At 38.8% G+C, this 121,896-nt stretch overlaps 3 protein-coding genes across 5 annotated transcripts; 1 reads left to right on the top strand and 2 right to left on the bottom strand.

Moving 5' to 3' along the window:
• Positions 1-9,189: 9,189 nt before the first annotated feature.
• LOC103538469 (NADH-cytochrome b5 reductase 2) lies at positions 9,190-29,066 on the top strand. Of its 3 annotated transcripts, none has more exons than XM_030450976.1 (10): positions 9,190-9,301; positions 9,402-9,548; positions 10,285-10,357; positions 12,386-12,492; positions 13,471-13,600; positions 13,938-14,021; positions 14,554-14,639; positions 15,461-15,560; positions 17,036-17,232; positions 20,439-20,461. In XM_030450976.1, the coding sequence occupies exons 1-9, from the start codon at positions 9,257-9,259 to the stop codon at positions 17,206-17,208; spliced, it is 945 nt and encodes a 314-aa protein (XP_030306836.1). In that variant the 5' UTR covers positions 9,190-9,256; the 3' UTR covers positions 17,209-17,232; positions 20,439-20,461. The 3 variants fall into 3 exon arrangements, with proteins under 3 accessions (XP_030306836.1, XP_030306835.1, XP_030306834.1); XM_030450975.1 differs by lacking the exon at positions 20,439-20,461 and adding an exon at positions 28,684-29,066 and having other exon boundaries at positions 9,191-9,301; XM_030450974.1 differs by lacking the exon at positions 20,439-20,461 and adding an exon at positions 28,684-29,066 and having other exon boundaries at positions 9,191-9,301; positions 17,036-17,236.
• Positions 20,443-102,630, bottom strand: PPFIBP2 (PPFIA binding protein 2). The gene is made up of 30 exons (XM_030450977.1): positions 102,469-102,630; positions 91,120-91,217; positions 79,937-80,151; positions 62,003-62,092; positions 57,696-57,809; positions 50,036-50,167; positions 45,722-45,904; positions 43,944-44,036; positions 41,476-41,584; positions 40,023-40,055; positions 38,210-38,271; positions 37,991-38,066; positions 35,269-35,363; positions 34,999-35,063; positions 34,687-34,755; positions 34,183-34,243; positions 32,545-32,586; positions 30,846-30,990; positions 29,359-29,391; positions 28,638-28,776; positions 27,875-28,003; positions 27,163-27,313; positions 26,872-26,983; positions 26,306-26,394; positions 25,308-25,430; positions 24,546-24,671; positions 23,533-23,721; positions 22,945-23,115; positions 21,276-21,341; positions 20,443-20,579 (listed from the first exon to the last, which is right to left on the bottom strand). The coding sequence occupies exons 2-30, from the start codon at positions 91,184-91,186 to the stop codon at positions 20,508-20,510; spliced, it is 3,051 nt and encodes a 1,016-aa protein (XP_030306837.1). The 5' UTR covers positions 91,187-91,217; positions 102,469-102,630; the 3' UTR covers positions 20,443-20,507.
• Positions 102,631-118,698: 16,068 nt separating this feature from the next.
• On the bottom strand, positions 118,699-120,147 carry LOC103538471 (inositol 1,4,5-trisphosphate receptor-interacting protein-like 1). The gene is made up of 2 exons (XM_030451532.1): positions 119,887-120,147; positions 118,699-119,853 (listed from the first exon to the last, which is right to left on the bottom strand). Exons 1-2 carry the CDS (start codon positions 120,145-120,147, stop codon positions 118,699-118,701), a joined length of 1,416 nt encoding a protein of 471 aa, XP_030307392.1.
• Positions 120,148-121,896: the final 1,749 nt, after the last annotated feature.

The raw sequence follows: 121,896 nt of genomic DNA, 5'->3' as shown, positions 1-121,896 counted from the left end.
CAACCAGGATGAAGAGACAGATAACATATGCTACAGGCACCCAAGAGAAGTCTCGTGATCGCTTGCCCTTGTTTTCATGGGGGACTTCAACTTCAGAGATGTCTACTAGAAATACAGTACAGCAGAGATGGAACAATCCCAGATATTCCTAAATGATGTGGAAGCTAACTTCCTGACACAGCTGGTGAGGGAGACAGCAAGGAAAGAAAAGTTGCTGGACTTGATACTTGCCAACAGAGAAGGACTTGTGGAAGATGTGATGGTTGGAAGCCATCTTAAGCATAGCAATCATGAAATTATCGATAGAGTTCTTTATTCTTGGGGAAAGAGGACCGTCAGCAGAACTCTCACCTTGGTCTTCTGGCAGGAAACTCTGGCCTGTTTTGAAGACTGATTGACCTTGACAAGACTCTCCAGTCCTCAAAAGGCAAAGAAGTCCAGGAAGGCTGTATACTTTTTAAGAAGGAAGTCTTAAAGGCACAGGAATGGGCTATCCCTGTGTTCTGAAAGACACACTAGTGTGGGGAGGAAGACAGGCTGAATAGAGATTTGGTTGCAACTCAGAGGAAAAAAAGGGAGAATTTATGGCTTTTGAAAGAAAGAGCAGGGGACTCAGGACTACAAAGATGTTGTGAGGCTATGCAGGGAGAAAACTGGAAGAACCAAAGCCCATCTGGAAATTAATGTGGCTTCAACTGTTAAAGGTAAGTAGACATGCTTTTATAAATGTACTAATAACAGCAGTAGGACTAAGGAGAATATCTTTTTTTGGATGCAGGGGGAAACATACAGATTAAAGATGAGGAAAAGGTTGATGTACTTAATAGCTTCTTTGCCTTGGTCTTTAGGAGTTGGTTCAGCTGGAATTAAGCTCCTATAGCTATCAGAAGTGCTCACCAAGCTACTCTCCATCGTTTGCCAGCAGTTCTGGCTAACTGGGGTGGTGCCAGCTGACTGAGGATGGCAAGCATGACCCCCCATGGGGGACCCCTTGCCAGGTGAGGTGACAGTTCCCAAGCAGCCGTGACCCTGTGGGCAGCCCGCACGGGAGCAGTCTGTTCCTGAGGGACTGCACCTCACAGGAAGGACCCGCGTGAGAGGGGCTCCTGAGGGACTCTCCCCAGTGGGAGGGACGCCATGTTGGAGCTGGGGGAGACTGTGAGGAATTCTGCCTGAGGAGGAAGGAGCAGCAGAAAACCACCTGTGAACAGACCATAAACCCCACTGCCTGTGCCCCTGTATTCCTGTGGTGGAGGAGGTAGGAATACCAGGAGCAATTGTGCCTGGGAAGGAGGGGAGAGGTGGGGTAAGGGATTTTTGTTTTCTCTTTATCCTGTTTTCATTTGATTAGTGATAAATTAATTTTTTTACCAAAGTTGAGTCTTTGGCCTGTGAAAGTAATGGGCGAGTGAACCTTCCTGTCCTTACCTCGACTCATGGTCTTCTAGTTGTATTTTCTCCCCATCCTGCAGTGGGGAGTGGTGAGCACACAGACCCCTGGTTCTTTGTTGGTGGCAGGGCCTAAACCCTGACAGCCAGGTCATCTTGAGTGCCTATTGCAGCATGTGCAGGACAGCCAGGTGATCTGACCCAGTCAGCATGGGGTCATGTCAGATAGGCACTGCTTATCTCCTTCTATGATAAGGTGACCCACTTAGGGAAAGGCTGTGGATGCCATTTAGCTGGACCTTAGTAGAACCTTAACACTCTTCCCCACAGCATTCTCCTGGAGAAACTGGCTTGGATGGGAGCATGCTTTGCTGGGTGACTGGTCCTAAAGAGCTGTGGGACATGGAGTTAAATCCATCTGGCAGCCAGTCACAAGTGGTGTTCCCAAGGGCTCAGTACTGGGGCCAGTTCTGTTTAATATCTTTATCAGTGATCCAGACAAGGGAATTTGAGTGTGTCCTCAGTAAGCTGGCAGATGACACTAATTTGGGAAAGAGTGTTGATCTGCCTGAGGGTAGGAAGGCTCTACAGAGGTACCTGGACAGGCTGGATCGATGGACCAGGGCCAGTTGTGTAAGGTTCAACAAGGGCAAGTGCAGACTCCTGCTCTTGGATCATAGCAGCCCCATGCAATGCTACAAGCTTGGGGACGAGTGGCTAGAAAGCTGCTTAGCAGAAAAGAACCTGAGGGTGTTTTTACATATCAACACACTGCTGAAAATGAGCCAACAGTACCAAGGTGACCAAGATCCTGGTTTGTATCACATACAGTGTGGCCAGCAGAAGGGAAGTTATTGTCTCCAGATACTCATCACTGGGGAAGCTGCACCTCAGGTACTCTGTTTTGGCCCATCACAATAACCAGGACATTGAGATGCTGGAGCATGTTGGAATAAAGGGCAATGGATCTGGTGAAGGGACTGGATAAAAGTCTTATTAAAAGTGACTGAGTGAACTGGGGTTGTTTAGTCAGGAGAAAAGAAGGCTGAGGGGAGACTATCATTTCCTACAACTACCTGAAAGGAGGTAGACTGAGGTAGGGGTTGGTCTGTCCTTTCTAATGATAGTGAGAGGAAATGGCCTCGTATGGGGATACGGCCCAGGGGAGGTTTAGATTGGGTATTGGAAGAAACTTCTTCACAGAAAGGTGAGTGGAACAGGGTGCCATGGAAAGTGGTCGAATCACTCTTCCTGGAAATGTTTAAAAGACATGTAGATATGGTACTTGGAGACATGGTTTAGCACTGGAATTGAACAGAGTTAGGTTAATAGTTGTATTCAATTGTATCAAAGGTCTTTTTCAACCAAAAAGAGTCTGTCATTTAAAAATGCATATGCCTGTACCAGGATGAACCCTACATAGGTTTGCTATGGGACAGGAAGGGTTTGCAGATTACTGTCCCTTGTACACTAAGCACTGAGAATGATACAAAAATAGAAAATCCAGACAAAAATCATCCAGCAAGATCTGTGCTGTGTGTCAGCATTACTCATAATGTGGTTCCTCATTATGATAGTTTCACAGATTTCTTGGTTTTCCGTAAGATTTTTCTGCAATGATGAAAACAGTTTCAAAATTATTTCTGCAAAAGATGTTTAGGGGCTTTATTTATAAACTAGACTGTCTGATACCACGTTCGTTATGGCACTGGACTTGAACGAGGCTTGTCTTGCAGTGCAGCGGGGAAACGATTCTAATTCTACGGTTACTTTGCATAGCTGTGTTTACCGGGTAATCTTAAACTGGCGGGGGTTATCAGCTACCTCCATGATAGAAATGGTGTTGCTCTGCCACCTTATGGCAGAGCTGAAAACTGCTGCGGTGAAAGTTACTGTATGTATATCGATCTGGGGCAGCTAGAAGGATGAATATGAATGCAGTTGCTTCTGCTATTTTATTATAAATAAAGGAAATATCCCATCGTTTTTCATTAATCCCGTTTGGCTGAGCTTTCCCCGTCTCTGAAACTGCTTTCTCTTTGGGCTTGGGCTTTTACTTGTGCTTCCTGCGCTCTTACAGAAGTGCTCACTACACTCCATAGTGGAGGCCGCGCAAGGACGCTCCCAGGTGTCGGGCGAGGACGCTCGCGCTCCAACGGTCGCACTCCAACGGTCGCCGCGCGAGAGCCCGACCCGTCCCCCAGAGCCGGCAGGTGCCCGGCTCGCCACGCGCCCTCTCCTCAGCCCCATTGTCCCCTCAGCGCCCGCCATGCCCCTCAGCGCTTTTTGTCTTCTTCTTCAGTTCCCTCGTCGCTGTCACTGCTTCAGCGCCGCTGTCCCCTCAGCCCCAGCCACTCAGCGGCTCCCTGCTCGCTGCAGCCTGACCGCCCTCGCAGCTCCGGTGCCACCGTGAGAAGAGCGTGGTGAACGAGCTGGGGATTTCTGATCACCCTGATCTCTGCTGGACAGGAGGAGCCCCGGGAAGGACTGCAGATCTGCCTCCAGGTAGTTGCTGATGGGGAAAAACGCTAGACATGGGGGATACAGAAGAAATAATCCTGACTGTACATACACGGTGATCATCTTTGAACCTTTACTTGACATAAGCGTTCCATTCATGAAAGAAATTATTAAGTTGGAACAGATGCTTTAAAGGGTCAGCTGTAGGTTCCCTGGCAGTTCACAAACGGGGAAACAAACAAGATGCAGTGGAGTGGGACTAGAAGAGGAATACAAAATAAGCCAGGAATTGCCACATTTGCCTCTAAAAAAATTCCCAGGTGTGTGCAGTTCTTATCCCCCCCTCCAGAAGATGGTGGGTGGAATTGCAGCGGGATAATAATGATTGATGTACCTTTAACAGAAGAAAAGACTTCAGAAGAGCTCTTAAAATGGGTTTACTATATAAAAAGCCAAGTGTTAAAACTAGGTAGTTTAAAGGAGGTGGGCACGACTAATGGGTACTTGATCAGAGAGAAACTGGGGCACTAATTGCCATGGGATTTTTTATTTACTAAAATATTACTTAGCTTGGAAAAGAAAAAAAGAAAAAAAAAAGAGAAAAGAGGGAGACACAGAGAAAAATTAGCTATATTCACAAATACTCAGTCCCCTCAGCCATTGTTCCTCACTCAGGGTTTAAGTATGCATATAATGCCCAGGATCTGATGATCACGATGATCAGCATCCACCTTGTAGCCTTTGAATCCAGTTCTGTACAGACATCCAATCATGGAATTGGCTGGGTTGGAAGGGACCTCTGAGATCATCAAGTCCAACCCTTGTTCCACTACCACCATGGTTACTAGACCATAGCACTGAGTGCCACATCCAGTCTCTTTTTAGATATCTCCAGGGATGGAGAATCAGCTACTTCCCTGGGCAGCCCATTCCAATGTCTGATCACCCTCTCTGTAAAGAAATTCTTTCTAATATCCGACTTAAACCTCCCCTGGCACAACTTAAGACCGTGCCGTCTTGTCTTGCTGAGAGTTGCCTGGGAAAAGACCCCCACCTGGCTACAACCTCCTTTCAGGGAGTTGTAGAGAGTGATGAGGTCTCCCCTGAGCCTCCTCTTCTCCAGCCTGAACAGCCCCAGCCCCCTCAGCCTCTCCTCATAGGACTTGTGCTGGAGTCCCTTCACCAGCCCAGTTGCCCTCCTTTGGATCTGCTCCAGCACCTCAATCTCCTTCCTGAATTGAGGGGCCCAGAACTGGACACAGGACTCAAGGTGTGGCCTCACCAGCGCTGAGTACAGGGGCAGAATCCCTTCCTTGGACCTGCTGGCCACGCTGTTCCTGATCCAGCCCAGGATGCCATTGGCCCTCTTGGCCACCAGGTCACACTGTTGGCTCGTGTTCAGCTTCCTGTCAATCCAGACTCCCAGGTCCCTTTCTGCCTGGCTGCTCTCCAGCCACTCTGTCCCCAGCCTGTAGCGCTGCATGGGGTTGTTGTGGCCAAAGTTCAGGACCCGGCACTTGGCTGTGTTGAACCTCATCCTGCTGGAATCAGTCAAACTCTCCAGGCTGTGCAGGTCCCTCTGCAGAGCCCTCCTGTCTTCCAGCTGATAGACACCCCCCCCCAGCTTAGTGTCATCTGCAAATTTGCTGATCATGGACTCAATCCCCTCATCTAAATCATCTATAAAGATATTAAACAGAACCGGGCCCAACACTGATCCCTGGGGACACCACTAGTGACCGGCCGCCATTTTGATGCCGCCCCATTCACCACCACTCTCTGGGCCCGGCCCTCCAGCCAGTTCCTAACCCAGCGCAGAGTGCCCCTGTCCAAGCTGTGGGATGACAGCTTCTTCAGGAGGATGCTGTAGGAGACGGTGTCAAAGGCCTTGCTGAATTCCAGGTAGACCACATCCACAGCCTTCCCCTCATCCACCAGGCGGGTCACCTGATCATAAAAGGAGATCAGGTTGGTCAGGCATGACCTGCCCTTTCTAAACCCGTGCTGGCTGGGTCTAATCCCTTGCCCATCCTGCAGGTGCTGTGTGATTGCCCCCAGGATGACCTGCTCCATAACCTTGCCAGGCACTGAGGTCAGGCTGATGGGCCTGTAGTTTCCTGGGTCCTCCTTCCAGCCCTTTTTGTGGATTGGCGTAACATTCGCCAACTTCCAGTCATCTGGGATGTCCCTGGTGAGCCAGGGCTGCTGGTAGATGATGGACACCCTGCGTCTTAACAGCAACAGGTTTTGCTTTTTTGGAGACCATTGCTCCTTCAAGAGAGCTGGGAGGTGACTGTGCGCCTGCTTGCCCCGCCTGCTTGCCCCGCCTGCTTGCCCCGCCTGCTTGCCCCGCCTGCTTGCCCCGCCTGTGCAAACTGCCTCACTAACTGTTCCATGCTGTTCACTAAAGGCCTCCAATTTTTTACAGTTGCAAGAGAACTGGCCAGTGGTATAGTTAAGTTTTCTACTTAGTGAAGTTTCACATTGGTCGGAACTTCCCTTAAATTAATTTTCTTAACCCATTAAGAGTCTTCCATTATTTTGCTGCAAGGTGCTGCTTAGAGTTTGCTCTGGGATGTCATTGCAGATGTGAGAATAGTAACCTGAACTCTCAGTCTCTGGAATCTTTTCCAGATCTGACCGAGACAGTAGAAAATTATCCCTCCCAAAGCAGATGTGTGATGGAATGGCTGTACATCTCTATCTCTTCACAGTATGCATGATTATATTGCTTGTGTAAAAAAAAATTGATTCTTTTAGTAGCTTTATTATTTAGGTTTTTTGCTTTGGCTCTTCTTGCCTCTTTTCCATGCCACAATTATTTTTGCTAAGACCAGTTGTGTTGGCACATTTAGAATACTGAATATAAGACAGACTGGTCATGTACTTCTCACTAGAGCTACATCTACTATTGTGGAGACATGGAACCCCCTCAGTTTCAACATAAGTTTTCTACTCTCCTGCTTTCATCCTACTCTGTGGTATTTACTGTAGCACTGTAATGTAAGTTCCATCTTTCCCTAAAGGAGGTAACATTGCTGGCTCTTAATACTTAAGCAGTGAGGTCCCCCTGTGGCAGAGGATTTTGTGGGTAGCTGCATCGACACAAGCTGCTTGCTGGCTTTTTTGCTGCTTGGAAGTGAGAGGCTAGTTATGAAAATGCGAAAATAGGTATGTTAATTCACCTTGAGAATTCTAAGCTAGCTAAAGCTTAAAGCCAGATGATTTTGTATTAGTGGATTTACCTGTACTAGGATGGATGAAACCTACTTAGGTTTGCTACAGGGCAGATTTCTGGGGAACATAACAGAAGTGTTCCCTCCCATGTGCAGCCATACTCTGGAAAAGCCAGCAGGACAGGTAGCCCAACCCTTCCTTCTCCCATCTTCCTTATTTCTTTGCTGCTCTCTGAGGTCTTGTGAGAGCTTCTTCCCTATGTCTTCAGCTCATCATGTGCTCTGCAGGATCCAGTTCCATCAGGTGCTGGGAAGAGCCCTAGTCTCTTTTCCCGGGTCAGCTCTGCTTGAGGGGCTTCTGGACATGCATTTGTGACTGTTGTAATCGAGTTTTGAATATATTTGTATATTTCTTTGGTATATGTTACTATTATTTGTATATGTTACTATTCCTTCTCAAGTAAACATGGTCTGGCTTTAGTTTTCCACGTAGGAGTCTCTCTTCCTTATTCCTGTTGTCTTCACCTGGCAGAGGAGTAACAAAGTAATTATTTTCTGGGTTTTGGTTAAACAGGAAAAGTTCCTGTTTATTCTTCATTTATTCCTAATCAGCCTTTTGGGATAAATTCTGTCTGAGAGATCTGAATGCTTCTGTCTCTTATTTTAGTTTTGATTTATTCTCCCTGAGCTTCAGAGCCTCTCCCTGTTTTCAGCAGCCTGAGTAATAGAGCGTTGAGTCATATTTTGGTAGCGGTTTACCTGCTTTTGAAGTCATAGGAGGAAAGCTTATATTTAAATAAATTAGAAGAGTGTGGGCAAGTATTAAATATTAAGTACAAGCATTCCAAAAACTAGTATGTCAGATTTATTATCTTGTCCTTACATCACTATCTACAGCTTGGCACACTGTGATATCATTCCTGGCATCCTTTCCTTCCCCATAGGTTTATTAAGGTTTTTTTCTTCCTTCTGACAAAGACATGTCTGTGATATGGGCATGCTTTTATTTTAAAGAAACTATTCTGAACCATGTGGCGTGGGCTTGGACTTCAGAGTCCTGTATTTTTGTATTTTCTTTTAATAGATTTTTGTGTCTGTCACCAACTTGTGTGTGCCCATCCAACACTCTTTAGAACAAGTAACAATACTGAGCCCTTATTTATTTAAGTAATTTTAAATCCATAAATACTAATGACTTCATTGGTGGTTTTTGTCAAAAAGTAAAGTCTTTGCCTAGGAGACAGGGAAGAAAGTAGATGATTTCTATTTCCCATTCACAATGAGTCTAACCTGCCTGAACCTCAGCTTTCTTGCCCCACCCACCCACCCCTCCCTAGTTCATTGGTCTTTTGCCAGTAGATTGCAACACAGAATTACTGTATGAGAAGAAAAAGTCACAAATGCCAAGCAATCAGAAGTTCCTTTTGCTGGGTGCTTTAGCAGTGTGTACCTGTGATTTTGGTGAGATCTTCCTGGCCTTTTAACAGGATTGTACCTGCTGCAGGCCTGAGGGAAGATGTTAGTGTGTGTAAATAGCATATGCCATCTTGATCTGTGAACCTTTTATCGTTAGATTACAGGGGTGCATGCTATTTCTGCTTAGAGGACTTGAATTTTGTTACTTTTCAAGACAGGCTGAGGTAAACTGGAACTGGATCAGAGCTGCTGCATCAAAGTTTTCTGTTGCTGAGCACGGAAACTGTTGAGGTAGAAAAATGCAGGGGAGGAAAAAAGGACTATAGCCAGTGAGTGTCTGTGCTGGGTAACTGGATTGTGTGGCTGGTTTTGTCCCATTGTTTTGTGCAAAGAGGGTCTGGCTGCTTGCAGAGGTTTGCAATGTAAGTGGTGGGCTCTCCATCCTGGGGAGCAGGACCTGCTGTCCAAAACGGTCCCACGGTCTTCTCTGCCAGCGAGATCTGCGCCAGGAGCACGTGAAGTGCTGATAAAGCTTCCAAGTATTCCTAAATACGCCTTAGCCTTTACCAAATAGGCACTTCAGCCGCGAATTGGCCTCCTAGGGTCACCTGTTTCAGACAGAACTGTGAGTGGATCGAGGTTCCAGGCAGGTGCTACACGCCTTGTGCAGAGATGCCCGGACCCAGCCCCGCCTTGCCCTTCGCTGGCCAGGCGGTGCAGCACCAGGGGGCGGAACCCAGCGGGAGTTCTGGGGGGCCGGGCCGAGCCGTGTCTGGGGGGCGGGCTGAGTCGTGCGGGCAGAGGGGTAGCGGTGGATGCTTGTTGGGGAACTGCGGGCGACAGCCATGGAGGCGCTTGCGGTGAGGAGCCGGGAGGGAGGCGGCCCGGGGGAGCCCCGGCATGCGGCTGGGTGCTCCGGTGGCGGGCTGGTACCCTGACCGCCTGCCCTTCTCCTCACAGGATGCTCCTGTGGCGATCGCCGTGGCCGTGGTGGCTGTGTCTGCGTTCCTGCTGCTGCTGCTCAGAGGGACAGGGCGGAGGGCGAGCGGTCTCGTCACCTTGCAGGATCCGCTCGCTAAATACGCGCTGCGGCTGGTGGACAAAGAGGTGACCGAGCGACCGGGACGGTCTCTCGCTCGTCTGAACCATTTCCCGGCTCTGCGGGGAGGCTGCGCCTGCCTCTATGCTGCCCGTCGGACCGGGGCGGGAGGAGGTGGGGGGGGCGTACGGGGCGGTTGTTGGTGGGCTGTGCCAGGCTTCGAGGCCAGAGAAGTGTGCAGAGCGCTCAAGGGGCGACTGTGACCGCCGCGGCCGGGCTGCAATGTTTCTCTAGGGCAGAGAAAGTTTCCTCAAAGTATTTTTACTTATACTGTGGTTTTACGGTTGTTTGAAGAGGAGGGCGCACTCTGTGTGCTTAAATCCTCATTCAGAGATGAGTTTCTCCCTTGATATCTGTACAATGTGCATAAGTAAGAAGTAGCCCCAACAGCCTGTGCTTCTGCATGTTGTGTCTTGCGTGATCTTTGGCCACAAATTATGAAATGTGCTCTCTGGCCTTGGGCAATAAAGGTTTCCAAAATCTCTGTGTAAAGGTGCTGCAGAGATTGCACAGACAGGCGAAAGCCACTCTTCATGGAATTAAATAGGGAAAGGCTTTGGTTGTAAAATTTCAGGATTGTTTAAACTTTGCTTTTCAAAGCCATTTCTGCTTCCCATCCTAGCATTTGGCTTGCATGCTAACAAAGAACAGGGTTCACCAAAGCACATCATGTTAACTAGAGGTTGAAATTCAAAGCAATAGGCATGTTGACCTCATTCTGATTTTGCTTGTTTGGTTTGTTAGGAAATCAGTCATGATACCAAAAAATTCCGTTTTGGGCTGCCTTCATCAGATCATATATTGGGATTACCTGTAGGTAAGTATGAAAAGCACTATACTGAATGTGTTTCTGGTTTTAGGATTTATAGCTGTACTCACACTTCTGACTGTGCCCAGCAAAGAAAGGATTTAAAATGTGCATCTGAATGTCAAAGTGTCAGATTTCCAAATCTGATTTCTGTGTCTTCCGTGTGCTTTGTTCTACTTGCATTAAACTGTGTGCTGTAGATTAGAACACTAAACAGTGAAACTGAACTGAAATTCCCCATCAATCAGCGTATAAGCAAGGATGGGATCTTTCAAAGCTTTTTCATACTTACTTGCATTCTACTTCTTTCTGATGCCTTCAGTTTATTGTCTACTTACCTCATGCTTTTGTTGAATACAGTCACTCTTGTAGATGAAAAAGACAACTCTTCTACCTAGGAAGCTTGTAGTTATTATGTGCAGAACAAAGGGGAAAATACAACTACTCTATAAAGAAGGTGCTGCAATATTCAGAGCATTTTCTGTGCATGCCCATATCTTTAATTTACATGCATATGTATACAACTTTTTCTTGCTTTCTGTAGCATGAACTTCAGTTCAGACTAGGTTTGGCAGTCTTCTTTCCTGTACCCTGCAAAACTGGTGGAATTGAACCTTGGACCTAATGGTAATCTATGCATAGGAGAGTTTCCTGATCTGACAGCAGGTGTGGCAGATGGAGCCCTGTTTGTACTGTACTGTTTTGCAGTTTCCCTTGCTTTATGGCAAGTATCAGGGCCTTTGCCATTCCACACAGTAAGCATGTCCTTCTTGCATGCATCTTGTCAAGAGCAGCAGCCTCTCTAAATTCTCTTCTGGCTTCTATGGGAAAGTGTAATTGAACTGCCCACATTAACTGGGCAAATAGTAAATTGAGATGTGCCCTGCAGTGCTTGTATAATGTTATTTTTGAGAATAAAGGAATAAGATCCTGAAACTGCACATGCCAGACTATTTTCTGGGAGATTCCTACCTTCTGCTTATTACCAGGATCATTTTTCTAAAAATAAACGTGTTTTCTGAGAGTACTATTCTTGTTAATTTTTTTTTTTTTTTTTAGCCATACGACTCCAGATTAGTGCTCTCTGGCTGAGGAGTTTCAGTTTATTTAATCAGCAGAGAGAAATGTGCCTTTCTGAGTCTGCCTCTCAGAACATCAGTTGGACAGAGAGCTCTCTGTGGGCAGCAGCATCTGATGCTGTGGAAGCCATGGTGTTAGGGAGGCGTTAGGAGGGCCAAAGGGGCCCTACAAGGAAGCTGGGCTAGGGCTTTTTGCATGGATGTGTAGTGAGAGGACAAGGGGAAATGGTTTAAAAGAAGAGGGGTTATTTAGGTTAGACTTTAGGAAGAAGTTCTTTCCTGTCAGGGTAGAGAGACACTGGAACAGGTTGCCCAAGGAAGTTGTGGCTGCCCTCTTTCTGTAAGTGTTCAAGGCCAGGTTGGATGGGTCTTTGAGCTTTGGTCGTGTCTCTGCCCATGAACATGGGTTGGAACTAGATGATCTTTAAGGTCCCTTCCAACCCAAATCATTCTCTGATTCTTTGAGTTATGGAAAAAGAATATGGCCTGGGGCTTTGTTTTTCATGTCCTGGTGCAGAATCTCTGGGAATTTTTTCTCTGAGAGATTGTTGCTATTAAATTGTAATGCGTATTTCTTTCCTTGCCTGTGTGAACTGGTGTATCCTAATTTCCACTTCACTGAAGAATATGAGAACAATAGAACCCGAAACATATAGAGCACTTGAGAATGAGGAACAAAATTCATCGTCTATTACTATAAATTTCTTATTTTCATAGTATGTTATCTTTATGTTCTTTATGTTCTAGTTTTCCTCAGCTACCCTGTGCTCCAGAAACTGCTGCTGAAAAAGAGAAGAGACTGCATGTTTTATAGAGCATTTATATAGAAAAGATTTTCTCCATAATTGCTTGTGTTCAGTGCGTCACAATACCTGCTCTTTCTCTCTTGTCCTCCAGGCCAAAAAAAGTTTCAAACCAGGAATGAAAAAATAACTGGATTGTAATTTTTTCTCCCTAGGCCAACATGTTTACCTTTCTGCAAAAATCAATGGTAACCTGGTGATTCGAGCCTATACCCCAGTTTCCAGTGATGACACAAAAGGTTATGTTGATTTAATTATAAAGGTAAATTTGGTTTCCTTTAATATAGTTAAGTTACTAACTTTAAGGAAGGCAAGTACTTAATTTTGGTGAAATAGAGTTTGTTTTGATTGATCTTTTAAATATTATGACTGCATGGCAAACAACTCCCATTATCTTTGAACAGTAACTTGTATCCTGTATATATGTTGTGTGTCACTGAGAGATAGCAGAGGTAGGGAAAGTAGAGAAGGGAATGACTTCTACAGGAACTTCCCTGGTATCTTTTATTTGGCAATGCACAAACAGCAATCACTCTCCATTAAGATGCTTCAGCTGCTACTAGTACCCTCTGTTAAATAGCTGTAACTGCTGCCTTTGGTGTTGCTACAGAGAAACAAGTCTGTAAGCATCAAAAGTTGTGCTGATGTGTTTATTTATTAGAAGATGGGATATGGAAACAAGGGAAATCATTAAGACAGGATGCAGGATTATTTAATCCTAAAACTTCAGGATTTTCTAATCCTTTTCTATGATAGAGTTTGTTCTTGGTAAAAATCTGGGCTTTTTTCTGTGCTCTGTTCATGTTATGAGTGGTGAATTGTTACTAACTGCTCAGTACTTACATGCTTTGAAAGATGAAAAAGCTGTCACGGCTGAAGTCTCTGGGAAAGTATTCAAAAGAAAAGGTGCAGCAGTACTATTTTCAGAAGGAAGAATTACAGAAATGGGGTAATGTAAGGTTCTTGCAGGAGTGATAGTGATCTGAGGTCACTGGTTCGTAATCTGCCTGCCACCTATTCCTATAGCCTGGCTGTTTGCAGAGAGGAACATGTGCATGAGAGACTTTTACTTATTTTGACTGCTTCCTGTTGCAAGGCACAACAGGACTCAAAGCAAAGAATTGTCTCAGTTTCTTTCTCAGATGCTCTATTTCAGACCTGCAATATTGTGTTCTACACTTTGTAATATTTTCTTCAGGAAGACTAGTGGTTGATAACATAGAAATTATTGTTTGTACAGGTTTACCACAAAAATGTGCATCCCAAGTTTCCAGAAGGTGGGAAGATGTCCCAGTACCTAGACAACATGAAGATTGGAGATACTATTGACTTTAGAGGGCCAAATGGACTCCTTGTCTATAAGGGGGAAGGTACTGTGACATGAAGGTGGGAGACCAAAAGGGAGAAACTTGTATTGGCTATTTTCAGAGGTGTTTTATAAAACTTGATAACTTTGGGGAGAATCTTTTTTTTTTTTTTAAAGTGGAAAAGAGACCACCTTTCCTGGTCTTGACCAAGAGCCCATCAGGGTTGATATGATGGGGATGATAACTTTATGTTCAGTTTGAGGAATAGTTGAGTGTAGTTAGCATTTCCAGAAGAGCTGTCCCAATTAATTGGTAGGCTGTAGTAATTTATTCTCATGAAAGTTGAGTCCATTTTTGTTTAGGATTGAATGTACCTATAGGTTTTTAATATGTCTTCTAGGTACCTTTCTTATCAAGCCTGATAAGAAGTCTGAAGCAGAGAAAAAGCCTGCAAAATATCTTGGGATGATAGCTGGAGGAACAGGTAAAACTACTACTATCATATGGGATGTCTAGAGAATGAAGCAATCTTTATGGATTCACGTGAGGTATATCAAACAGTGTATTTCAGCAGCAGAGCACTGCCACCTCTATTTCTTTTCATGAGTGTTTGGTGTCACTGAGGCTTTCCAGTGGCTTGAGCTCAGTCCTGGGAGCTAGCAGTTCCAGAGTTTTAATAGTGATTTACAGTGTGACCCAAGAGCAGTCATTTAATCTCAGCAATGACAAAAATATTTAACTCAAAATCTTGAGGGTAAAATTACTGCATGTGATAGAGAATGCTGAAGAGGAAGTCACTTGATAAAAGTGTTGTGGGTTTGGTTTTGTGTTGAAAGACTTTGTAATAATACAAACCACCTCCTCTGGATTTGACATGGACTTGAAATTTGGAGTTATGTAGTCCTGTGCAAACTAAGCTGCCTCTGAAGACTAAAGGAAGGCAGCATTAATACTGAAACTGTGGCAATCATGTGGGTTGAAAGAAATGTTTCTAAATTGCTTCGTATTTTTATCAGGAATAACTCCTATGTTGCAGCTGATTCGTAGAATCACAAATGATCCTAAGGACTCCACAAAATGTTACCTCCTTTTTGCTAACCAGGTGAGTACACTGGCTGATCTATTTTCCTTCTTTAATAGCCTACTTTTCTGGCTGGCCTCTGAGCTTTTTAAACTTGTGGGACATTCACCCTTGGAGAAAACCCTGCTCTGCATGGTTCATACTCTGCCAGTGTCTTTGGATTTGTATTTCCACCCAACCATTTATGAGAAAATACTGAGCTAGCATATTTTAATATGACCAGTCTGTGGAGGAGCAGGCAATAATTATTACGTAAACTCAATCCACTGTCTTGGTTTGAAATTAGTTAGGAAGGAGAAACTGAATACAACAATCATGAAGGCCATATTGCATGATGCTGTCACAGTTCCAATAATCTTTATTTGTTTTGAAGATGACTTCTCATAGTTAAACTCCTTAGTTCCAGTATTAGGAAATAAATTGTGTGAACAGATCCCTACCCATCTACTCATTTTACATCTAAACTAATTACAAGGAGCAGGATTTTGTTCTGTTTATCTGGTTCTACAGTTAACCTTTACCATGCTAGTACAGGGCTGTATTTGCCAAGGTCATAGACAAGTCCATCTAATTGGGATTTTAGCCTGGATTAAAAAAGTTGCTCAAGTTGTCATCTTAAAGACAGAGTTTCGGTGGCTATTAAGCCTCATAGTTTGTTGTCAATCTGAATCAACAGAAGCCAGAGATGATAATGGGCTTTTATGTAAGGGTGTGGAAAAATAATTGCTGTCTTGGTTTGAATCAAGACAAATCATTGCCTTTGTCTTCTTGAATGCCAGATGGGCTCACATAAGAGACCATCTTGAGATGGTTTGGAGCTAAACAACAGTCTCATTTTGCAGACAGAAAAAGATATATTACTAAGAGCTGAGCTAGAAGACATTGCTAAGAGGCATCCGGATCAGTTCAAGCTTTGGTATACACTGGACAGACCTCCACAAGGTAGGCTGCTGGTGCACACTGGAAATGGCTCTGCCTGTCACTGTACAAGTTTCACACTTCTTCAAGGGGCTGTTACTGTAATATAAGCTCTTCCCGTGTTAAACTTTTAAACAACAGAGACATCCCCCAACCCTCCTGCGGTTTTGAAGAGTGATCTAACACAGGTGGGTTTTAGGACGTGTGAACTAATAATTAGCTCCTGTTGGATCTGACATGTTACTTTTTATGTGCCAGTTTTGGGGACTTTACAGCAAAGGGTGCAGCTCTTGTTTGGGTTATGTCCCAAATAGGTTATGTTAGCATTTTGTTGGCAGTAAATTGCTTGATACTTGTAAACAGTACATGCACATCTTTGTTTTGCAGCAGCTCTAGATTAGATTCTGGTAAAACAGAGCTGCCATGTGTATAGATTGAGGCAATAACTGTAGGCTGGTGGAGTGCTGCATTAGGAATGGAGGGAGAGGTTGAACTCCACTGAATCTCCTTTGAAACTCGGATAGTCATGTTTGCTGATGTTGTAAGTGGTCTGAGCTTTTAGTTAACAGACATAAGAGCCAAGCTGAGTCTGATCAAAGTTCTGTACCTGTTGTCAGAAATAGCCATAAGTAGATGGGCCAGAGAAGAGTCATCAGCTGGCCTTGATGCTCTTCCAGTCTTTAGCAGTGATTGCCTTTGTTCATCCTCGTTTGCTCAACCTTTTCCAGATCTGCTGTGTTCTTTTGGAGCTAAGCAGATGGGAAATTAACAGCAGTTGTCAAGGTGCAGCAAACTTAGTGTTTTTAATTTGACGTGGTGTTCCCTTGTCCTTTCCTAGTAGTTCAAATGCTTTTTGACTTCTGTTGTTTGCATAACCCCAGTATCCTGCTGTGGATAAATGAGCTTAAAGCATTAATTTTGTATGTGAAGGCAGGACTGTTCTTCCTCCTTGGCTCACTTTAAATGGCAGATACATTCAGTAATATTACTGCTTGGAATAATTTAGTAGTTTTTTCCTATTTTTATTTTTTTGTTTGTTTTCTCTCATCAGTTAACTACATGGCAGAACTTTTGTGATTATCAGACTTTGTCATCTCACCACTCAATCTCTTTTTCAGTTGTTTTTTTCCAGTGTGTTGGATGTCACAAGGTTTCAGTACCTCTTCCTGCACAACTGGCTGTGGGGGACCTCTTCACTGGAAAAGTTGATTTATCCTTCCTGTTTACTTCTACCTGCTGTATTAATTTCTTTTGGATCTATAATTTAGTCACAGACTTTCATGTCTTATCAACCAGATCCTTGTTATCCCCATGCTTGTTGTCCCTATGGAAGGAGACCATTAAGTTTGAGCTCGGTGATTTAACCCTCTGGTGGCTTACAGTGGTGGTGATATATCTTTGCTGATTCTTCAGCTACTTTCTGAGTACAGCATATGCAGTTCAAAAAGGCTTCAGACTCTACAAAGATTCAAATTAACAATTTAATTTATTTGTTTCAGATTGGAAGTACAGTTCTGGCTTCATCACTGCAGACATGATAAAAACCCACCTCCCTTCCCCCAGCAGTGAGACTCTTATTCTCATGTGTGGGCCACCACCTATGATCCAGTTTGCATGTCAGCCCAACCTGGACAAACTTGGCTATCCCAAGAGCAGTACGTTTTCTTATTAACACGATGCCATCTGATACCTTTTGGTAGGTAAGTGTTGCATATTTTCCTACAGAAACAGCTAGTATGTAACTGTGCAGTGCTTTTTGTTTCTTTTAGTGTGTGTTTTTTCAACAGCTTAATGTAATTTCCGTGGTTCATAGCTTTATAGGAAGTAACTTAGTCTAACCTATTAAGTTAGTATGAAATATTAATTACAAAAAAGAAACAACCAATAATTAAGTGTAATTTGAAAGATAGGACAGAGATAAAACCTTGTTTATTAACATGGGAATGGAATTTCAGACAGGGTGGTAAAACTGGATAGGATTATTTAACTGTGCTCTTAAGGTAATTAATTTAGTGCATCCCACGGAAGGAGAATACAAAGAATAGTAGATTTTAAATTTTTTTTTTTAATGCTGTTACACAGCTCTTTACCAGAGACTAAGCAAAAATCCACAATATGCTGTTGAGAAGTGCTCGAACACCTATAGGTGCAAATTGCCTATTACTGTACAGAAATTCTTAGTAGTGAGATATTTATTCAGAAGGCTTACAGAACTCCATGCTGTTATCTAACAGCTTAAACAATCACCGCCAACTGCACATGGAAGCTCTGGGCTGCATACCCAGACATAACTATCCAGTGATGTTACATCATCTGCGTGTCATTCTCATAGTGCTTGCTCTTTTGGCAGTCTCAGGAATTTCCTTTGCTTAAGAGAAAACATGGCTTCTTAATTCCTATTGTAAGCTATGCTGAGTTGATCAAACTCAGTTATTGCCTCATCTCAATGTTTTACCACATAGCATTTAATTCTTAGTCTTAAGTGCCTGAAGTACTGCACGTTGATTTCTAGGAATTAGTTTATACTACATTTGTTCTAGAGTCTGACAAATCCCTGAGTCACAGGACTTGTTTCTTAAAATGCTAATGAATGTTTACTATTTTTATTCACCTAAAACAAAACCAGAGGACTTCACTATTTAAAAACAGACATGGAGGTTTTGTAATTCAGTTACATTTGTAGCAATAATGCAGTGAAAACCACAGGGATTCAGACTGATTATGTTCCTGATGAAAGGAAATCAATCATGCATGTTTGTGTTAGAATCATTCCACTCATCAAGTTAGTTTCTTTTCATAAAAAGAAATCTGAAAATCTGCTTGGAATATCCGAGTAATACTAAGGCTGCTTCTATTGGAGCAAGTTATCCTATTTGTAGTGTTGTAATAAATCTGCTGGCTAAGTAACCCGACAAACTATTTCAAATGCCCATAGTATGTGATCTGGTCACGAGTGTTGCCATATTAGAAATGTACTTAACTGATACATTTAATGCTTTTTATTACGCATTTTTAGTTTGCTGTTGTGTAGTCAGACTTCTCATTCCTTTGGATTTTCCATTATCATTTCATTGTTCAGTGACTGAAAAAAAATTTGCCTTATTTTTACCATTTTGGACAACAAAATCCTGTGTTTATCTTTGAATATCTGACCACACAGCACACAGTCTGTCATGGAGTGAGGACTTGGGTAGGTTACCTTAAAAAAGTGCCACAGACAGCTCTTGAAGAGCCGTTGCTGCATACTCTGGACAATACCTGAGCTTTCCCCTTTAGCTGGGAGGGTGGTGGCTAAGAGTGACCTACCCTCAAGCTATATTAATAGGTAAACCAACACCATGCAGCCAGCAAGGAGAGAGTAATGCAAAGCATCTATACACTTAGTAAGTCTTTCTTTTTTAACAACAGAACAGATTTCTTTTCTGACGTTTCCCTATTTACTGAGATAATCCTGTTAATACCTTATAAAAACATGAGAGGCATGTGAATAGATGCCACAGGTAATGGCTGCTATAAAGGGGACACTTTGACCCTCAAGGTAAGTAGTGAGAGGCCATCTTTCCTTCTGTTACAGTATTGCCTAGCTCAGTAGAATGGAAACAGATACATTTTGTCAGATGTTTCTTTAGAACAAAAAGTTGCTTTTTTATGGTATTTGCCTGGTGCTCCTTAATCTTATTTTACATATGACAGAGCAGTAATGTTTGTCTGCTATTGATAAATATATATTCTATGAAAATTTGTGTGCAGCTGGAATGAAAAGAGAACCGAAAGTAAAGAGCAATAGTGTTTGCATTGTCAGCAGTTCTCATACAAAAGTTAACTGAAGTATGTCTGCTGCATACTCGAGTCCTCTGTGCTGTTTGTCATATGTTTAAGTAGGTGTAACTATGGAAAAAAATATAGGCTTACTACTTTTGCTGTCTTCCTGAGGAACTGCACTGTGTTTCACACCAACCAGGTACAGGGCTCCAAAAACTTTGAACCATTTTGACTGTTCAGAAGGCTTATGAGCATCCTGCTGCTTGCACATGTGTCAGTACAACCCATTTTAGCCCAAATGTTAATGTACAAAAAGCACCCACTTCATAGTTGTAGTTAAAGAACTGCCATTGAAAACTAAAGAATGGGTCATGCTGGAAATGTTGCTGCAGTTACCCTACAGAGCCCAGCAAACATCATTCTTAAAGTTATGTGTGAATTAGTTTTGTTATTGCTTCTTGATTATGAACATCATAATGCACAGGTAAAAATCACATGATATAAAAAAAAGACTTTAGATTAAGCATCAGCTTTTGAGTCCATCAGTTTTTTCGGTTATCTGTTACATTGCTTGCTGGTGTAGTTTAGCATCTTTTTGACTGAGGCTGATCTGTGAATGTGGAATGTTGATTGTCATCCTCCTGACAAAAGCAAGGGTTTAATGGGATCATATTATATTCCTTTCCTCACATAATACAGTGCACTTAGAGAAAGAGAGGAGGTGTGCTAATGAAAGGGATGAGACATTAGTTCTTCTATGGGAAACAGTCTCTGGCAAGACTGCAGTTAGTAGCTCGTGTCATTACCACTGCACTCAACAGCATCCATCTGGTGGCTCTGATTAGTCCACATGGTACTACAGATTCCTGCATTACAGTTTAATTATAAAAATAAAAAATGACAGAAGATCTTTCATGTAACAGAAGTATAAGATGACTTAACTGAGGGATAAAAGATGTTGCCAGTCTTGGCTTTCCAGACTCCACATATGAGTTCCACTTCTCTCTTAACACCTCATTTGCACAAAATACAGAAAGTGGCTTGAAGGAGTTACCTGTAATGTGTTGCTACAGAGACACTATTAAATGCTATGTGGCAAGTCTCATTAGCAGAAATAGGTAAAGCTTTTCTGCTTCACAGCATCAAGCTTCTCCTGGCCACCCCTCTGGACAGGCATAATGTATTAATGTTCTTGCTCATGTTGAAACATCATCTCCAGTCTTCAAAGGTAGGTGTTAAAAATCTGCTGTCATTCAACATTTCATCCTGGCTTAACATCGTCTGAAAAAAAACAAGGGGGGAATGAGTAGTTAGAGTCAGAGAACATGAGTTGTAGAGTCAGTTAGAGGCCTATAGTTTAAAAAGTGTAATGAGATCAGAATCACAACAGAGGGGGTTAGAGCCACATAGAATTAAAGGCATTTTCTCAAATGCAGCTTTAAATAAACTATTATTTGCTTGAGAAGATTATCACAAATTTTTGTCTGGCATGTGCCTCGACTATGTCACATAATTCCTCATACCTTTCAGTCAACATACTGATTTTTAAAAAATTAGCTTCTATGGATTTCAGAATCAAGACAGTGAGGTGATTTTTTGGTTTGTTTTCTGTGGTTTAGCTCGTAAATTTTCAAGTCTGTGCCTCTTGGCTAAAGTTTTCTGTGTCTGAGGCATGCAATGGTGATTACTTGCAAAGTCTTTCAGGAATTGCTTTTGTTTAAGGGGCCAAGCATCTGTCATTGGGTCAAAGAGATAGAGAGTTAATGTATACTTAAAATAGACCTAAATGAAACTTATTTTTTAGTGCAATTTATAAGAAGGAGTGGTTTTGTTTATGAATGTGCAACCAGGCTACAATAGATATTTAGAAGACTAGTGACCTATTTACTCCTAACTACCACCAGCAATAACCAACTTACACTAACTTCTAGCTGAACATGTTTGTGACTTTAAAACAAGAGTGAAATTAGTACATACCGTAAGATGGCTTATACCTTGGGAAAGAGCCCCTATTTGCATTACTGTTCCTTCTGAATGTTCCATCTGTAAAAGTATTTCAGGACTTAAATCAGACAGTATGTGCAATTTTATTCAATACACATGCATCTTTGGGAAGTATCTGTGCCTAGACAAATGAAGTTGTGGTATGTTTTAAAAGCTCCCAATTTCTACACATTAACAATAATGCTTATGTGCTATAAGCTGTGTGAAAACAGATTTAGCAATAGGAAGAGTGAATCTTGATTAGAAAAGATTGATTCCATCAAACTGGAGCAAAATTAAGACATTTTTTTGAAATTCCCACAGGGAAAGAAAAAGCTTAACTGGTATTATCAGTGAGGAGTGGTATTTTGCTGATGGCGTAACATTTATTATACTTCTGGTAGTCATCTTCCACAGGCAGGTGGGAAGAGTCTTTTGTAATTCAGTCCTACCCACTTTTGTGTAAAAAGGTGTCAGTTCTAGGGCACTGAGATTTTACTGCATGCTCAGAAGTCATGCTTAACTGAAAGACAATACTCCTAGGGAAAGAATCCAGTATTTCTGTAATGCTTGAATAACTGCATAGTGGAAGCTGTTGGCCTAAAGTTAATGCATTCACTTGCAACTCTTAATTGTGCAAGTAGACATTTATATGAAATTACAGTCAGGAGTTGGTATTGCCCCTGCTTAGGAGCAGTACTTTTTTTTGATAAGGTGTACGATGAAAAAGACAATGCAAAGATAGTGAACACAAATGAGATGTTACATGCAGTAAACCATGCAAATGAAAAAGTTACTTTCACAGTTAGTCTTCACAATTTTACGACTATTCTCTTACTAAGCTTAAAATGTTTTAACTCACTTAAGGTCCCTGGAGACAAGATAAATTACCCCATTTGCCTCTCTCTGGCCCTTGTGTGTTGCCAAAGTTCGCACAAGCATCCAGGAGCTCCATTTTTCAGGTTTTGTATCCCTTTACACAACAGCAAAGTTGAATAAAACATGATGGTTTTTAGTCGTCATCATTTGTCTCTATGACATCTAGACAGTTTCATTCACAAGTTCACTACTACATAACAAGAGCCAATTATTTAAGCATTGGTTTATTGGTAATCTTGTTCATTACTGATGAATTGTTTTCACATATACTAAGCATACCTACTCCCTGCTGTACATAATGGAAGAAAAATTCAGTTGGATTCTTTGATTAATATCTGCTAAAAATATACAATCCAGTGGTACTTTAATATATAACTTGATAGCTTTGTACAAATTAGTCCAAATAAATGTATTACATTAAAAACCACCCATAAAGATAGTGAAAAAATTAGTGTGCCATACATGATAGCTAGAAGTACAAAAGTCTTACGTTTCCTGTAACCTCCACCTTAAAATTGTCAGAATACATCAATCTTCATAGTGTAAAGGTGTTAAAAGTCCTGAAAAAGGGCTTGAAGATGGATGAGTTTATTACAATGTTGACATAAAAAATTAACTGACATTCTTAGTATAGAACATTTTCCAGTGTCCATAGCCAATGCTTTCTCAACAAGTTCATGCAGATGTAGCAAATACTTTGTTATATGCAAACATTCAGTTATTTGTGAGCTTTGGAATGCATGGAGAGGATGAGATGAGAATGGCATCAGTCTGTCTGTCCCACCTGGTCCAGTTCCTTATCAGTGAATGGACTAAGTCCTTTGCATCCACCATAATTTTTCTGAGTACCGTTTGTAGCAGCTGGGCTTACATCCATAGGACAAATGTAGTCTGTTGATTCATCAAATTTCTTTTTCCTTAAATTTCCAAAATGTGAAAATCCAAGTTTCTTTGGCTAAAATAAGAAGACAGCAAGTTTTAAATAACAAAAGTAAGATTGTCCTTTAAACATTAAAAAACCCTCTCCTTTTTGATTTACTGCTATACTCTAACCCTTAAATTCTGTAGATCCTGAACTAAATTAAATTTAATTGTTTAAACTGGGAGTTACAGCTGATTTTAAATACATTTAGATAGTGTCCCTTCTAAGACTAGACATAAGGAATTGCATGCGTATTTCAGAAGCTGATTTGATTAGATACACATTAAATGCTTTGGTATCTAGAACTAAGGAAAATGTAATGTTCCTTTTAGAGCTGACCTCTCCCTGCCCATGCTTTTCCCTTAGTTTCTTTATAAGGCAGGGGAGAGGAAGTCTGAAATTCAGAAATATTTTCAAATATATTCAAATGCTTTTGAAAGCAGCACATACTCGAACTTTGGCAGTGGTGGTCAGAGGTGTGTATGCTGTTGACTCCGTTATTTCTCTTTTTTCTTGTTGTGCCCCTGGTCCAATTAACACATTAAAGTTCGTTGTTAGGTGGCGTCTCAGCAAGGTCTTTTGAGGTGGAATATTCAGCAGCATTGCCAGTGTATCACCATTGAAGCGAGGTTCGAGAATCTATTAAAAATGGCAGGATATTTCTTTTTATACAGCTAAACATTTGCAATAGTAAACTATTAGAGTGCTTACCCAGAGGGATTTCTCATTCTTACGGAGGCATCTACCTCAGACATTTTACAGCTTGCAGTGTGACACTCACTAGGGCTTGAATGGTAATACATGAAACCAGGCACTATGAAATGCTGAGCATAATCAAGCAAATATATTAATCAAACCTTACATTTGTCTGGATTGAACAAATCTGTTCTCACAATTTTCTGCTCTACTGCTGTAACAGAGTATAAACTTAATCTTCCCACATTTTTTTCTTTTCCCTTTCTGCAAAAATTCTGCAGCTCTAGAAGCACAGGATTTGAGACTCTTAACTTTATTAAGTTGTAGATAGTTCTGAATGTTCTGATTTTTAAAAAGTGTCATTCCTGATTGCTGGCAAGACTGCTGCAATCTCAGGACTCTTATTTACTGTGGCTCAGAATTCTGTTCAAATGACTGAAAGACACCCAGATGATGCCTTATCAGTAAGCGACTCTGTCATGGTACAATTTTTTTTTTTTTTTTTTTAATGTATTGCTGTTAAAACAGTCATGCACAGCTCAGCTTTGAATAAAAAAAATACTTTTATGGCTCCTATTTTAGTTTTCCTTTGTAAAATTAAGATGCATAGTTCAGAAAAAGAGGATTTTTAGAGGGCTTGATGATGCTGTCATACCGCAAATGTATTTTTTTTCTCCCGCTTGACAAACACCAAATAAAAAATGTTTTATGTTACTGTCTTTCAGTTTTAAGTCAATACATATTAAAATGTTACAAAGAATTCTTACAATCAGGCCACCATGTACTCCACTTCCTCGAAGGTTTGGTGCATATTCTGCCAGATCTACTGATCTGAGCCATTCCATCACTCTATGATTTGACCACTGAATCACTTCAGAGGGTGAAACATTATTCTGTAAAAGCAACCAGAAAAGATGACAGTGTACCCTGCATGGTCACAATATGTGATCTCAGTTCAGATACAAATACCATTCTTCCTCAGAAAGAGGTAGTTTTTTCTCTGACTCTGAGATACTGTTAAGTGTTCAAAGCCTCTTTCAAACATCCTCTGATGAGATTGCAGGTATAGTTTAGCACAGACAACACCCCATATATTGCATTGAGTAGTATAGAGATTTCAAATACTGGGTGTTAAAAAGAAAGCATTATCGTCAGGTTACGAAACCAAAAGAATCAAGCTATGCTGACCAAATAAAGCAATAAGCTTAAACCTTTTGAGAGTTAAAAATTGGGACAGGCAGAGAAAAATATTCCAAATATTCAACTTCTCAGAAGTTGAAATAAATAAAATAACTTCTTTAAGCATATAATTTCTAAAGAGAAGTACACAATTCAACTACTAAGTGGTTAAAGCAGTTAAGAAGTAGATTTTTGTTACCAGTGAGTACCCGTTACATTCCAGAGCTGGAAAACAGCATAACTGTTGTTTTAGGTGCAGTTTCCTACTAGCAGTGATTCTATTGTATCACTGTACACTGCTGACTTTGTCCCTTTTGATTAAATTAATTTCCTTAAACGTTATTTTTTACCTCCTCAACTGGTCTCCTGCGTAGACAGTGGGGATTAAAATTGTTGACATGCAGCACATGAATGGCACATTTAATACTCAGATGGTGCAGCTGACTGGTGACTTTCAGAAAGAGAAGGTCATTCTGTAAAGGAGAGAAACTTTTTAAGTTCCCAAGTTAAGTTTACTTTTCCCAAGAAGAAATATTTTAAGCTTATTATGTAGTTTATATAAACCACAGTAACTTGCTAAGGTAAAATGAACATTTATATTTTAGAGTGTCTGGGTGGTGGGTTTTAACATTGCACCCCATAGCAAGACAAGGCTAAAAAAGAAGGAGAGCTTATAGCCTAGTAGGTAAAATCCTGGCTCATAGATGGTTTTCAAATACTTGGACTGTTTCACACCTGGCTAAGACTGTTGTGGGTAGGATCACTGCAGCTAGCAATAGACACCTAACCATGGAACAGGAGGGACCATACTCCTTTAACAAGAGCTCCTTAAGCACCATAGACAAAGCTGTACTTTTGATAACTGCTAAATTAGGCATTTTTTCATTGCACTTTTTACAAACATAAATACGTAATTATCCAAATATTTTTGTAAAAAAAACCACCGGAGTGGCTATGTCTAGTATGTGGTTTCCTGCTAAAGTGGTTGGAGCTGTACAAAATACTGGATTTGCTGCTTATCTTTAGTTTACCAAATATTGTTAACTTGGTGTGGAGATAAACACACTCCAGAAGCTGAATGAGAATTAGGTCATTTTACCATTAGTTGTGGTGTGCTCTGTGATATTGAAAGGAAGACTTTGTCAAAGTAAGTTATAATATATCCTGTAACTTATTTTATACATGTTAGAAATAGTAATTGTGCACTAGAAAACAAATCAGTTGCTACTGACACTATTTCTGTCTTGCAAAAAATTCTCAAAGCTACTCACATTCAAAAGAAAATTCTAAGTCTTTGCTTATTGTAAAGCAGATTTGGTTAAGCAGAAGAAAAAGTATTTTAGCTTACCACAGTTAAATACTGCAACATTCTTCCATCAACTCTGGATTCATGAAACTGGTCTTTGTACTGAGGTAAACCAATATCATCAAGCCATCCTGCAGATCAGAGTGGTGTACCAAAATCCAGATTAGTCATAATGAAGCCATGAAGTCCTTCTCCCCTTCTTGTCTGGGCTGGCTGCTTCTGAGACACCCAGGGAGATGGTTCTACCTATTCACTGTCCAAAAGCCACCCCCCTTCCAGAAACCTGACCAGAAAACTTCCCACTGGAGAGCTTTGTCCTGTTATATTTTACTTACAGTGTGTGACTGAGCACATACCTGCTACAGCATAATGTAGTTCTTGCTAGATTGACACCAGCTCTCCTGCCCCATTAATTTCCCTGCAATCTAAATAAGAGTTCTTCCTGGAAGGCTGTGCTTTATATTTGGATGTCCATGGGAAATTTTACTGTGTTGAAATTCAGCGTTCTTAAAAAGTTTGGAAACTGCTTAATCATACATGAGGGAGCCCATCCATAGGGGTGGGGGAAATTCCTTTCCAAATAACTCCAGGACAGTTCAAACACTTACGTGTCACCCAGATGTGATCGAGTTGTGCAGACTTCTCATCTTGTTTTGCATTTATTGATTTGATGGCCAACACTAATTTCTTCCTGTGCAGTGGATGCTTTATTCCCATTTCCTGCAACAATTAACAGTTAGCAATTGCCTTGCCTCTGTCTCTTTTCATCTCATTAAGTATATACAAAAATGGATGCTACATATTTCAGAAAGTTAGAAGTGCCAATAGTTTCAAGGAGCCTGGTTGTACCAAGTCAACATGGATGATTGCTTGAGAGAAACAGCTACAGACTGTATTACCTTTTCCATGTCCTGAGGTGTTGCAGTTAACAGTGTATGTCCTGAAGTCACCCACTGCCGTGCAAAAATGACATACTGACCAAGACCAAAGTCCTCAAGCCAGTTACAAACTCTTTCAGTGCTCCACTGAGTAAATGGAGCATTGTAGTCACTGAAAAGTAGAAGAAATGTTTGAAAAACCTTAAAGGAAAGAATTATGGTTATTATCAGAAAGGTTATCGTGTGCGAGAGGCAGTACTACACTGTATGTACTAGGGTGTAAAAGCCAGCAGCCATTACAGCTGTACATGCTGTGGTGTTCCTGTCCTGTTCATCTGACTGCTCAGCCTCAGCCTGTGAATGGGGTGTGGGTGAATAAGAATTTAGCATTTTCTATTTGAAAAGAGGGAAAAGGGAATTGCCGAAACCCCATGACTGTGTAGGTACTCTCACAGGAGATAAAGTTCTCATGATTTTTTTTAAGAAGGTGAAATAGTTGTTACTTCAATGAAGTTGGCCAACAATTGCTGCAACCTCCACTTGAAGCAATGCAGACAAGGGAAGCTCCTCAGGATATGTTTTCTATCAGAACAATTCTTTCCAGTTATTGTGGAATTCCATGTGTAATGAAATATGTTGCAAAAACTGCATTTCACAGGAGACAGGTTTGCTTGTCCAGCACATTTAACAGTGCCATATAATATACTGTGGAAGGTGAAGGAAGAACCATTACCTTTTCTGGCCTTTGGTTTCCTTTGATCTGGATAACCGAGGTCCAGCTGTTGCACGGAGACCCCCTCTTCGAAACTCTGCCAAACCCAAATCGTCTGCAGGGAAGTTACCTGACTGAGTTCTTCTTATTCTTTCAAGACAAGAGTGCAAAGATAGTCCTATTAGCTTGCAACAGATCATTTATTTTATATGGAAACTATTACCGACAACTAGAAGCTGTATTAATCTTCCTGTAAAGCAGAAACATCTAATTCATGTGGTAGCCGAAGAGTTTGCCGAGTTCCAGGCAAACATTATTTAGACCTAACCCTGAGAAAAGAAAAAACCTCTTCAGAGCAGCCTTAACTCTTCAATCCAATTAATTATCCACACTGGAGAAAACTCATGTCTGCTGTCCTGAAGCAGATAAAGGGAACCCAGTAAAACTCAGTCCCCCTGCTTTTTGGTTTTTCTCTTTCTCCATCTTTTTTTCTCTGATGGCTTCTGTTATCAACTAACTATTATTTGATCTTTTTCACAGATAATGAAACTGCATTCTGACAGCAGTGCATTAGTTCTTCCAACAGCATGATGCTGTGAACTCTACATTCATTTTTCTACCCCCATGTGTACCATGGAGACACACCTGTGCAGTCACAGACCAGACCTGCTTTCCCTCCTTTCCTTTACTTTTGTCTTGCTGCAGATTCTGTATTTTTTTCTGAGAACTAGATTAATTCTTAGCCAAAATGCTATGACAGAGAACTAAAAAAAAATGATCTTACTTTCCCCAGATTTTCTTGATCCCTTTCGGACTCTTTCTGTTTTCAGGAGACAACGGAGACTGTGGACCTGAATCTGTTCCCGAGGAAAGAGGTGAAAGCTCATCCGAGGTTACTGAACCATCCACATTCTCTGTTTCTCCTGGGTTAGGAACAGTAATACAATCACATTTTGTAGTAATTACTAACAAAAGTTGTTACCTAGAAGACTAATGTTTAAATGCTGAACATAATAAAAGAATGCAGATAGCTATAAAATTGTTCTTACATAAAAAGCCATGCATAGGAGGTAAAAAACACAGTATCTGTACAATTGGTACAAAAAGAAAAATAATAAAACATTGGGTAAAATAGTTCTGTTATTTCAACCTTTTGTATTTAAATACATTATTTTACTTAATTAAAGGTCTTCAGACTGAGGCAGACTCCTAAGACTCTTGCCTTGCCTATTCTTAATATCAGATTTCCTCCAAAATCAGTGGGAATTTTTCTTCTGACTTCATTGAAAACAGAATGAAACCAGGAATAAGTATCCTAAAAAATACAACACATCTGAATGCCACAGCAAACACTGTTACTTCATTTCAGTACTGCACTTAAGGAAATCAATCTGGATGGCCTGCTTGGTATTAGTATTTCATTGAGAAATGGAGGAAGGGAAGAAAAAAGGAAAAGAAAAAAGCAAAAAATCATGTTAAAGTTGCACATCATTTGGATACAATACCTAGCACTGGTGCACTGACACTCCTGATGCGATCTTCAATCATCCCAAGAAGCAGAAAGCCAGATGAAGAAGCAAAGAAGATATAAAACACCAGCAAAATAAAGTTACAGAAGAGCAAAGTAGTAAGCTAAGCATTAAAAGCAGAAACAAAAAGAAAAGAAGCAGTTATGCTCGACATGAAAGTGAATATGCTTTGGTGTGCACAAACCCCAAGAACTTTGTACAGCTTATTTTAGGAATGATAATTTATCTATTTTTTTAAAACTATTCTTAGGCAATTTTATCCCATTAAGCATATACTACAGAACTCCATAAAGTCTGCAAAACATCTGAAATGAAGCAATATTTAAGATTACATCAAATTCCTCTGACTTACAGATTTGGAGGTGTAAGAGTTTACTGCACATGCAAGAGACAAACCAACCTGCATAAAAAATTCTGTTAATTCACTGTATTAAGGAGTCATTGCTTGTTTCTAGAAAAAGAACATTTTCCTTTACAAGATCACCCATCCTTGGATAATCCTGCAGTTAAAGACATACTGGCATGGCTTACACATTGCCTGTAATGTTCCAGTCACATAAAAACTCTTTAACAACACTTTTACAACCCAGAATCTATTGTAGTCTTGAAACTGCAGTACCCTGCCAGCTTTGGGGACCAAGAAAAACCCTCAAGGAATAAAAATAAATCCAACAAAACAGAACAAAAAGCACCACAACTTATAAAGTGTAGGAATACTTCGAAATTACATGGGATGCTTTTCTGCCTTAGCTCCCAGAGTCTTCAGCCCTTGGCAAACAACTGGTCCTGATATTTTTCTGCACCTAGCAAGTTAATTTTTCATCTGTGGTCCCCACAAGCTACAGCTACCAACAGTGCTGACGTTAGGATTTTTGCCTGAGATGTGCATATTAGTGCTATTTAAAGTTTCACACACTAAATGCAGTGGGATGGCAAGGATCAGGTTTGTTCTTTATACACCATCTAGTGTACATTTTAAAAAAGTACTCATGGTGTACTTGGCTGTGCATTTTTGTTTGCTTGCTTGTTTTTTGAGGAAATGGATGAGAAAGCTCAGTGAAGCATGTCTGAAAAAACATTGCCTAGTTGTAATGTCAGTCTATCTACAAGTCCCAATTTTCAGTTACAGATTTGTTGACTTCCAGAATGCTTTCCTCACAATCTTCAAAAGTCTCTCTTCATTTCTTACTGTTGTCAATAATGTCAGCAAATTTGATACAGGAACAAATTTACAACAGGAAAAAATGCTCTAACTTAAAATCATCCTTTACTCTTCAGGGAGCTAATGTGGAATATTTCTGGTACATTGTTAAAAAAGAGAACTTTCCCCAGCTGAACGATGTGAACATCACAGTCCATTGTTCTAACACAGCAGATTATAAACCATGATACTTCTCAATCCCTCAGAGAATTTATGTTTTTTCCCTTACACATCCCCCTCTGAGGGAGGTGTGGATACGTACTTAGGCCAAGGATGCCGTTGTCCTCATTGTCGTTCGTGTCACATCCATTTGGAGAATTATACATTCCCTGCTCTCCATTCTGTATGGGTCGGGGCAGCTTTCCTGGCAAGGTTTGGTACTTGCTGCCTTTCACAAGAGGCTTACACTGTGGTTTATTTTTGTTTGTTGATTTTGGTTGTTTTGTTTTTTTTTTTGAAGAGGGAAAAAATAAAATACATTTTAAAAATTAAAGAACTCAGAGGATTTGCGATTTAATATGCAATATTTTAAAAGTTCAGAAAGAGTATTTGAAATTCATGTTTCAAAATTACAACACCTATTCCATGTTCCTTCTTACAGATAATTAAATTTAAATCCAATAGTAAGCTAACAGTTTTCTATGACAGCTTTCTCTTCCCTCTTATGCCCCTTTCACTTCAGCCAGACTACATGTTACATTCAAATATAATACATGTTGAACTTAATCTGTTTTTTGTTTTAGAATTTTTCTAGCTGTCTCCTTTTCCTCCTGGACCCTGGCACTATTTAATAATGTGGTCCTGCCTGGGTCATTTTTGGTAGTGCCAGAAACACATTTAGTTACTTCTCAACACATTCTTTGCTCTGTCATTTTTTCCTCCTATATTTCAGACTTTTTTTCTCCCTCACAACTGTATCTTGCGGGAGTTAGAACTATTAGGTAGTCAAATTAGATAAATCATGGTTGCCCACCACCATTAGTAACAGTAAAAAAATCAACAATAAAATTTGGGTACAGAAATTTCACTTCTTTAAAGAATTACCCTTCTTTGTATAGTTAACATTGCAAATGCGAGGTTTAAAAAAGTAATTAAATAATATAATTGCCAATTCTATAATGAAACCTGAGCTCAAGGTATGTGACTGTATGCTCAGGAAAATAGACTGAACTGTATTTTAGGGCTACTCAGAACAGCTGCTGACTCTACAATTTTTGTCCACATCAGAGGACAAAATAGAAATAGAGTCTAATGAAACAGAGTCTAATGCATGCTTGCTTGCAGCTGCAGTTCACATACACAGTGGCACCAGCATCTGTGTCATGGGCTTCTCCAGAGAAGCAATGAACCTGCAACTCCGCATTAGTGGGAACACTTTACATGCACTGTGTGTTTCTGAATAAACTCATACTGGCCTGTGTTTCAGTATCAGAAAGGAGCTTATCGAGGAAAACTGTGTACTGAAAATACATATTAAGCATACAGAAACATACAGTATGCTCCTATTTAGTAGCTACATTTTAAAAATAGTTTAAACATTGCCTGTGACAAGATGATACATGATACAATGAATGAGATAACCACTGGTTTATCTCTTCTATTTTTAGCCCTAAGGGGATCTGTGATACTGTAATTGAAGTCCTGATTCTGTAATTCCTCAACCCATGCTTTTGTTTGGAAACTGCAGGAATATATCCTGACTTGTACCAAAAATGTTGAGCAGAGAAATTATGTTATCACTATGTTTTCTGAAATTAACTGACTTCAGCTTCTAACCTCACATAAAAGCTTTTAGATAAAAAAAGTTCCCTCTCAGAACCTCGCCCCTCTTTTCAAAGTTTGTCAGTACTTGAATTATGCAAACATTTTAAAAAGAAAATGAACATAAAATGAAAACACAGCCATACAGTTACAGCACATCACAACAGATAAATGTTAAAGGGAGTTTACAGTTAATATACCTCTTGTTCTACAACAGGCTGTACTGGTTTTCCGTCTACATACTACGGAGTTGCAGGGAGGGAAATTTCAAAGTTTTATGGAAAAAAGCAACAGACAAATGTTAGTATTAACACAGATACACAGAACATCAATTGTATTCTTACTATAGTGATACTATTTAATGCATTGACAGTATATAGCAAGGTCTGTTACCAATTCATTTCCTTTCAATGAAATATTTAATGCTAAATGTGTTTGTTCAAAGCACTGCATAAAACACAGGCCCTATATAAGTTCTGTTGTTACCAAGGGAATTTTTCTATTTCTAAGCTTCTGAGTGGTCTCTGTAGATTTACTTTAAGGAGAGTAAATAATAGTTCTTTAGCACTTAATACAAAATGCAAATGCTGACATAAAAAGAGAACATACACAATAGTATATGTATACAGCTACAGCCAGACAGAGCTGTGATAGAAATGAAGTGAGAAAAATAGGGTAGGTCATGGCTAGGCCAGAAACACCAATATATTGTATTATTGCTGGATGTAACTGGAATTTGCATTTGGTGCAAAGTAGAACAGTTCCAGTAAACAGTTCTACTGCAGGTTCTCTTGAACTTAATGGAGAAGCAAAATCTTATGGTACTGAATAAGAACAAAAACAAAAACAAAGCCCCCAAACAAACAAATAAAAAACCCAAAACACACACACAAAAAAACAAACCAAAAAACAAACAAACAAACAAAACCCAAAACCCCACACCACCTCCCTCCCCCAGAACTTCAGCTGTTGTCGCAACTAATTTATATTTAACCACTCCATATGCATAGGGAGGTCTTAGTAATTTTACTAAGAAGTCTCCTGCTTAAATTAGGCCACACAGTTTAAATGCTTTAACGAACACGGGGATGACTTGCTACAGTTCTCTCATATCCTTGATAGTTTCTTGTTTTCTGTGAACTGTGATTTAGCAGCTAGTGCAGATTTACAGCCTATATCTGCAGCTACAGTCTTATTGTATTGTATCACGGAGAAAAATTAAGTTTTTTAATTTAAGATGGGAAAAATTTAAAACTTAGGAAAAGGAAACAGACCTTCATAAATTCTACATGAAATGAAATGTTAGTTCTGAACTGGTTGGTCACATGTATGACCATAATCAAATGAGTGCAGCACAAATTTCAAACATTCTATTTGGTCACTGTCATCCTCAGAGATGTAAGAAAAAATTAAGAAAATCTGAAGCACTGAAGCAATCACATTACTAGTATCTGTTTTAAGTGGCATTTCTGGCTGTGGATAATCTAGTATTAAAGACTACTTTAAGCACAGAAGGTGTCAGTAACAGTCTCCCAGAACATAATTACACATGCAGAACAATTTCAGTGTACATAATGACAAAATAAGCCTCTGGACAATAATATAATGAGACCATGTAAACTGGAAAATTTTCTTGTAAACTGGAAAGTAAATTTTGGAAAGGAATTAAGCCTGTGAATTAATAGCAGTGCTCCTGCTGTTTTAACTAAAGCAGCATCACTGCCATCTTCATTAGTCCCATTTATATCAGAAGTCTTTGTAAAACAAAAGAATACTTATGCTTTGCATTTTTCAGAGTGATATTAAACACCAGAAATTGGGATTACAAATAAACAAACCTTTTCCAGGGATTCACTCTGTAAGTCTTCTAAACTACTTGACTTTTTTTTCTGTGGAACCCTTAAAATAATGACAGGCAAAAGCAACAGTTAACACAGTATGATTGTATATGCCCCAACTGCATCATAAGACAGCTGTATGCATCACATAATTTCTGCAGCATACAGCAGATAATTCAGAATGAGGAGATGAATTTCCTTTGTTATATTACTAGCCTAAAACCCATAGTATTTGGAACTGCAATAGATGAAATCAGAAACAGCAATTAGTCATCCTTTGAGTAACAGTGAAAGGCAAAAAGTAGCACTGTGCAGTTTTAAAACTTGCATCTATAGATGACTTTTTAGAAGTTCTTAACAAGCCGAAGTAGGCAGTAATAACTCTCTGTAACAACATGCACCATTAAGGGCTTTGAAAAATATTTTTTAAATAGAAAAAGGCAGAATTATGTATAAAAAAATCTGGCTATACGTTTTATATTTCAGTTAGTTATTAATTCTTACCTGTTTATGCTTTCCAAAGATTCTTCTTGTGAAGAGGTTAAATTAGTTGAAGATACTGGAATGCTTCCACTTTAAGTCAGAATAAAATATATTGGTTTATGTACTACAATACATTTATTGTATGATACATAAAACTACTAATCCATTCCTGTGATTCAGACCTTATTTAACTACATATTGCAAACTACCATAGAAAATACTGCTTTCACAACAACCCAGAAGTCCTTGCAAAGCCAAGAACAGACAAGACAGGATGCCAAGACTTAAACAGATGTAGGACAATCCACATGAAAAACGAGACAAAGGGCTTGCCTGATTTCCATAGCTTTGTGTGGCACTGGAGAGAGCATTGCTGGTGACAATTCTCCTGAAGAGGCCTAAGGAAAATTGAATTTTAAGACTGTAGCTGTAGTGTCTGCTCCTAAGTCTGTAGTGACCATACCAAGAGGCACAAAAACTCAGCCAGCCAAGCCAAGATGAGGCCAAGCCCTCATCTACATTGCCATAGCCACTACAGAGATACCAATACAAACAAATCACATATAAAACAGAACTTGCTTCTAAAACATCTTTACTAAGTACCTCTGTTTTAAATAATTCTCCTTGAGGATTAGTCAAAAGATTCCACTTCCTTAAAGTTGTTTCAAGTTCATCTTCACTGCCAGAGATGGAAGAGCCTGCGAGCATTAAAGATTTTAAGTAGAAAGGGACAGAAACATGCCAAAAAACTCCAAAACATTTAGGATTGTATCAGAAAGTCTAATATTTCGGTTTTCATGTGATTTATACCTGGCCTCTCTGCTCCCCACCTCTTTCATTTGGCCTCTGACTAAAACCAAGCTGATTTACATTAGAGCAACAAATTTACCACTTCTAGTTGTATGCTGTACTCTGTTGGGAGTAGCTGAGCTGCTTACAGAGGAGCTTCTGAACCATTCGGTGTTCTGAGGCAAGTTCAAGCTGCTAGGATTTTCTTAATCCCAGTGTATTGCTTTATAGGTAGTATGCATACATCACATGTAGCATAAAGCAGTCCCCTCTGCTCAGTTCAAGGATGAACATGATAAACATGATCCAAGTTTCTCTGGATACGCCAGATCTAAAGAAACACTAAAATAATCCATTATTTAGGAGGATTTTTATTCTTAAATTGTCCAAGCTGCAATACTAAATCAGGGTCTGAATATTTAGTGCTCAGCAAACTTGAGTATTTCAGATAAGGATTTTTTTCTGGGGATCTATGCATAGGGCTGCATACAGGATGTGGAAGGTTTGCCATGTCATCATGGAGGAAGTCAGACTGACCTTTAGGTGCGTTAATAATTCCTAATTTATGTGACAGAAGTGCAGCAGCTCTAGGCAGTTATGAAAACCACCAAATCTTATGGTAAAGCCAAGGCACTATTACAAGAGTGATCACTTGAAAAATCATTAGATGTGAGCTTGGTTATCACACTGTTCAGCCAGTGATCCTGATACTGACCACTGACCCTTCAGGGTACGGTGTGAATCCCATAATATGGCTCCTGGTACACAGCCCCTCAGCACAAATTTTTAAAACCCACACAGGTTTTGGGTTTTATTATGAGCACACTGGTTTTTTATTTACACTGTAGTGAACATCTACAGTAGCATACATTAGCACTGTTGTACTCCCTGCAGCACCAACTCAATAATCCCATGCACACAAGCATCCAGCAAAAAACATGTCCTAGAGGGGGCCAAGTGCACTCAAATATGTACAACCAGGATGTGGCCAAAGAGAGTGGAGCTGCAAGGGTTACTGTTGAGAGCACCTATTCTCAGGGTAATGGTGATGTAGATATATTGGGAGTTGAAGGTCAGCATGTCTTCAAAAGCTACAGTCATACCTTTGGGGTTCCTTTCAGAAGAGTTTCAAGTGAGAGAAAAAATTTGCTGTTTTTTAAATGATCATTCAGAGAGAGATTTACCTGACTCTGGTTCCCTGTTCTTGTGTGTAAAATACAAGTTTCCATTCTGCCGTAAAAGACCTGAAAACATTGTGTTTGTTAATGTGACATACGTTGAATAAAACTCCTTTCAGAAGGTCAAGTTTCCCACACTAAATTTAGTACTGAAAACTAAGGTGGCAACTGAAAATGTGATTGCTATAAACCCACACCTTGCAGAGCAACTGATAAGTGGGACAAAGAATTTTTTCTCAGATTTTGAAGTTAAATATATAATATTGTGTGGAGCATAGCAATCATGTGTTTTCAGTTGTTCCCTCCAAACCAAAACTTGCATAGTTGGCTGTTTGTATTTTTCCTGGTGGATGGGAAGGGTAACAAAACTTTAATATTTTAAATTGTAACAGCTTTTAGCAAAATAGAAAAGTCATCCTCCTAACTATCAAGTTACGTCTCAGATTAGCTTCCCTTTTATGAATGCTCTATAAAAGACATGACATAAAAGTAAATATTGTGGCATTAATAGTAGCTGATCATTACTGATCATGAATTGAACTGTGATGTAGGAAATCTGAATCTAGGATGTGTTTATGATGTAATGTTAAACATCTGCCAAGGTCTCCTGATATAAAAAACAGTTATTCATAACATAATGGTCACAGGAAACCCCATAAAACTTAATACCTACCTGTATACTTGATTAATTTCCTACTGATAATTTAATTTAAATCAAACTGCACATCACTTCAGTTTTGCATACTAGATTCTTGAGAGGGATCTAATCCAATTGAAATAGGATACTGTAAACTCCTGACTTTAACTTGAATGAAATTTCCTAATTGCCTGCATGTCAAAAAACAATGTCTGAATGATTGTCCTGTTTGCTCCCTTCTTTTGAATAGTAATCTCACCAGTCATCCATCCTTTTCAATCCGTATTCTTAATGACATTATCCAAAACAACATAAGGCATCACAATTGGGCTCCAAGGAGAGATCTGCTATTGACTGATGTAGAACAAATTTTAGGTTGTGAGTCAGAGTCAAGCATAAGGTTCAGGCACTGAAGTCTTGCTGAATGTTGTAACCAAGTCTCCAGACAGATTTGGACTTATGTTTTGAACTGACCACAGCACAGGACACATAAGGGGCACGTGCACAAACTACAGGCAATAACACACATGCCTGCTCAGGACATTCTGCAGCTCCCTCAGTATCTGAAGGAGTCTCCTATCACTGCCAACATGATACAAATACGTGCATAACAGCATAGATATTGCTATACACATATACTTTAAAAGACACAAATAGAGGTTGTAGTACACACAGTTTTTAAAAGACCTGGTATCAGGAGATTCATCACAAAACATTTTACCGTGAGCTGTGATCATGATCTCTTTGACCCTCCTGTACTGGCTTAGCAGTAGTGTTAGCTCCTCTATTCGACGGTCCTGTGGAAAGCATTAAATGAAATAAATAAATAATCTAAAACTCAGGGCAATACTATGCTTACAGAAAGTGGGTTATTCAGATCTTTACAGATACTCAAAACTCATTTCAATCTTACTATACAGAATGAGGACTGTTTTCTCACCTTTTCTTCATTTGCAGCCAATAATGATTCCATTCCTATCTTCAACCTTTGAACTTCCTGATCTAGAAATCACAGAACCACATATTTTTTAAAATAAGGGAAATACATATGCTATATTCAGTGTAAACAATATAGGATTTGTGATACTCTCCCTATGTTCTGATGAGTAACCAGTCATCAGTGGCAGGCAAACACACTATTAAACTATATCTAACCTGGAGCTTTTCAAAAGCCAAGCTACTAAAAGAGCTGCACAACACAAGAGTGGTGGTTTTGTTTGTAAAAGGCTACATGATAGTACCTTATACTCTAAAAATTGAAGTAATAAAAAAACCATTTAGGCTTATTTTGCACAAGATGAGAGTGTGGTTTGTGTTACACATTTAAGTGTAAATTACACATTTGAATTATGATTGAAAGTTTATTACATTCCATCTGGGAAAATTATGCACCAGCTTATGAGAAGTAGTTCAAGGATATTCATGACATTTGGAAGTGAAAATTAACCAAAACTAGTTTGATATGTGGAAAACTTGTTAATTTGTGTTCATTTTTTTCCTAAAAGATTTAAAAATTAATAACTGAATTAAAATCAACATGAAAAGCTAATAGAGAATTGCCTCACACACTATTTAGTGTTACAAGATAGAGGTGATTCAGGAATGTTATGGTGACAACCAACTAAAATAAACTGAAAATTTATGAAGTTGCTAATTGTATCATCCAGACTTTGTTGAACCAAATCTTTCAGTTCTTCTCTATGCACTGTTCCTAGCAAGTCCTCTAGTACCTGTAGAGGCCTGTACTAAATATAATCTAAACAATGGAGACAGAGCCTAAAATCATTTATCTGCTGTAACTGCCACTTAAAGAATTAATATTTTAACGTTAAAACAGACCCAAAAGTCTGTGCAAACCAGGATTGGCAGGCATCAAGGGAGAGAGAAGGAAAAACCAATACTGCTAAAGATCATCTTTAAAAAAAATAATCTTTTTACAACTAAGTAAATGTCATATCTAGACCACTGGAAAAATTTTAAATTATTTTTTATTGTAATGATACTGAAAAATACACACCTTGTAATGAGTAAGTTTTAAAACATGTAGATGAACTTTGCAAATGTTTATCTTGCAAAAGAGAACACTTAGTAACACAAGACATGCACAGACATAGCCAAATCAAGAACTAAAGTCAGCAGGCAGTGCGCAAGCAATTGGAAGATTTTTAAAAAGCCATTTTAAAAAAATAAATAAATCACAGTCCTATTAATTTCTCTTTATAAATATTAGACTTCAAAAAGAACTGATGTCAAGGTTTTAAGTTCATTAGTGGAAACTTTACATACAATATTTATAACAACATCAAGTATGGAAACATTATTACACTATTTTTAAAATTTAGTTCACTGGTTAAAAACAAACAAACAAAAAAAAGGCACCTCAATGCTTTCCCTCCAAACAAGGAGACTTGCAATTAAAGCCATTTTTCCTGATATTATTTGGATTTTACACAGGTGCAAATAAAAAGAGGTGCATCTTACATTCTGGATCTGTTAACCTTGACAATATCCTTTTGAAGTCCAACTGTCTGATTTTTGAACCCCTGATTTATTTTTTTTTTTCTGGAGTGAAATCTCACTAAACAGGGCAAGTAGCTGTCTGGCTGCTGCAAGCAATGAAAGCAATGTCTCATGTATATTACAGTTAGACAGCCAAGTCTAAAATATTGAATTATTCCTGCAGAATGCATTTGTGTTTTAATTTGTGTGAAAGGAACAGTGAGATAAAGCCAAAAGTGAATTACAAAGCTTACGTTTTTCTCTTAGCCTTCTCCTATAAACTTCCTCTACGATGGTAAATGTAGAAAAAGCACAGATTAGATAAATCTTGCAGTTTAACTAGAATATGCATTCTAGCATTCTTCAAGTACATTTACATTATTTTCCAACTTTGAGAAAACCATCTAAAAATATGATAAAGTAAATTGTTTTGCAGAAGATTATTACTGCTTCATACTGTTTCCAGTCAAATACAATCTATGGGGTTCCCTGAAACGTAGCCTAAAGAATCCGTACAGGCTTTCATTCTTCTCTCACTGGAATCAAGGAAAGTTTCACCCATCTTCAACTTGAACAGAAACAGACATATTGCTAGAAGCTGAAAGTTACTGAGATCTTGATTTATTGTTGTACCACTATCTTTCCCTTGGAATATCTTAAATTATTTAGGAATCTCATAGAAAACAAAAAAAAATCATTAGAAGAAGAGTTCCTCTACAAACACTGCTGTTAGACAAACTTATTTTCTGGTTAGACATGCAGTTCTCTACATGCACAAGCTCTGCACCAAGTGTATGTTAAGTCACTTATTTGGAATAAACAACACTCAAAATGGAGTCTTTTAGAAAAGACACCTCTGCATTAATTTGAATAAGGAGATTCTTGGTAAGCCCTGAGAAGGGTGCAGCACAGAACCTGGAAAGACAACATGGGCACTCTTTGGAAGCATTAGTTAACACCCATGAAAGAAGTTAGTGCAGCTAAGCTGAGGCACTGAAGTCAACTGCACAGCAGCAATATAGCAGAAAAAGATCACCAGTACAATACGGTTCATGGTCCAGCAATTGACCAAAGCTCCAGGGAGTCAGTATTTAAGAGAACTGTGACATGACTTGTTGAGTCCAAAGGCTGGAAAACCTGGTTTATTTGTTACTGATCTGTATTAACAGTGCAGATTTTAAGCAGAAACCTGCACTGTCATAGAAGAGCCGAGGCTGGAAGGGACCTTGAAACACTGTCTGGTCCAAGCCTTCATGGGAGAGGGAGCCTAAACAAGATATAGTCCTGAAGAAAGCAAAGACTCCTTTCCAGAACAGTTGGTCATTTAAACATTATGGTTGGCTACTACTGTGAGAATTATTTTTTTTCTTAAAAACCGGAAACTACAGATTTTTCAAAGAAATTTTGATGGTATAAACAAAAGTTGCATTCCCACTGAACTACTATGGCCCTTTCAAATTATATTAAAAAAATTTTAAAAATCAGTAGGAAAACTTTCTGTACCCTTAGGATGCTTACTGTCATTTGCACTGCCTCTAAGTTAGGACAGAATTCCACACATTAAAGGACACAAAATTAATCTGCATCATTTTTCCTCCCAAAATAAATTCTGTAAGTCCATTCTTCAGTCTCCTTTTATTGCTGTGAATACTGAGTCAAGCTGCTACAAAAGTGAAGTAGAGTTTTGATTTTTGTTTGAATTCTTACCTCTTTCTGCTACTTCACTATGTGATGAGGTCCTAGACAGCTGACTTTGTAAGCGTTCTATTTCTGCATCTTTTAGAGCTAATTGCTCTTGAAGCTGGGCTATCTCAGCCTGAAAGAGAGTACAAAAAATTCAGAAGAATATCACCGATTCTCTGTGAGCTAGGAAACTTCAAAACATAACAGTTTGATTGATGTCCTGTTCCCAACTCAGGGCATTTCATAAATGCTGTAAGAACCTTACATATTTCATGGTGTTACTATCCTACTCCTTTTACAGAAGCTCAATTTTCCTAATGTAATTACTTCTCAGAGAAAACAGACATAAAAGAAAAGAAAAATTTTTTAAGGATTCATGTAGGTAAATAAATTCTGGAAAGCTCTCAGTGTTGGTCATATAACATTGACTATTACAGGGCAACTCCTGGGTTTTGCATGAAGACCATTAAAAGATGCCAACTTTTCTTTTTATCCTACTTACTAATTATTAACCTGTGACACTATTAATGCTGAGTTCTCTTCCCAGCATCATAACAAAACTGTTAAGCTTCACATCAGATACTACAGAAAATAGGCTAAAACCAGAGCATGGCTTGGAAAGCAACCCCATTTAGGCCATAAAATACCAGTACTTCATTTACATTTACTGCAATTTGTGCTGTTGTTAGACTGGGACAGAATATCACACATTAAAGACCTCAACTATAACAGGGGAAGAAAAATTCTGTCATTATCCATCTTGAATTACAGTGACTGTCATCTCTTTATTCTTAATTTAAGAAATTATTCTTTATTTATTTATTCTATTTTTATTTAGAACTGTCAGAGTCATACTTTAAGCTTCATTAAAATTTTCTTTAGCATTCTTGAAGCACTGTTGTATCCCTCAGTAAAAGCATATGAAACCCACTTGTGCTTAAAGAAAAAAACTATTAAAAGGAAAAACAAAAAAAAACACTAATGTGACCAATTCCTCAAAATACTAAAATAAAGCAGGAAAAAAAAAATGCAAAACACCACATAATATTATTAAAAGGGGGAAGAACATGCACTAATTGCACCAAGAAGCAAGCAAGATCATTACTCTGCATGATATTCCATATGGAATAGTAGAATCTGCCTTATTGCATCTCTGAAGGGCTTCTTCACTTCCCAGTGATTAATACCCTTTTTATACCCAGCCATGGAAACATTCCAATTTCTCATCCAAGAAGCTGAAGCAACAGGAAGACAAAAGCTGCAGACCTCTCAATACCCCCCTGGTCTATTTGATCTCATAGCTTTTTTAAATGCCTTCTTTTCCTTTAATGTCTCATTTCTGTCATCTCTACAATTATTTTTTCTCTCCCTCTCTTTCTCTCTATGTTTATTCCTTTCTAATCTTGCATCTTCCCTACTCTTAGGGAATTATTACTCCCTAATACTTCATATTTTCATCCTGCTCCTACACTTTCCATAATCTTAGCTGTCTTGGCAGCTGGCCACACACTGCTAGAGAAAATATTTTCCCAACCATTCTTCTTTTCCACCATGTCAGAGAAAACATTTTCATGGATACAAGATCTATTATCTTAATAGTAAAAAAAGAAATTATAGCAATATTTTAATATTAATCTAAAAATTATCAGAAGAAAGCTATTATTTGTATTAGCATTTCTAGCTGTCATTTCTGGATCAAGCTGTCAAGTAGTAAAAACAAAACTCATTTTGAGATGGTTTTCCAAGATCCAACTGCAACTCCAAATAAAAATCAGTCATCAGCATGAACAAGGGTTATAGTTCTACACAAATTAAAGGAGATGTGATGATAGCACAAAAGTGTACTTCAACAGGAAAAAACAGTAAGGTGCTTTTTAATCTAGGGGGAAAGGGCAAAAAATTCAAACCAGAAATAAAGTGCAACTATTTAACAATGAGAGTGTTAAACTAGAAAAAATAATTACAGAAAAAAATTATGAAATGTTTCAAATGTCAGCTTTATGCAGATTATGATCCAACAGCTTTCCAGGATTTAAGGTCAGCAGGAGGGTAAGGCAGCTATGCACTTCTGATATACTCAAAGTCAAAGCAGATGATCTAATAGTGTATTTTAGGCTTAATGCCTATTAAAATTAATTTCCATAGCAAGTGAACACCCGACCAACTTTACATGTGTCTTCAGTCTGGAAAGCTTATTCCACAGAGGCTTGTCTCCATTACAGAAATAAAAGGCAGGAAACCTTCAAAGAGGCCTTTGCTCAGAACAAGTTACAAAAAGGTAGAAGACTGTAAACTGCAGGGAGGGAGCAAAAGACACACAAAAAAGCTTGAACAAAAACACTTACTCCAAAGATGGTTGAAGTAAATATGACTTTATAGTAGGTCCTGACACAAGGCAATTGTAAGAATAGTAAATATTAATGAGAAGTGGAGAATATCCCTTCCCAGCTGAAATAAGTCTGTCATTAGTACATGCCAAGTATTCTGCTTACTTTAGTAGCTTTTAATTTCCACTCGTATTGATTTCTTTCATTTTCCAGTTCTTCCACTTTAATTTTGAGGTGTCTAAGTTCCTGTAGCAAACCCTGCAAGGGAAGAATAGTGCCTAAAAGTATTATTCAAGTAGATATTAATTTTCCATAGTCTTGCATTAAAAGATCATGCGTAAGCCACACAGCAGTGAACACTGAAACACCACATAAAAACCCATGACCTAGCCTAAGAAGACAATCACATACAATCAAATATGACTGCAGACATTTCCTCACCAAAAAGTTTGTCAGGCACTGGACCAGACTTCTCAGGGAAGTGGTTCAATCACCATCCCTGGGGTAGATGTGGTATTTAGGGACATAGTTTAGTGGTGGACTTAGATGTGTTAGGTTAATGGTTGGATTTGAGGATCTTAAAAGTCCTTTCCAACCTAAATAATTCTATGTTTGCAAGCTGAGTTGATGCAGCCTCTGCCAAAGTTCTCTTAGATTTCCCTTCTCCCTTTCCTTGATAGAACCACATCTTGCTGCTCATCCTGAAGGACATTATTAAATCCTTGATGAAATTATGATGAGAACAAATGTCTTAAAATTAACTGAAGAATGAAAAACTTGGAAGTGTAACCCAATTTTGGAATATATAGTCTATACAGAAAGCCACCATACTGTATCTTGGATTAATATTTATTTTTAATGACTCCCAGATGTAACTCAGATTTATTTCTCCAATATACAGATTGTACTGTAGTCTAATAGCTTGCTAATCAGTTCTAGACAGAGGCAAGCTCAGAAACAATAGGCATCATACCCAAGGGTTCATTGTACAAAAATAACTCATGAGAAAAATCACTGAAAAACTGTAATATACATGTTTTATTTACAAAATTAGTTCTGTGGATCCTGATTTTAACCAAAGAGATACAGCAACTAAACTGACTTGAAAGCAAATACTAAAATAAACATTTTCAGGCATATCAGAATCATTCAATAAAATGTAAGCACTTTATGCAAAGTAGCTTTTTTTTTTTTAAAATGTAACATAGTTTGGATCAAATGCAACTACAATCTGTCATGTAAATTAAAAATTGCTTTTCTGGTAACTGCTGATGTCAGAACAAAGAAAGATGTGTTGCATTTGCCATTTTAATGGTAAGAACATTAATTTTAGTGTGTCTCTTCATTCACTTTAACACTGTCATCAGAAAAAGAAAATGTAACTTTCAGATAGTCTTACCTGGAACTATATTTGTGTTAGGCTGTTAAGATATTCAGGAATTAATAATCTATTTTTAGAGGATTTGCTAGGGTGCACCATCATGCACAGCTACTCAGACATTATTGTGAGGAAAATTAGCAAACTACCAAACCATGCTAGCATGCTGCATATCAAATGGGCAGACTCAGCTAAGGAAAAAAAAAAAGCCTAAATAATAAAACCCAAAACCTAACAACCAACCCACAATCCACACCAGCAGGAAAAACCTAAAAGTACAAATAAAATCCCAAACCTGAAAGAAGTGATCAGATCTTACAAGATATCTGTGTTTTAATACACAGACATCAACAGTGACCAAATATGTCCCCAGTAATCAGGGTTAGGGTGTCTGATGTAGGGCTTTTTTTTTTTTTTTCTGATTTTAATGACTACTTCACTCTTTGCTAATGAAAGCCATAAATATTAATGCAAATAATTCACAACATAGCTCTGGTTAGAGGAATTTAGTTTCTGCAAGAGAAGAGGGAATACACAGACTTCTGCTAAGGTGTACTTCTCGTACTTCAGACTGAGAGCAATTCTTCAGGCTGACAGTCTCTACCACTGATCTTGGACTAGATTGAGGACCATTAGGTGTCAAGTCTGATTTCCTATCTTGAGACTTTCTCTCCTGGATTCTACTATTGATTTCCAGCTGCAGTTTACACATCTGCTCCTGTAGCTCACTGATCAGGTTGACTACTGACTGAAAACATGGGAAGAAAGAGAAAAAAAAAAGTGAGAAAAATTATGCAAAGAAGGTATTTCTACAGTTGTGGCACAAAGAAATACATGAAGCACATCAAAAGCAAACTAAGAAAAGTGCTTCCCTTCTGATGAAATATATGCAAATGGATATAAACCCGGAACACTGCGCAAATAGAACAGCATCTATATTCTAGACTAATTCATTCTTTGAATCCTCATGTGAAGATCACAGTTGAGCCCCTCGTTTTCAGAAACTTTTCCAGTCACATGAAGACAAATAGAGGGAAAATTGGAACATATTTAAAATGCTTGCTCATAGGCACATTTTTTCTCAAATAGACTTGATCACACTTATTTACACAGCCAAATCATCTACTAGGAAGAAAATGCTAAGTGCTCAGTTTGGGCTTTTCACATTTTATACACAGAATAGACATATTACACACAATAGGGAGCACAAGATATGATGCTCATCCTCTTTCATCCAGTAATATTCACATGAATGAGGATTAGTCTTGTCTATAACAAAAAAATTTAGAAAGGGTACTGGGCCCTGGCACAGCAACGCTGAAATATCCAGTCTTTCATATGCTGACATGCTTTGCCAGGGTTGCACAGGTAAGAAAAGCCTCCTTCAAGTATCAGCTCCCCTAGGTGAAACCATATCCTCCCTGTGTTCAGTGGCTGCATTAGCCACTTTGCAACATTACAGGACAATGGTGAGGAAAATGCTCTCCTCAGCTAACTCATCCTCTTACTAGAGTGCTGCAAAGCAGAACACCTGTACTTACACTTCAGACCCTATACACTATCCTTCCATCTTCCATGCTTTGATTCTTTTTCACCATCATGTCCACAATCAGATACCTCACTGAGAAGTATCAACTGGAGACTGGAATCAGCACCACACACACATCCACCTCCCTTGCTTTACTTAAGGCACATGGGCTTTAGTCTGTGTTTGTCTTTGACAGAAAACACTGCTAACCAATGAGGTTCTGAAGAACCAATGCTCAAACAAGATGCACAGACTTTTCAGCACAAACTGACAGCACAAACAGAAAATTATTCCTGTGGTGTCCTGATGGTGACAGTGGGTCTTTTGCTTATGTTAAGGTAGAGCAGGCATCTGGGCTGCCATTAATCTCTTACTAATGCTTCTCATTCATATGTTGATGCCTCAAAACAACACATTTGCAAACTTTCCAAGGGTTCTCAGGTAAGAGAAAAGCTACACAAACTTGTTCAGTTTTTTTAGAAACATTCACAGCTTCACTGTCCACTTACAAGCAGCTATTCTCCCAGGCCCTGTGTTATACATATAAATAAATGGCACTTTAAACTTAGCATGTGCTTTTGAAGAGAGAGAGACAAGTGGAATGACACTGTGAAATGCATACCTTTGAGAGGAGGTTAGAGATGCTTCACATACTCTTTGCTGCTAACTAAAACCAAAACTAGACCACAGCTGCACAGGATAAAGTGAAACAAATCTGACACATTCAAACTTGCTCATATTTAGGAAGGATATCTTCATTTGTTTTATTTCCCCCCAGCCAGAGAAATAGTTCTACAGATTAATTCTATGCCACTGTAAACAGCTGCTATGAAATATGCAGACACAAAGTTAGAGTACAGAGCAAATATGTTTTTGTTGAATTATTCTGCAATGCCACATTTAATTTTAGATTTTTTTAGAACCTGTTATTATATTTAAGAATTGCAGGGTCAGCTATGAAGTATAATTAACAGGCTGTTTAAAATGGTTTAACTGCTGGATGCTTCTAACACTGGCACTAGGGTGAAAACTGAGGACTATTGCTTCTGATGGTAGCAAATCTATATCACTGTTCTGCTCACCCCTATCCTAAACTCATTGTTGAAAGCAGCAATTGGCCAGCTATAGTCTGTAAGAAAGTCTCTACCCACAGCTTTGTTCCACTTAGGTAAAAATACTAATTGCAGTTTCTTTTGAGACATTACACATTGTAAAGGCTTGTTATAGTAGCCACAAACTTTAGAGATACAATTACAGGGAAATTAATTTAATTCAGTCACTGTCGAGTTTGGAGAGCGCTCACTCGAAGCAATTAGATTGGCACAACACGCTGTCTATGCACAGACCCAAAGGTAGCCTCTTGGTCTTTATTTACTAGAAAGATGTAGCAGGGCAGTGGAAGAAAGCAGTTCAGGAAGGCACTGAAAGATATTACCAAGTATAAGCAACAGTTTTAGTGTAATAGTGTAAACAAATATTAATAATTTTCCCTCTGATGTTGAAATTTTGTCTGTATAGAAAATAAGTAAAATTTAAGGTAAATGGAGATGAATTAGGGTTAAAGCATTAGAATTCAAACAATCATCTGGTTTGACTGAAAACACCTCCATTTATCTTGAATAACTGAATCAATGCTTATTCAACTAATTTTAAAGATGGCTTGATGAGCTTTGGGTTCAAAGTTGTTTAATTGTTGTTGTTTAATTCCCACAGCATTACTTACACCACCAGGTTTCCTCACTACATGTACGCAGGTTTGCAACTTGCAGCAGGCCAGAAATCTGATCACATTGTGGGGGAGTTAATAATTCAGAGCATACTTAACACAACGATTCTCATCTTTTCTATCAGATTAGAATCCTTTTCCATCTCGGTGGGAATGTTTCCTATCACTTATCACTACAACAAAGGCTCCCAGGCCAATAAAGCTCAACTCTTCCATCTAAGGGGGCCACACACCTTGTTGCAGTGGTAGAAGAATTTCACATGTTATAGCCTCACCCTCACCACAGGACCAGACCTACTGAGTACTTAAAGGCTGCAAGTTTTGGTGCTTTCCAGGAGTCAGGATTACTGAGCATGTCCTGCAGTAATTCATGGTGCCTTGGCCTGATACTGAACATGCAATGCAGAGTGCTGAAGGCCTCTCAGGAGGGTGGCTGCTGGGAGCAGGCAGCCATCTGCAACAGTCAGGCACTGCACAGACCTGTTTCAGGTAGCACAACACTGCTTAGGCCTTCTGTTCACAAGACCCTGACAATTATGGGTGAAAGAGCATGAGGAGGCCACAGATGGTAAAAACAGCAGCTGGTGCCTCTCTGGCTTGCAACCTTTGCCAGAAATTGCTCTCTTCAAGCTATCTTCTAATCTCTAAAGAAAACTTCAGAGGATAACTAAGTCAAGAAACAAACACACCCCAAACATATTATGTCACTGCAGGTAAATTACTTATGCATAGTTATCAAATATTCCAGTAGCAATGTTATAGAGAGCAGTTTTTTAACAATGCCTGGATTTCAAATTCTCCTAAGTCAATGTGAAACAGCCACATATAAATTTTGGATCTAGTATTCCTTCCTTGACAGGTAATCCTCTCTTGCTAGTTGGTCCCCTTACAGGACAACACATGGCATTTTGTATGAATTACTGTCTTCCATAATTACTTTCCTGCTCCCACCTGCTGCTCACTACCATGAAATGGTTGTTGTTCATATGATTTGACATTTCATACTCTCTTTGGTAACCAATATGGTAAAAAGCAAAGCTTCTTTGATGTCCAGAACTCTCCACATCTGAAAGGGAGTAAGGATTTCTTCCAATGCATGCAATTTTTTGCACTATTTTTTATGAAACCACAATGGGAAAGGCTCAAGTGAGGAGTATGCCCTGCCCCTTACCTCTCTCTCTGAAGTGCTATGAATGCATTAACAGCACCAAGGGTCTCTTCATCTAAGTGTAGCATCCCTCAAACTACTAAGCAGCCAGTCTGCCATATAAACCAGGAAATTGGAGAGCTCTGGTAGGCATCACATGGTAATGCCAGTCCAGTGCCTGTGAAAAGGGTTAAGTGAATGCCAGTTGCAAAGTATGTCTCTGGAAGGGACTTTGTGTCTTGATTAAAGCCAAACAGCAAACTTTGAAGTATAATGAGAGGGGGGAAAAGAAACCACATCCCAAAACCACATAATCATACTCCTCAATGAATTTACAAGACCAATGATATGGTCTGTGCTGTAAGCAGGGAAAATCCTACTGCATGCTGATTTAAGCTCAAAAGCTCAGGTGTATGTCAAGTGAACTACAGACATACAATAGAAACAAAAAGAAAACAAGCTAATGAGAGAAACTCACCTCCGCTTTGTTCTGTTTCTCTTCATATTCACTCTGTTCCTTTTCCATACCAACCAGCTTAATCTTCAGGTCTGAAACTTCAGCCATTAGATCTAACTTCTGAGTCTCTAGTGATGTTCGGCTTAGCAACTCCTGAAAGCAAACAGAATATTTTCTCCACTTATTTATTTGAATGCTGACAGAATGCCACGTGATTTACTGGCAGACCCATACAAAAATCTCTGCCACGGTGTTTAGTGTTTTCGATACAAAAGCAGAATGATTCTCCTTTGAAAAGTCATACTTGCTACTGCTTTAAAATAAAAAAAAAAAAATAAATTAAAAAAGCACCATTTAATTGTTGTAAGCATTTACTGCAACCAGCAAAACTAATGAAAAAAATGAATAATATAATGATTTGGCCTAGCCAAAACAGAGTATCAAAGCCAACCAACATTTCTACAGTCATGAGAATGTCATTATGAAGTTTACACAATGTAGCACCTTTTAACTTCTGAAGGGGACACTCTGGAGGGAGCAACCCTGAATGAGAACTGGGATGCCTCAACTGAATGTAGAAGGCAATGTCTAAACTCAGAAACAGTGTAAACAAGAAGCAATTAGCCATGGCATTTGCTTGTGTGCCCAAAGTTTGTTTTTCAGATTGCAGAAAAAGGCAGAGTTATATAATTCAGGTTGAAAAGATTCAATATTCACACCTTTATTGTATCTTTCAGCTTCAAGAAAGAGAAAGAAAAAGAAATCTTCCAAATTTTAAATGTGATATATATACAAAATGCTTCTGTTGGCTTCCATTTGCAAAGAGAAACCATTCAGAAGTTTAAGCCTAACTGAAAAATCAATACCTAACTTTTCAAGTGCCTAAATTAATTTTTAGGAAAAAATGGTTGAAAATTTTAATCGTAGTTTGTAGTTCTCATTGCTGTTTTGATCACATGAAATGTACTGAGGAATCACAGCAGATTTTGCTTTGAATTAGATGGAAGTGACTTATCTAAAACTCCCATACTTATTCTGGATCTGTGCTGATTTTACTGAATAATCAGGAACTGCCCTGATTATCTCCCTCACCTTTTTCTCACATCTTCCTCTTCCAGAAACTGTAGAGTATATGTTGCAGACCATGGCTTAGAGCCAAGGAAGTCACAGCAGTTATTTTTTAAATTACACAGTTAAAGTTCATTTGAAACCTAAATCTGCTTTACATGTAAATTCCTTTAGTCTGGTGGGGGATACTGCCCAAATTAAAAATAGGAAACTTGCATCTGCATTGCAACACCAGTTATCTGAGCCACCCACTATTCCTAGTGCCATGCCTCTTCCAGCTGCCATGGACAATGATATTTCTGTATGGATGGGAAAATAAACAGAAATGTAGCCTCTTGTTTTTTTCCTCTCCATGAAATAAATCAAGCACTAAGTAGGAAAAGATTTTTTTACTGAGACAATCTAAGATGCAGTCACCCAATGAAATCCCAGCAGTAGCTGCTTTTTACAAAGCTATTACAAATAACATGTATAATTAAATATAAATAACTCCTCTATCATCCAGAAAAGCAATAATTCACACAAGTTCCAGAAGCATCTTCCAGTTCAGACTGGAACGGGCTCTGTACAGCTGCTGACATCACAGTCTTTAGCAGATTAAGGCAGCTATAAATGAGAACTCTGATAGGAAATCAGGCCACTGTACATCAAAAAGGCCAGCAGGATGAGGTGGCTTTGGCCACACTGACAGACTTTACTGTTGAATGAAACAACAATTCAGATTTTTTTTTTTCCACACTAGCATAGTGTTCCATGATACAACAGGAAGATTTCTTAATAAGGCAAGGAGACATGGCAACCCTCTAGAGACTTTTAACAGAAGAGTCTTTGAGTGCACCATCTGCCTTTATTCCTTTTCCTACAAGACTCCCAGATATCACATAATGCAATGGGGGGTAATACCTCACTACTCTCATTCCACATTCAGTGGAGCCATGTGAACACCAAGGTGCTACCTGGTGTGATTGTGAAGGCAGCTGACCTTTTTTTTTTGTTTGTTTTTAAATCAACTTAAAATTTTAGTTTGCTCTGAAGCCAGAGAATCAGATCCTCAGCTAGTGTAAGTTGGCATAAAACTCTTGCCTTAAAATAGAAAAATAGCTAAGTATCCCTTGTTTGTTTTCAATGGAGCTACAGTGATTTAAAACAGCTGACGTTTTCTCTTGCATCTAGAGTCTAACTTTTGCTTTGAAAGAAAGTGCCCTTTAAAATAAATGTCCCCTTTTGAAATGGTAACATCTGGAAGCAATTATTTTCATCTGCAAGCAGATGCTCACAGTGAACAGCTCATTAAGAATGTGACCCATTTTGTTACAGAGAAATTATAGTGTATTTCAGTGGTATGATGCAATTTGAATTCAGCCAGAATAAATATGTAATTGTAAGAAAAGAAAATACAAATTTATTTTATGGGCTTTAAAGCAAAAAAAGATAGAATTAAACAGACAAAATGGTAATTTGGCCTCTAGCAGCTTTAGAGGATCTTAAAGATCTGAAATACAGAAGTACAACATATAGCGAATCTTACTTATGAATAAGATACTCACTTTTAATTTTTAAAATGTATTATAATTTATTTTATCAAAGTTAGCTTTTTCTTAAAATTAACTTTTAACGTTAAGGAAAAAAAACCTGCTTTACATTACAAGAGAATACTTACAAAGATGGTCATGCAGAAGCTACAATATGGATGTACCAGCATATTACTTCCAAACACAATTGTATTTGTAAAATTCACACTGTGTACTTTTAAAATATTTCATCATGCTTTTCAATATTCCCCATGAAACTGAAACACTTGCTGTATATCTCACTTTCACATTTTGTTGTCTTGGAAGTACATAATTCTTATAAAGCCACTTAAAAAATTTAACATGATAGAAAATAGCTTAGAAGGAAGACACAGCACTATTCTGGGCTGTCAGCTGCAAGCACAGAAATCCCAGGACATTGAACACCCCACAAAACAGAAAAAACAATCATCCTGTACTTTGAGTGAGAAACGGTAAGCAAGATTTTAGTCAAGCAGAGAAAAAAAAAAAAAAAAAAGCCTGAAGATCCAACATTGCACTTGTGCACTGTACATAATTCAACACAAAAATTCATACTTTTCACCCTTATTACAATAGTTGAGAGAGACAGACAGACCGACCAAGCTACCTACCTGGTAAGCAAAGTTCAGCAAGAACCACTGTTAATGAGGACTGTACTTTTCAAGTGCTCTGTGTCAGCTGTGGTAGAAATAAGATATTTGCTTAACTGAAAACACAGCTGAGAGCAATGTACATGTGTAATCACCATGAAATGGTGCAAGTCAGTAGCGCAGAGTGAATTACAGCCCTTCAACTCATCATTTGCCCATTATATAGTTAAGCAACAGAAAGGACAAAACTTCCCATTGCCCTGCCAATTTGAACAGCCCTTTGCATACGCCTGATGAGCAGATCCGTGCCTACCTGAACCGTAAAATAACAAAGCAGAGTAATGCTCACCTGTGTGGATAAGCTGCACAAAGTGAAAGCACACTCTGAAAACCTTACCCCTCAAAATCAGAGCAGCACAGAGCATGCTTCAAAAATCTGAAACACTAAGCTAGTTGCTGGCAAGAAGTTACTGCATGCTATAAACAAGTGCTGAAATTCATCTAAGATCAGATAACTCAGGCAATTGAAAGCTGGAGGAATGATCCCTGCCAGCCAACAAAGTTCCTGAGAAGCAAACACATACATACCAGATTCATACTCTGCAACCAAGATAGAATTCTGGCTCCCCTGAGTATAAGACAACTGCAAAACCAGAACAGGTACACACTAAACTGCACTGGATTCAAGTTCCTACTCTCATACAGCTCCTCCCTACATTCTTTTAACAGATTCTCCACTGAGCCTCACAAAGGGCTCTGTCTGGCACTTTCCCCTGCTCCTTGCACCCAGGAAGAAGTTGGTCATAAACTGACGTAAGAAACAGAAATTCACTCCTGTTTGCATACAAGTCTTTCCATTTCTATGAATATTTTTAAGACAGGAGAAATCTTAAAGCCAAGTGCTTTGTACTTTGCAAAAGAATTTACTCGATAGAAGGAAGACACAATCAGGTGTTAAGTGGTGCAACTACCTGAGGAGTTCTCTGGATTGTTTCTTGCTATTATGTGTCAGAAATAGGACAGGGAAGGTGGAAACACATTGTCAGACTGTATTTAGGGTTTGGTAGAGGGCTGGTACAAGACAACATTGCTACACAGAGCAGCATTTTGACTGGCAAAGCAACCTGAGTGCTGTTATCCTTTATGCTATGGAGCTTCAGTGGGAACTGGAGTCTGTTAAATAAATCAAATGCAGCAGGAAAGGCGTAACTAACTATTCTTATGGAATTACCATAACAAACACATTTAAAAGAACTCTGTAGGTGAATATGTGCAGAAAATTCACTTTTCAAACTGACTTAAACTCAGCCATCCAGACTGAGATGGAGAGATTCCATAGCACCAATTTGTTTACATTATGCATGGCTGGTACTTGATGTTATGGCAAAATTTAGGCTACAACATAGAGCAGAAGCTACTTTTCCTTTCCAATTCTCTTCTAAAGTAGTTGATAGCAAGTTGGTAGTTCACCAAGGCTAACGTAGCAGACGTTCAGGACCCTTTCTTCTCTTAAAAAAATATTTCTTTCTTAAAATTGACTGGAAGATTACTTAGAAATGCCACAAATTAACTTAGAGCAAGACATATAAACACCATTCTATAAAATTATCTGAAATTTTGCATTTTAAAGCAGCTGATATGCTGCAAATGGACTGTTACAATGTAAATTGTTTTCACAGGGTAATCCTGGAAGATTTTTCTATTGTTATTTCAAGACATTCATTACAGTGTTCTAAGGGGCAAGGCAGGCAACTATTCACAGAGGCTGGCATTTCCCTGTTCTTTACACATCCTGTGCCAAGCCAGAGATACCACTGGAAGGCAATTCAATGAGAACCAACTGGCATCTTACTCCCAGTCATGCTCCAGAATTTTTTCTCTTAATATTTACTCTGAAAGATGACCAGGGAAATGTGTTTCTTAGCCCAAACCAGAACCATACTTAATGACTGACTTAAAATTTTGCCATTGACTTTCTTGAGTTTTCAAAAGATCTTGATTAGGGTCTGTAGTGGAACAAATATCCTTACAAAAGCAAATAGGGAGTTTGGCACCATAAGTATCACATCTCATGAAAACACACAGGCATTCTCTGTAATTGTGAACACGAGGGCATTTCTGCATCTATTTCACCATATTTTCTCATTTCTGAAATGGTGCTGAGCCCTCTATTCCTTGGTTGTAGTTTCATAAACAGACAGGTCAAATGCACATCTCACCATTGCCCTTATGCCATGCTTTAACCATTTCTGTGACCTGTTTCAAAACACTCAACCAGCAGAAAAGTATCCACTTCTTTTTAAACACCACTTTGTTGTTCTCACTGAGGAAAAAGTTCAGTCCATATAAGGTTCAGTATAAAGTAAGTTGCAGAAGCACAATGATGAAAAGAGAACAGACTTTTCCTTTTGTAACAGTAACCTTTAGATTGGCCCAACTCATTTTTGGAAAGTTCTTTCTTGGACTAAGGGTTATTGTAATGTCCTTAGACTGATAAAGGATCACAATTTTCTGCAAAGCAGCAGCAGTTTCTCTTGTTCTTATTTTGCATTCAAAATGTCCACCCTAGATGCTGAACAGCCATTTTATGTAATTTGTATAAAGCTCACTTTACCTGTTATTTCAGAAGTGTTTCCATGATGACTTTATAGCAGGGTTCAAAACAACTGTGCATAAGTTGTAAGCCAGAAGGATTTTAGCCAGTAACCCCACCCCAACAAAGTGGACAAGTCTCTACTAGCATAGATTCAGCAAAAACTATTTTGCAGGGTACATTACATACCTTTTCTGCTGTGGAACTACCAAATGTCATAACTATATTTAATACAGTTTGGGATTTTTGCTTTGATTGTAGTATTCTGGACACAGAAGTAATTAAGAATAACTTTTCTTATCATTCCCAAAATTAAAGACAGGGCTTATCCTGGACCTACTAAATAGTTTTGACTGGAAAAACTCAGTGACCACACTAGTATCTTTCTGCTCTTTGCTAAGCATCATGAGCACTTATAAGGACACTGGAAGCTGCTGGCTGAGAAGATCTGAAGTTAACTCTCCCCAAAACCTGACTGATCCATCAGTCTACTGAAGCCCTGGAGGCCAGATACTCAACTATACTTTTGACAAATTAACTGCAAGGAAACCTGCAGGCCACATAACTTACATGAACATCATAATCACCACATTATCAGATCATTCTCTTCTCCCCAAAGCCCAATTCCCTCTCTATAGAGGATAATACTTTCAACAACAGGAACTGAGAGAGGAATCTTTAAAATAAATTATAGAAAAATAGGACCCTCTGCTGAGCCATAATAAATGTATAATTTCTCTGACTTGAGGTTTTGAGAGATGTAACTCCAGTTTCCTATATTTCATTGTCTACTGGGGAATGTAGTCCATGTGTGAAAGACACCACAACTACAATTCTCTTATCATCCTCTAGTATTTCACTTAATTTGCTCTTCATACTTATTTCACAAAACTAGTGTTAGCTCAGCATAATTTTCTTCTGATTCCATTGAGATAATAGATTCTAATATTTCAGTTTCACACTGAATTTAAAATTTTAGTCCAGCTACTTAAAGTACAACACTCATAATTAAAATACGAAGTGTATGTGCTTGTGTATGTATCTGCCTCTGTGCAAAGTTCAAATGGACAATCCATTAGGATAAAAATGAAACACAAATCTTTACCAAGTTGCAGCCTAGGTAATTTTCTTTTCTCTTAAAAAAACCCCAATCAAGTGGCAAAACCCACCAAAGCTGAGCTATCATATATGCTATAAACACAAGAGATCACTCACAAATTTAGAAATCAACAAGCAGGCATGTCAGTATTTCTGTTAGCTAAATTCTGCTCCCTCAGTATATAACATGAAAGAGCAAAAATTAAATCACATAGCCTGAAAATGTCAATTGAAATAAAGAAAAAATATGTCTTTATATGCTGTCTGTCTTTCAAAAATAAGGTGAAAGTTCCTTAATTAAGCAAAAATGATTATGGAATGAAACTTGATACAGTAATTCATTTCAACTTCCTACCTGTTCAGCTTCAAAGCCATATAAAAACAGAAGATATTTAAATAAAACTTAATTCTATAACTCCTACATATCAGATAGATTTAACCTGTCTAACCAGTTACTCAACTATGTCCAAATTTAGTTCATCAGCACAGGACAAATAAGACACAATAGTTTCATTTTACTCCACGTACAGTATTATGCAACCAGCCATTAAAACACTTCTGCACTAGGAAAACGAAGAAACATTTATTGGAAAAAAAAAAAAAGAAAGAAAAAGAAAGAAAATTTGTGTGAAGCAGCAAGAGAATAATAAAAGAGGGATTTCCCCCCCCTCTTTTATCTTGTTGCCAAAGACACTCACACATGCAGACAAGCTGACCACTTATTTTCACCCCTCTATTGAGGAAGATTATGCAGGAAACTTTCCAATCCAGATTTTTACCTGCTGCAGCATTTCTTCTGTAGCATTCAGTTTCAGCTGATGCCCCTCAAGACAGATTTCTAAGTCCCGAATTTTCTCTCCTTGAGCTTCCACCTGGTCTGTAAGAACACTCACCTGTAATTTGAGAAGAGAAGCACAATGCTACTGAACTGACTGTAAATAAGTTTCAATTACCTTTTACAATTAACATTGAAATGTACATTTTAACAGCAAGTTCTGTTTTAAATTGCTCAATGGTTTAAAATTGTTGCGTACTGCAACAACGCTGCTCTATGAGGAGAGACAATTGTTCAGTCTTACCAATATTTACCAATATCCTCATTTCTAGAAGCAATAGAGGATTACCTATAGGTAACTCAAGTCACTTAATGCAAAAGTGTGAAAAATTTAAAAGCACCAAGCAAGAACACAGGATACTAAAAATATTGTTAGTCGTTTTGGAGCATTCATTGAGATTTCAGGTTCCATTGGCATTTCATTCTCTAAAACAGATAAACAATAAAAGTGTTAATTCAGAAACCCACCAATCACTTCACTTCTTTAAAGAACAGAAAAACAGCTTACCTATCAATAAGGGGTTCTGAACGTATAAAGAATGCAATGAGTAAAAGACATGTTTTAGCAGTAGCAGCAAAGTACTATTCCAAGAAAAATTCCCAGGCTTTGCAAGCCAAAACATGAAAGCAAAAAAAGTGAGATACAGATCATGAATCCCAGGAAAAGAAACAATAAGCAATAATGGTAAAGAACTGTGGGAATGGTGGTACAGATCAGTGAACATGTAGTAAGAAAATTAGCAAGTTAGCAGCCTAACTTGAAGCCTGCAAAGCTAAAAGAACTACATTCAGGGTAACATTAGAAAGATGTGAAAAAATCCCCAAAGGTAATTCCTATGGTAAGCATCATATATACTCTGTATATTAATTTTTCATATTTACTTACATAAAAGCCTTGCTTATACTAAAAAAATCTTATCTCAAAGAAAAAAAAAAACAAACAAAAACCCAAAACACCTTAGGTATTTAAACTCCAGCTTGAATTAAATGCTTTAAGACAAACTTATCTATGCTCTCACATCCAACCCTGCCAACACCTTTGTTAAAAAGGATTCAAAAGGGGACAGAAAAAAAGAAAAGAAGGAAAGGCCATTATGTGGAAGTGAAGCCTTTACAATGTATCCACCACACAGCTTTTCTAAAACCCAGCGAAAGAACAACTGAGTTCACTTCAGGGAAGCTGCAGAGGGAGTGACTGGGAGATGGTATTTGTTTTACCTGCAAACATAATGACAAGCATGTTTGGGTAAGGAACATAGCTTTTTTTTTTCTATTTTATTTTTATGCCTTTAAAGTACTTGGCTCTAAGGCAGAGTACACATGAATGCAACACCAGAGATGAGAGGAAGGAGTGGGTGGATGCAGATGGCAAGGGGACACATCCAAGTTGGGGAAGAGGGGAAGCTCCCCACAAGGAAGCCTGTTGCTTATTGACTTCTGTGTTTTTCTCCCATAAAATGAATGATGTCACAAAAAACCCCACAACTAACCCCGTTAGGTCAGAAAGCAAGAAGAAACAAACTGAATCCTCTTCTTCAGTCTGATGCATGTTCCAGAGAATGAAAACAAGCTCTACTTAAAGGGTCAGGTTAGTTTCCAGCTAGCATTGTAACCTGTAAGGAAACCTCTCTATGCTAAGTGACCTGCAAAGGAATGCAGTAAAGTCGTGGCAGCTTTAGAAGCATGTGCTGGATGTTCCAGTAGTTAGGCTGAGATTCACATTAGACACTTTGAGCTCATATTTTCCCCTCTCTTCAGGAACACATCTGCCAGACTCTTCAGGGACTTAGTAGACTGCACAGAGAATATAACCCCAGTGTATGCAAGGCTGGCAAACCCATCTTGTCTTAGCTGTGCAATACCCTCAAAACTCATCCCACAGCATAATTCCCTTAAATATCTATTAAAGTGAGGCATATAGAACAATTACCTAAAAATCAAGTGGTATAAAGGCTTAAAACATCTTTGTGGGAAAAAAACCCACACTCCAAACCAAACATCTAAAGAAGTACATTAGCTCCTATGCACAGGCACTGAGCTTTAAGAAGGTATCCCAGATGCTGAAGCATTTCTGGCTTCCACTCCCAACTGCACAGTTGAAGCAGGTTTCCAGGTGCACTGCTCAACACAGTCTTGGGGCACAGAGATACTTGGGGCACTACCTGAGCCCACTACAAGGTGTTTTTTCTACTGCTTCTTCTACAGCAAGTTTGATGCAAGACTGGAATGCTCCCAAACTCATTCTCTGCAGGTTACAGCTATGGACCACTGTCACGGGAAAATGCAGTATGAGCTACAGAGTAAAGGTGCTCTGTTTCCCGTCACTTCACACCAGTGATCACACTCAGAAGCCAGGTTTGCACCACCAGTATCCCTCAGGCCAGTGTAACCTCAGCATGGGTCTCAGCTATGTTCCTCAAATTCAACTGCCTAAACAGAATATGCAGAACTGGTGTAAGCCATGTTCTAACCCAAGCTGCATCTTGGCATCTTTTTCTTGTTGCTGTTGATGGTCATTTATCTGACTGAGGTTTTCATCTATCTTATTAGCCTGGGGTTTTTAGAGTTCTGTGACAATATTGTGCAGTGGGATAGGAAAATACATCAATATTGACTAAGCCTCTGGATTTGATGAGATAAAAGGCACAGAGAGAGACAACTTCTACATCTGATTTTACTACACTCCTTTTGAGAAAAACTCTAGGCAGGTCTCCAAACCACATCACAAAACACCTTCTTTGTGAGTCTGGCTGGATAGAATCTATGCATACCTATTTGTGTGGATAAAGAAAGATCAGCAGAAAAAGGACAAGAGAAATTCCTACTAAGTGGTAGCTTGGAACAGTCTTCAGGAACTTGCAAACACTAGAAACCAGTGGTCTTGTTAAATCCACAAAAGCTGATACACCAAAATTCTACCAAATCTGTACAAGCCCACCAGTACATAGGACTAATCAACAACCAGCTGTATGGCATGAACCACTTCCAAGATTACAGTGGTTACTACAGGCAGACAAAGCTTGCAGAACTATACAAACATGTGAAAAACAAAGGTGGCCTTCAGGAACAAAGCCACAGGTACATCGTACAACCTTCTGCTTCTGAGTAAACAACTGGGTTTGGCTTCCTAGTTGTTGCTCAAATTATGAGTTGCTCATGTGTGTGAGAGAACTGTGGAAGAAGTGAATGTCCCGTGTAAAAAGTTGTTTGTCATTATAAAGAGGATCAAGCTGTTACAGTTAATAACCACTTGATTAATGAAAGGTGTTCTAATAATGATCAGTTGTGATGTTGTCTCCCCTGACCTGATTTGCTCTCAGAAAAAAGAGAATTTGCAAAATGAACAAACACTTAAATTCTAGCCAGAAGCTTGTTTTTCATTCAGAATTTTGATTTTTTAAATTTAGTAATAGCAATTTTAGATTAACAGTAATGGAAAAATCCAGCCAAGCCTATGCTAACATCTCAGAAGCTGTTTATTGTTTATTTAACAATAGCAGTGAGAATTCTGCTCAGTAAATTAACACAAGTGTGAGCAGAACATACAAGATAAAACATGCTTACAGAAACTAGTAACTGAAAATACAGAGAACACCTACCCAGCATAGTTAAGTTTTGTTTGTTTTCCACAGTTAGTAGTAGGGCAAATACCCAGAAAAAAAGATTGGTTTTAAAGTTTGACCATGTGTTTCCTCCAGGTGGAAAACTTATATGGGACAGGGTATCTGTTTGAAAAAGTTTTGGTAAACTGAGAAATGGGAAACCTGGAAATGCTTAGGTGTGCGTTTTACTGTAACGTTTTCTTTTTCCTCTTTTACTTCCTCCTTACACTTTTTGATGTTTTACAGCAACTTTGCTACAGTATACAAGCAGGAAAAACACTAGTTCTTCCAGTTAAATAATAATGGTGACACACAGAACATAAAAGAAAATTAAAAAATCAACAGATACAAAGTAGCAAATCTAGAATGAGAACAACAAGTACACATTGTCTTGGGACTCCAGAGCATTATTTTTAAGTTGCTTTTTTCCTTTGTCATTCTTTTCCATCTTACTTCTGTTACTCCCCTCTCTTTTGCCAAGATACTAGATAGATAGATCACATAGATAATACAAATTATAAGTTAATTCCTGATTAAATATGTGACATTTGGTGACCTAATAACATTAATTTAACAGAAAACACTCTGTCACTTCTGCTTTTATTCACTGAATATGAACTACTTAGACAATATTCTCTTTAAGACATACCTGCAGTATGAGTGACTCTTTATCACCTTCTAATCGTGCCAATCTTTCTTGATAAGTTTCATTATTAGACGAATGATGATTCACCTGTGACTGGTGGAAAAGATTGCTATGAGAATCTTTGCAGTTAATATTAGAATTTCAGGCAATAGTTAATAAGAATAACGTATACTGAGTGGTTGTTCTAATACAATAAAAGGCAAAATGTGTCAGCAGACAAAACCTGTTAATTTCATATGCATTAAACCTTGCGTATTTTTTGAGCTCACTTTTGAATACTTTCTCATTTACAGCAATCAAGAATTGTACATGAATAGATTTTATGTTTCTAGCAAACCATAATGCCATGTCATGGCATTATGTCATGAGATCAAAAGAGAGAATGTCATGTGATCAAAAGAAAAAAATATTTAATTTGAAATATCTGGTCTCAATAGTTTTTTGCCAAAGTCAAGGAATAATGGTGTTTATTTTAAAATGTTAAAAACTGCCATATGTGTTATACTATTCCTAGAAATTACTGAAATTATAATTTTTTTTGTTAGCAATTAACAAATCATTTAAATTATCAAATTCTTACCAGGAACTAGTCTAGCTACATAATCACTTGCATGGATTCCTAAATGGCTCTAAGGAGCAAGACCTTCTAAAACATGGCCTGTTCCTGACTATTTCATGTCCCATTTCCTATGAATTTTAGTACTCCAGAGAGAAACACCACAATTAACAAAAATAAATCCATGTATTTATTTTAAGAAGTTTAGAAGAGTCCCATAGCTTCATCCTGCATACTAAAACATTGTGTAACTGTGGGAATGGAGCTGTTTGCTTAGAGCATCAAAAGTAACATGAGCCTCTTGTGGTTCATTTCCCAGCTCCATTGCAGGCACTGAATTTCTGCCAGGGAATAAAACACCCCGGCTGGCTTTGCAGCTAATACAAGAATCCAGCTTCACTGAGTTCCCTTCAACTATACCAGTCTGCAGCTGTCAACTCATTTATAGTTACTCGTGCAATGGCATTGGTATAATTATAACTCTCCCCCCTGACTGTCCTCTTTTTTAACAGAAAATCTGTCAATAGGACTTTTTTAGTATTAAATGTATTCATTGCTTCGTGATCTCCACTGAGGTTTACAGTAGAGGCCCAAATGTAAAACACAATGAAAATAAACATGGTGCTAATTAATGCAGATCAGGAAATCAATTTTCAAGGCCTAAAGTGTCGAACTAGGTGTAATTGTGGTATCTTTATAAACTGACCTACGAGGAACTGACACCTCGTCTCTCATAATTATGAAAGGAATAGAGAGAATCATAAAAGCATCAACACAGACTGAAAGGTGTCTGTAGAAACCATCTGGTTTGTTATGCCATCCTAGGACTGAGAAATATTTGCAATATTCTTGTCTTGCCTACTCCTTAAGATCTCCAGAAATGGTTACACAGCCTCCTCAGATAATCTACTTTTTAGCTACTGTCACTGGAACATTTTTCTTATCATGTAACCTGCATCATCTCTTCAGATTCAACCTCCTGGTTCTTACCATACAACCACAGATTAAAAAAAGGTCCTTCTCTTAGTTTCAGAAATTTTGTACATATTTGAGGACTGTCTCTGGATCTCTAATTAGTGGGTCCTCTTGGGACTAAACACACACAAGTTTTTCTGTCCTTTTCTCATGGGTTAATTTTTCAAGATCTGTTTTGTTGCTTTCTTTTGGCTCCTCTCCTTCGATTTTTCATTGTCCTCTGAAATTAAGTGCCTAAAAGGTGACACAGAACTCCAGCTGAAAATGGCTAGAATGGAAAAAACCTTTTCACAGATCCTTGGGACATGCTTCTTTCCATATTAGCCATATAACACATATTTTCAACCTATGACCCATATCTTCCAGATCCTTTTAAAATGCTCTTATTTAGTTAGCATGCTGTTCTTTGTCCTGTGCTTACTCATTGTTTCTGTTTAAATGTTTACCCTTGCATTAGTCTATACTGAGTTGCATCCTATTTTTTTATACTGTTTTTCTATGTATCAGGCTCTTCTTATGTTTTAATCATGTCCTTTAGCATGGCTGCAAGGCCCCTAATTAAATCACCTATATATTCACTTAGCTTGGTCCTTATTCCCTGTGTCAGAGGGTCAACAAGAATACTGAAGAACAGAATGTGCAGAACCTCACTCCACACTTCTCTTACCAGGATTCACTGTTAAAGAAGATGTTAATTCTACTCAGAATACACTTTTCTCACTAGCTCTTGACACTTTCATAGCAGGTACAACTAAGATCCAAGACCTCACAAAAATTACTCTTAGTATGTACATGAGTGCATAACAGACACAAACAGAAGTAGTCTCAGATAAATTAGTAAATTTTACAGTGGCTCTTGTAGGCAGCTGGCCCACTGTGTAAGGTCCATAAAAGAATGGTGACTTCATTCCCTCTTCCTCTCCTACCTGGTTTTAATTGTTTAGAATTTCTGTGTTCTAACATCTCTTTCTTTCCTAATGAATCAGTGAATTTTTTTTCAAGCCTTCTTCTTTTACTAATAATACCACTTATCCCCAACCCCCACATCATCCCTCCATGTTTATAAAAGATGAATCTTCACACTTTAGGCTGAAGGCTAAAGGCCTAAAAGATAAATGCCATCATCTTTGGCCTTTCATATTAAAAGCTGGTCAATCAGTCATACTGTCCTAAAGCTCATTCCTTCCTAGTTTCCTCATAAGTAAATACCATGCATTTCTTTATGTCTGCCCAGATAATCCTTTGACCTTGAAATATGCATCCTCAATCATAATGCCAGACATTCTGCCTGGGTTGCTACTCAAGATAGAGAGCAAAACTTTATATTGTACTTAAGAATCCAAAATTTTTATCCTTGGTGGGTATGTTTCATTAGGGCTAAAACTTCATGTCATACTGTTAAATGTTTTCTGAATAGCACGCTCACAGGCCTTCTCCAGTATGTCTCTGGCTCACAGTGGGAGACTTTCCTGCACCTAGAACATCAAATATTGAGGCAAGAATAGAAAACTGCTAAGCAGGAAAAGATCCTCTTAATTACAAAATCTGCTGATGAAGATCACCTAGTCAAGCAGATTTTGCACCCTTTCTCCTGCTGTCATGTGCTAATTTCCTAAGCTAGATTTGAGAAATGTACCTGTAACCACCTGTGTAACCACTGCCCCCAGCCAGTGAGCCCCTCCCAAGCACAGTGAGCTGCATTACTGCCAAAACATTTTTACAAAACCAATCTGCCATGAACGCAAAAAAAAAAATTAACATTTTACATATCCAGTAGTAGAGAATTAGTTCAATTTCACATCACAAATAAGATGCTTTACTACACTCACAGATACCAACTGTATAGCCTCTGAGCGACCTGAAATATCTTCTGCTGGAAGTCCAATACTCCTAATACTCCTAAACCTAATGAATTACAGAAAAGAGGAATGAAAAAAAAAAAAAAACAACCACAACTCTGTCATTAGGTCAGACAGAGTGCTCAGATAAGTACAGCAGACAGAAAATGACCTGATAAATAAAAGTAACTGACTGACACACAGCAGTTGTTTAAGCTTTGGGAAATCTCTGTGGTATGCATAAAGGCATGATAAAACAATGTAATATGAACCAAGGCCATCTTTAGATGGTTGGGGTGTGTTCTGCAGTTGTGAAAGTCAGTACTGAGAGGACAGTGAACAAGTACAGTTAGATAGCACACGTATCAGCAGCAACTGAATATGGGACCTGTAATACTGAAGTCATAAGGCTACAGACCACTCAGTTTATCACTAATACCATGGATCTCATATTGGGCTGCAGAGGGGTGAGGAGCTGGGAAAAGAAACCTGGCAGTCAGCTGGGGTGGTGATTTGTAAGCTTTTTAAACAAGTCACCTGCCTCTTTTAGAAGACAGATTATGTCATAACCCTCCTCTCTTCTTATTCAGCCCCATGAATCACCTTCAGTTCCACTGATAATTGAATAAGATGCCTGTAGCAACTAGAATACTTCCATTAATGGGGAAGATTAGGGACATGCTTGACGTATTGTCTTTTATTGCAGTTTAAAAGCTGAAAACAAAGAGTATAATCAGAGTTCAACCAGTCAGTTTTCCCCCAAACTACTAGCAACACAGAGACCACAGTAGTACATTTCAATAGTGTACAAGAAAATGTACACTACAGATTTTTTTCCAGACTACTTGGAGTTGATTATATTTAGAAGACCATGGACTTTCCATCTCTTTATTACTCTTTTTGGGTCAGCAGAACTGATGTTATGAGTCACAGTAGTTGTTATTGTGTGGTGATGAGTGAGAAGCCTACCTAGTAAACATTTTTATTTTGGCATGTGACTAGGGATATAATACAAATCTAATCTCTTGGCATGTTAGCACTAATGCAGATACACACCCATCTGAATGTATGTACATTCATCCAGTGCATCTGAGGAGGAGAAGGCTGAAACATGATTTCTGGATATGTAATTCCTGCCTTTCATCTGAGGGCAATTAATAAAGCAACAAAAAGATTTTTGATTTGCCATTGTTCCTTGTTTGTTAAATGAAAGTGGCAGTCACTTTGAAAAAGCTAACAGCAGACAGTCTGAAATTAAGAAAAGAAAGAACTAGGTAAATTGCTGTAGGCCTTACAATACAAGAAATTTGTCCAAATATTTACATATTTTCTGGATAACTGCTCCTAATACCTATTTTCTCTCCCAGATAGTTACTTAAAGGAAGATAATCAAAAGTCATAACATTCACTCTCAGTATCATGAGCTCATTTGGTATAGCAAAGGTTTGACTGTCCCACCTCTTGCTAGAACAAGTTATGAATGTGGATGCTTGTTAATAATTTGTGGTTATACCTGTAAGCCTGCATACCTAAATGGGGTTGTGCAATTTTTATTTAGAATGGTGTGTTCCAATTAAGGTCAGATGGACATATATGAATAATGCAACGAGACGACAGATGAAATTGTGTGTAAACCTTCCAACCCAAATCCCTTGAGAAAACCAAAGAAAGTTTACTAAAGACTCCAACTTCAGGTAGCAGGGTGTGTCTCAGGTTCCTTAGCTTGCAACAAAATTAAAGACAGACAGATTTGTGCATGTCCCTATAAAAGAACCCAACATCAGTTATCTGCAACACACTTCTCACAAACTGCCCACCAACTCCTCTGTGAGAACTGCTGCCTGTAATGTTATAAGTGCACTATATACACAAGAACTTCTCTCTAGCCTTCTAAGAACAGACTGCTGAGACACATACCTCCCTTAATAAAGGGTCAGCTCTGTAGCCAGACTTTGTATCTTACTAACAAAGTATCCTTGAATATCTGCATTGTTACAAACTCTTAAACCCTGCCTGAAACCAGGGAGGTACAATGGGCCTATGTCAGATGTCATTTGGCATCTCAGCCAGAATAAGCTAATCAGGACAGTTCTGAGATTGCTATCAAAGCCGCACGTGCCATGAAATACAGTATAGATGTAACCATTGTGGAGTTGTGTCTTTCTGATACTAGGTAACATATTAGTAGAGAAAGACAAGTACTACTGCAGACTAATTTTTTTTTTTAATTTTTTTTTTTTTGATACTGGCAAAACGCAGAAAAAAACTAAAATGGAGAAAAAACAGTAAAGGAAAACACATTAACTGTGCCTGTTATGTGATACAAGGACAAATTTTTTTTTGGCTTTGACCATCTGCTCTTATGTTTTGCTGCCTATCCTGTCCATACTTCTGGTCCTTCTTGGCCCAGCACTTCTCACAGGTCATTTTAACATCAAGAAAGTTGAATGGGAAAAGCTCAAGTGTTGTGTCACTTTATTTCAATTTCATCCAAACACTGCTTTGTCCCCACTGATGCTGCATGATGCCACTATACACATTATGTTACAAGCCTAATACTAAAAACCAGATCCTCTGTTCTAAGCATCTGAAAAACAGCAGCTCTATCCATTATTTTGCCTGTCTGGGTCTTGTGATTTTTGTATTTGCTGCCCTGCCCCAGTCCAAGCCTCAGAGCCCAGAGTCTGACTCAGCCAACCAACTGCAACATCAAAACTTATCCCGGCCTCTGAAGTGATTTCTGCTAATGATGAAATTGGAGCCAGCTCTGGCTTACTTCACCAGGGCTTTATGGAACTCTGTTGCAGTGACTCTCTGCTAAGTGCCATTTGTTACTCTGGAGGGTATTCAGACTTTCATGATCAGCCAAAGAGCAACAGTTTATGACTGCAGGGCTTGAAATCTTTGTATGCTATCACAGTCAGTGCCAGACATGTGACATGAGGGTTCTTGAACATTAGAATTAAAAAAGCAATTCAGATTGTTTCAACTTTTTTTTTTTTTTTTTTTTTAATCACTTGTCAAAAGAATTTGGAAGCAGACTGGGAACACTGCAAGACTTTTTAAAGTTCTCTCCCCTTGAAGAGCTTGCAGGAAAAGCAGTACTATTGATATTCTCCTTTAGTAGCCTACATGAAAGGAACCACACAACCACAATAGTAGCATTATTACTTTCTGTAAAAATCTATGCTACATTTCAGCACAGTATCCTACCTGAACATAGGCCCTGAAAATCATCCCCTCCAGATCTGTGAACATTTCAGTGTAAGACCTTCTTTACTTAAGCTGTTTCTTGATCCCTTTCTCCTTGTGTCCTCAGCGTATCCTGAATGCCACACAACTTGATAGCACCCTCAGCATTTTGTTAGCAAACTTTTCTTTTTAAAAATGAAATTTCAACTGGGAAGGGGGGTGGTAGACATAACCTCATTCAAAACCTCATTTAAATAAAAAAATTAATATGTGATCTCAAAAAACACTGAAGAGTTGTTTAACTAACTGCACACAGCACATGTTAAACAAATAGTATAATGTTTCCAGCTGCTACTTCCTGTCATCTCTTCTCTTTCACTATCCCACTCACTCTGGGTTTAAATGCCCCCCCATCCACAGTCCAGAAACAGAAAAGTTTCTAGAACCTGATGTAAATATCTGGTAAATTAACTTAAATATTCTTAGCTCTTATGGAAGACTGACATTAAAGGTGAGTATTTTAAATGCATTCACAAAACTACCCAAATTTAAAATCCTTAAATATTATATATATGTCACTTAAATATTTAACACTTTATGCTTAAAGAGATAGTAAAAAATTAGAGTACATATACACATGCATATTTCTAGCCTAGTGCCACATGGAAGCACCAACATAAATGGCATGCATAGAATTTACAGGAGAAGTACACACAGGTTAAAATAAAATAGATTTTAAAAGTATAATGAGGGGATGTGCTGCTTACATGGAAGATAATTAAATTAATATTCCAATTTAAAAACCAGTACACTGTGAAGCATCCGTTCACATCTCATTCATGGATTTTTCAAACACTGAAAATGAAATACTTAAAACCTAAAAATAAAAAGCTAAACATTAAAAAAAAAACAACTCCAAAATTAAAAGCTGACAAAAACAAAGGCATTTTTCCAAGGGGATGAGACAAATGCACAAACTGACTTTTTCAGACAAAAACAATCTCATGCAATCACTTCATGTTCAGACAGAGCATCACAAAATCTCATTTTAATAGTACTGCCTTTTTAAAAACCCTATCAATTTATCAGAGTAAAATGCACAGGGAAAAAAAAAAAGTATGACCATTTTTATTCAAAACAAAGGCATCCTAAAAAGATGCCTCCTATAAAGATCTCATACAGTTACCCTGATGAAGAGTTAATTTAAGTGCTAGTGCAAAAAATTTCTTATTTTAAAGCACAACATAATAAACAATATATTCTCATTTTTTCCATATATTCCCAGAGGTATTTACTTTGTTACATTACAGTCTCAGGAAAGCACGAGCACTTGCTAGGATCTATTGCCATTTGTTCAAAGTTTGATCCTAGAGATTCATTTTTAAAGACAAAGACAGCTGATTCTTTCCACTTTCTCTAAGCCCCCTCCTCCTCTTACATGAAGAAACATCTTTTACTTATTTCTCATGAAGCAACTTACAATATTTTACGTCTGAGGCACACAATAAGCTTCCTTTTGCAAAGCTGAGAATTCTGACTAAGATTTGCTGAAGTGCATTTACAAAGAGAAAACAAAGCCCAGCAAACCACTTACCCTCTTTAGCCACGTGAAGTGCTTGTAAATATCAATCTCACCATCCATGCTTTGGGCCCATCTCAGCAGTCACATTCCCAGGGTTAAAAGAAACTTTTGGAAGCAAACGCACTGCTTTGTACTACAGAATATAGCTGTGACTTCTTCCCCTTTCAACCCTCAGCTTCTAAAACCTGCAATGTGTGTTCACATTTTAAGCTAAATCTTCTGCTTCTGTCCCACAGGCTTATCCGATATGCTTCTCACAGATGTATATATAACACAACTGTATAAACTTCAGACTCTCCCCCAAACATCTGGTTCTTTTAAAAAGCAGATCGGCTTGCAACAAGAACAATGTAACACTAAAAACTTCAAAAATATAACTTGCTAAATAATCTTTAAAAAAGGATCTTTCAAGAATAGTATAAATCTGCAGAAACTGTTCCCTTTTAACATTGAATAATAAGCTAAAAATTATGAAGCTGTCACTGAGAAACTATTTTCAAGTCATGCCTTCTCTGGCTTTCTGTTTCAAGAGTGGCTGGAACTCATTACCAAGGACCCCTTATTTCCTGTCTCTGTTTTACTCCCTGTTTATCGTAACACTACTCAGCCTTCTCAGTTTATTTCAGGCTCAGACTAAACCTAAAAATAAGCCTGCTCTTTGAATCACTTGCCTGTCTTCTCAAAAGACATTATAAAAGAGAAAGAATTCAAGGACGATCCTGTGGATAAGTAATTATCTCATAAATACTGATATTGCCCAGAAGGCAATTTTCCATCTTAACAAAAGATGATGATACCCTTCTAAGACTTATGTCTGCTCCAGCTAAAGCTGACATCTCATGGCATGGCAACTTTTCAAACTTGCAACACCAAGATAAATACATATGCAAAGCAATGCACTGGCAAGAAGGGAACTTTAAAAAGGTTGCCTGTTACTGCGGTGTCCTCTAGTGCCTCCACACAGTAGTTATGATAAAGTTCTAATTCTTTTCAATTAACTCCATTTTCCAATGATATCTTCCACTAGTAAAAAGGGGATTTGACCTTTAACTGGGAAACTGATTTTTACACACAAAGACAACTGCTTGAGCAATATCTATTAAGAACAAAATACAGCTGTCCCCACAGAATTTTTGTCATGATCTCAAAGCATTCGCTTATCTCTTAGTTTTCTTCAGTTTCTACAGGCACACTCACTCCTGCTTTTTAGGTGAAATAAAACTGCACTTTGGAAAAGTCAGTGCCAAAGTTGCCAATCATACTAAAAATGATACATACAAAGAACTCAAAATCTGAAGCTGTATCATGCTCTAAAAGCAGTTCTTACAAGGACCTGTCTCACTTAGCCATATATCCACATTCCAGACTGTGGAAGTCACAGATACATGAAGGAGTTTCTAAAAGGGATGTGATGTTTTATTATTTCAACCATTCTTGCTAGTGACATATCTCTTTTTAGAGTCTTTCATGACACAAAGAGAGAAGGATATAAAGCCAGACTCCAGCTTTCTAGTTTTCTTCATTTATTAATTACCTGTTGTTACTTAAAGTCATAGTGCCAAGAAAAATACGGAAGATTTTTAAGAGTTTGTGCTAGGATACGTAAACCCACCAGTAAATATGGCAGCATAAAATATTTGTTAGATCTGAAGAGGACTTGAGTTGCTCTGCACTGAGAAAGTACTTATTGTATGTTGGCTGTAGAAGTTTTTACCCATCTTAAAGTTGATAAGAGCAGCTATTTCTTGAACAGTTCACAGCATCTGGCAAAAGCTCTAATACATTGTCAGTAGCCCATTTTTCTTTAAAAATCCTAAAAATTAAGATGCAGTTGATATGGTATGCTTCTCTGTCATGGCTGAGAAACAGAAAGACTGAATAGGGGTTTTCTTGACATTAGAACATGAACTCCCTGCAGTTTGAGCCATTTTCCCCCTCAGAAAAGTAGATATTTAATTATGGAGAATGAGAAATACGTCAAACTTAATCTCAAAGTATTGTGTAACCCACAGCACAACCACCACAGAGTCTCACATTCCACATTTCATCCATTTCAAAACAAGCTTTAAGAATCTCATGCCAGGCTTATTTCAGAAAGAAGGAAACATACCTATCTTAAAACATTCCACTGCTTTTATTTAAAAAAAAAAACAACAAAACCTACAGGAAAACTATACTGCTACACTTATTTATGCCAGCTGCTAGTTTGCAGTTAGGTGAGCATTCATTTCTCCTTTTAAAAATATTTAAAATTACAAACATACCTTATTTCTACCTTGTCATTTGTCCTGGATTTCATGCAAAGGTCTCCTTATTCTGTTACAGTCATTCTTCCTGATTAAAAGGTAAACGTGTCTGAATTTTTTGCATCTTATCAGCCACCAATGTTGACAACACACATTCCAGACAGTCACATGTTCACTTGCAGCCTGTCACCTGCAAGCAGAACTGTACATCCTGCTTGAGCTTTGGCCCGAAAAAGTTTCAAACAACAACTGAATGCAAATCAGTTGCACCGGATTTGATGAAAATACTTTTATGTTCCACTGGAAACAGAGGTTAGTTTCCCTGGGCAGTCTGAAAATCAGGAAAATATGTTGCAATCTGGGGATTGCTTCATTGGGTTACCACTTTTTTTTTTTTTTTTCCCCTCCTTATTTTTCAAAAATCCACGTGTATGGTGTTGTTCACTGAGCACTAGTTTCTAGTTCAATAGAGAATTACAGGACAAAGAAAAATTGCCCACTATCTTTGCAGTACCACCACTCTCAGGAGTTAACCCATGGAGAGAGAATGATGTAGTTATTATTTCCTTCCTCCCTTGAGTTCTTTATTTTCTGCAGTCCTCTCTCAAAAAATATCTGAAAACACATCATGGCCATATAAATGCAATGTAGGACACCACAATGTTTAAAATTAACAGAGTTCATATACTCCACAAACTATGAAAACCCATTAGGATTTATTTGCCAATTCTTTGCTTCTATAGAAAACTGCTCTATTTCTATACTGACTGCCGCCACTGTTGATAGGTCTAAAAACTCCATTTGCAGAACATCAAAGGTACTCACCACATGAACGTCTGCTGATAAATAACCCATAAAAACACTCAAAGAAAGAAGCCATTACTTTATTAGTCAGAGCTTTTCAAGTATTTGAAACAAGATTTTAAATCTGTTTCAAATAGTAGACATCCTGTAACTGCTTTGAAACTGGAAGTAAGAGAATGCTTTAAACAATCAGTTAAACTTCTCCTATGCCTCCCTTTCAGACCTACAAAGAGGCAAGAAAACACCCACAACTCCTTTTAGAACTAACTGTATGGGAAAGGCAATCTTAGTGTCTGATGTACACCCTCTTCTCCTGTCAGCCCTGGTGCTGAGGAAGCAGAGTTGTTTGCTTTTCACTACTATCCTCCCTGTTTCTACCACCCTGCTGAGGCCCTGTGAACATTATAAAATTATGTTTATTACTGCTGGTTAGCAATTTCATTTTTCATTCGTCTAAATTTGTGCTAAAACACAAGTTTTTGTGATTTTCTAGATCAGCACAAACTGTCAATGGCATTCTTGTACTGGCACTGCATTTCCTAAGAGATTCAAGGGAAAGGGAACAGGAAGCAGAGCAGAAGTTCTTCAACCTCCGTCAGGTCCAGGTCCCTTGACCATAACACCTCTCTTCCTTTCAGCAATATTTTCTACATCATTTTGGGTTCAAAACCCATGGCCTCTGAAAACACTAGAAGAACACAGACTTGGCCTTTGAGGCCAAGAAGTGAAATGACCAACTGCATCTTGGCAGCCACATCAGGAGACTCCATCTGAGTATGCAACAAAACTTTACTCGTCCCCAAGAACTAGCATCAGCTTTTCCTACATCCATTTCTCTGAGCTTTTCCCCATCCTAGTGTTTGGAAACGTAGGGAGTAAGACCAGATTTTAACAAGGAAAAGTTTCCTCAGCATGCTAATTCACATACCTGTCACTAGCACGCTGCAGAAAAATGCCAGAGCTTCGGAGTGAAGAAAGAAAGAATATGGGAATACACCTGTTAGGAATACATGTGTAAAACAAAATCCATGCCATTTGTGCAGGAGGAAGAAATCCTTCTTACATGGTGAGGAATGGTTTCACAGAGCTAGATGGAGCATTTCCAGTAAGATGATTTGTCTTAATTATGACTAACCGATAAAGTATAAGTAACACAGAAAGATTAAACTCTTGGAACAAAAGGAAGGAAAAAAGTTCTATGTATACAAGCAAATTTGCTTTACTTGTGATAATTTAAAATATAAATAAATAAACAAGGATCCTGGGAAGCAGACTAGGAAAAGTATTATGTAGATACATGAACAAATAATCCTTTCCCAGCATAAAATGCTCTCAGTTGTAATGGCCTAGTTCTCTGACTAAAATCTGTATTTCCAAAATAATCATACTAAGATGGCCATTAGTTCCAAGCCAGCATAGTTAACCCTCACCCTTCTTGCATATTCAGGGAGGGCAGGCAATACTTCAAACAGGTGCTAACAACTTTGGAGCCATTCCCATCTGCAGGCTGTGTGATACCACGGATCTCTAGCACTACTAAAACCTTTCTGGCTACTGCTCAAGTAATAACTACCTCTCTTCCCTTGGCTTGCATAAAGAATGTATTACCAATACTTAGATGAATTTACTGTTTATTAATTCATCCACAGACATTTCCACATTCTTGGCAGCTTCAAACATTCCTTACCCTTTGCTGAAAATACTTTTTCCATCCCAAGTTCTAGAAAAGCTGTAATTTTTTGCATGAAACTTACTTAGAAGAGGAAACTTGAGTACTGTGTTATTGCATAAAAGCTAAAAAATATTTTCTACTTAGTAGAACAAAATCACTGTGACTGCTCCCTCTCAGACAACATTAGACAATAAAGATTAACTAATGTGATATTCAGCCACATAGTGCAACTGAAAGCACTGGTGCCAACACCAGGAGGAGTGTTCGATAAATGGAACCGAATAAACTGTATTATTGCTTTTGAAGGCTAACATGCAATTTCTGTGTACTCTATAGGAAAAGTAGTCCTCTATTTCATTTGACAGTATCAATGTGTGGCTTGTCCATGATGTTTAGGATTCTCCTCAAGGGCTGAACTTCACAGCATGTCAGTAGATGACCTTGAAATCTTAGAAAGCTTAACATAAAAATACAGACCCTGCTATTAAAACAGGAATACCACCTATCTTCCATGAATGCACTTTCAGCCTAAGGCCATAACACAATTCTGTTAATCACTTCTGGTCATTGTAGTTTAAAGGTTAGTTCTTCATGCAGAGAAGACTTTCCCACCTCTGCTGACAGCTACTACAGTAAGCAGCCACGGTCAGAGATGATGGAGTTGACTCCCCAACAAAGCAGCCACAGAACATGAAAAAAAAATTGAAAAGTTAGTCCTGGTTTAAAATTCCGTGCAAGCTGAGTACACTGCCTTTCCACTAGCTTCATGGCACTCTACAGTATTCATAAATAGCTGCACATATGAGGGACAATTCTCTGCTGTTTCTTGTGTGCTGTGAGTTGCTCTAACATGCTTGGGGAAGTCGGAGGACCAGATCTTCCAGTTCAGGTCTTCCTTGCACCATCAGCTCATTGAAAAGGAGCTGGAGCACAGCAGGGGACTGGGTCATACAACTTTCCACTCCAGCTACTGCTCAGAAAACATCTCCATCTAATGTTTCAACTCGGCAAAAATAAATGTGAATGCTTACGGAATGACGACTTTTCTGCACTGTCCCAAGCAGGCTCTGCTGCTCCATTTTCAATTTAACATGTGTTAATACCACCTGGCAACATAAAGATTCAGCTATATATAGCATGACCCCCAACAGTTGAGTCACACAGTCATATCTACCAGCAGATACATGCACTGGCTTTAACTGACATTGCTCAGAATATATTCTCTTCCCACCCAGCTGTTGCTGAAAAATTCTATTGATACTTTTATAAAAGCATGTTATCAAGTACATTGAAGTGCCCAACACTGCAGTAATCCTCTGCCTCTCTTCTGAACAGATAACTCTGTAAAGTGAATCTCAGCCAAAAGGGAAAAAGAAATCAGTGGTTATGTTTCAGTGGAGCACTTCAGTATCTGCTTTAAGTAAAACTTTGAAGAAGTTTTAATACTTCACAAACTCCACCAAGTCAGAATTCTGAACTGGGGCTTACTCTTTTAACCCAACTCTCTGTGAAGACACTGAGGGGAAAAGAAAATACTTGATTTTATCATACAGTGGAAACAACCTATTCTGAACATTAGTTATGACCAAATGGCAATCAAAACTAAGAAATGTTTGCTATTTATGCTGGAAAGTCTGGGCTTCCAACTGCAATAATGAGCATGAAATACAACTAAGCACAGCATATGTCACAAGGCAAATAACATTATCTTAACAAGTTGCCTCTACCACACATTCCTCTACTATTTATTTTTCTTTTCTCCCCTTCCTATTTCCTCAAATTTAGAACATTTATACAGATTTTCAGAATTAGGCTTTTGAGAAAAAAACAACCAGGAGAATACTAATGAGTTTTCAAGAATAAGCATTTTAAGGGTCAGTATATAAAGCTACATAGTAAAGCAGTTTCCTTTAAATATAAATGTTCCACTGGAAGGAAGATCATGTTTTGGGATCCTGGAAATGAGGATTTCAATCATGCTTAAAATTGTTTTAGGATCACTATAACAAAATTAATGTTCCTCTTTACTCAGAAAAGCATTCCAGAAAGGTGTATAGAATAATGAAGAAAAAGAACTAGCAGTGTTCATTTACAATCATGAAATGAATGTGTAACTAAATACACTCACAGCTCACTAAGTCAAACAGTCAGTTGTCAATGCAGCAGTTAATTTTTAATGCTGAAATTACTACCTGCTTTGTGTCATGTCATGTGGTCATGAGCAATACTAAAATATTTAACAAGAACCATTGAAACTATACATGAGATTGCTTTATAAGAACTCTCCATGATAATCCTTTTGTTCTGTTATTAAGGCTGAAGAATTTACAATCATAAAGCATGTAAAGCACTCCACACAATCCCTTCGAGGCAAATTTTTTCAATACAGTTCTTAAGTAATTAAAAATCTGTAATTAATGATGCTTTATTCCATTTTAGCTTTGTCAAAAGATCTGTGCAGTTAGAGCAAGTATTAAATCCTCTTTCTATGACAGGTAGTAATGGTATTTCTAAAGTCAGCCTTAACTTTGTTAAACCTACTTCCTCTACCTCAAAGCAGAGGCAGCATAGTTACTGTGCCCAGTTCCAGTGCAACCTGAAGAACACCCTACATTTACCGGTCCCAGACCACAGAAAAGCAAAAGGAAGCTTTTTCAAAAAGGCACACCTTTAGTTCCACAAGTGGTGCTCCCCTTCCCTAGAGAATTGTCCTTATCCTTAGAGGATAAGCAATCACACCAAATCAGCACCAATGGTTCCATAACAAAAAGGAATAGACTAGATGCTTTCAGATGAGGAATTAAGCAAGGTAGTATCTCTCAGGAAAGAAATATGATGTCTAAAGGTTTCACAGCTCAGGCACATCTAAATTTTCTCACATCTTCAGTATTCACATCTAAAGCAGACAGACCAAGGAACGTAACAGCTGTGATTGCATCAAAATAAAATAAAGGAAACCAAACCACAAAAGACAACTTGGTGATATTTTATGATAAATCCCATAGATTGGTACTATGGAACTGAAGAAAGATAAACCTCTAGTGAGACCAGCTGTAGTATCTATAATCACCACAGAACCTTCCTGACTGATCAGTAGTAAGCCCATGTGCCTCATAGCTGACAAGAAGGGCCAAACTCCACAGTCTTATTTATTTAAACACTAGGTGAAGCTCAGCACACTAAGTGGCAATTAGCAGAGTTGCAAAGCTGCTTGATTTACAAGGCCAAGGGGCAAGTTTATGCAGAAGTTATTTTTCCCATTCTAGTACAACTGAGCTCTAGTTTCTAGGTGGTATTCCAATGCAAACAAACAATGCAAAAGAATATTCAAGTGACTTTCTGTCCTCTGACCTGCAATCTCAAATTCTGTTGTGTGGCACAAACAGAACAGCATCTCTGCTACAGCCATACTGAGCCTCAGAGAGCTTTCAGGGCTGCATTAGGTTATGATAAAGGAGCACACAAGAAAATGATTTTAATTTCTACTATGTACGTCCGTTAAACCAAAGGGTTACATGTTAAATACTGTTGTTTGATACTATCCAGCAGCAACTAGTCTTGAGCCATCTTTCTGACTCTACTTTCTGTGGTTTCCCAGAAAAGCCTATATAGGGCAGGAGCAAAACACAAATTTGACATTATTTCCATAATGCACACTGTTTGCATTGATTAAAGATGGCAGTTACAATGATTTTTTCATACATTTTTCAAGCAATTTGAGTGAAGAAGAATCATAAAATAACTCTTTTCTTGAAAGAAGCATGCTTATCTGCTTTTAAGATTGCTTTTTTTATTGCTAGTTTCTAATGCATTTCCTATCAGGATAAGATGGGAGTATTTTTGACCTGAACTATTTGTGACAGAAATGAAGGAGTTGCTTCATTCTCTAAAACCAACAGGATATTCAGGACATTCTAGAGCAGCCTCTACCTTCAAAGGAAAGTGCATGAACCCCCAAATTAAACACCTGTGGAATTAATCATCCATGAAAGAAAATCCTCCTCCAATGCATCTTATAATAGCTTTACAAAAACCTAGACAACCCCCCTATGTGCAAATAGGAGGACCTGTATCCAGAGAAGAGGCTGCTCATGCTTGTAACCAACACCATCTGGGAGAGAGGAAATGTGTGCCTGTAACTGTGAATGTGTCCATGTGCATGGCCGTGTGATTTTAACTTTTGGGTGTTAGTTATCAAACTACAATTTGAAATTTGCAGGTGTTCCTTAATGTTTCTCAAGTATCTACTGCTCTGATTTACCTGTTGTATGGCTGATGCTGATCCGAAATAGCTCACTGATCTCTAACTAATTCTGTCTTTAATAAATCAAAATGCTTCAAACTTGATGCATTTAAATCATGAGAACTGAGCAGGAGGCTTTTTATGACACTCCCAACATTTCATAGAGTAACAATTACCAAACTTGGTTTGAGGCTTCCATTGTGAATGATTCTTTGATCTACAAAGTTCTCATTTGCTATAGCTTACTACCTGACCATCCATTTTCACATATCAAGTATCATGTTTCACAACTCTGGGCTGAAATTAAGGGATTTTTCAATATGGGATATAACTATGAAATATACACTCCATTCCACTCAGCTGCATTTGATCAGATTTATTCTCAATTTCTAAGTGAAACTGCTACTCGCCACAGGACAAAGCTCTCCCAAATCTAAAGTCTGCATGCATGCTTACAAATTTTTTGCATTAAAAATATAAAAAGGTCTACAAAAACATCTGTTAGCATCCATTTTCTAGCAAGCCACTGTGCAAATGTGCACCCTCCCTTTACATGTCTTTAAAAGAAGTGCAGAATTCACCAGTACAGAACTGTGCAAATACTATTTCCTTGTTCTGTCTTTTACCAACTTCTTGTACTTCTTATACCTGCAGTTTCAGTAGTCAACACATGAAGTGCCAATATCCTCAGCTTTTTATGATTTCTTACCATCCCCTGCAGAACTCCAAGTATGCAGATTTCAGTTAGTATGAAAATAACTAAGATACTGGAATACTTGAACCAATGCTGTTTGTAAACAAAATGGAAAAGTTACAATGAACTACTCACCAGATTCTCTTCAAACCACTCCCGTATGCACACGGCTGTGGCCCCTGGGATCTGATTTCGCAGGGCTTCTTTCTCTTGAGGATCCTCCAACATTTCCAATGCCATCTTTAGATCTTCCAGGAGATGTAAAATTTGAAATGTGCCCAAGTAGACGGATGGAGCAGGTGACACAATATCATAACCACCATTAGCATACTCTGTAGCTGACTTTGTACCTAAAATGAGTAAAATCAGTAGGGTCAATAATGTTATATAATTGTTTTGTAAGTGCCAAATATATAGGTATTACACACTACAATGTCTGGACTTCAGGTGCTAACTGACAAGTACCAGTATTTCAGACTTTGAAATACCTGAGTTAGTCTCTAGACAAATAATGAACACAGGAGAATTAAATGTGAGATATATGTACAAGCATACTGAAAAAGAATTTTGACCTAGAAAACATCTGGAATGTCTGCTACATGAAACTAAAACCTTACCACAAATCACCTGTAATTTTCGATAGTTACCATGAGATGTCACTAACTTCTCAGCTACTTAGAGGTCCACACACAGAGTAGTGTTAAGCAATGGAAGAAAGATGGATACACTCCCTTGACACGAAACTTAAATGCAAATAGATCGTGTCACCAGGAGTAGAAAACTATGTGACCTTGAGCAGGTTTAAAACCCTCCCACAGAGAAGATGACCCAAAAAGTTAGCAATAAAAATAGCTAATGAACCTTCCCCAGATCTCTAAATTACAAAAAGCTCTCTGAATTGCACTATCTCCCTCCTGCCAGCCCTCCAGCACTATTATTTTCTGAAGAACAATTAAGCACAGCAAAGGTATCTGTCTTGATGGAAGAATTATAAACAACACAAATTCTAATACCTCTGACTCTTTTTGTCTTAATACAATATTTCATTGACATGCACATTAAAATGAGCTCTTCCCTCTGTCCTGAATTTCAGACTTTGATTTAATGTACCTTTGTTTCTTAAGAACTAGTCAGATGCAAAATGTGCTCTCCTTTTTATAGTTTTTATTTACTACTCATTGCCTGATGCACATAATAGACTGTACTCATGTCTGTTCTCTCTGGCATAAGCAATCACATTATCTCTATTGTACTTCATGGATTTTTTTTTTTTTAGGCTTTTTATAATTGGTATTGTCCTCCCTTCAGTCTTTTAATTTTGTAACCTACTTTATGGGTGTATGGTTTATCCACGTGGTATATAGTATTCCTTGGAAACCTGCATCATGGGTCTACACAAAGGAATTATTATAATCTCCATACTATTCTTTGTTTTACTCCTGTGTTGAGCATTATTTAAATCACAATTATGAAAGAAACAGAAATCTTCACTGTGAAAATGATTTAGTTTTTTTTTTCTCCTGAGCAGAAGTACCTAATTTGAAAGCCAGATGTGTAAGTAATTCAAATTTTCTTCTTGGATGTGCACTGTTTTGCCTTAATGAATGTCAGTTTGCCTGTGTTTATTTGTCTACCATGATTTGGACATTACAAACATTTGAACCCAATGGTTCATTTAACATATAGCCTGATATACAACTAATACCTTAATGTAACTCATCAGTACACTGACTCTCTAGGTCCTAGTACACTGAAGTGCCCTCTGAACCTAGATAAGCTTTTAACCAAAATGCTGATAATTTAATCCTAATATTGTTTCCCACATCAATCACTTTTGATCCAAAACAGTATTTTTTTCTCTAATTCTCTGAATGCTTAACTTTACTCAAAAGCTTTTAGAAAAATTCTGGATAATATTAGCCAGGTTTTCTTCAACTACAGCTTTAATGATGTTGTCAGATTTATCTTTGCAAAAAACAAACAAACAAATCCAAAGTGTTATGAATTCTGCTTTATTATGTATGTGGTTTTTTGCTTGACTGTTTTAAACAATATAAAACCATCCCTAAAAAATTTCTCAAGTTTTGCAAGGCTCAGTAGCAGGGATTATTTTTCTTTTTTTTTAACAGGAGTTTGTAAAAAGGTTAAGACTAAATGAAATACTACACTAGTAAAAATAAGAGTGTTGCATGTTTCTGTTGACTTCTGTTGCTTATGAGTTTATTTTAATACCTCAAGTGTCAGATCTCATTTAATTTCTGGCTAAGACTGGCCAAGATAAAGTTTCTTCAATATCCGGTGCTACACAGACTGCTGCACAGGACAGCTTCACCTCCTGTAACAGCCTTGCCTTCCTGAATGATTTCCTTTTGAGGAGAGGACCAGCTGTTTTGCTGGATTTGACTATTCTAACCACTAAAAGATGTTTTCTTGTGCATATCTATACACTCAGTTACATATCCCAGCTTGCTTGTTGGTTTTAATGTACTTCCTAAAGCAAATTAATATTAAACTCTAGCAAGTAAAATTAGCAGATTTCCAGATGAGTATGGGTTGCTTGGATCACATAACCTTTAAAATTTTTTCATTCAGCCAGAATGGTTCACTACTGGCTTTCCAAGAGAGATATGCACATTATCTTCTTAAGTATCATTGATGTAAGTTTTAAAAGATGTCGTTTCCTTGGCTATTGTGACATTAGAACTTTTAAACTAGCTCCCTCAGTCTTTCTTTTGGAAAACTCCATGTAAATTTTCTGTTGTTTTGTTTAGCAAGTACTTTTCATGCAAGAAAACTAGACAGGATCCAAAGTTACTTCATAGGCAGGTTTGGTAGTTACCCCTTCAATGAACTGACAATTTAAAATTGATATGGAATGGGAAAAACTTAATGGAGCATTCTGCTACAGCATTCGGAATGTTATTTGTATGAAAACTTTATATACAGCCAAGGGAGAAACAAACAAACAAAAATCCACAGAATCAAAACAAAATCATAAACTTTCAGGCCCACAATCAATACTTCAGGGGTGAAATAAAAGCCATAACCTTTAAGATAAATCCAGATTTTGAAACAATTGTTCAGGAGTTCATTTAATTACACTAGGTAGTTTATACAGCCTAATGTACAACTATACCATACATAGCACTGTAACTTTCTGAAGAGTTCATCTGAACATGACAACTGATGTACTTTATACTAGGCAAAGAAATGCAGAATTCAACATCTTAATTTAGAAAGCTTCCTGTTTTACTGCCTAAATTCAAATGAATCCCAGGCTTGCTTCTCTTGTTTTCCATGTAGTTTTGTATTAAGTACAATGTATGTGCTCACCAGAAGGACAAGAACACACCCTAAAAAACAGAATTAAAAGTGTGTAGGAGCAAATAATTACATTTCTTCATTTGTTTAAGCCTTTACATCATCATCCTGCAAAGCTCATTAGGTTTTAGCACCAGACAGCAAGAATTAGGATCTCCTTGCAGACTGAGGCAAAAAAAGAGATGCCACAGTGCAAGCAGAACTCTACATGGTTACCAATATACTCTGCCATTAACAGCAATTAATTTGTGTGTAGCTTTATTATAGGCAGTTGAAGTGGGAAAGAACATTGCTCAAGCATAAGAATTTTATAGATACTCAGGAAAAATGAGTGCAGATTTGAACTCTTGCAAAAAGGCTCACTTTGTATAGCCTTGAGCAAGTCAGTCTTCCTGTGTCTCATCGTTTTTCAGGGGTAAACAGGACACAGGGGAATCTTTTGTCATTATGTTTATATAATACTCAACACCATGGTTTCCTAGAGTACTACTAGAACACAATTAATCATCATAAATGTCTACCTTAGATGAGTAGGAAAGAAGAAAAAAAGTATTGGAACCAAGATACTCTAAATAGTTCAGTTCTGACTTCTACATACAGTAGATGAAGGAAGTTAAACGTTGTCACACAGTAGATGTATGGTAGAAAGACTAACAAAAATAATTTAAAAACAGGTAACAACTTTAAGTTACACATTTCCTACATCCTGACTATGCAAGCACATTTCAGTTCAAAGTTCTTTCCAATTAGCTGAATGGCTTCAAAGAAACGTTCCTTTTGGGCAAATACATAACCTATTCAGAACACAGCAGTACTGGTATCTTGCAGAAGTAAATTAATAAGCAGAAGAAAGAAGCAGAAAGCCTTGCCAGTGTGAAAACCTCTCCTGAGCCTACATCATATACATTCATCCAGGACCCAGCTTGCACCACTGTTAGAAGTAGATACTGTTTCTGATCTCTCTTAGCTGCACCTTAGCTTCTGATCCCCAGCGTTCATCCTTTTCATTCTAAAAATGAGTTATAGAAAAAAGCCCCTGATAATACATAACACAAATATCAGTGGCTTAAAAAAAAAAAAATACATATCTATATTTTCCTAAAGCTGTTAACTCCTTTAGTCCAAAAAATAGCAAAAAACATCAAAAGCCCCCCATGATAAAACCCAAAAGCTACTCCTCTGCTGGGATATGGATGACTTTCTAAAGCTGTCAGACTCAAGGGTAACAGTTTTGGTATCTTATCAACAGTGGTCAAAATAAAATTATACATATATTTTCTCTGGCCTTTCAGTCAATCAATACACTGGTAGAGAACTTTTTTTTTACCTGAGATTTTACTCAGTGAGCATAAAGGGTGTCCAAGTTCTTCCTCTGTCCTTCAAGACTAAAAAGTGTCATTTTCTTTGAAGCACAAGTCTCTTTTTCCCATGAAGACAGCCTTGAAAACATGAATTTCCATCAACTAGTAATATAATCTGAATGGGACATGATTCAGCCTCCTTGTTCCTAAGCCCTCTGTCACAGGAGTGAAGAGGCAGCTCACACAGTCCTTTCTCTTAATACTGCAATGCAAATACATCACAAATGGTGTGTTTTGAATCATGGCTCGTACAGCTTCTTCTCAAATCTCTGCTTTTAGATCTTTAACTACAGGGAATAGTAACTATTAAGCTGGATTAGCAGGAAGCCCTAGGAAAAAATTTCTAAACCTAGAAATGTTAATGACCACATTCACATACATGTTTCATGCAGCTCAGATGATTTTCCACTGAGCTTTTTTTGTTTTCAACCATGTGTGGAATCCTTGAGACATAGAACGGCCTCTAATTTCTTATGCAAATTATTTATGTAATGACTCAACCTTTTTACTTTTACATGCTTATAAACTCTTAAGCTGTGATGTGCTGCACATTAGGTGCTGTCTACCCAGCTACAACAAAATGATCTCTCCTATCCAGGAACACAAGCTGAGTAGTCTTACAGCTGGTGAAGAAAGAAAGATGGCTTATGCTTCTATGATGAAAATTTGTGGCCAAGACTCCATCACAGGGAAAAGCAGGATCAATACATTCTATTAAAAACAGATATTTGCACCAATTTTCTCCCTTTTGTATTTACACACACACAAATGTATGTTTAGGGCCAGTGAAACCACTGATCTAATTGAAACTGTTGTGAGACAACAAATGCATCCTTTCAGTACAACATCTGTAATTGCTCATAGCAGGCAGCAGTAAGCAACTGGTAACATGACAAAAAAAAAGTTGGGTTCATGACAAAAATGAAACTTTGAAAGCATAGGGAAATAAGAATAAGCACAATGAGTTTGTGAGGAAATAAAGGCATCTTGTTTTATAAAAATTACACTATTTTGATTTTTGGAAAGACTCTCAAGTCAATTTTATCACATTAAAGAGGAAGCTGAGATGCTATGCTTTTGAATTTAAAGAAACTCCATGTTTGATAAAATGTTTAAATTCAAATCTTAGAAATCTGTTCACTAGCCTGTTAAACAACTGAGTGACTCATGTTCTGAAAAACAGATAACATCATGTAAACCACAAAAGGACCTTTGTGTCTCAGATATTCAATTCTTGATTTAACTTCCTTTCTTTGCTACATATTGTATCATATTTCTTTTACAACCTTTTCAAAACCAAATACAAATACCTCTGATGTCTGCCTTTGATTTCACATAAGCACAGTATTGCATTTTTGGTAAGTCAATGTAGGTGCCTAGGTCATAATTATATTTTTGTTGGTTTATACTGAGAACTGTTTGTCTTATGGCAAGTGATAAAGACTTTAAAGTATATTTCAGTTGGAAAGATTTCTCCATTTTTAATTAGTTTTACCTCTTACTTTCAAGAAAATTTCTCATGTTGTTTTGGCAGAAAGGCAGAAACACATTCAAGGGAAGTCAAAGACCCACTTGATCAGTAAAGCACTGTGAGACTTGGACCGTCAAATGACCAGCTTGTTTTACACAAAACAATTTTAAGCATCTTTTTTTGCAAAATTCATCATTTGTTTGTAGGAAATAAGCCTTCAGTGCTTTCAGTTCTCTAAGATTCTGTAGCCTGCCCTGTTTACAGAGGGAAGTCATCAATACAAACAAGATTTAGAGTCCTCACTCTCTCTCTTATGCTCAGATTTGCTCTATCTGTGAGAAAGTACACCTGCCATAGGGAAAGTATGGGAAGCATGGTCTGGGACAGGAGCCCAAATAGTGCGAATGACCTCTGGCAAGGTTAAGCACTCAAAACTGAGGAAATTCCAAACTTCAGGTTGCTATGGCAACCTTGGGTAAGGAATGAGTAAATAATGCTGCGTGCACACAATCAACATGGAATTTGCCATGTTTTTCACGTGCTTTTAAAACATAGATCAAAACTCTACCTGAACAGTTAATGCAGAGTGTTAACTGGAAGGCTACAGCATGTGTAAAGCCCTTACAAAATGTAATATGAAATGGCTGCAGTGGTTATTCAGTTACCCACCATCTCGTAAGGACACGTCTTAGATGTTGGTAATGTCTGTTACACACCTTTACCAGAGAAACTAAATTTTGAATTTGAAAACATAGCGAACCTTGAATAAGACAGAAGTGATATGTGACACAAAGCCATCTAAAGGATACAAATTGAAAAAAAGAAAGCAATTCTTTAGTCATGCCTCATCCAGTGTGTATTTCAAACAACACCCACCTACACCTCCCCCAGCACACACCAAAAAATGCAGGATTAAGTGCTCTCTGTCTGGTCTGGACAGTTTCAATCCCTTATGCAGCAGAACAGAATTGTCTGTCTTCTTCCCTTACAGTGCTGTGAGCCTAGTCCTTAAATTGTGAATTAATTCTGTGATGATGTATGTGTCTATTCATGTGTAAAGGTTGAGGTGACTAGGAAATATTTTGATTTAGTGAAAACTTCATTCCACAAAACTTAAAATTCACCCGAATGGGTTCAAATGAGAGTGTTAGCATTCTTTGTGCACTCCTGTATTTTGAACCCATGTTCTAATCACTTAACAACAGGTGATTTAGTAATCTAAGACATCCAGGAACACAACACAGCTCTGGAACTTGTAGTCAGTTGCTTTCATAGTAAAATTGTGATGCGGCATGACAAAAAAAAGAAGAAAACCAAACATCCCCACAAACAGGTCCTCCCTTGAAATTCTGGAGAACAGATCCTGTGAGGAAAATATATTTAAATTCTATTCAAATCTTGTTAGTCTCTTAATATAATTTCTCTTAAAGGCCCCTTTTTTTCAGCAAAGTTATGGGAAATGGTTGGGTTTGTATCATAGAGACAAAGCAATGAACTAAATACAAGGGTTCTGACACCTCAAGAGAAGGATATTTAAGTGTATGCACTTACAAATTCTTAACAAACTTTGAAATTATTTATATTTGTAGATAGTTCAGTACTAGTACTTGTACTGAAATATCAGTATACACATGATAATACATGTAACTATTTTTCAGTGAGCAGTAATTGCAGAAGCTCTGGTTAAAAGGAAACTCAAAATTACACTGATTACTTGGTAAATTTGAAGACATTCTGTAGCTGCAGCAGGCTGTAATATTGTGACAAAAATTTTTAGGTCTTACAATTATGGTCATTATTCACAAAAGAACAGAGTGAGCTTCTAAATTATTAACATCGAGAATCCCTACTTATTTTTTTTAATAGAAAATAAATAAATTTTAACTCGTTAGGGTATATTGCCAAGAAAAATAATCAAAATGTATAGTCCTTTAAAGAAACACATTCTAATAAACAGGAACAAGCTGCATAAAAATGATAGTATTGACTTGGTCAGACATCAGAGGGAAGCAATGCTGAAGTCATGGACATCAAATAAAGAACATGGAGACAGATCTGATAGATGAGTGCTTTCTGTAGAGAAAGCCTCTGTTTGGAGTGCAAGTCATTCTAGCTAATGGATAAGTCATGTTCACTGACAATCACATTAGCCCTTTTTGCTATTTTAGTCAAATAAGGCTAATCATTTAGCATGCCTAATTTATATAGCTATGAGGGTGGGTTATCAGTACAGATGTACTGAAGCATAAAAGACTTGGGAGCACTGACCTATCTGTCAAATTGGATCATGCCCAGTGAAATTCAATTTGTTAATCTTGCTTCACAGTCATACTCTCATGTACTCTAAACATGAATATATTTCAAATTTCACTGAGATGCACAGTCTGCAGGGAAACTTTTTCTTTGGATTAATCAGAATCATGTATGAACTATGTTAGTATTTGCTGTAGGGGATAAGACTTAAAATTAGAAGGCTAAATAAAAACAGGACTGCAAATCAGTAAATATTTGTAATGTGCATATGCATCCCCAGTTCTTACCTTAAAGGGTAGGACCACAATCTAATATTTTAATGATAGCTGAGTAATAGAAATCAGGACTGTTTTCTCATTAACCACAGAGTCCTGTTTTTGCATGTGTATATATACCTACCTACTCAAGCTCCAAAAATTAACCAATACCTGTTACACATTTCTGGACTTTTCACTTCTTTACAATAGTGATTGATTCTTCTTTTATGCCTAAAGAGGCCAAGATAAGAGCACAGCATTTCTAGTAACCACCCAGGCCTCATCTTAAAGAAACTTCTTTTTCATCAGCATTTTAAGTTTCCAACAGTCATGAAGCCTTTGTCTTTGAATCCAGTACTGCCTAGAGATACCCACAGAATCTGGATACAGTGAACTGAAATAGCCCAAGCCCTGAACAGTTGTTTTTTTGCTGTTTCCAGTCTAGTCTAAGAGCAGCTACATTTGCACAAATGATTTATCCATTATTTACTTATTATGATATATATAAATCTGCAGTTACAAGACTCTTGAGTCCAGGTTTGTTTCACAACTGTCCCACAGTCCTGTTTCTGCAGTTTCCTACCTTATCTGTTCTCTCTCCAAACAAGAGAAGAGAACATTCCTGTCTTCCAGTCCCTGTCCAAATTGCATTCAGAAGCTTACTGGATTGAATTAGAGAAAATCTAACTCAAATAATTACTACGTTCCTCAACTTGAGATGAATTGGGATAAGAACCATATCCAAGTATAGGCTCCAGCAGATAGATCTGGTCCTTCAGTCATAGCAGAATATTCAAGAAATAGTTCTGGAACACACAGAACATTAGCTATAGAAGAATGACCAAAACAGGCTTAACAGAACCAGTCATAAGATGTCTCTCATTTCTAGTAATGAAAAAAAGTAAAGAAATAAGGCAAACAACCTTCCCACCCAGATGAGATTTAACATTATGTTATAATTAAAAATAAGTAATAAAGCAATATAATTTTTATTGGTATAGGTAGGTATAATTCTAAAATCATATAGAAGTATTCAGTTAATACTGATGAGATTTGACAGATGCATTTATCTGGGAAATGTCTTGATTCCTTTCCCATTAGACATCCTTACATAAGCTTGTTCTCTGTACTAGACTATCAGTGGACATTAGACTAAAAAGATACATAATGTGAAGTCATAAAGTCAACTCTTTTGAAAGGGCTGTCAATTTGCTCATGCACTGTGGAAAGAAATCCTACATACCATTAGCATGCCTGCATCTTTTTGTTTTAGGCATGAACACCACTATAGAACAGTGGTGAATGGGATGTGCAAACTGCTAAATCACAGAGAATATTTGTTCCATCATTTGCTTTGCCTCTCTGTATCACTGTCCCACCACCACTGCAATTAAGTGATGGAGATAAAAGTGATCTTGATTGGAAGCCTAGAACAATTTAATTATTTTCCTTATTTGTCAACATGAATCCCTAAAGTGTTATGGGCACAAAATCTGAAAATGGAGTGGGAAAAGGAAAAGAATATTAAAACAACAACAAAAAATTGAACATGGGTTCTGATCTCAATTATATCTCTATCATGAAACTAGAAGAAATATGTTATTTTCTTAGGCAGTCATATCAGTTATTCCACATATTAAACACTATTTTTCCATACCATGGAAAAAATACCCAACACGAAACTAAAAATCGTGGATAATGACTTCCTGTCTAATCACTGCTAGTCTGATAGTTATACCTAAAGCTCCATATTAATTAGTCTCTGAATAGAAAGCTTTACTAGAACAGTAGGAAGAAAAGCAGAAATAAGCACAACTGCAGCAACAAGAAACTGATGTCATCTTCATCATTAGAGGGAGATAAAAAAAAAGAAGGCACAGCATGGGTGTCGTTATTTAAATTTACAAAGCTTTAGTGAATGCCATTGTGCACAGTGAGATCATAGCCCTACCCAGATCCTTTTTTCAGGAGCTCATACTGAATGGTGTGTGAGCACAAACACCAAGGCTACTGAGCCCTAACCACAGAAATCAACTTCTCTTCTTGGAGACAGTAATGTTGAGAAAAAAAAAATTGTCTTACCAAAAGACAGCAAATTTTGTCTTGCATCATATGTCTTACTAGCAGACAGCTGTGTAAAAAGAAATCTATAGTTCTACTCGTGGATAGAAATGTCAACAAAAAGATAGGCATTCTAACTCATTAGGCCATGAAGATAATTAACAGCTAATCTATTTAAACATATATATATGTAATAAATAAAACTATTATGTAGTGTGTGTGTATTATGTGTGTATATAAAATACAGATATATACTATTTAGCTAACTGAAAGCCTTGGTGAAAATTGTTTTTAAAGACATACTGCAATGAAGACCTAACAGACACAATACAGAATTTACGACATGCCATATAGCACTTAAGCTGTTAATTTCTCTTACTTCAATATTCATGTGTCTGAAGTGAAATTGTGCAGTTTCCTCCTTTATTTTAGTTTCAATTTTCTTCACCTAACTGTTGAACCTGAGAAATCAGTGTGTCACAGAGAACTTGATGAATTGAGAAGAATAATAAACCCAGTAAAATTGCAAAAGGAAAAAAGACCAACATGGTTAAGCCTCAGAATAGCATGGTATAAAATAAAGCATTCCTATACCTGCAATGATGTCATCCATCTGCTCCAAAGCTGCTTCCAGCATATGACTAGCGTCAGAAGCCATCATCTACGATTTCTTCAGAGCTTTACTCTTTCTACTGCAAAGACAGATGAAATCATGTGTATTACACTAAACCAGACAAATAGGTCACTGTTACATTACAAATTGAGCCTCACAAGCAAAAGACCATGCTAGCAATAATACAGCTTAGTAACATGAAAACCAACAAAATTATTCCTATTCTTGATAGATGTCTTGGGATTTCTGAAGTTTTCATTCATCCTTGGCTCATATTTTATTTTACTAGAACAATGAAATGCAGATGGAAACAAAACCAAGCAATCTTAATCACTGGAAGCTTGAGATTCATTCCCCTACCCCTCATTCTTAACAATGGTTTCTTAGATTCAAAGTTCAGAACATTTCAGCCTTTTGCTCCATGGAGTAAAAAGAGGAGTGACTGGGTTTCAATGAAGGAGTGAACACATGGTGAAAAACATGTTTACCCTACAAACAGAACTCTGTAGGAGCTCAGCTTTTTGATTGCTGCCCTAAGACTAAAGACAATTCTGAAATTATTTTTTCTCCTCTTCTCTGTACCCTGAATCAATCTTTCTATTGCTTATTTCATGACACTGAAAATACAGTTCCTGTTCCAATAACCAAAATATCCCAAGTATGAGTTTTCAGGAGTTACTGCTGCCACTTTAAAACAGGAATAAAGACATTCATGCTACCATCTGACATTAAGGATAGCAAATGCAATGTTCCAAAATTAGTCTCTACTTCTCAGTTGGTGCTGCTGGACTCTTAGTCAAGTAGCAGTCACTATTGTCAGGAGATGGCATTTCAAAGGGAAAAGGAATTTACACCATCCACTTCATTACCACTGAGAAAATTCTCTCTGAAATAAGGTCCTTTTGCACATCACTTCATTGTTGAAGTATGAAACCGAGAGCCCACACAGTGACAAGCAGGGACAGTACGTGTGCATAATTTTTGCTGTGCTCTTAACACACATCTCAAAGTCCTGACAAAGCCTTTAAAGAGTCATGGAATTTTGATTGCTTTTCCATGAAGGATGCAATGCAGTCTTTGGATATTCAGTCAATACATCAAGTTTTTAAATCTGTGATTTGAAACAGTTCAATCTTTGACAGCTTCCTAAGCACAACAAAAGGCACCTTTCTGACAATGGTTAGAGAAAACCTTCAAATGATGCATGTTGTAGATAAGCATATAATCAATGGTCATATTTTCGGGGGGGCTGATTATTCACATGCCACTGAAATTTCACTGATCTATATTTATTATGCCATTACCTATGGTAAGAACTGAATTATTTTGAGTTTTAAAAAATATTACAATAACCTCTAATGGGAACTCACATAGATTGAAGTATTTTTCTATTGTGTTCATCCAGTGACAGTTCAGACACTGGGTATCACAACCAATTCCATGACTAGTAGCTAAACTACCCACATTTATTCTCTTAGCTTGAGCCTGCCTAAACTCTAGGATGTAGAATCAGCAGCCAAGCTAAGTCCAAATTACTGCATCATAAGACATGTTGAATTTCAGTATTAAGCCCAGCACCATGGAAAATTTTTACTAACAAATAGAAATTTGCTTCTCTTACAAACTAAGAACCCCAAGACATAGGTTTTTCTCCATTCTGCTGCTGGAATATACACAAAGAAAGCAAATTTATTAACCTCTATGTCATCAGTAAGGTGTGTGTCCCATGTTCATTCCAGTCAATATACACAACACCACTATCTAGAGGGACAGTTGCAGAAATGAGTCAGAAACTACTGTGTTCTAATTTGAGCTCTGCCATTTCTAGCTTGTTGTATTGGGTAAACCATTATATAACATAAGATCAAATTGATCTGAAGCACATTATGAGAATGCCTTATCAGAAAATGGAAGAGAAATCTTAGTGCTACCCAAGGCACAGAGTAATATAAACAAATGGTTTGTAATTTCAGTCAAAATAATTATTTAAGTATGAACAATGCTAAATGTAACTGAATTTCACCAAAATGCCTCTGACCCAATTTAATTATAGTGGGAATAACACAAATTATGTTCAGAATTACCTGTAAAGTCATTCAGTCAGCTGATACAGACTTTAAATTTCAGAATTACACATGTAACTTCACAGAGACTGTAATTCTGTTGCTTCGATTTGTTGGGTTTGGTAGTTTTCCATCTTCTGTTGCCACATTTGCCTGCCAATAGCTTAGTAGACAGACTACATACTTTACAGACACCCAAATCTCAACTGCAATGAGCCTCCTTCCTTGCAATGTTTCCCTTAGTTGAAAACAACCATGATGTCAGCAATAGTCACCTGAGTGAAAGGAAATCCACCCAGAGGCAGCAGCTGCCAAAGAGGCACCAAGGCTGCCTTGCTCCTTTGGTGGATGTGGCCACCAGTCACTCCCCCAGAAATCTATGGCCACAAGCTGTTTGGTACAATCAGGGCAATAGACTGGCTCAAAATTAAAAGGGAGAAAAAGAGTGAAAAATACTAAAAATAGTGTAGAGTTTCTATTGCTATATTGCACTGCATGATCTTGTTTGTGCTGTAAGCCACAGCTCCATGTGCTGCAAGCTGCTAGGACAATTCCTGTTGTTCTTAACAGGAAGTGAGGAACTGCTATTTAATCTAAACAGCAAATACAGTATTTAACCATCTGTAGTGAAAAATGTACAGAAAATGCTAATACAGTACATTACAAACTTGAAATTTTACCTATAGAAAATCCTTCAGCTGGGACCTTGGCACAAAAATATTTGCTGAAAAATACCACCAGAACTAAGTGTTCTGTCTCCTCCCAGTCTCCATGATCTCCTTGCCTGTTTTCTCACCTGTATTCACAGTGCATTTTGCTGCTTAACTGCATTAAACTTGAGTAAAACCTGCTGATCAAGCAACGATTTACTAATAAAAGCTATGCTCTTTGCTTCATAGTGATAATGTTATATTACTTGCTTGACCTCTTTTTCTAGACAGACCTGTTGCTTGTGCTGCAGGCAAGTCTTACTTTCCCAGACACTCCCTTCTTACATTTTGACTGTTCTGAGCAATATTATGAAAATAGCTTCCTAGGTCTTATATGCTTTGAGTTACCATTTATGATCTAGTTCTGTATAAATATCTGTGATTGTGGATTCTTTTTTAATTATTATTAAATCACAAGAGACTTGCATCAATCCCAAGGCATGCCAAGTGCCTCAAACAGGGTCCATCTATTTTCTGTTATTTTAATTGCAACTCTTTTTACAGTTTTCATTCCTGAATGACATCAGCAGATGCAGAACACCATGACTTATCTACCTAAATAAAAATATACATCTTTTGAAAAATAAACATAAGTTTTTTCAGCTTTGGTAAGGACTGAACAAAATCTCTCTCTAACATTACAGTACAAACTTTAGTATTAGCAAATTCAAACCATCAGGATTTACTATATCAATATATATATCACCAAAAAACAAGAAACAATCTACTCACCTTTTAAGGACCCTTAGAAGAATTTACTTTTTTGCCTGATCTGTAAAAATTGCTCACTATTAATAGCCAAAGTTTTACTGTTAAGCAGACGCAAGTCTAAATTATTATTATCCTTCTAAGCCACACACTCACACTCATTTAGAGCCCAGCCCACAGATAAAGGTACTGCAATTCTGTTTGTTAAAATTACCTGTGTAATAAGATCTTCCAGGAAGTGCAGACAGAGCAAACTGGTCTGAAAGCCCTAAATTCATTTTGCTCATCTGGCTTTACCCTATAAATCCCAAAGTGAGATTTGCATTTCAAATAAAATGAAAAACCTCTGGTCAAACTACTGTGCTTAGAGCCCATATCCCTTGCAAATTTTTTTAATCTAATTTCTGTATGTAAAGCTACTGTGTCCAAAAAGAACACATAATATTTAACAGGCATATTCACCTTGAGCAAGATGTTCTCCAGAATTATCAAAAGCCTTAATTAAATTTAATCTTTCATGGCTGCCTTCAACTAGCAGCTGTCCAGAGATAAAAATGAATATTTGGGCAACTCCTGAGTCAGATGCTTTTCCAACGTTGCTCCTAATAATGAGGTTGCCAACTTTATCAGTTATGGAGAGGGGTGTGGTTTCTGACAAGAACTCTTGAAATACAGACCTTGCATTGGTATCAGTGCTTTGGGTGGCCTACAAATTCCTCTTACATTTAGAAGACAAAACTAATAATTACCATAATTTTTTTTCTGGGATGAATAAATACATGTTTGTAAAGATTCTTGCTTAAATACATGCTTAAAGATTCAAATTCAAGTAACACATTGCTTTGTACTTTATGGTATAATGAAATGTCAAGTAGCTTGAGTAAGCTTCAGAAATACTCCATGCTTATTTCAGCTGCAAGGAGACTCCTGAGCTGGAATGAACAAATGTGCACCAATGCCACCCCAGCCATTTCCCACTGAGCATCTCCCACAGCCCCATGCTGTACTGTATCCAGTCACCCCAGAGGAACACAACTGCCCATTCATCTCCCCAGTCTGGCTCAGGAGTTCTCATGACACCATCAGATACAAAAGTTATAAATGTGTCTTTGCATCCTGGCCCTTTAGAACCAGACATACCTCTCCAATTAAGTTTATCCTTAGTCGTAAATAACCATCCACGAAGAATTTCTAATAATCACTAGAATGACTACCTAAGAAACACTACTTAGGCAGCATCCTCCAGGAGTATTGAGCCAGAAATCCTAATCATCTGACTATAGCTTGAATTTAATTTATTTGTTAATATAGACACTATTTGCTCTAGTGCCCCTTCATGTGCTTCATTGAAATGGGCAGAAGAGTAAATAGAACCCTTCCTTGACTGATTTCTCTTTACATAATAAATAAAAACAAGACCGTAGAGGGTTTTTTAAGAAGAATTAACACGGGAATCTTAAAAATAATTATTTTCAACTAGAATGTGTAAAGGGTCCACATTAATGTGGAAGGGGAAGATTCAGAGACATCCACATTACACAAAGTTGAACAAAAGCCCTATACTGAAATGCTTCAAGTAGACAGCAGAAATGGTAAGGGCTCTAGTCAGTCTTTTTTTTTTGCTGAGTCCTTGTATGAAGGGATGTCCTTAGGTGAAGCACAGTACTAATACAATACCTCCATGGTGACAGTGAGCTGACTGAGCTCATTACCTAAATAAGGTGAAGTAACCTGGCAGGCAGCTGAGTGTTACCATGGCAGTGTAAAAATCATCACGTTTGTGTGCTGTTGCTAAAAGTTGGAGTGACAAGCAGTAAGAACTATGCTGCTTTTAAATGCATTATACTAAATAATACGATTTAAAATATGAAGGGAACTGAATGTGGTTATATTTACTGTATTATGAAGTAAAACCATTAAGTTTGCTAATAAGATTCTTGATTTCAATTCTGGGAGAAGAAAAGGGAAAGGAAAAAAGAAAGCACCTTTCGAAATATCCTCCATTATTTGACTGATACTTGATGATGCTTTAGGAACACAGATCGCCTCGTACTAACTCCTCCACAGGACTCATGGATATTAAGTTACAGTTGCTATTGGTACCATAACCGAATTTCCTGACTCATGTTTGTACAAAGTCTCATCCTTACAAATAAAAGCTGACGTGGTCAGAATGGCATGTGCAAAGCCAGGTTTCTTCAGCTCCTCTCTACAGCAGTTCTATCAACTGTAGAAAGCCCTTCATTCCTCCAGTGTTGTTTTAAACATTGTTCATGAAACTTAAAAATGCACTTCATAATTTAAATTGGTTTAGATACTTTTTCTTTGTTTTACAGTGTAAAGGGAAATGTTGTAGACTCTGACTTTCCAAATCTTAAAACCAAAATTGCATTATTTGTTCTTGTATTAAGTGAAAAAAAACCAAACCCAACCTAATTATTTTAGTTCAGTTGTGATCTAATCAAGTTCCGGTTTCAAACCAGTTAAAATGGGTTCCTATCTATTTAAAATACTGGATTTATCTCACCAAGATCTTTGCTTGAGAATTTTTTTTCTCTGGAGTGAAACATCAAAATACTTCTGTTTAGGAGCTGACTGAATTACATGCAGTAATCACAGAAACACATTCATAAATCTTACTGCAATGTCATTAGAATAAAATGTTCTGATTAGGCTTCATTAGAGCAGATGCTACCATCTGCACTCTATTGTAGCAGAATAAAAATGTGATTCACGATATTCAAGAGAGATTTGGCAAATATTTTCCTCTGTGAAACTAAGACTTCTACATAAAGGTTGGGCTGAAAATAGTATAAACTGGAAACAAATTTACTTCTTTGTATGAGAATTACAGACAGAAACAAGAAGGCATCTCTAGCTAAGTCACCTGTGAACATGGAGACCAACCAGACTTGTTTTCAGAAGAGGATAAAGTAAAAAAGCAGTTCCCATACTGGCAGTGCTTGAAGTGCATATTAGAATTCAGCAGCTTTGATTTATCTTTACTAATTACTTGAACTGGCCTACAATCTGTTGATCTTCAAGAGTATGAAGACACAGCCAACAAGTGAATCATTCTCTATGAATATTCATAAACGTTCCAGTGGTGCTCTAATCAAAACAAGAGTTGCAGTCAGCATTTGATAAGCAGCACTTGTAATAGAGCCACTCTTTGGACCTTTTTCTTCCATCCAGCGTCTCTGGACTTTGAGTGTTAGTATTTCACCCTTCCAGACAAACTCAAGAAGAAGAATTAGGCCTGCTGACTTGTTTTCTCCAAATACACGTCTGCTTAAGGAAACCATCATCAAACACCATATCCTTGCATGATACACAGCAGGCTTCTCATACAATCAGCAGTTCATGCTCTGTCATTGTAACCTTTTGAAAGTCAGATCATTTACTATTTTAGGCATTTTGATTGCAATACTACCTGGTCACGATTAGGTTTCTTATATTTTCTCCTCTCTAAACCACAAAGTGCTCTGTTTTTCCCAGTATTCAATTCTCAACTTTTATCTTCAATTAACTCAGGTTTTACCCGGAAGATTTAGCTGAACAGATGATCATTTTTACGTAGTCATAAAATAAATATAAGAATATATTTTGTATATGAGATACATATTGCTGAGAAAAACCCTAGTGGCTCCCCTCCTCATTTAGTTTGCTGATCATCTTAGCAGAGAAGTAATGTCCTGTCCTATACATGTGAAGATACCAAATTTTCCTCCTTGATCAGTATGAAAATATGGAGCTCCTTCCCCTGAGTAGCTATAGGTTACAGGTCTTTCAGAAATACTAGTAAGCTACACAATATTCTTAATAAACTTGCTTTACAAGTTATCAAATTGGAGTATAAAATCCAGGTCATGCTTACAGTTCTTTAAGCCACTACATTGTAACTTGGCAAATGCACAGTATAAACATAAAATTCACAAATTGACCTAGCCTGGCAACAGAGCCATTAGGATTAATTTTTTATGTTTTTCAGAAAGGAATTATCTTTGTAATTTTACTTCTTTGATCTCTGCATCAGTGAATTGCCAAATAAGAGCAAAGTGCTATTGGTTTTATAGCTAATTAAACACATGAAGATGCAGGGAAACAGAAGAGGTAACTGCAATGTTAAAAGGTCACGAGAGACTTGAAATAAAACCAGTGTGCTAAGACAGAGGCAGAGGCATCTAGCTACAAAAAAATACCTTTATTTTGTTTAATGTGCATCTATTTAAAATAAGAAGAGCTACAAAATTCTGGAAAGGGGTGGCAGGAAGAAATGTAAGATGCCACAGTTAAAGATGTTGTCACCTCAGATTGTCCAAAGATGGGTGTATCAGTTTCTTCATCTATTCAAAGTGGCAGGTGAGTTGAAAGCACAGAATAGAAAAGAGCAAACTGGCAAAAAAATTAAGAGGATTTAAAATAGTTCACAGCTTAAACTTAAGGGATTAAGTTACTGAAGTGAAATGATTTCATACACATCTACTGAACTCTGGTAACTGATGAAGCGTGCCTCAAGGGCAGTCATTGCTGGCTAAACTTCAGTAGTTTATGAGAATTTCAAGACTATAAGCTAAAAAGTTGCATTCACTGGACTCTAAGGATGAGATGGCAAAGTGAGATGCTAAACATCTCCAAAGATTTACATGATGCAACTTCACTGCAGAAAAGTGAGTTCCTGAAGGTTATGATCTACTGCCCTGAACAAAGTCATCTGCTGTTGCATTACTGTATCTACACTACTGGGCATTTCTGGAAAATGCAGAAAAGCTTTGCTTGGTACAGTACATTGAATAATAATACATTTGCATCTACACAGATGTTTACTGTGATATTGTCACAAAACATTTCCTTATACTTGATTTCTCTACTTCAATAAACACTACATCCTCAGAATCACACTATGGACAAGAAGATGGTTTCATCCTGTTCCTGAAAATATCTTCTGAGGGGGAAAGGGGAAGGTGCATTTTTGGCTAGCTAGCAGGGCTCCCTGGACATTCTGAATTACCTGTATGAGCACTGTCCTTTGCTAATCTCACCTGATTAAGGCTCTCATTTGTCTGAGCTGAAAGGCTCAAACAAATCCCTAGCTGTGGGGAAAGTGAACTAAGTACCTGGTCTGTCTCCGAGTAGTCTAATTAGAGTGAAAATGGTGTCTAGGGATAGGTGCTTTATAGATTTTTGTGAGAGTTCATTTGTTTGTTTGTTTTGAAGAGAGAGAGACTGGGAAGAGGCAAAAAGGAAACAAGTTAATTAAATGAGGGCTAGAAGCAGAGCTGCACTTGGGGAAAAAAAAGCTGGGTTCTTTTGTATTTTCATGTCTTGCACTGGTAGCACATTCTCTCTCTGCCTTTTCCCCTTGTTTGCTGACCCAATCAAAGTGTTTGTGGAAGGTGATTCTTAAGGTCTTCACTTACTCTTTTCCACCTGTTCCCATCTTCCATTTAAACACACTCCACCCCAGTAAATCCCGTTATGCTGCCTTAGAGCCTGCACAGTCTCGAGCAACAGAGACCAAGTGCAACAGAAGCACAACAGGGGAAACAGGGAGAATTGATTCAAGAACCCAGAAAGCACTTATCAAAGCTATGGCTACACCAATGTGTAGGCACACACACATGTTTATACACATGCACAGCCCAATCTCTTTTCCACACTGCTGGTATCATGTTAACAAAGATAAAGTGAGATCACATACAGTAAGAGTGAGGGGAGGATAGTGTTTATTATCTCACCTTGCACTCCCCACTTCCTTCCTGTCCTCCTTGCTTATAGCATAGTCCTCATATGAATGAGGTTGATGGAGTGAAATGAAGAGGATAGCAGCAATGCCCTCTGCCACTCTTCCTCGAATTCCCTAACTTCCTGGGACAGGAGATGAAAGCAGCAAGAGATCATGGAATCAGGGAACTATGCTCCCAGTCCCATTCCTACCATGCTTCAGCCACAGAGATGAATCAGTTTCTGCCCCCTCCTTTTAATTTGGTACTTTTCATAGGGCAGAGTTACAGATGAATGACAGATAAACTGCTCTACAGTTTGCCAAGACACTTGATTATTTCCTGGCTTAGGTAAATAAAGCATTTAGACTTTCAAAAGTGATGCTAACTTTAGTTCAAAGCATTTACAGGCATATCATGTGTGCCTACAACAGATTTAAACATCTACAGTCAGTGGAAATACTAGTCTTAAGCTACCCCTCAGCTTAAATCTTATTACTAGGATCTTGAAATTATTTTATATATTACAAATTGTATTGGTTTTGCACATATTATTTTTCCTCATATTCTGATGCCAAGCTATACTTGTCCTGAAGACAAACCTACTGTTCTTTTGAGTTCTCCCTCTCCTCTAACTTATACTGGGTTTCCTTTAGGTTCAAGAGGCCCTTATCTCCAATAGGAACTATCAACAAATAGAGGGTAAAACTGTGTAATTTAAAAACAATCTGTGTTCGATTAAGCTTGTCCAAATTTGTCCTTTCACTCTTCTGGCATGGTGAGTTCTACTCCAAGCATTTCTCCATTAGGAAGACACAAAAAAGAATACATATTTGTTGGTTTTAGCTAAATTCATACAGCAGACCAAGTCAAAGTCAGGAACATGAGCAAAGTAAGTCAAGGAAAATGGAAAGCTGAAATTCGTCTTTCTTTTCTCTCCCATCTCCTCCTTCCACATTTCCATACAAGCTTCAGAATGGTGCCCTTCATGAACCTTTTCACATATTCCTGTTTAAAAAATATACAAAAAATTTCTTCACACTGTTTCCCCCACCCCCGCCATCAAACCTCCGTAATTAAAATCTTAATCTGTAGAAGACCTCTATGACTATGGAAATACAATGTGTTGTACATGCAAATATTCAAAAGTACATATTGCACTTAATTTATACACAGTCAGATCTGGTATTACTGACCTACCAAATACTCATTTTATTTTTCTCCAAGCAAAAGTGAACAAATGATCATACACGAAGGAGTGTAATTCTTTATCTTTCTTTTAAATGTTAAGAGAGAGGTATTTTTATCATAGCAGCACGATAACATGAGTGCTGAATGATGAAACTGGGGATCACTTGACATCTCCTCATACTCTTACCTCTCTTATCTCTGTACTGGTATAACAGCCCCTAATAGCCACTTTCATCTTCTGATGTCAGTTATTAATTGAAATAAGTAAAACACTTCCATCTGTGCTTTTCAAAACATCCTTTTAAGTCTCTTACTTCCCCCACATACCTCTTTTCTGAATTAATTTTCAACTGCAGACGAGGGGGGTTGAGGGGCACACCCCACTTGCACCTCAGCGAACTTGGCTGCAGCTGAATGTCCTTACTGACAGCAGAGTTTCTGAATCGACTTCTCTAGGTCAATAAACCGGTTTATTTACCGAACTTCTAGCTGAACTCAACTTTCAAAGCTTTGCTCACTGGGAGAATAAATATTTAACTTACAGGAGCCGCGTCTATTTAAATGTCTTCTCCACAGTATGGAGTCCTCAACTCCCACAGCGAGAGCAAAGCGTTTAAAACGAAGAAACAGCGTTTGCAGGCAGGGTTAGCCAAGGATTCCCCTTTATAACACAGCCGAGGCGCCCCAGAACCCTCCGGTCCCCCTTGGGTGCCCGCTGAGCTCTTGCCCGACGGTGCCCCCGGACTGCACCGCCGCGGCGCTTCGGGACGTCTCAGCCCAGCGCTCCCCCACCTCAGCGCCGAGCCCGCGGGACACCCCAAAAGCCCCAAATGCGGTGCAAAGCCTCCTCCCCGCTGAGGCAAATCCCTACCGCCGAGCACCCTCCCACGCAGCCCACCCCCGGCTTGCACCGCCCGCCTGCGGGGGCCACCCACCTGCGCTGAGGCGATGAGGCGGCGGCTCCCTCTGGGCTCCCTCAGCGTCCTCCCCTCCAGGTGCAACACACGGCGGCTGGCTCGCGGCTCGCGCCCCCCGCTCGCCTCAGGCGCCTGAGGGACGCGGTGCGCTCGGCCCCCGCTCCATTGGCTGCGGAGCCGGGACCGGCGGCGGCTCTTACCCCCACGTGACAGCGAGCGGCGGGGCTCCTGCCCGCCCCCCCCGGCGCCGTCAGGTGCGGAGTGTCCGTTAGCTCGACCCGGCAGCACGGCCAGGATCCGGATCCGCTCCGGGGCCGCTTCGGGACACTCGCGTTAGGGCTGGACAGCGCGAAAGAGCTGCCCGCGGGGCCCAGGCGGGGGGCACGCTCCTTTTCCTCACAGCTCCTTTTCCTCACGCTCCGTTCCCTCACAACCCCGCCAAGGCCCGCACGGCAGAGCCTCAGTGCAGGTGTGTGCACCTATGGGCGCATAAGATTGCCTGGCGCCCACCACAAACCCCCTGTGCCCGTGTGAAATTAAGTCTGTGCCAAGGCTCCTGTGTCTGTGACAGGACAAACATCAGACACAAATCCTGTTTGGAAAAGTTCCTGTTGGGCTCCTGACTGGTGCCTCACGACCTCCCCCGTCTCACAGTACCTCCCAGCAGCTACATCTGCCCGGCTGGAGCTGAGGAGGATTTGGCTGTAAGCACTTCTTAGTTTTTTTAATTCTGTAAAATAATAGCATACACCATTTCTATTGGTATATTCTATGTCATATCTCTGTTGACTTGTGTTTTAAAAACATCTAATGCTCTATTTGTGATTGCAACAATCTCTAGTATAATAAGTCTCTAAGGCAGAAAGCAGAAAAGAAAGACACTTAAAAGGTATTGGGTTTTCTTCCCTCTATAAAAGAAAAATGAAAAGTGTTGCAAGTTTTTGGTTATTGGGAGTTTAGTGGTCATTTTGAGTGCCCTGCTGTTCCAAAATCTGATAAGGGATTCTGTTTTGTTTTTACCCAAACAGGTCATCCCAGACGTGTGATTCGGACACAGCTCTTTCACAGCATGCCTGAGCTGAGTCCTTGTTGTAATGTCAGTTTTCTAGGGAGTTGGCTAAACAACAGCAAACATTTAGCAGAAAGTGAGATAAAGAGTTTCAAGTACTTGGAACACCGACATTTATAATTATATAATTAACATGCAATTTTCACCGTTTGTGAAGGGGTTGTATTTCTATCAACAGTTTACTGTCTTCACTCTTCGATGATGTTGACTTCCATCTAAATAGGTTAAGCATGTTTAACATGCACGTTGCTTTAATATAACTCTATTACTTTATTACTTGCAATAATTGTCCTCAATTTTAAACTTTCCTTTTCCCTAATGTAAGCTTGTACTGCATTTGAAACATTGTAACATTTTGTTCCCTGTTACCAACTGATGCACTCTCTGACCTTGCAAAGAGTTGTATCTGATTTCTGTTTCTTTTAAGCTTATGCATGAGACCAAGACCATGAATCACATACCAGATTTTCCAGACAAAAAATTGGATCTCACTTAGAGAGCAAACATGCCTAAGGTGGGAGAGGGAGAAAATGGGATGTGAAAGAGAACGCCTTTGAAACATCTCTGAACATGCTAAAGAATAATTAAAACTGGCAAGAATCTACAGGCTGTGTAGTAATTTGGCGTGCTTTTGAATTTTTCTTGTCTTTCCTCTCAGCTTTGACATAGTCATTTTAAATAGGTCACATAGAGGAGTGGTCATAATCATAATCATATCACATTTGCATCTTTCATAATACTGATACCAAAGAGAATTACTGTAGCACTGCTTGTTGCAGTATCATTAATCCATCTGGGAAAAGGTCAGCAGAATTTAGAATGGGCTGGGCAAAGCTGGGAGTTCTTTTCAACACAAGGCTGGTTTCCCCTCCAATTCCCCATTGGAATTAGGGCTAGATCATTAGCCTCACTAGTGATCTAGGACATGTCTGTGTGACTTTCGACATGATGGAAGCAGCATCCAGGGCCTCATTTATTCCTTTATGACTATATTAGGGCTGTTACCTCCTTTCTTGTTTATACCTGACCTGGGATGGCCAGGTCTCTGCTGGTACATGCTGTACTCCAGTGTTTTTTTGGGAAAAGCAGTGTCAGCTAGTAGTGCATGGGAAGGCGAGCATGGCCTTGCCCAATGCTGTGAAGTGAAAGGACCTGGGAAAGGCAGGCTGCACAATTACTGCCACTCCCTTGGGAAGCACAGGGAGAAGCAGAGGGAGGCTGAGCAGCACAAGCTAAACCTGGAGCACAAACTACTGTCCTGCTACTGCTGCAGGATTCATACGTAATCATCTTACTGTTCTGTTTCTGTATTATTTGATAATATTATTGTACCACCAGAAAGCAGGGAGAACCCTAACTTTGGGCTAACTTTAGCTTGTTGATCCTGTCTGTCCTGTTTAATATAATTTTAACTGAAGTGAATGAATTCTCTATCTTTCTCCATGTAGCAGGTTTCAGAAGCACTCCCTCAGCTGTCCTGGCCTCTTGGCTAATTACCATTCCAGAAGTCAGCCCTTCAATAAGAGTGGTTTGTTTCTTTTCTGCAGTAGTGCAGACACACTACTGTCACAAAGCTGGTATTGTGTCAAGTCTTTGACTCTCGTGTAACAATGAAGCTTATTCAGGGAGAGCAGAACCATCCCTTTGAAAAAAGACCCATGAAAAAAACAAGTTAGGAACCCCAAAAGAGAACACTGCTGGACGCTGCTTTACCAACCATCTTAATTTCTTCCATCTTGAAAATCGGGGGAAAGTTGTCTGTAAGATCCCAGATTTTGCTCTCTAATTGTTTATCTCATCTAGAGTTAATGATCAGGGTATATTTTTTATTTTGTAGAAAATACTGAGCAGAGCTGTCTGGGTTTCTGTTCCTCAATGTCACAGTCACACCATGGGTCATGCTGGCAATTCTTAGAGGTCCTGTATTTGAGTTCAGGCCATGTTCCTGATCCTACAAGTATGCCTGAATGGTGCTTGGGCTCATGCATGTCAGTGGTTCTTTCATAGTGCACTGCTTGGTCTGTTACTGGATTGTGCAGAAAAATGGCAAAATGGTTCATTCATAGCCCAAAGACCAAAACAGACACTTAAATGGCAGTGCTTCCTAAATAGAAGATCACAAGCATAATTTAGGAAAAAACAGTGATGTTTTGATATCTGTTTGCAGTATTTTCCAAACTGCTATTTTACTGGCTGAAAAGTTCTTATAAAGCTTTAATTCTACTGCTTATAAAGGAGAGTACATTAGCTGCAAATAAGATAGTCTAAATTCAGTCCCAAACATTCTGATTTTTAAATTATCAACTTATTTAAGATTTTTCACAAGTGGTACCTACGGCCTTATGTCCTTTTTTATCAAACACTTTATTCCAAGAAGTCTACAGGAAAGGTTAGCCACAGTGTTATTTTAAAGTGCTCATATTAATAGGCTCTACAGGCTACCTGTAGAGTAAACACCAGCACTAAAACAATGAGTGATCATGGTGATGCAGGAATGTGAAAGTTGCAAGTACTGTGTAATCGCTTGATTGTGAAAAAATGTTCAATTTTAATACTAGGAGATTTCCTTTCATGCAAATTTGTCTAAATCAGCTGCAGATAGGAAGTAATGAACTGGAGGATCCTTCCCCATTTCCTCCATACAGCTAATCCATCATGTCCAATTAGAAAGTGTAGCCTGTCTTATATTTAAGAGAGATTTGTAGCCAGCCATGTCTGGGGTGGTGGACAACCTTTTGAAACATTTTATTCTTACCATATGTGGCATGCTCTTTTCTAATGGATGAGACATGGTTTTCCTTCCCTCATTATTTGGTGGAGTTAATGTGAAATATTCATGAAGAGAATAAGCATACGTCTCTACATAAAATTACTCTTGAAATTTTCTTGGACTACTGCAGGACAGCTACAGCTACTTCATACTAAAACAGAACTTACTATTTTTTTCCCACTTACCATTTAGAACATAACTGTTCTGTAGTAGTACTCACAAATCTTTTCAGATATGTCTTACTAGGACAGATGAAATACACTTTTAAAAATAATTCTTTAATATATAGAGAGTACTATACTTGTTTCTTTCTAGTCTTCTGTTTAAATTCCAGAAGTTTTTATGGACATAAATATGTTCATTTTATGCACTTTTGTTCAGCTTTTTAAAAGACATTTAAATGAGCCATTGATCTGGCCACTTGCATGTAACTATATGGATTTATATCTGAGACAGCTGTAACAGTCTAAATTGAGCTAGGACATAGCTCCATCTAATGTTCATTTTCTAAATCAAGCACGAGTGATCTTGAGAGTTTTGGGAATGTATGCTTGTGGCTTCCAGGTAAATACTACCTCAATATGTTGAGGCATTTTCTAATTTTGGGGGTTGGCAAGCTTGTCCTAGCCTGGTAGAGGGCAGGTGCAGTCTTTTCAGGCATACACGGTTTAAAACATCCACACCTGTATTTGCTCTAACCTTCCTGCAAAGGCCTTCTTATTGCAGATTAGAAAACAGAGCTTATACTATAGCTCACTACATGCTTATTTATAAAAAACACAGTGCTGTATAAACTGTTATTCCATCTCCTGTACTGAGGCAATTTTGGATCATGAGATTTGTTTCAGTCAAACTGAACTCATCATGTTTGAGGATCTGGCATTTGTCTAAATTTGTTGCATTAAGAAATGGTGGCAAAAATATGCTAGAAAGTATGGTGAAGTACATTAAGACATTATTAAGCTGTTTCTTGGCTCAAAATATATCCATTGTTATCTAATCTTTTGGTGAGAGCTCCTAGCCAGTGTTTAGATTTGATTCAAGTAAAATGTATTTTTTTTTTCTGTAAGATCTTTCTTATTTAAAAAATATGCACAAATCCTGTGCCTTCAAACACGAGAGACCATAACAGCAAAAAAAATTCCAAATTTGTCCTACCTGCAAGTGTTGAGCCAGGACACAAGGGTCTCTGTCCCCTCTGTTTCCCAGACTATGCTCTCAGTTGCTCATCTTTGATTGTTACGGTTGTTTTCTTATTCTCATAATCATAAATACAGATGTAACAAGACAGATGCCTTTGCCTTTCTTTTAGAGGCAGACCTTAGGCAGTGCCAGTCGATGTTGTTTGGTATTATGACTCAGTGTGATATAACAAAGTACTCTTTGCTTAGCTGCAGAAATGAGCCGTGGTGTGTGACTCGTTGCAATTCTCAAGCAGCAGAGATTATTTTAAGCCACTTTCATCTAACCTCTACATGAGCAAGAACAGGCAAGGTCAGTTGCTGTGACTCAGCTGATATGCAGTAATTTGGTCACATGCCTGAGCTGTTGATGTAGTTACTGATCAGCTTTCTTCTGTCATTTTCTGAATTTTACTAAAATGTGACTTAATGGAGGATGAATGATACCTTCTGTGGAGATTAAAGAAGAGTGGGCAACATATTGGTTAAATATAACTGAGTCTTTGCTGATACACATCTTGAAATTATCTTAAGGGTCACCCTGCAAGCAGTCACTAAGATCTACTGCAAAAAATCCCACGATACAACTGCCAACACCAAGCCAATAACAGAAAAGAATAGCAAGTCCTTACATCTAACAAATGCCTTGGATACAGTGGCTGATAGCCTATGTGTGTACCATAGCATGCATAGCTTGGAAATTATGAGTAATTGACCACAAATGACAAATTCAACAGGAGCTCCTAGATTTACAGATTCTTTGGGGGTGTGGAGCCTGCTTTTACACAATACAGGTTTCCTGTCAAAGAGCCCTTCTTGACTCTTTCTGTAGTCTGACTTCTAGCCATTTCCTTGTTGACTGTTCCCTTTGTTCCCCTCTCTGCTTTCAGAGATGAACTTGGGTGGTTTTCTGAAACTTGATCTAACACTTAAGACCTGTTTTCAGTATTTCGTCACTCTTAGGTTTTTTTCTTTGGGCTAATGTGTCTCCTATCCCCACCCTGGCTTTGAGCTGTAAACTCTAGATGACTGCCCACATACTGGTCCCCATACACTCATTAGATTTTAGAAGTAACCAGAAAAAAAGTGCTGATCTGCTTTTACTTTTCAAACTAAAATGTAACCTCTGTGAATAAGAACACTTGCAGTATAGAAGTTAATTTGATGTTGTGAGTAATATCAGTCAAATATAATAACAACGAATGTTAATATAATTTTTTCACCAAAAAGCTTGCATTAGCTGGAAGGACAGCAAATAGCATGTTCCTTGCCTTATAGCTCCAGTAGAGGGGGTCACTAAAATCATAGCTAGTAAAATAAATTGCAGCTTAATTGTGCCACCTAGATTTCAGTGCTATGCCAGCTCTGATAAATCTATGGAGGTTTATGTTGCAGGAATAGCTTCATGGTTGTTGGCAGAGAGAACACAAATGTTTTAATAAAAAATTAGATTTCTTCTACTCTTCAAGAAAAAAGGAGGTGCTTTGTTTCAGCTTCAGAAATAAGCTCAGGATATATGGTTTTATGGTTCTGAAATCACCTAGAAAACTATGAAGGCATGTATGAAATTTTTTATATTTTATTTTTAAATTTGCATGCCCTTTTTTCTTCCCTGTTTATGTATGTGCACTTGTACATGTTAAAACACAAACAAGTATATGACCATTGCCAACAGATTTTAAATTAAAAAACATACATCCTTTATTTTTTAGTAAACCAAAACATTCTTTTCAGTACAAACTTCATAAGATCTATTTAAAGTATGTATCATGTAAGTTGTATTAAGAAGTTGGGGAATGACTGATATTTGAAATTTAGTAAGAAATTATTTGCTGACAAGGCCCCTAGGAATGTAGTTGTATCCAATGTGCAACAAGGATGGGAATGTATTATTTCTTCTTATGATACTAATGCCATGAAAAGATGTGCCTCCGTGTCAGTTACTTCTGAAGCAGCTTGAACTCCTTTGTAGGCTTGGCAATATCTCTTTTTCTGTGAGTGTGTAGTTAGCCTCTGAGCCTCTATAATCCCAGTTCCAGAATCCTAGGGACTGCATGTTATGTTTTGTTTTCTTTTTTAAAGTCAGTTTCTGTCTGGCATTTCAGTTGGTAAAATGAGAGTAGTGCCCAAATGAGTGAGGCTCTTTGTGGCAATTTTTGGTTTCTGTGGTACCTACAAATGATGTTACAGTTAGAAGAATGTGTGTAAATTGTTAAATTCACTTCACAGAAACTTCTTTCTCCATCACATTCATGGTGGAGAAATCTTATCTATCATGAGATAAGACCTCAGTCATGGAGACTTCAAGTTCAAAGCAATTCCTTGCCTTGCCTAAGATTAGTCTCTGATGTGTTGCAGATCTCTAACTCATTCTTATCAGTGCTTCATGTTCCATTTCCTCCTCAGTTCTTTGACTTGCCTCCAGCCCCCCTGTGCTTCTTGTAGGGAATATCACAGAACGTTTTCGTTGTCCCACCAGACCCATGACACATAAACCACACTGTGTTATTCCTGGGCCTATGACTCCAATAGACTCTTGGTGTGCTCTGTAATGGCAGCCTGACATTTTTCTTTCTAAACTTTGGAAACATCAGAGACCCCCAGTCTCCTTCACCCCTCTTCCTTGGCTTTTACTGAGCAATGGATGATTTCCTAGTGTCTTGCCCTGTTATTAAATGCTGAAAAAGCTGGGAAGCCCACACTCCTTTTGCTTAGATCTAAACCTCATGCATTGGAATGGCCTGCCCAGGGCAGTGGTGGAGTTTCCATCCCTGGAGGCATTTAAGAGGCATTTGGACCTGGTCATTAAGTTGATTATGGTTTTAGTCAAAGGCTGGTCTGGATGATCTTGGATGTCTCTTCCAACGTAAACATCAAATCTTACTCCTGAAGTCCAAACTGGCTTAAAACAGAGTTGGTAATCTTTTTCATCTTTAGCTAACTTCTAAATGGAAAGCATTAATAAGTAGATGAAAATAAACTTCAGAGTCATAGTCTTGTTTTCAGCTTCCTCCATTACTGACTTTTATCAACACATGCATTAGGACAACTGCTAGTTTGCTTGATGCATCAGTGATACATTAGTGCATGTGTGCCTTGTAGTTTTACATCTCATGATTGTTAATCAAATGTATTACAGGCAAAACAAGTGGAAATAAGATAACTATCTGAAATAATGGGACTTTGTGACTGCAAGTTATTTTTAGTTATGGCTGCCTGGTTTGGTAGGTTTTGGCACTGATGAATCATAATGATGGCTTATATTCATAATATGTAGTCTATTGTTGTCTCCTTGTGTATTTTCTAAATTTGTTCAGACTTGGGTCTACAGGAGTTTCTTGTCACTAAGTGATCAAGTTGTCCAAAGCTGAGATCTGTAAGGTTAGAAAAGATTTTTTTGTCATCGTGGGAAATCACCACTTAACTGCAGTGCTGCCTTATGTTTTTTTTAAACCACTTTCAGTTCTTTATCTTAGAGAGTGATTCATATTTCTGTAAAAAAATCAAACATGAAATCCAATTGATGTCCCTGTGTGGTGTTCAGCCACGACAGTCTGGGAGTGATAGCAGTAAGGGATGTAATCAATACACTGAGACAAAAAGGACTTCGCTGAATTTTGAGTTTCAGAAGCCTCCACTAGGAGGCTCTCAAGTCCTTAGAAATAAAGGTAAAGTTCCCTGAAACATTCCATTTCCAGACTGAATTACATAGAACATACAGAAGGAATCATGTTCAGATGGTCCAAATAGAGATGATAGAGATAAGCGAACGGAAAGCCATCAGCAAGCCAGGTGCTAGTAGGCTTTAGCAATCTGCTGCAGTGACAAGCTCTAGGGGTCTGCACCTTCCAAAGCTGTGAGTCAGCACTTCCTGGGATCAGCAAGAGCTCAGGATATCCAGTGCCTGGAGGAAAAGCTAATCATCTCATGAGTACTGGCTGTGAAAATGAATAACAAAGGCAAACCTAATTAAATGATAAAATCATAGAATGGTTTGTGTTTGAAGAGACCTTTAAGGGTCATGTAGTGCCCCCACCCTGCAGTAAGCATTGACATCTTCAACTGGATCAGGTTGCTCAAAGCCTCATCCAACCTGACCTCCAATGTTTCCAGGGACAGAGCATCTACCATCTCTGTGGGCAACCTGTGCCAGTGTCTCACCACCCTCATTATAAAAAACTTCTTCCTTATATGTTGTCTGATTTTACCTTCTTTTTATTTAAAGCCATCACCCATTTCATTACAGACTGTACTTAAAAGTCTGTCCCCATCTTTCTCATAAGCCCCTTTTAAGAATTGGAATAATTTACAGAACTTCTGGGCATAGATCATGAAAGGGTCTGATGTAAAAATTAAGCATGTGTAATTATTTTGAATGGTCTATTTGTTTGTTGTAAAACTCAACGCTCTGTTGATCATAGACAATTCCCTGTACCTTGAAGATTGATTTTGTATAACTGTGAAACTAAACAAACTTTGACTCATACAATCTTATATAAACTAATATTACGATTTTTGCTGCTTTTGGCTTGGTTTACACTGCAAAATCTACTCATGAATATTCTTACTAAATTTTGTTTTGCTCGAATGTTCATGTTCATTAAACCTATTCACAGCAGTACAGTAGTTAAAATAATATTGTTTCAAATTCAGAGTATTTACAGGGAATGATTATTACAATTGCCCAGCTCAATTGACCATACCAATTTTGGGGTTTTTTGGTAGTATTTATTTTTTGAAACTGGAATTTTAGGTGTAAAGCATGACTTCTGTTTATTAAATATCATATTAAATCTTGCCAAGTTGAAAACCTTAAAAGATAGTTTTAAATGCCTAGAATGTTACATGATGGATTTTTTTTTTTTTTTTTTTTAGAAAAGTTTACTGATCATGAATAATGAATGCTTCTGTAATTCATGGGCAGTATAAAGGGTTTGTAACAGGGTGATGTGCCCTGAGATTACAGCAGTGAATTCAGGAGTGTTCTGTTATATTTTTTAAAACTACAACTCTGACCCTGCATTAAATTTCCAAGTGATTGCTGATGACATGCTCAGAGATTATGGTGATAGCTCTGGTACCAGAAAGTTGAGGTGAATAGGATGGAGTTGTGCTAGCAAGTGTCTGCTTAAATCTACCCCAAACCTAAAAGATAGGAAAATATCTATGAACTGAGGGAACTGGGACAAAAAAGGCCCTGAAGGGGCTGTGCAGAAGTTGATGAGGATGGTTGAAATTTGTTGTGCTATTTTTTTCACATTGCCAATAAAAATGAGTCTTATAAAGGAAGAGAGGACAAGCACACATTCGAGTCACATTTAAAAATAAGGTATGATTTTAAGTAAATGTAAAAAACAAACAAACAAACAAACATAAACAACCAGAAGAAGGTTAACGATGAAAATATCTGTTACCATCATCTTTCTTGCTATTAGTATCTGCTTGCAATCTGCTGAACCCTGGTCTCAAGGTAAGATTAGTGAGGCCTGCTGTGTTCTCAGATACCTACTCAGGAGTCTTCAGTGTTTTACTTCTAGAAAAGCTGGTTAGATTTATACTGTTCAAGCATGCTTCTCTGGATGAATTAAAATTAAGAACTCTATTCAGGAGCTGAGCCAAAGGGATACTCTGACTTTAAATGGAGATCCACAGGTATAGATTTCTGATATCTCTTATCTCTGATTTCTGATAGTCTCCTTCTAATAAGGTGCAAAAATTAAATTTCACCACCTCAGTCTTTTCAATTTAAATTTCTATTTCTGCCAACTTGTTTATGATCTCAAAATTATCCCTGATGCATGCATGAGTCCAAGCAAAATAAACTTTTAATAATTATGGTTCAAAGCAAAGGGATCTGAGCTAATAAGAAGAGAATAAGTAGATAAGTGGAGAGCATGATTTTTTCATGTACATTAATCTGAGCATTAGTTCAGAGAAATCTCCTGACAGAGAAGCAGCAGGTCAGGAGAGGGTGTAACAGGTGGAGACAGATACACCCTGCAGAGCAGTCAGCTGCTTTTTCAAAGCCTCATCATGTCAAAGACACTTTTTTGTTTTTAATGTAGGCTTCATATTATGCTGCACCCAATCTCTGAAAGTGATAGAAAATAAGACATAGGCAAAACTCTCCAGATTAGAAATGGTATCTTCCAGCCAGCAGAGAGTGAACTCTAAGCAGAACACATATGCATGAAATGGATTTTGTGGCCTTTATTCTCTCTCTCTAAGGGTGGAGTTATCATATTTGGAAGTCAGTGTATTAGATGAGGTGGCCCTGGTACCAGATCGTGATGAAGAATAAAGAACATGCACTATGCTGACTGAAAAGTACATAAATATGTTGTAATGAATAATAGATAACCATTTCTTTAATTCTTCTTCAGAAGTCAGCCTGTTGTTTAGCAGTGCTATCATTGTTATATTGAATCCATTCCTCAGACTTTATTGTATCACCAAAACTAATTATTTCCATCCAGGAAAAAGGTCACATGTATCTGTGCACAACATATAACATTCTGGGACGTTGTATCAAGTGGATTTGATCTGTTTCCTTTGACCTGTCAGGTCTCAGTGCACACTGAATTTGTATGCTTTGAAATGTGAGTTTCTGCTGAAGACAATTCAGTCTTGTCATAAAAATATGCAGCACATAGACTCGAGTCTTAGGAAAAAAGCAGAACACTTGAGTTAAGAGGATAGCCAAAAAAGGATTGAACTAATTCAGTAGTATCTAATATGTGGTAAAATTTTCCATTTCTCTAGCCCTCAGTTGGACAGACAATCAGAAACTGTTTCTATTAGCTGATTAAAATAGAATTTCTGTGCCACCATTATGGCCTCTTACTGGGTTGTAGGAAAGAAGTAAAAAATTCTGTTCTGCCCTGCAAGCTATCCAGCCTGGCTCTGTTTGTTTCTCTGAGTAGATAGGGCATGACTAACTCGTCCATATGTTCAAACACAAAATTCCTGCTGTGGTTCTCTGCAACAGAGGGCAAGCAGCATCTGTACATAAGGGATATTTTTTCTCCACTTGAATCAGTGCAGTTAGTCCTGCAATGGGACATATTTATTCCTGACACATGGGAGCTAGCACGCTACTGCATCTTTTAGGCCTGCTGGTATAATAGCAAGATATTCCCTTTCCTGCAGATGATACCCAAGTACTGTATCCAAATGCTCTACTTCAAATTCATGTTTGTGCACTTTAACTTCTGGCAGAAAGATTACACAGTCTGTTCAGAATTGTCATTGTACTGAACACCGTTGGGTTAATTCTGAGAACAGTCTGAGGTCAGCAGTCCCTTCAGTCCTTCTCACACGCTGTGCTGCCATGGCAAGGGGTCAGGCAGAGGATTTGTGTCAGATGCGCAAACGTTAGAGCATGAGGAACGAGGCAGAGGCACCAGCGGCAGCGAAGCGCTGTGCCTGTGCTCCAGCCTGGGTCGGACAGGGGGGGTCCCGGAGCGGGGGAAGCTGAGGGGGCAGCAGGAGGAGCTGAGGGGGCAGCGGGATGAGCTGAGGGGGCAGTAGGGGCAGCTGAGGGGGCAGCGGGGGGAGCTGAGGGGGCAGCAGAAGAAGCTGAGGGGGCAGCGGGGGCGCGCAGCTCCCTGCAGAGCCCCAGCGCTGCTCTGAGCCAGAGAGCGCCGCGAGCAGGGCACGCGGGAGACCGCGCGGGGAGCAGCGCGAGCGCGCAGGGGCCCGGCAGACCCCGGCGGTGAGCGCGGCTGTTAGTGAGGTGTCTGGTTAGTCTGGTTATGTGGTTGGTTAGTTAGTTAGTTAGTTAGCCGGTTAGTTAGTTAGTTAGGTAGCGCAGCAGTCAGCGCCGAGTGCGCAGCTCGGTTCAGGTGCAATATCGCCTGCCCGGCAGTGGGGGACCGTGCTCCCAGCACCCACCAAGATGGCTTTGGGCGCTGAGGGAGATCCCGCGGGGTCAGAGCCGCGCGTGAGGGCCGCAGCCTCAGAGCTGAGGAAACAGCTCTGGCTCCGGCCCACACGCTCTGTCCGGTGTGAGCGGATGGATGATCTGAGCTGCAAGATGCCGTGACAGAGCTCAGGGAGGAGGTGAGCAGGTTTGGGAGTATCAGAGCGAGAGGGAATTAGATGACTGCTATTGCAACCTGCTCTACACGAAAATGGCAGCTGTGGCAAGCCTTGTTAGTGGAGCGGAGGATTCCATATCCTCTCAGTAAGCCTCCCAGCCATTCCGCTCCAACTTACAGGAGCAGAGACAATGGGGACAGCAGGCATGTTCTTTAAGAACCATACAGCCTTCAGTGCCCTTGCAGAAACAGGTATGTGGCTTGGATGCACACTGGAGAGAGCTCTTGGAGAAAACTAGTTGATTATTTAGTGGTAATTAGAGATCCAACTGTATGGTTTGTGACATTGAGAGTGGCTCCATCTGGATGGTCTGGTAAAAGTGAACTCTTGATAATTTCTTTGCCATTGACCAAAATAAGTTGAAAGCCATTTTCCTTTCTCCCTCTAAACTTTACCTGGTTGCTTCACATTATTAAGCAGTTGTTTGTTTGTTTGATTGGTTTTTTTCTTTTTCACAGTTACTGCATTTCAGTCATAAACATAATAGGTGCTAGACACTTTGGATGAAAGATGCCACAGACCACTGAGTGCTATTAGGGGACTAGTTTCCAAAGCAGTTATTGGGAATACAATTGTACACATGAGAGTCTTTTTACCTACCAGATTATCTAGCATTTCTATCTAAAACTGGGCTAATAAACTTTAAAAGCTATGCAAAGCTTCAACAATGTTCGTGATGGAAACAGAACATTTGCTTTCATTCTTACTGTTCAAAACCTTCACAAGCTGTGCTATCTCAATTACCTTTTTTCAATGAACATCATCCCATGAGAAATTTCAAACCCCCTGCAATCTAACTGGATATAGGCAAGATGGAGAATGCACATGGAAAAATCAGTTTGCCCAGCAGGACTTTTGCACAAACTAATTCTTGGAGAAGAATTTTAATTTACTGCAAAATACCTAGGGTAATTCCTTTGGGTAGCAATTGCCAATTTCTGCTCAATGAGAAACAGTTTCCACAACCACCTGATTAGTATGATATACTTTTTTTCTGCAACTGTATACTTCATACTGTAGATTATCTGTAAACTACCTTTCTCCCAGATTGTGACATATAGGTCATGGTTGGCTGCTTTAATGATTCTTTTGACAGTATCAGGTGGGATTTACTTAGAGTAACTGGACTGAAGTTCTGCAATCTCACAGTCAGGGTTACAGTTTGTCATGAAATGAGAATGGAATTCTATTCTTTTACACAAAGCATTGCAGATTGCAAGAATTAATTGGTGAACAGTTATTCAGAAAATATGGCTCTATAGCATAACTGTATATACATAGTGATTCATCTCTGGTTTTAACAGTTGTTGTGCATGTGGAAAAAACTTCACAAAGAGCTTCAGTATAGAACCATGGCAGATAGTTTTGCTGGATTTAGATACATAGAGTAAACAATCCTTGCATGGAATTGTACTTTTAAGTAAGGATCTGTCTAAAGTTAGAAAGAATTCCTAAAATATTTAAGTATTCCCCAGAAGTCTACAGAAATGGGGAATAAAATTGATTTTACTTCAATGGATTCTATCCCACCATTACTTTTTCAGCATTAGCATCCACTTAAATTAATAGTTACTCCTCTCCAATTTAATTCCTGCTAATGTCATTGAAATAGGTGGCAATTATTCCTGGATCTGGTGCTCTTTTCTTTTTTTTTCCTCCTTTTGGCTTGAGTTTGAACATTTTCAGTGGTACAGTTTAGTCAAGACTGCTTTGATGCCAGCGGTGCTCCCCTTCTGCAGCTTTCTCCAGTCCTTTAGTATCTTGAAAACCAAGTTAAGGAAGTTGTGCAAACTTGTGCTGATGTTTCCATCATTCACTTATTTTTGTATTCACATAAAGTCTTCAGAGAATAATGCAGTGAGAAATGGTATGAGCTGAGCAGTCAGTGCCCTGAGTCTTTCAGGAAGTGATGGTTGGCAGGTTTCCCAGGAAGCTTCTAACCCAGAGATGTCTGATTCACTAATCCCTTGCTGCAGTCCACATAGCACAACAATAATTGCCTGCTCACTGAATGAGGATCTTGAGATCAAGACAATTCACCAAATCCTCAATGCTCCATATTGAGCTAGGAGAATCGTTTCTCTACCTTCCCCATTCAGGAACAGGTTGGTTTTATCCCGCAGGCATTGAGAGCTCTGATTATGATACTGAAACCTTTAAAAATGTTCAGAAGATTGTGAATGATGTGATTGTACTCTGTACGTGCAGTGTATATACTCTGTACATGCAGCACTGTGTGTATGCAGCAGGGAAGATTTTGAAGTTAGTGCTCTTGAAGAGCTCAAATAAACAGTGAAAACAAGAATGGTTTTTAAAAAGAGATGAAAGGTTAAGACTGTATGTAGCATGAAAAAAACCTTTATGGTGCTAAGATGAATTTCATTGTATCTCCCCAAGGCCCTACAGTCTCTTGACCACTCTTGGACTTCTCATTGTGACTTCATTGGTACCCACATGAGAAAGCAAGAGCTGATAATAATCTGAGGTCTGTAAAAGGCTAGGAAGTTTCCTGGTAATGCCTTTAAGCTGAGCCTGTGGGAAGCAGAACTCTTCCCTAAAAGGCATCTCTGCTTAGCAGACCAGGGGAGTAATGAATTAATTATTTTGCATTGCTTCGGCATTTAGCTCTTGCTTCACCTACTAAACTGTATTGTCTTAGTCTACATTTTTCCACCTTCATTTTCACTCTTCAGATTCTCTCCACCATCCCACTGGGGACAAGCAGCTGAGCAGCTGTGTGATGCCAAGCTGCCTACTGGGATTAACCCACTACCCCTGAGAAGCCAAAAACAGAGGCCATTGCACGAGCTCTTCTGCAAAATGCTCTTTGACTTTGCTGCAGCTTAGCAGTCAGTGCCCTGGGCCCACATTCCTGGGCAACATAATGCACAGACACTCCCAGGTGCAGTGTTTAGGTGTTAAACAAGGGATTTATTTGCTCCTTTGTGCAGGGTAAACTCCCCATGAGGAAGGAACTCTCTTGAAGAGTCACTGTCCAGGTGGCAAGGGTGCCTCTTGCTTGGTTCCAGCACAACTGGAGCTGCAGGCAAGAGTTTCTGAGACCAGTGTGAGGTCATTGCCATCAGCTGTGAGTCCCTCATGCACAGCTCTCTGCTTGAAGACCTCTTTCAGCGACCAAAGATCAGCAGTCTTGTGAACCGCTCGTGCAGGACGCGGAAGTTACGCAGCGCCTCAGCGTGTGCGTCCGGATCTTGCTCCAGGTGCTGGAAGAGGTTGATTGGTTCAGTCATTGGGAAGCCCAGGGGCAATTTTATCTCTGCAGGCAAATTCTTGTTGCCTAAGAAGAAGTGGTTGAGGCATTTGTCCTCCAGGCAGGAGTGCAGGAACCGCATAATATCCTGCAGCCGCAACAGGAAGTACTTCCTGCGCCAGCGTGATATGGAGATGATGGTCAGGAGGTGCATCACAACTGTCTTCATGATATAGGAGGAAACCCCTGTGCCCACCAGGCTGCAGCTGCAGATCTGCAGGCATTTGAGGTGGAAACTGTCTTTGTGGGCCTTCTCAGCTATATGGCTGAGGAACTTAGTCTCTGCCACAGCATAAGTCTCTGGCCACGTTGTGCTTGGAGTGAAGATGCCCTCTGCACTCTGGTTGCCCACAAAGATGTTTGACTTGCCTTGCTGTACCCCAAACATCAGCTCAACGGTGAGGGGGCTTGCACTGTTTCTCTTCATCTGGAATTTGCAGGAGCGGTCAAAGGGCAGCATCTTTAGACGCCATATGGCCGACTGAGGCAGAATCACCCAGGATGCTCTCACCAATTGATAGAACCAGCGGGCAGTTTTGTTCACATCTAGGTAGGACCCAGTGCAAAATACCTGGGATTCTAGGAGACTAGGCTTCTGATTTCTCCTCAGCTCCTCCTCAGGGTGGTGAAGGAAGCACAGCATCTCTTGTGGTTCGCTTGCACAGGTGCACGTCAGCTTCACGTGGATGCGGAAGTTCCTTTCCATCTTCTCTCCCTCTGTGTCCAGTTCCAGGTGGAAGGTGTGTCCACTGGGTGGGCTCAGGGGCACGAACAAGCGATAGACAATGTCTTCCTCACGATGACTCCAACCTTCAAAGGCACTGCCCACTGCAATGGGCAATTTCATCACAGGTTGGAAACCTTCTGATGTGATGTTTCGGAAAACAAGCACAAGGGCCTCCACTATGCTCTTTACAGTATCCCCATCTTCAATCAGGTCTTCAGCTGGCCACTGTATATGCTCCTCAAGAAACCTTCCCACTTCATCACTGTCATATTCTTCCTCCTGCTGCTGCTCCTGCTGCCTCTCCTGCTGCTCCTCCACCTGGTCCCTGTTGCTGGAGTCCTCCTCATGGCTTCTGTGGTCTGGCTCACGGTTGCTTTTCATGAACCACCATAATAATATGTAAAACAGGACCTGGAATCCAGCAATGGCCCAAAGCTTCCACTGCTGCAAGGCAGGAAAGAGCAGGGCCCCCCAGGCAAAGCCACTATGCTCTGGATTATTCTGCTCCTGGGTTTTCTGCTCCAGATCCTGAAGCAGCCTAGTCACTTCCCGGTTCAACATCTCCTCTCGCTCCACCATGTTCAGGCACATCTCCTCATCCAGCTCATCACTCACCACTGGTGAGCGCTGGAGGATTAGTAGAGTTAGGACAAGGAATCTTAGGGCAGCCATGGCCTGCGGGAGGAGGGAGAGAAGGAGTTCAGTGGGACTGAGAGGGAGGGAGCTGGTGGCGAGTGGAGCGGGAGCTATGGGCAGGTAGGAGAGGGGCCCAGGCAGCTGGGAGGCTGCCAGACCTGCCCCCAGCCAACGCAGTGGCAGCACTGTGCCCTGCCGAAGGGGCTCCTGCCAGTGCTGGGCCTTGGGTGCAGGCTGAGAACCCACCCCTGGCCCTCGCCCAGCTCAGCCCAGCACAGCCCATCACAGCCTGCACACTCAATGCTGAACCATTGTACTGTCTGTACTGGGGCAGAGCTTCCCGCTGCAGCCTTCTGTAGCTGCTCCCATTGTGACATCTCCAGAGCACAGCATAGGCACCCACTGCCAGCCAGTGACTCATAGTTCCCCTGGGTGATGAAATCCCTGACACCCAAAAACTGCAGACCCACCTGGCAGGAGAGGGCTCCCAAGGCTGCCTTTACAAAGCATACATCAGCCCCCAAGCCTGTACCAAACATAACATCAGGTGATGTGAGCCGTGGATGCTTCACTCCTTGAGATCCCATCCTGTGTGATGGCTTCCTTGGTTCTTGTGGACATGGGTGTGATCTTGGTGCCTCCATGAGACCAGGGGGTGAGAGATGATGTCCATCCTGGTGGCGGGATGGGGCCTGTCCCTGGCAGGGTCTGTGTTCCTGTTGTGCCACTTGAGAGGATGTTGTTTTCAAAGAAGTGTGATGAGGAGGTGCAGGAGCTGAGATGCCTGGTGATTGCTCACTCCTCTTTTACCAGCCTGAGCTGCACCTCCAGCTCTCAGAGCCACTGTCTCAGGTGAAAAGCACTGAGCGTAGAACTGCTCTCAATTACACCTCTCCACCCTTCCAGTGGAAGATAAAAAGGGAATAACATAGAGAGACTTCAAGTTTGGACATTAGATCTAGAATAGGTTAACTATAATAAGGAAGGGATAGTAACCTGAGGGATAATAATGAAAGCTATTTTTCTACAAGAAACTTATTTTCCAGTTGAAGAACATTCAGGGTATATTGATTCTAGTAAGTTAAATAGTGCTGGTAACAGTGGCATATATTGGAACTTAAGTGTCTGTACTGTCACACTGTTAAGAAGGTCTCCTGCTTAATTCTTTCCATAGTTCACTGTCATTTTCTCCTACTATAGCTAGGTGTGATTCAGGAGTCAGTGCTGGTCAGGAAGCCTTCCCAATATGCAGTGTGAATGCAGGCTGTTTCAGCAGGGAAGGGAGTTTAATAGTGTGGAGATGAGGCACTGCATGCCAGCTGGTTAATGAACAGGCTTGTGCATATTAATTTCTCCCAGAACTCTTATAATCTCTTCGACAAACACTGTGTAAGACTGCTAGTTGAGAGGGCAGATCATGCATATTAATTAACTAGTATAGCTCAGGCCTACTTTAGAAAAAATGTGTTTTGTGGTGTTTTTTTGCTAAAATTTATTTCAGTGGAATTCAATTTGAATTTTCATCTCAAAATGAAAATTCAAGGCCCTTGGCTTAAAAATGCTAGAAAGAAATGGTTCAGCATTAACACACAACAGCTATTTGTTCTTAGCCACAATGACTGAAGAATTAATTTGTGTTCCAAGAACAAACTTTTTTTTTTTCCTTTGAAAATGTTGGAAAAAGCTTTTGCA

This window comes from Calypte anna, chromosome 5 (assembly GCF_003957555.1).
Source record: "Calypte anna isolate BGI_N300 chromosome 5, bCalAnn1_v1.p, whole genome shotgun sequence".
NCBI classification, from domain to species: domain Eukaryota; kingdom Metazoa; phylum Chordata; class Aves; order Apodiformes; family Trochilidae; genus Calypte; species Calypte anna.
This window is presented reverse-complemented; position numbering and strand designations above follow the sequence as displayed.

Excerpts from the sequence above, each read along its gene's own strand:
- LOC103538469 (XM_030450975.1), top strand. The coding sequence starts at position 9,257 with ATGCTTGTTGGGGAACTGCGGGCGACAGCCATGGAGGCGCTTGCG. Across the intron at positions 12,493-13,470 it reads ATGTTGATTTAATTATAAAG|GTTTACCACAAAAATGTGCA; the intron begins GTAAATTTGGTT and ends TTGTTTGTACAG. Across the intron at positions 14,640-15,460 it reads ACCTCCTTTTTGCTAACCAG|ACAGAAAAAGATATATTACT; the intron begins GTGAGTACACTG and ends CTCATTTTGCAG.
- PPFIBP2 (XM_030450977.1), bottom strand. The coding sequence starts at position 91,186 with ATGATGGCTTCTGACGCTAGTCATATGCTGGAAGCAGCTTTGGAGCAG. Across the intron at positions 28,004-28,637 it reads ATCAAGAAAATCTGGGGAAA|AATAAGAAGAACTCAGTCAG; the intron begins GTAAGATCATTT and ends TTGTCTTGAAAG. Across the intron at positions 23,722-24,545 it reads GAGTACATGGTGGCCTGATT|ATTCTCGAACCTCGCTTCAA; the intron begins GTAAGAATTCTT and ends CATTTTTAATAG.
- LOC103538471 (XM_030451532.1), bottom strand. The coding sequence starts at position 120,147 with ATGGTGGAGCGAGAGGAGATGTTGAACCGGGAAGTGACTAGGCTGCTT. Across the intron at positions 119,854-119,886 it reads ACTCCAGCAACAGGGACCAG|CAGCAGGAGGAAGAATATGA; the intron begins GTGGAGGAGCAG and ends CAGCAGGAGCAG.